This window comes from Neltuma alba, unplaced genomic scaffold (assembly GCF_004799145.2).
Source record: "Neltuma alba isolate B1F8T4 unplaced genomic scaffold, ASM479914v2 tig00012505_pilon, whole genome shotgun sequence".
NCBI classification, from domain to species: Eukaryota; Viridiplantae; Streptophyta; class Magnoliopsida; order Fabales; family Fabaceae; genus Neltuma; species Neltuma alba.
The window spans coordinates 116,349-260,527 of NW_021636973.1; the positions used below are offsets into that span (position 1 = coordinate 116,349).

Consider the following 144,179-nt stretch of genomic DNA (forward strand, 5'->3'; position numbering starts at 1 on the left):
CGGAGGAGTATTAAAACATCATGAAAGTTAGATTTTAACTTTAAGGTCTTGTTTACTTATAAATACGTTCACGTAAATAAATGCAAATCTTTCTCACATATTTATATTTCATAAATCACTGAAAAATTGCTTTTGAAGAATCTTACCAACCGCAGCTGGAGGCATGCTCATCGTTGTAGAGCTTTCCAGTTTGCACCCTCCGCGAATTGTTAATTTGTGCATTTGTTTGTCAAACTTTATCATCACATCCTTTTCCTCGTGATTCACTCTATCCTTCTCCGCTGTGCTGTCAGCCTGTCACCATTTTCTTGGCCTTCCCCCTCTTTTGTGCGGTCATTATATTGCCCATTATCTCTTTTCCCCCATAATTAATTATCTCTTTTTTTCCCCTGCCAATTAATTAACTCTTCTCGTAACAGTAACATGGGTATCATGCTTCATGTACTACTTCACTAATTCTTTTTTTTTTATTACTTTATCCGGTATCCCAGGATAATAGGCGTCTTTCAGCCGTGACAACGACCCCAAACTAGTCCGGATTCGGGGGCTTCCAAGGATCCTTTCAGACGGCGCCCTCTGGCCCCTTGGAGTGTTGCATTTCCACGTCTCGAACCCGAAATCCGTGGTTAAGCTAGGATAGCCCCAACTAGCTGACCTAACCCCGCGGGGTTACTACTTCACTAATTCTTTTTCCTTCTAAGTTTGTGTTACCTCTTCTTCTTAATATAAAAATTTATTTGATTTTTATTTTAATTTTAAATATAAGATTTTAATATATTTTATCTTTTTTTAAAATAGTTCTTATAATAATAATGGTTCTAACTAATGCAATTGATTAGCAGGAATATTTTAAAAAAAATAACATATATTTATTACAAATAAATAATATAACTAATTTTCTTAATCTACTCAAATTAGTAACTAACTCTTATATTAAGGACTAGGGATAGTATTGTATAATTATATTTGTAGATGGTGGGTTTATATGCTCTAAAGATGTATTTTAATTTTTAAAGGGAAAATCCTAATTAAATCCTGCTGAAATACTTAAATTTAAATTGAGGCCTACACTTTTAAAAAATTCTTAATCAGAACATAAGACCTAATTAGGAATTGTTGAATATTGTTAAATAACTATAATGCCTCTCTTTACTTAAAAATGAAAATTGATTATTTTATCCCTCTAAAGTGGTTCATCATCTCTTATTATTAATATTTAGACAAAAAAATATAAATAATTTTTTAGTGTTTGAAATTTTGTAATATAACTAAAATCTTCAAAATATTTTCATAAAATATTTCAAATTATAATATAAGTAATCTTTAAATAAATATTTTTTTCAGGTTGTAAATATTTATTTTAAAATTTTAAAATATTTTAATTATAATAAAAATTTAATATTAAATCGTAATCATTTATGTTTTCAGTTGAATCCAACATTGTTTAAATAAATAAAACTAATGTAAATTATAAAAACTGAAAATAAAAAAATTTATTTAAACTTTACTTATATTTGAAATTTAACATGTTTTATTAAAATATTTTTAATAGTGTAAGTTATATATACAAATTTCAAACATTGTAAAATTACTTATATGTTTTTTGGTCTAAAAAAAAATCATAAGAGATGAGGAATTACTTGGGAGAGGTATATTAATCAATTTTTTTTTTAATTAAAGAAGGGCATTCAGGTTATTTAACAACATTTAAAAATCCCTAATTAGGTCTCATGGCCTACTTAAGAATTTGTTAAAAGTGCAGGCCTAAATCTAAATTTAGGTATTTCGGGTGGATTTAATTGGGATTCTCCCATTTTTAAATGCTTACTTGTATAATTTCACGAGCTTCACGCCTGCTAACAATAAAATGGAATTTTTGTTTTGAAAAAATTAATACAAAAACAATACACAATTTATAACAAGTTAAATCTAACCAAACTTCACTATTGTTAGCAAGTCATTGATTTTAGGGAGGTTTATGATTTTTCTGAAAATGCCATAACTGTTGAGGTATTTAAAAATAAATAATAGAAAAAGATTAAAGAAGTTATTTACATGTGACATAAAAATTTCATAGATTTTCTTTTATAATTTATCCTTAATTTTATACAAAAATAATGTAATAATTTTTTTTTTAAAAAAAAGTGGGTTCCCTTTATTCATAATTTCTGAAAAAGAAGATTATGGTTTATTTATGCTCATTGTTGATGGTTTTACGCACACATATTTGGGGGTGGTCAAGGGACCTCAGGAAAGGAAGCCCATATGGAGCGAGGGAAGAAATAGCATGAAGTGGAAAATGCAATGTATTAATAATTTTAGAAATCACAATACATATGATTGGGTTGACCAAAATAAAATAAAAATAAAAATCCACATTAAATAGAAAATTTTAAGATGAATCATAATTAAATGGCATTTTTGGGAGTTGATTAGCTTGTCAAAGAAGTTTGTTTCCTTCACGTTTTTGAACTCATTTAGTGGTCTGATTTTGTTGGATTTTTCTGATTCCATGATGATACTTCTCTTAAGTTTTATTTTTAAGATAAGAGCATATGTAATACTATTTCCAGTCTTAATTATAAAATCTCGATTGTAGAAAAGTTTTTTATTCCATAATGATACTTCTTTTAAGTTTTATTTTTAAGATAAGAGAGTATGTAATACTATCTCTGGTCTTAATTATAAGACCTAATTTGTAGATTACAACTAAAGTCTTATACTTATGACCAAAGAAAGTATACCACTATACTTTATTTAATATAAAAGCTAAATAGCTAATTTGTGAATATTAAAAAAGTTTGTTAAGTTAATTTTTTTTAATGAATGGATTTTTTATTTTTTTTCAAATATCTCTATCAATTATATGGATTGAAATAATTTCTTAACATGTACAAGCAACATAGGAATTCCTTGGGAGTAAAATAGACAAATATTAGAAACAAAGTATATTAGATTGTTATATTTAAAACCAAATTTAACCTTTAACCTGCTTTTAGATTAAGGACATGAGGTAATATATACTTTTTTGATTTACAATATAAGTCATTTTCTCCTAACTTAGGCTCGTTTAGTTTGGAATGACTCATAAGCAGTTTTTTAATTGTAATTTACGAAACATAAGGTAAGTATATGAAAAGAGTTTCATTTCAACTTACATAAATCATGCTTATAAACACTTTGGAAAAGCCGGTCCAAATGAGGTCTTAGTTTTGCCCAAAGATAATTTAATTTTTATTTTATCTTTTTTTGTAAAATTAAATGAGATTAATATAATATTTGTTTCTTTATTCTGGATGTGGTCTCTCAGGTTTTAAATTAGAAAAGGCAAAATAGCCCAGATATTGATTAAGTCACAAGGATCAATGTTTTAGCTAAAAAAAATTTGAGAGAAGAAAATCTATAATTTAAAATTTAATGCACCAAAAATTATATTAATCTAATTAAATTATATAAATAGAGAAATAAATAATTAAAATCAATGTTTGACAATGACACACCAAGCGAGCGAGTATTTGACCGACACCACCGGGATGGAGTGAAGCGGGTCGGTGGATTGCAAATTCCCATAATTGGAGGGAGGGAGTTTTCAGGGGAGCCACGGAAACAAAATTATCAGTCATGTGCCTTCGTGCGTATCGTAATCCTCGCATCGACTTTCGCGTAAAAAGCGCTCCCCTTTCTGTGCTCACCCACGGGTTTCTTTCATCTCCCTTCCCTGGTTTCTGACAACTCCAGTCTCTCAAAGACAATTGCTTGGTTCAAATTACTCGGAAAGAAATTTTGTTGGAATCAGAAAAAAAAAAATCCTTTTTCCTCAAAAATCCATTTAATTACTTCAATGCTTACCTTAAATCCCTTTAACGAAAATTTGTTATTCACTGCATCATTTAATATAGGTAAAATTAAAATTTTTTTAATGAAACAGACTTAATAAATTAATTACTATTTATTGATTCTAACAAAATAGTTAAAATAACTTGTATTGTGAAACAAGGAAATGAGTGCCTCAATCTTAACATTGAAAAATAAAAATCATCTCAAGTTTGTCCACACGGTATAAAATCAAACTATTGTTTTGGGACTCACTTCCAGTTGATGTAAGAATGTTTTCTCAAAAGTAGATTGGTCAGTTAACTAAGTTTAAGGGTCAGTGTGATCAAATTATGGCCAAATCAGAATCAACACATTTATTATTTAAATAATTTAATTTAATTAAAATACACAAATAAGATTTGAGTAAAAATCTATAAATCTACACACAAACAGAACATTGATATATAAATAAACCACACATCTAAATCAACAAAATAGAGTTACTAAATACTACTTCTGGTCCTAATTATAAGAGCCGATTGACTAATTTGAGGAGATTAAGGAAGTAAGTTGAGTTAGTTATTGTCCTAAATAGGTGTTGTCTTTCCTAAAATATCCTTACTAATCAAGTGTATTGATTAAAACTATCATTGTTAAAAGGGCTACTTTGAAAAAAAATGTATAAATATAAGAGACAAAATAGATTGGGGTCTTATATTTAATACCAAAATAAAAGTCAAATATGATTTTATATTAAGGACAGGAGGTAGTATTACTAGTAATCTTGTAGTGTATTGACATGAAAACTCCTTAAAAAAATTGCAAATTTTATCCTATTTGCAATATTAGGCCATTAGTGTTTTCCCTCATTTCATTGGAAGAAAAAGAGTTACCAAAGTTATAAAGTACGAATATGACAGGTTATTATTTTTCTTTTTTTATTAATTCAAAATTATGTTGTCTTATGCTCAATAAATTAAAAAATATATAAAATTCAATTGAACGTTTAACTAAATTGATTAAAAGATTAATTTATCATATTACCGATTTAACCAACAGAACTACTTTCCTCGAACTCAATAAAAAAAAAAGTGCTTTCAATTAAATAAATTAAAGGCTAAAGTATAGTAATATACTTTTAATATTTTAACTTTGTACAATATTTTAATTTAATTTTTTATTTTAAAAAGTATATTTTTAGTCTTTTAATCCTAAAGTTATTAATAAAAATGATGATATTTAGATATTAAGTGTTAATAAAATATTCTCAAATACTAATATAATAAGTTTCAATTTTAAAACAACTTGATATGAAAAATATTATTTAAAACTAATAATATTAACTTAAAAGGATTAAAAATGCTTTTTAAAGTTAGAAGATCAAAATAAAACTTTATATAAAAATAAAAGACTAAATATATACTTTAACTAGATTAAATTTATATTAAATTCTAATACTAATACTATTTTCAGTTCTAATTATAAGATTTTATTTATAATTTACAAATAATATGTTATAAATGGGATCAGATATAGTACCATAGTTTCCCCTAGGTTTTCGAAAGGGAAAAAAGCTTAGATCACGCGACACATGGGGAATAAATAATCGGTTAAGCGCCAATGACAAATTAAATGTAAACTCCACTAGTATTTTTATAATTAATTTTCTCAGTATTTTTTATTCATAAAAATAATATTTTGTTCCGCAAAAATGATTTCATTGCAACTAATAGTATTTTAATGATCTTATGAATGCCTATATTTGAAAATGAAAGAAGCTTGGAGGGGAAATATTAAAAAAAAAAATCTAATTTTTCAGTTTGTACTGTTGTTGTGTTGACTCAACAACTTTTATTGTTCTTTCCGTGGTCTAAAACAAGCAAGAGGCTAATTATATTTGAGAGTATTTGCTACTGCGCCTTTTTATTTTTCAATAATAATAATTAATTAATAGTCATAATAAATTCGCAAAAGACGGGTTAATTCTAATCCTGTTGATCCAGATATCCGGATTTGCCTTATAATATTTGTCTCAGTCAACTGAAAATGGGATTATTCAGGCCAAAATAGGGAAAAGAATTAAAAAAAATAAACTAAAAGTTGGTTCATTTGGATTTGGGGCTAGTTAAAGATTCTATATGCAGCACGTCTGAGATCATTCTGATTCTACTTTCTGCCGTTGATAATGTAGGAGCTGCCTCAATGGTTGAAAAGTTAAAAATTAAAAAAGAATAAATTACAAAAAGTCAGATTCTTCTAATGTAATGTATTTATCATGCCTTAGCTATATTATATCATTACTATATAATAATATTTTTATTTTCATTATACTATACTTAATATAAAACCTATTTAACTAATTTGATTATATTAAGAAAATTAGGTAAGTTAATTATTTATAAAAAATATAACATGTTTTTCCTATAACTCTCTAATCATCTTTTTAATTTTCTTCTTCTCTCCTACTTAACTATGATTGCGAAAGTGATAAATATGGATAATTTAAAAAAATTGATAAATATGAAAAATATGTCTTATATTTAAAATTAATATTAATTTAATAATTAGGTCTTATATTAAAGATCGAAGAGGTGAAGCAGATGAATTTGATCCAGACATAATGAGGCATTGAAAGGTTTGATGTTGTTCTCTACTTAATTCCTAATAAACGTAAAAATTAAATAATTAATTTATAAAAAATAATTTGTTTAAGGTATTTATTTGTAAAAGTGCGTTAATTATTTACATTGGAAGCCAACAAGAAATAATTTTAAAAAATTATAAATTTAGAAAACAGAATGAACTAAAGTTTTAGATTCAGGACTAAAGTGAACTTCTCAATAGTTCCTGAATTTAGTATCCAATAATATTTTAAATATAATTACTTTATAGCTTATAAAAAATAATTTTTTAATTAGTCCTTATGTTAGGATAAGAGAAATGTGTGTGTGTGTTTTTCTTTTCTAAAAAAAGATCTCTTATATGCTACCGAAAAGAAAATATTCTCCCACCAATAAAAGTTGATGCGCACTGTAGCATTATTAGTTATCGACCGCAGCTTCCATGCAAGAGGTCACAGCATCTCTTCGGAATATTCCATAGTTGATTCATTCCAGATTCTCCTTTTATTTTCCCCGAATTGACCTTAATTTCTCAGATTGCTTATCGGTCATCACAGGCGTGCGGATTACGTGTGTGTGTGTATATATAAATAAGATATAATTAATGGTATATTTAAGCTCAGATCAGAAATACAAAAATAATTGTAATATAAATAATTCAGAATTACTCCAGCCTTTGCAAATATAACAAATTAAGTGTGGAGTTCTCACACTGCGTATGAGTATGACTTAAAAAAAAAAAAGAGATATATTATTTATGATTTTAATTTATCAATAATGTAATGAATTTTATATGAAAATCAGTTGATATTGACAAAATAGTCCCCCCCCCAACCCCAAGTTTTCAAACGTGGCTATTCATGTGAGCTTCGACATTTTTACTCTTTTATAGAAATTTTGAATTTGAATGCATGTATGACGAAAGTAACCTATAGGTGTATGCTGAGTAAGAACCATCTGGTCAGCTACTAACGTTATTTTTCTTACAAATATAAATATAGAGCTCAATACTTAAAATTAATGAAGTTATGAAGAACTGACATGAGGTCTAAAAAAATAATAATTATTATTAAAAAGTTTTAATAATAAGTGAGCAGTTGAAACATGTTATTTTTTATTTTAAAATTGTTATTACAAGCTTGCTTAATTATTATAAAAATTTTTAGTAATTATTTTTTAAAATTTATAACAATTTGCCCATGAAATTATAAAGACCCGATAAAAGGAAAAAATTAGAAAAAGATTTAACCAAAAAAATAAAGTGAAATTATAGGAATGATATGTGCGTGTTTGTCCAACCATAGAAAGTTCAATAGTCTGAAAAGAGAGCCACACACACACACATATAATAATTTTTCCATGACCTTCTAGACGACATGAATCCCATACGGTAGCATTTACGTTGGTCAACAAATAAAAGAGAGATATAAAAAGCAAAGAAAGTAGTATAATGATAATTCTTGCAAATCAATAATGATACGTTAATAGCAGAAAGTTAAAAGGCGCCTTAAAGCCCACAGAGTCAGCCACGCAGCGTAACACAAAAAGAAAGCAAAAGACAAAAATGACCTTAATTATAATCTAATTGGAAACTTTTTGGTAAATAAGAAGTGATGAGTTTGATTATATTTATACCTGGCTTTCGAATTTTAAAAAAAATATATATAAAAAAACCAGCAATTTGGGACAATTAGTGAGCCGATTGAAAATGCTGACAAGAGGAACAAAATATAAAATTCAACTCGGTTAACATGATCAAAATTGTTGAGTAGACTAGTTAGAAAATTGATTAACTGATTTATTAATCTGATCAGGGTGAGTTTTAATAACATATCAGATAGCAAGTGGTTAATGCAAGAAAAAAACGCGGACAGGGAAAAAACAGCAAAAAAAGATTGTCGTTTTGTCACCTAATGGTCGGACAAATCACAAAATTACATCGTGAGGCAAATAATTAAGCAATTGCTATATCTTATTCTTCGTATAAGAATTAGTTTAATTTTTAATTTGACTCTAAATATAAAGTCTTTATTCATTTTATCTCTAATATTTATTCATTTTGTTTTTAAATAATCCTTATAGTAGTTGTATATATTAAAGCGTTACTATCAATTTGTAATTCAAACATATATGATTAATAAAGATATTTTAAAAGAGATGATATTTATTTAATATAAATAATTAATTTAAATAATTTTTAAAATTTTTTAAATTAATTAACTAAATCTTGTATTAAAAATCGGAAAAAAAGAGTAATGGGACTTGACCCAATCCGTCCGCCTAGTTTGACGCCTCTGTTTCGTTCAACATCCCAATACGTCGTCGGCTCGCGGTGGCTTTTCTTTCTCAACTAAAAGTTTTTTTTTTTTTTTGGGAGCTGAAAACTAAAAGCATTAATTTATTATTTTATTTGACGAAGAAAATATTTTTACGTGTCGACCAAGAAGGGAGTTGTCCCACGCAATCTCACTCGCGCGTGTGTTTCACTCCAACGAATCTTTCCCTCTCAGACACAGACCCAGCGTCACCCAGAAGGTGCCACTGTTCCTCCTTCACTCTCTCTTCCTCCTTCATAAAAGCTCGCCTTTCCTTCTTCGTCGAAGCTTTCACAAAACTGTTGAAGCAAAACCAGACGAAACCAAACTGTTATTTTCTCTGCCACTTGTTTTACTTCTCAATCAGCTTCCCGTCGCAGAAACTTCCAACATTCTTTTTCCTCCAAACGCAGCGGACGACTCTCTCTTCTCTCTGTTACCTTTCTCGATTCTCTTGGTCAACTCCGTGTACTATATAAATTTGATCATCTTCTTCCCTTCCACGCAGAATCTCTGTGACTGAAAATCTGTTTCTCTAATTCTATTCCTATTTCTGTTTCCATCTCAGCCTTCTTTCATATCTCTTCCCTTAGCACTTCCTTCACTATTATCTACTCTGCTTCCGGGTCGGGTTTTGAAGTTGAGATATATTGGGTGCCGATGGCGTCGTCCTTCAATTCTAAACCCAAGATCGTCAATGGACCGGGCGGTTATGTCCTCGAAGATGTTCCGCATTTGAGTGATTACATATCTGATCTTCCAGTACGTCGTCGTTCTTTTTCTACTTCTTCTCTTTTGTTTCTGTTACGGCCAATTAAAAGCTGCTTCTCTTTCAAGTAGTTGATTTTTCACCTTCAGTTGCCTTTTCATGCTCTTTTGTTGCTATGTAAATAACTGCTTCTTCTTTCTGAAGTCTGAATCTGAAGGCAATTTTTTTCCTACTTTGTAGAATTCAGATCGGTGATCTTATATATGTAACGCCCGATGAGTTAGTAAATAGATAATTACTTTGTTTTGATCTGTAATTGAGAAGTTTTTTTTGGGATGTTTTTGCAGACATATCCTAATCCTTTACAGGATAATCCTGCTTACTCTGTCGTTAAGTAAGTGTTACTTCCGTCTTTCAGCTTGTATTATATATTTACTGTACTTGTTCGCTCAGATGACGAGTTGAATTTACTTGCTATTTGCCAGACAGTACTTCGTGCATGATGATGACACTGTTCCTCTGAAGGTTGGTCACTTTCTGTTGTTATTTCCTTCTATTCTGAAACAATCGTTCACCGCTTATCTTATATACATTACTAGGACGCTTTTCGCTTAATTGGTTACAAATAGATATAAAGTACATTGAAAGGGCCATCTTGAACATAATTTCCTCCATTGTCTTGGATTGGAGGCGGTACCAAAAAGCATAAGCCATTAACTGATCTCTACAATTAGGTGGTGCTGCATCTCCAACGCCAGGTATGTGTAATAAAAAGAATGGTAATAACTAATACCTGTCGTAAGATGATAAAATGCATGTTTTTGACGGGGGCCCAAAATGTTACATGATGAGGTTTCTTGCAGAGCTGAGAATTTTAGCTACGAATTTGACGTGGTTACATTAGTAATATATCATTTAATTCCCATTTCTTATGGTAGGTTGTTGTTCACAAAGATGGTCCCAGGGGAATACATGTTCGTCGTGCTGGACCTCGTCAGAAGGTATACTTCTGTGGTGTGGGAATGTGGTAGCGATAATTGTTATATTATACATCTTTATTAATTTTTTTCTTTAAATTGGATGTTCAGGTTTATTTCCAGTCAGACGATGTGAAGGCTGCCATTGTTACATGTGGGGGTCTTTGCCCTGGGCTAAACACTGTGATCAGGGAATTAGTATGTGGCTTAAATCATATGTATGGCGTGAACAAGGTCCTTGGAATTGATGTAAGCGGATGTTTTAGCATTTGTTTCGAGAAATTTTCATTCTGAGTCCGGAAAAAATTGAAGCAATATGTTCATCTAAAGGGGGAAAAAAAATTGATGCATGGCATGTCCTCTGTTAAAATACTTTAATCTGAAGATTGCACCTCGTGCTTGTTCCATTTCTCTGACAAGGCAAGGTTCATGTTTGCTTGGAAACAGAGAAGAGAAAATAAACTACTTATCTACTTAAAGGAAAAATGAAGAAGGAGAAAAATGAGTGGGAAAAGAATAAATATAAGAATCAAGTCATTACTATAAGAAGCAAATTCACCCTTGCATCTGTATAATAGATAATTTTGTAAATAATATTAAGTAATTTAAAGTAGCATGAGTTCGTAACTTATAAATTCAGTCGCATAGGACTTTTCCCCTAATTTCATTCCCTTAAAGCATGAACCTTATTCCTTTTTTTTGTTTAAATTCATGCAACTTTGTACACCAATGGTGTCTCATCTCAATGAAAAGTTATTCAGTTCTGAGTCTGAGGTATTTTTTCTTTTGTTCTTTTTTTGTCCTCTGTTATCCAAAAGATAGTGACTTGTTATTTTAGTCTATTTATCAACTAATTGTTGTGGTGTGAAGGGAGGGTACAAGGGTTTCTATGCTCGCAACACAATTACTCTAACTCCTAAGAGTGTGAATGATATCCATAAACGTGGAGGAACTATCCTTGGTACATCACGTGGTGGGCATGACACCACTAAGATAGTTGACAGTATTCAAGATCGGGGAATTAATCAGGTCTGTGTTTCTTTGCATTGACCAGAACTTATTATTAGGAGCGGCCAACAACTGAATGTGTCTTTAATCTCAGGTTTACATAATTGGAGGAGATGGAACTCAGAAGGGAGCTTCTATGATTTATGAGGTAATCATATTTTGAACAATGAGGCTGTTAGCTTTTTGTGTGTTAAAAATGTGATTGAGCATGTTCCTATTTAAGACTCGTAAAACTGATTGTAGCTGAATACCAATTTTTTAATACTTCATCCTGATTATCCATACAGGAAGTTAGGAGGCGGGGTCTCAAAGTTGTAGTTGCGGGAGTTCCCAAAACCATAGATAATGACATCCCGGTACTTGATTCTTTCATGTTCTAAGTTCCAACTCAGATTATGTAAATTCACTTATTAATATCCATCAACTTTATTGGCATAAAATTTTTTTCTGCTTTTATCTCATTCTCGATAGGTCATTGATAAATCCTTTGGCTTTGACACTGCTGTTGAGGAGGCTCAACGTGCTATAAATGCTGCACATGTTGAATCTGAAAGTATTGAGAATGGTATAGGCGTTGTCAAGCTAATGGGTCGCAATAGTGGTAAGTTTTTGTGTGCTCATCATGCCTGTAGTTGTGTACCCATCATTACCTTTAATTCATTTCTTGATGATATTGGTGGACCTAATGTTGCTTCATATATGCTTTTACCTGGACGAGTGGTGCAGGGTTTATTGCCATGTATGCTACACTTGCAAGCAGAGATGTGGACTGTTGCTTAATTCCGGAGTCTCCCTTTTACCTTGAAGGTCCAGGTGGACTTTTCGAGTATATAGAGAAAAAACTTAAAGAACAAGGGCATATGGTAATTGTAGTAGCTGAAGGGGCAGGACAGGATCTTGTATCTCAGAGCATCCAATCTACGCAGAAGGAGGATGCTTCAGGAAACAAGCTTCTTCAAGATGTTGGGCTGTGGATATCCCAAAGGATTAAGGTGTGGATTGTGGATTTTCCATTTTTGCCGTATTTCTTGTGCTCTTCAGTTTGATCCTTACCAATCTGTTGCAACAGAAGAATATTTACAGAGCTACTTTCTATCTATCTGCTTTTATCTTACAGGATCATTTTGCCAAGCACAGTACAATGAGCATAAACCTCAAATATATAGGTTTGTACAGATTTTTTTTTTTTTGGGGAAAGGAGTACTAGGCAGAATATTATTAAGAACTTCCGTTTTTTCCCCTCTATTCGACAGATCCAACCTACATGATCCGAGCAATTCCAAGTAATGCTTCTGATAATGTGTACTGCACACTTACTGCTCAAAGTGTAGTTCATGGAGCAATGGCTGGTTACACTGGCTATACGAGTGGACTCGTCAATGGAAGACAAACTTATATACCTTTCTATGTAAGTTCATCGTGCATGCTTGGTGTTTCTTCAAAACTGGCGCTCAAATTTTACGGATAAATATATAACTTTTAGAGATATAAAGAACTACTGTAAAAGTTAGGCTTATATATATATATACACACACATATATCAGCTTTGATAGTCTTGTTAAGATTGTTCATCTTATAACTTTCAATTTGTTTTTAAAATTCTGCAGAGAATCACAGAAAGACAGCACAAAGTAGTGATAACTGATAGAATGTGGGCAAGGCTTTTATCCTCCACAAATCAGCCCACGTTTTGGAGTGCCAAGGATGTGATTGAAGACAAGAGAGATGAAGAACCGTTGGAGCAGTCAGGAGATGATGAGCAAAGTCCAGATGTCAACTCGATTGCCAACCAAATCATCCCCATCCCTAATAATTCTCTCAAGGTCTAATCAATCCTATATTGTGCTATACAAGTATTATATATGAGTCACCCCTTTTTGCATAACATGGCTGTGGAAATCTCAGCCTCAAATCTTCGAGATATTCCTTCATATGTTGTTTTGTTATTTAATAATTTGAATGAAATCCTCTGTGCTTCTCAATGAATCCTTAGCTTTCATTTGTTATATGCATCTCTATGCATTGCATCGCCTAGTGATTTAAACCAAAAGTTCAACCATAGAACAGAGCCTGTCGCTTAGAGGCTTGCATGTATAGTATTTGGTTTATGGAAGTTAAGCAAGCCTCATCACAGGTAACATTTTTCCCTCTTTCCAGTCATCCTTTGTTCAGTTTCGAACTTTAGATTGTCACTTGTCAGGTTCTTATTGACCCTTTTTCTTGTATTTATAAATCTTATTTGAGGATTGTTTCTGTCTGACGTTATTGTGAGCAGTTTTTTTTTAACTTCGAGGTCTTTGGTCGGTAGAGGAAGATTATTTATAAAATTGTAATGACTAGATTAGAACACTATTTCTTCATATTCCAATTTTGACGGTGCTAAACATTAGTTGGGGTGTTTTTGGGGGGGGGGGGGGGTTCCAGTTAGGGCGTCTGACTTTACTTTTCAACTTTCAAGCCCGGGGCCAGTAGAATTTGGAAATTGCTGTGTGCTAGCTTTGTTAAAAAGGGAGAAAAAACCCTATTTTGACATGGAATAAGTTCCCCATTCCACCCCCAGACAAATATGATCTTCAAACGATGTGGAGATGGAGTGACCTGAAAATATGATGTTTTACAAAACCTAAAGGGTTGGATGAAGGAAGATACAATGGAAACTTGCTGTTTGATTCATTGGCGCATTTGTCTGTATTATTATTACAATTATATATATATTTGGATAAAATGACACTTTCTGCGTTAAGAGATTTTCAAGCTCCAACTTGACATCCGTCCCTAGTTTTGGGCTGTTTAGAAAGGGTTTGTTCTAGCCTAGATATTCCACTGGTCGCACGTAGTTGTCAACCATGTAAAATTTTCTAAAACTGATCTTGCAATAAATGTGAAAGCTTTGACTAGTCAACCTTGTCAGTACATGCAGTGGATTTGGCCCTTTCAAGAGAGAGCCCAGCCAAGATCAGATTTCCACTCACTGGAAGTTTCTTAGAACATGAAAGAAGATGTTTTAAAGTGGAGTCACTGAAAATACTTGATGGGTTGAAATCGTCGATAGCGACATCCCAAACTGCACTCCAACGCCCTCCTCTTATTTCCTAGTTAAACGTTGCAGGAAATAAAGTCTCAATTTAATTCATTTTAATATGCATCATAAAATAATTTTATAACATGAGGGCAGTAATAAATTATACCTAGTTATATACTTCCTAGTCCGAAATTTGAATTATTTTAGTCTTTTTTTTATAAGATCTTAATTGGAGTTGTCTAAGTATTTAATGTGTTTTTATCATTTTTGCTTTCTAATTAATTTTATACATTGCATTAATTAAAAGGTTGATAACTTGATATCCTACATTCTCTTTCATATTTTCTTTCGTTACTACTCTTTTTCTCTCTCTTGCTTCCTTGTAAATAAGGAGATACTTGGAAATTTTTTTTTTCACTTTTCACATATTTATTAATTTTAACTAATATTAACCGTTTCAAAACATTTTAAAAATACAACAAGTGAAACCATATATTTATATATGCTGTTATATATTGATAGTTTGAATAAAAGACTGGATTGAAATTCAAATTTTATTAAGAAAAACAATGAATCGATATATATAAGCGCAGAAATAACAATAGGTGATGAGATATTAATAACTAAATAACTTTCCAGTAATTAAGTCACTTAGGTAAAACTAAACGCTAATTCTTCCATACAAAAACTAGAGAAACTGTGTTATTTAATATCAACACCTGTCCTAAATATTAGATTCACTTTGGAGAATATAAATAAGGTCTTATATTTAGGACTAGAGGTAGAAATATTTATACAAGAGGTAGTATCATTTGTCTTTTGTTGAAGAAGAAAATATCAACATTAATTAACAAAAATACTTAAATTATGGTCTGAAAACATTAAAATAATGAAAACAGTAAAAATATTTTAATTGTTAGTAAATGAAAAAAAAATAGTGTTTTCCTTTGTAGAAAATACTATTAACAATTAACAAGAAGATGGCAAGAAAATAAAATATGAATGTAATACAAAGATTGAATTAAAAAAATAACAGATACGAGAAATATATCCACAAAGAAAGTGAAATGTTTGGACACAAAACATAGTAAACCTGGTGATATGAAGGACGAAAACAATAAATTAAAAAAAAAAGACTATATATATTAGCCTTATACACTCAATACTTTTATCCAAACAAATCAGAACAAGGAAATTTTAAAATACTAACGATACTAATAATAAGAGATTGTTTTACAATAAATAATATGATATATACAAAATTCTCATGTCGTATATTTAATTGAAAATAGCACAATTACGCATATAAAGCTTAGCATATAAATTTTCTTCAAAATATAAAAATAGAAATCAAAATGGGAAGAGTAACGAAATAGACAGCATAGATGGAGATATTAAGGAATGGACGATTTGTCTCTAACCGCATTATTTACTAATTAATTTCTTCTAATCAAGTACATCCAAATAATATCCCATCAAAAGATTTCCTGCGTTTCAGAGGCCAGTCCAAGTGGAGACCACGAAGCCTCAATAAATAGGCTGACCACTTGTTCAGAATAAAGTTGATGTCTTCTTGAGAATAACATTGTGGACTATTGAAGTGCTACAAGTTTGAAACACATCATAACATTGATAGCTCATAAACATCAATTACCATTAGAGGACTAGGTTTTGGGAATATATAATTACCTTGTCTAATGAGTCAGCTTCATTAAGATCAATGATGTCGTACATATATCTCATAATATAATATCCACTTTCTTTTTCCCCAAGTTGACGACGATACTAAATATCAAAGAAATAAGAGTAACTGAAATTAAGAAAACAGAAATGACATAACCATTTTTAAAGGAGGTTCAAACTAGCCACTTACATTTGGACGTAGCCATTTGATGTTCTTTCTTCCATTGATTTGATACATCTCATGGGCTCTATTATTAAACATTACATTAACTAGATTATTGATTAATAATGTTGCTAACCAAAGTTTTAAGGAAAAAAATATACTTACTCAGCGAATACTTTCACAATATCATTGCTTTGTTTTCCTCCAAGTGAATCAAACCAATAAATGATATTTGACTGTGGACAAAAAGCACATAATGTCCAATGGTTCCTACAATATATCAATTAATGATTATAATAGCATATTGTTTATGTAAAAGTTTGTCATAATTGATTATTTACATGTTAATAATGAACTTATTACCCTTCACGAATTGGTGCAAGCCAACATTGCTTATAAACTTCCTTGATAGTACTTCCTATGTAATATATTATATCTTCTCGTGTATACTCTATGCCTTGAACAACAATTGGACACAAGAATCCAAATCTGTCATCAATTCCTCTAAACAAGGAAAGGTCGTAGCAAAACCTATGAAATTGCATGTCAACATGTGAGTTGTATGAGAGAGCTAAAAGCATATAGATATATATATATGTTAGGCCTAGAAATGAAAACGAAGTTACGTACATGACAAAGAGTTGGATAATGGTTATGCTCAGCTCTTGCATGCTTAGGAGTTCCTTGACATTTTGGTTCGTAATATAGAAATCACATTCCTTTTGAGAACCCACATTTCCCTTGCTCATAAGAATTGGAATTGGGCGAGTAGTGAAAAGTATTCTACACGCTCCAGGGAGTAGTCTTAACGAGTCAATGTCCCTAATAACATGTGAGTGTGTATGTTGTTGCTCATTTTGGGAAGGGAAGAAAGGGTTTTTCGTAGCAGTGTGGCCTTCAATAGCACATCCTGCAATATGATATTAAAGTTGCCATCAATTAAAACAAAGAACGTTGGCAAGTAGTAGAGCCACTTGCAAGCATTATATTGTTAATTTTATTTCATATACCTCATACCTAAGCATTATATTGTTAATTTTATTTCATACACCTCATACCTAAGTTATAACACTACTTATGGTTCTTAATATAAAAACTAGTTTAACATTCAATTTGGTCCTAAATATATGACCCTAACCCATTTTGCCTTTCATATTTATCTATTTCTCTCTAAGATAATTTTTTTAGTATTTGTACATGTTAAAGGTTTTATCAAATAGTTCTTTTAGCTAATACACATTACCAGTAAGGATATTTTAGGGAAGACAACACTTGTTTATTATAAATAATTAACCTAACTAATTTATTTAATCTATTTAAATTAATTAACTAGTTCTTATATTAAAAATCAGTATTAATCATTCCTAAAATCTTTTACGCTATTAATGCTGCCTACAAATGCATGCATGAGTGATAGAGTCATGATGATGATTAGCATTGGAAGAATGCGTTATTCGCATTGTTTTCATGCTGCTTCATCCAACAGTCTTCGTTTTTTTTTTTGGGGCATCTTAATTGTATCGCAATCAAAATCTAAACATAAAAACACAATTCACTAGCTAGAAGAGAAATGCTATATATGACTTGATGTTGAACAAATCCCAACATCATGAACTCCCTATGTCATATATAAGTGAAAAGAAAAAAAGATACTTAACAGCAACAACAACAACAATAATGAAGAGAAAAGGAATTAACACACCCCTATTCGTTCATTCATATCTATTCATACATGTGTAATGATTCTATAGAATTGTTTAGAATTCGCATGCATATAATTGAATTGCATTAATTAAAAAGGAATGGCGATTACACTATACCTTGGCAATCCCGCAAAATATCTGAATTTTGGGAAGGATCAGTGAATCGAATATTTTCCATATTAGTCCATTCATCTCTGATTACATAGATTCCTCTCTCTTTTACAGCATCTCCGTACTCTGATTGTGAACAAATCTTTACATGGTTCCATTGATGTTCGTCAAATTCTTCATTTATTCCGAAATTCCACATATAGTGCATAATTATATGCTCCACATCATATCCTCTAGTCATTTGCCACAAGTTACACTTATATGCCACTTCGTCATTTTTGAACACTTCTGTTTGGACCCAACAATTATTTCCCATTGGTTGAACAATAGCACAAATACAAAGAGATGGGAAGTGGTCACGAAACCAAAAAGAAATGGACGGTCCTTTGCTATAGTGATCGAACCATTCTGGGATGCTTCCTCCTGGCACACAAAGATGTGCTCGAAAGACCTTAGAAAGAAGTTGATAGTTGATGGGTATTACAGACGCAAGTAATTCCTGAGTCAAAAAGAAATGAAATCACACACACACACACACACACGTAACTTTTTGGATGTGAATATTAGGAAACAGGAGACAGAAATTGACCTTACTCAACAATAACTTTTTGGACTCTAAACTCAATGACACACAAGCTGCTGCCGTCAACTGTTTTATGCTAGGCGGAACCTTTTCCACTTCTATTAGATGCTGGCATTCATCTAGCTTAAGTTGAATCAAATTTTGACAATCTTCTATGCATGCGGGCAAAATTGTGAAATTACTACCTGTCAAGTCCAAAATCTGAACATTGGAGAATGAAGAAAGATAAATCTGAAGGTTCTCATTGGATATATTACATCTTGTTAGCCCGAGACAACTTATGTTTGGACATATTATTGACTCCACTTCCATAAGCAACTCTTCATATCCTTGAACATCTATAAGTCCCAGTTTTGGCAACAAAAAAGTGCTACTTGGTAGCTTTAATGACCTGATTCCCTTGCCCACAGCGTCATTTCTGATCTGTATCGTACTAAGTTGAGTAGGATTTTCAACTGATGGAGGCAACTGATCTATGCCAGTTCCAAACAAAGACAACTGTGGTATTTCCATTTCCCTGGTCATTATTTCTGGGAAGTATTTCAGATTCGAGCAATTCACGAGATCCAACCAGTGGAGAGATGGTGTATTCATTTCACTTGGAAAAGTCATAAGTTGGACACAGTCACATACATCTAAGGTTTCAAGTTTGGCTAATTGTCCAACCGAATTATCAATTTCTATCAAGTTTTTGCAATCACGAAGCTGTAACTCCTTTAAACTTGAGAGGCCAGATAAATCAGGCATGTGCCTAATATACTGGCACCCTTCGAAGTTCAAAACAGTCACATTGGTATTCCGCATTATCTGCAATAATCAAAACCATTCAAAAAGTCTAATTAAACAAATGATCAAATACAACCTAGCAAACTAAATAAGTACACATATATAGCTTGCCTTACTAATTGTTTCCATTGAATTGAAACAACTATCTCTCACATCGAATTCAATAATATCCATGGGACGAAAACCGCGTGGCAATCTTGATGAAGGATATCCTCTCCATCTCAATACTGCTAAACTATTAGGGAGATATTTGGGGCCTTGCGAAAATTTTGTATTCTCAAGAATAAGAATTTTGAGACTGTTCATACTCTCGAAGGCTTTTCCATTCCAATCTATTTTTATGCATTCAGACCCTTCAACTTGAATTATGATAACAACTTCATTTGTGCCCTTTTAAACCAAACATGAAAGAAAATAAAATTAGAAGTTTGATATATGTATTAATAGTAAATGGGGGAAAAAATCACATATTCGAAGCTACTGAAATGTTAAAGGTGCTCATGCTATAGTTATATGAATTAAAAAAAAATATTGATAAACATATCATAAAACAAAACAATGAAAAAATGTTTTCCTAATCGAAATCAACACCACCCGATTAACAGCAGATTGCAAACGACGCAATGCAAATTGATCTAGCCATGGAATATAATATTGATTAAGTCTTTTTTATATTATATTAAAATATTCTTCTTGTCTATATACCAGTCATTGAGTTTAAGTATATGCATTCAGTGCTTTAAAATTAATGTAAGGGGCAAACACCCTATTTCCTCCTAACAGGATTCTATGAACAAATACAAGGGTAAGATAAAGGATATCCGAATAATCATTTCACACTTTAAAATTGCTAAAAGATATTTGGAAGATTTCTCCCAATAAAAAAAAAATTAAGGAATGTTGAGAATTTTCATAATCTTAAAGGCTTCCTCCATCACAATATATTTTAGGAAAAAACTTAGATATTTAAAGTTGTTTAGTTTATCTCATAAATTAACAAGTAGTTTTACAAATTTTGAATTGACAGTTTTGATTACAAAATTAATAAAATAATTCTTTTCAACTTGATTGGACAAAAATATCATAAATATTTTACTTTATGGATTCTGACAAATTGTCTTCCCATTATGATGCTAACTTCGATTCATTTTCTTCCCCATAAGCCATAAATAAAAACGAAAATTTTCAATCATTATAGAAAAGTAGTCATAATGAAGAATGAAGCAGCAACACAGAACCAGCAAACGAATTATTTAAAAAAACGAATTCATGCATAATTATTAGCTATACGTCATTTCAATTTTTATTTATTTATTTATTTTGGTTACTCTGATTTAGACCAATTGTCGTATTTTAAAACAATATTTCAGGAATAAGTTTTCAGTATAATTTCAATTAGGGTGGGTTTCATCGCATAGATGATAGCATGCGAACAGATACAAACTCCCTATAACTCTTTATCAGTTAGAGTGACGATTGTTTTGCGCTTATGTTTTAGCCAATAAATATTAAATCATAAAGTAAATATTGACAATAAAATACCATAAAAATAGAGAAAAATCCTAATTCGAAGTCAAAACTAAGCAATAACAAACACAACAAATCAAACTTCAGAAATCAATCTAGTCAAGCCTTGGGTTAGTCTCATTGAAGTTCCTTTCATCCGGCCCCATCGTGTTTTGAATTCTAGCTAATTAAGCATTATCTTTCCATAACATAATCAAATAAATATAAATCTCAACAATTGTAATGCCACCAAGAAATCATGGGGGGAAAATTAAAATTATGAGGCAAACTAAGAGAAAGTAGATAATTCCAATTAAAGTTAGACTTACTTCACTTCTCCCCAAGACACGAAGGATATCCTTACTTGACCATAACCTACTGCGTTTTCCTGGATCTTTTGGTGATTCTTGACGAACAATCTCTCTTCCCATATTTTGTACTAGATCATGTATTTTAATACAATCTTGCATAAAAAAATTTGTCTCGATCTTTAATAGGCATTTGTTTACCAACACTGCAATATGATAATCTGGATCAAAATCATGAACACTTGCCACCATCTTTTTGACAAATTCCAATTCACTCCCTTGGTAGAAGCAAGCAATATCAAGAAAAACTTCTTTTTCAAGTTGTTGTAAGCCGTCGTAGCTTACTCTTAATATTTGCTGAATCTTATCATGAGGGATTCTTTTACATCCATCTAACATAGATTCCCACTCCCTTAACTTCTTACCATACAAGTCAGCGCCTATTAATTCAAGGGCTAAGGGAAGACCGTTGACATAACTTATCACTTGATTCACAACTTCCCGATATCTTGGATCATCAACTTGCATACTTTTATAGGCCTTCCAACTTAACAATTCAAGAGATTCTTCATAATTTAATCCCTCCATCTCATATATTCTTCCAACCCCATGACTCTTGAGTAATTGTAAATCCCTTGTTGTTATAATGATCCTACTTCCCAAACCAAACCAATCACATGTCCCAGCTAACTTTTTTAATTGCTTTTGTTTATCCACATTATCAAGAATCAAAAGAACTTTCTTATCTTTGAGTGTTCGTTTTATTAGCTCAACTCCTTGATTAATCTCTTCAATTTCTATTTTCTCCCCTAAAATTTTTGAAAGCATTCTGGCTTGCTCTTGTTCTAGGCCATGTTTTCTAGATCCTCCTCCGATATCATCGAGAAAGCACAAGTAATCAAAATTATCAGCAATGGCATTACACACATCACGTGCTATTGTTGTTTTACCCATTCCACCGGTTCCATAAATTCCTATCATGATGACCTCATCATTTGACCCAAGTTTCAATAGAGAATTTATTTTTTCCACACGAAAATTCAAACCAACTGGATATTCGGAAACATCAAGGGGGACCCTGCTGATTATCCTAAAGATCTGGTTCACAATATCTTCAACTAGTACATGTTCATAATCTTTCCTGGAAAAGCAAACAGATAAATTTCACTTAATTCTGATTAAATCCGTCCAATTCTTTTGTCATATACATGCATAATAATTGTAATAATATCATGCTAATCTAACCATAGGATTTACCAAGGTAAAATTTTTAATTAGAAGGAAAAAAATTAGAAGTTGGGAATAACCTTGGATCATATGATAAGCCTTTAAGGTTAGCTACTTCAAGTAGTGCGTGCTTCCAACTTTTCATCTTTTCTTCATCAGCTTTTGAGTTTTGTTCATGTGTAACTAGTGCTTCTCCATATTTCCTTCTTTGATGTCGTACTTCAGAAGGCTCCACATCATAAAAAATTGGCCAAACTAGTCGACCATTTTCCTTGATACATTGATGGATTTGGACTAGTTCATTTAGGCAAAATGTTGAGGAAGCATACTGCTTAGAAAATACAACAAGGGCCATTCTAGATTCCTGAATTGCTTTGAGAAGCGTTGGTGTAATTTCATCTCCTATTCCTATTTCCTTGTCATCAAAGAAGGTGCGAACGCCCTTTCAATTGAGTTCTTTATATAAAGTTCCTGTGAAACCATAACGAGTATCTTCGCCTCTAAAATTGAGGAAGACATCGTAAGTCCATTGGTAATCTATCAAAGATACTTTTGCTGGCCTTGTCATTATTATAGCGTGCACTGGAAGATGGAAATGAAGATGTGAGAGTAAATTTAGATTGAAAAATTATCAAGTGTGATGATAATACAGACAAACACCCTTTAAAAGAGGAAAATGAAGAGGATCTGACTGACTTCATCTTGAAAACAATAAATGTTGCCAATAACTAAGCAAGTAGTATTGTATCCTAAAAGAAGATGGCGCAGGCAAAAAAGGAAGACGAAAGTTGCTTGCTTTTTGTCCGTCTCAAATAGAAAATGAAAAGATCGACGACCAGAACAAAAGAACTGGGTTGACTTATATTATGGCTTTCGTTAATATGGTTTGTATCATTTGAACTTTATTTTATTCATCATATGATACTGCATGTAGTATTTAAATAGAAAAAGTCTGTCTAATTAAAAATAAAAAAGCTATTTGGTTTCATCAGCTTTCGAAATCGACAAAAATTAAAAAAAAATCAAAATACAACAAAAAAAAAGAAGGGATAATTTTAGACATTGACTTTTGTTTAAGCGCCCAGCTAGCTTCGTCAGATCCCTTCAGATGCTGAAGTCAAACATGCAGTTTATTTTCTAATAAAACTATAATATAAAAATAAATAATTATAGTGGATATATCGATAGACGGTAATGGAAGAGCCAAACAAAAAGGAGTAAACATTAACAAACTGTCAATTTAGTAACATGGGATTTCCCATGCGCGTTAGAAATAACAAATGATGGTTCTGATCCACAAACCCCACATAGACCAAATTTTGCATAATACCTAAAGACTGGAGACTCTTGGCAAGGTGACCCACTCATAGTTTTTCTTTGTTCCCAAAGATCCACAGAATCCTGACCCCCTAAGCAATATAATCGTCGAAGCCTATCTAAGACTCACATAGTATGTTTAGGTTAAGTAGATGACGCTGTATTCTTGGCTTAATGGTGGGAAACAGGAGTAACACTTAATTCCTTTTCCTGAAGAGATTCAACCCATATGAGATCCATCCCCAACAATTTTGGAGCCGCGCCGTACTAGAATTAACCCAAATAGCACAAGAATGGATCAAGATCTCGGTTTATACATGAGTATTTGGATCCAATTCCCGTGTAAACTCAATCGATTGAAAGATGGAAACAAAACAGTAGTTGCGAAACCCAACACCGATATAGCAAACTCGTATTAGAGTGAAAAGGACAAGAATATGAAAGAAGAGACCGGATTAATCACCAGATCGGAGGCAGAGGGCGATGAAGCAGAAAAATGCTGGAAAATGTCAAAATACATGGTCTGCGTTAATTACGTTGGAAGAGAGTTGTAGAAATCTTTACTCTTCCAGACGTTTTTGCAGCTCTGATTTGTTCGGCGTCTCGTCCTTCGCTCCAGCTAGCGTACCTCAGCCAAAATAGCCAGAAGTCTTCCTTGTTGACTCAAAGTCAAGTATGTTGAGTAGTAAAGTAAAAAGCTAAATGTTCAGAGAATTTCTAGGAAGATCCCAGAAGTACAACCGTAACATCACCTTCCTAATCTTTAAAGGCTTAAATTAAACATCCTGATGTTTTGTATTTTGAATTTCAACTACCATACTGTAAAAATTAAAATTACCGTTAAAGTTAATGGTTTTAAATACAACATTTCCCAAATAAATTTAATTTAATCCTAAATATAAAACCCAATTATCATATAATAGTTTCCAATGTAAATGATTACAAGTATATGTCAGTAAACTAATACAAATTTCTTGCAATATAATAGCTCTGACTTTATTAATTTTCTTGATTTCTAAATATTCAGGCACCAATTCAGATTACGGACAAAATCACATGATAAAAGAGGAGGAAAAAAATGAAGCTACCAAAAAATTTCAGTTCCTCACTTCCCAAACCCCACAGTAGCGCGGTGAGAAAGGAGGATTGATGAGAGCCTTTGTTGTTCGCCTTGGAGTTCCCAATCAAAAATAAATCTAAACAATGCAATATAGTGCAAAACTCAGGTCGTTTCACTTTGATGAGCCTTTATTTGAAATCTTAAGCAAACTAAGTATCAAAAATAAAGAATTGACTTGAAAAGGAATTGATTTTCTTTTTAACTAACTAATTGGCAAAATTTAAAAGGATGCAAAATGAGTAAATAATTTTTGGATTTTTAGTTTATAAAATGGATATGAATGAAATAAACAAAGAGAATTAACAAGTGACAACAAATGGAAGAGCAATTCTCTAGTACAATGATTTAGGCTATCATTACTTCAATTAATTTGGGAGTTAGCTAAATTCAAAAAACTGTAAGGGCCACCCCTTAGACTCGGTTTAATTAGAATAATCAACACCAAGCCACCTTGCATATTAATTACTCACAATTAAACTGTTTTAGCACAATTAGCCAAAAAGAATCAAAGAAAAGCAATTAACATTTTTAGTCCAATAACCAAGCCACCTTGAATTACCACTGAATATTCACAATAATTTCAAAACATAGTCTGACCTAGTACAATGTAAAGAAATTAAAGCTAATCACAGCATAATATTAAATGCTAATCAAAGATTCCAGCAGTTACAACCAATCTCAATACAAATATAAATCATCACAGCACATTCAAACATTATAAAATTCATTCTAAGACATAGAAATCACAATTACAATGAAGAAGTAAAGATTAGAAGAGTTGAAACTCCCCTTTGAAGCTCTAAGTTCAAGCCATAACCATTGCTCTAGAGAATAGAAGGATTTAGCCAAGCCCCTGCATCATTGAAGCTCCACCGTATGCTTCAGCGATTAAAGCCATAACAGACAGCACAAACGAAGATAAAAGAGACGATGATGATGATGAATGGGCTTCCTGTCTCGCGGCGTGGCACTGAGGATGGAAGTAATTGAGGAGGACGGTGGCGATGGTGTGGAATTGGATTGATGGAAGATGGTGGAATTGGCCCAAACTCAAGAATATGGAGCGAAGAATGGTTCAAAAGTCCCTCTCGCGCACACTGGACCTCCTCTTCTTTCTTCCCGCCGTCACTCCCTGTTCACGCTGCTGTGCCTCTCGCGTCCTCTCTCAATTTTTCTTTTGCCGCCCAGCTCCTAAGATGAAGAAGATTAGTATATTAGGTTGCAACGTTTTGCTCCCTTTTTTTAAATTATTTTTTTATTTTTTTTTATTTTTTTTATTTTTTTTTAATTTTTCAAAATCTTCCAAAAACCTGCAAGCAAAAATTCAAAGATAAGGTAGCATTAATTGTCCTCAGAAAAATCAATTAGTTACAATTAAACCAAAATATGATAATTTTGCCCCTATAAAATAATAATTCAAAATAAAATATATTACATCAATTAACAATCAATTAAGGCAAAAAAGGACCAATTAAGTTGACAAAACCCATATAAAAGATATCAAAATATATAAAAATAATTGAGTTTGTCAAGGACCCTGAAATTTCCTCCCCGTTTCGTCTCGTTGAAAATAGATGGAAATGATTTCTTTTCAATTATCCTTCTCCTTTCTTTGCATCTTCTTTTTCTTACAAGACGGGAAAGATGGATGAAGAGAACGAAGCAATTAGTTGACTTATATTATGACTTTTGCTAGTATTATTTGTACGTACTTCTTCACTCCTTCAGTTCTAAATATAAAATCTATTTTGTTGTGTGATTTACAAGTTCATATTATATTTGGCTTGGTCACAATTAACCACTCATTTACGTTATAATTTCTTTCATGCCAACAACAACTTGTGCGCAGAATCAATTTCTTTCTCGTCCATCAATTTTCAAATGTTAATATATTTGCTAAGCTTTCTAACATCAATTTAAACCAAAGGAAATCAACAACAAATTTTAAAATCCGCGTTATTTCTCTTGTAATATTTTAAAAAAACATGACAAAAATGCCTGCTCAGATAATCTTCCTCCTTCGATCACTTGGGCAATTAATTTCACCAAAGTTTCCTCCTATTTCAAGCGTTCATCTTCTCACTTCCCAAACTCCACGACAGCTCAGAATGAAAGAAGGACCCGCAAACTTTCTTCTCACTTTCGTTTCCTTGAAGTAGACGGAAATGATGGAAGGTATCCGATGCTTTATCTTTTCAACTTCCCTTTTCCTTTGTTGCATCTTTTCATTACGAGATGGGCCTTCACAAAGAATGATGAAGAGTGCTTGCTTTTTGTTTTTTGAGTATAAATTCTGTATTTCATTAATAATCGGCAAACATTACAACCAACTAAGCCCTTGGTCAAAATCCAACCCGTAATAAAATTGGAGGTTGATCAAGAATACAAAAAGAGCCTTTAATATGATAGAAAATAAGACAGCCTAAACTTAAGTTTTTTGAAGAAAATCCAGTTTGATATTGGGAGTATAAAGTAGCATGTCATATTCTAAAAAGACATTTTGCAGTTCATCTAACACCCTGAAATATTTTTCAAGATGCTTCTGATATCCTGAAAATACTGAAAATATACTTTACGGTACTTGATGCACATTGATATGAACTTTTTTATGAAGTTAACAGCAAGTTTAAAATTCCTCCTCAAAAAAATACTTCCTAAAAAAATTAATACTTTAATGGTAAACTTGCACAACAAAATACTTTATGATGCTAAATGTATTTAGAAAAATATTTCAAAGTGTTAGATAAATAACAAAATACTTTAGAGTATTGGATACACTTAGACAAATAATTCAAGACGCTGGATGCACTTTAATCCAATAATTTTTTCAAGTTTTGTAGTTTTCACAAAGTGTTTTTTTTAAAAATTTTTTTCATATGAATTCAATACCGAGAACTTGGTAGGTTGAAGCAAGACATGTATCAAAGCTTAACAAATATTTTCAGATATATTAACGTATCCCCCATCATCAGTAAAATTCTCATTTTTGATAAGAGAGTGAAACAAATATTATAACAACCTCATTGATATCCGTTCAATTACTTATTTTCAAAATATGTGATTAAATTTTTAATGGCTACTACAGTAGAAAAGAGTCAACCCAAAAGTTTTATATAATAACTATGATAGAATGAACAAATCATACAATTAAAAATTATCATAATTATAAAAGACTTTGCTAATCACTTTGAAAAGTCAACTATGGTAGGAAAAAAGCAAAATCAATCTAATAGAAGTTTACCATACTTATTAAAAATTCATATTCATAATAAAACAATAATCACTTTTCCATAATAGCAAAACAGTTACCATAATAAGAAGTAACCCAAACAACTGATTATCATGTATATATTATTCATTTTTTTAACTTTATATATATGTTTTCATTAAGATTATGATTTATAATTATGTCATTAAAATTTAATTTTATTTTGAATAAATTTCTCTTACTCAAATAATAACATGATAATTTCAATTACTATTAATTAATCTCATTCAAATATAACTTAAATCCTAAAATTAAAAGTAGGATGTTATAGATATAACTGAAAAACATGCTGCATTATTTAATTGGATTAATGGAGCAGTATAATTAAGAATAAGCATTATAAGAAATCCATTTAATGAAGGTTGGTGTGACTGAAAAAGATATAATTCACCATATTACATGTCATGGGTTGTCGTTAAAGCCAGTTGATTTAATATCATTGTTTAACTTTGACAAAGTTCAGGACTAAGTTGACAAAACTCAAGCACTCAACACAATATGATATTCATAAAATGCCTACAAGATTTTAATTTTATATATTGACGTCTAACTCAGACCAAAACAAGTATTAAATGAATCATATCAAAATTTTCCTATGTAAAATCAAGATTTTTAATAGGAATTAATCTGCACTAAACCTTCTGGGAATAGACAAACGATAGTAGACAATAAGTTGGAAAGACGCGAAGTATGGGAGAGAAGAAAGTGGATCTGACTCATTGTCAGTGAATAAAAAAGAAATTTATATTTTCTTTTTTTTTAAAAAAGCTATTAATAACATAAGATGACAATAAAGGAAAAAGAAAATCCCACAGTAAAATTGAAGATTAGAACAGATCCAACAAATAAATTAACAAAAAGAAAATGAAATGTTAGGAGGCAAAAGACAATAAACCTAATGACATGAAGACCCAAAACAACAAGAAATAAAAGCAAAAAACTTGAGTGGATTTTAAAATATTAATGACTTTAAATAATTAGAGTTTGTTTTAGAATAAATACTATATAAAACATTCACATGTCTTGATTTAGTTGCACAATAATCTCAAGCGAAAAAAAGTTAAGTATGTAAGGATTTTCTAAAATGCTAAAGTAGAAAGCAAAATGAGAAGAGTACCAAAATAGACAATGGAACAGAGATATGCCCATATCACGTGGAATTACAGCAACTAAAATCTAAACAAACTTAGCATGTGGCAATAATTGATGTACTACTTTTGGTCCTTAATATAAGAGCTAGTTTGACTTTCAATTTGGTTCTAAATATAATACCCTAATCTACTTTGTCTATCATATTTATTCTTTTTTTTTCCCCAAATAAGTCATTGTAGTAGTTACACATATTAAAGATTCAATCAAATGGTAGTTCTAACTAATACACATGATTAATAAAGGTATTCTAGGAAAGACAACACTTTGTCTATCATATTTATTTACTACTATTTTTATGAAAATAGACGTGAATAATGTTTTGTAGCGGAACAGAAGTAAATAAGTGCTTTTTTACTTCTGTTTTTTCAAAACAGAAGTAAATGAGGGTGACTTTTTACTTTTGTTTTTTTTTCTTAACAGAAGTAAAAAAATTTCCCATTTACTATTGTCTCCTTACAATAGACGTGAATGAACTCTCTTTTTTTGGGAAAAAAAATTTACCTCCTGAATGGGTACTTGCCATGCAGTAACTAACTTGTAATACAATAGTAGCAGTCACTTTTCAACAAGTTCAAATTGTCTAACATTTAAACTAGCTAATATTTTTAGCCAACATATATCAAGATCATGACTTCATCAATACATTAACAAACTAGTTAAAAGAACAAATTGCAAAATTTAAAATTAATAACCTAATCATACTAAGTTATCTCTAAACATAAACTTTGTCACTCCCTACACCACCATTCTTGAAGCAGTTGTTTTGCCTAAATGTTTTGGATAAAATCAATATCATCAACTGTGTATGAGTAGTTATTATAAAAAATCTGCAAATTGACAAATGAACGAATTTAAATTATGAAGCAACAATTCAATTTAAAAATTCAATAGCTATTACAAAACTAAAATTATTTTTACTTACCTCTTCAAAATTTTTGGTACATCCACCCTCAATAATGTTAAACATAAAACGGCTAATATAGTATTCGCACTCTGTTACCTCTTGTTGGTTAGGGCACTGCAAATCAAAAGGAAATGGTACAATGCAAATGCATATTTGACATTTTTTAAATAGACGAGGAGCTTCTCGTCTGTTTTTCCCAAACATATGGGAAGTTGTTGCCCTCTATTTCAAAGAAATAGATAAGAATCTTCTCATCTGTTTCTTTCAAACAGACAAGAAGTTTTTTTTTTCCTCCCATGTTTTTGCATAACAGAGGAGAATAGGAGGTTTTTCTCTTTCGTTTTTAAGAATAGACATGAATGGAAGAGGTAAATAGTACATTCTGTAGTAGTGAAATATAAATCTCATCAATTGTATAATACCACCAGGAAATTATTAAAAAAAAAAACTATGAGAAAAATAAGAAAAAAAACAGTAGATAATGACATTACTTAGCGTTGTACTTGCTTCATTTTCCTCCAAAACATGAAGAATATCTTCACTTGACCACAACCTACTTGGTTTTTCTGGATCTTTTGATGATTCTTGATGAACAATCTCTCTCCTCATGTCTTGTATTAGATCGTGCATTTCAATAATATCACCAAACATATCAATCTTTATGAGGCATTTGTCTGTCACACTCCAATATGATAATCCAGATCAAAATGATGAACGCTTTCCACCATCTTTTTGACAAATTCCAATTCTCCCCCTTTATAGAAGCAAGCAATATCAAGAAAAATTTGTTTTTCAATTTGTTTCAAGCCATCATAGCTTACTTTTAATATTTGTTGAATCTTATCATGGGGGACCCTTCTACATCCATCTAACATAGGTTTCCACTCCCTTTCACTCTTACCATACAAATAAGAGCCTATTAATTCAGGGGCTAAGGGAAGACCATTGGCATAACTTATCACCTGATTCACAACTTTCGCATATCTTGGATCATCAACTTGCATATTTCTAAAAAGCCTTCCAGCTTAATAACTCAAGAGATTTTTCATCATTTAAACCCTCCATCTCATATATTCTTTCAAAACCCCATGACTCTTAAGTAATTGTAAATCCCTTGTTGTTCTAATGATCCTGTTCCCACAACCAAGCCATTCACATGCCCCAGCTAACATTTCTAATTGCTTTCGTTCATCTACATTATCAAGAATCAAAAGATTTTTTTTATCTTTGAGTATTCGTTTCATGAGCTCAACTCCTTCATTAATGTCTTCAATTTGTATCTTCTCAACTAAAACTTTTGAAAGCATTCTGGCTTGCTCTTGTTCTAGGCCATGTTTTCCAGATTTTCCTTGAATATCATCAAGAAAGGACAAACAATCAAAATTATCAGCAATTGCATTATACACAGCACGTGCTCTTGTTGTTTTACCCATTCCCCTAGTTCCATAAATTCCTATCATGATGACCTCATCATTTAACCCAAGTTGTAAAAGAGAGTTTGTCTTTTGAACGCGGGAATTTAAACCAAGTGGATATTCGGCAACTTAGTGGGGGACCATTTTTACTATCCTAAAAATGTGGTTCACAATCTCTTTAATGAGTTTATGCTCATAATCTATTCTGGAAATCCAAATAGAAATTTCAGTCAATTCTAACTAAATCTATACAAGTTATTCTCCACGTGCATGCATAATAATTTTAATATTTTCTTCTATTCTAACCATAGAGACTAGCTAGGTGAAAAAAAAATAATGTAACAGTGGGGAATAAACTTGGATCATGTGATGCGCCCTTAAGATTAGCTACTTCATGTACTGCGTGCTTCCAACATTTCATCTTTTCTTCATCAACCTTTGAGTTTTGTTCATGGGTAACTAGTGCTTGTCCATATTTTCCTCTTTGATGTCGTAGTTTAAAAAGCGCCGCATCATAAAAAAATTGCCCAAACTAGTCGATCATTTTCCTTAATACATTGATGGATTTAGACTAGTTCGTTTAGGCAAAATGTTAAGGAAGCATACTCTTTAGAAAATACAGTAACGGCAATCCCCAAATTCCCAGATTGCTTTGGGAAGCCTTGGTGTAATTTCGTCCCTATTCCTATTTCCTTGTGATCAAAGAAGGTGCGAACTCTCTTTTAATTGAGAGCTTTATATAGATTTGCGGTAAAGCCATAACGAATATCTTAGCCTCTAAAATTGAACAAGTCCAATGATAGTGTGTCGAAGATAGTTTTGCCTGCCTGTCATAATTATTGCTTGCACTGGAAGATAGAAATGAAGGCGTCAGAGTAAATGGAACCAGCAAAAAGAAAGATGGAAGTTGCTTGCTTTTCTCCGTCTCAATCAGGAAATGAAAAGATCGACGGCCAGAACTATGGCCTCCCTTAATATGATCTGCATGCATTTGAAATTTATTTTGTTCCACGTATGATATCGCATGTAGTATTTAAATAGAAAAAAAGGTCGCTGTCTAACTAAAAATAAAAAAGCTATTTCATTTCATCAGCTTTTGAAATCCAGAAAATTAAAAAAAATCAAAATACAGCCAAAAAAAAACAGACATTAACTTTTTGTTTATGCGCCCAGCTAGCTTCCTTAGATGCCTTCAGATACTGAAGACAAACTTGCAGTTTATTTTCTTGCGAAACTGTAATATAAAAAGAAATAATCATAATGAACATATTGACAAACGACAAATGGAAGAGCCAAACAAAAAGGAATAAACGATCAACAAACTGTCAATTTATCAACACGAGGCTTGGATTCCTATTATACACACATTAGAAATAACGACCAGCTTTCAAGTGACAAGGATGAAAGTAGGGGTCAGCGGAGATCAAAGGTTTATACTCTCCCAGAGTACAGGAAAAAAAAAAAAGATAAACGAATGTTGAAATAAAATATCAAAACTACTTAGGAGCTGTATTTCGGCCTTATAAGATCTCAATATCTCAATGTTCTGTAAAATTTACAATTTTATTACATTTTTTTTATAGCTCTAAGCTATTTATATTGATTACACATGTTACAAGGTTTCAATTAAGTAATAATTCCAACACAAGTAATTAGATATGGTATTTTAAGAAGGACAAAAGAAAGCCAATACACATTTTTAATAAATAATTAATTTAAGTAAATTTCTTAATATTTACAAATTAATTATTTAACTCTTATATTAGGGATGGATGTGATATCATTTTAACTCATAGATTACAACTGAAAAAGTGGGATTTAATAACAGGTTGATTTATATTAATTATATTTCATAAATAAAGTACAACCTGGGGAAATGAGATATTTAACAAAATCATTTAATTCATAGTGGGATGTTATTTACTTACATGTTGAATACCTAAATACTACCTCATGTCCCAAATATAAGAACTAGTTGATTAATTTGATGAGATTAAGGAAATAAGTTAAGCTAGTTATTTATAATAAATAACTATTGTTTTTCCTAAAATATCCTTACTAATTAAGTGTATTGGCTAGAACTACCATTATAAGACTGACTAACTTGAAAAAAATACATAAATATAAGAGACAAAGTAGATTGGGATCTTATATTTAAGATCAAAATAAAAATCAAATAAGGTCTTATATTAAGTACCAGAGGTAGTATTTCTTTGGTTTGCTCCTTTTTAAGCCTCTCAAACAAACACCCTTAAAGCGACTTAGTTACCTAAACCAAATAAACCGACAACCTTAATGACAACTTGGCTGCCTATGCTACCAACAACCATTTATTTGCATAATACTTAATTTAAAAATTTTAAAACATTCCATAAAGCCCTATTTGTTCTTTAAACGTAAACATTGGGAAATTACACTCTCTTCCAACCCCAATAAGTGGTTTATCATTAGAATGTTTCAATAAATTCATAAAGTACCTTCTACTCACAACCCCTTTAAGCAATTCTCTTGACCATCCAAAATTCCTTAACCAAGTCATTTAACAACACTTTCCAAATAACCCAATGAACACATGCAACATTCTAATAATTTTATGTAAATTTGAAATTATACAATCAAATCAATTTTAAAAGAAAATATCTCATTCTTCGTTTTTTTTATGTAATATATATACATATATATATTTTCAAGCAACATCCATATTTTTTCCAAAACCCACACAAGGGTAAATAATTCCTAACACTATAATTTACTCAATTCTATCATCCACCGATTTAATTTCAAAAGTTCTTCTCTCCAGCATTTCATCAAACACTTTATATGCACCTTGAAAGCTAAGAACAAACATAGTCCTTAAATAATCACCCAAATACTTTTCCATAATTTTCAAATTTCATTTCCTCATAAGATTTAAGTTCAAGAGTCAAGCAATCATCCAAACACACACATAACCACTACTATTTTATTTCACTCACTACCTCCACTACTAAAAAAGAGACTTTCGATGATGACTTTCAGTGGCAAAAAAAAAAAAAGTCGTCACTAAAAGACGATAGAAAATCATTATTGAAAGTATGACTTTTAATGGCAATATTTTTGTTGCCGATCAAAGCTGACTTTTTGTGACAACTTTTATTGTCACTATTGAAAGACGTCACTGCTTTTAACGGTAACAAAAAATGTTGTGGCCAAAAGTGCCTTTTGGCAGCGACATTGTCTTTTAGAGACTACTTTTTATACTGCCAGCCACGCCAACATTGTCGTCACTGAAAACTTTCAGTAGCAACTTTTATGGTTGCTGCTAAAAGTCAATTTGTTTGTAGTGCTTGCACTAATAACTTCTTACCCGACTCAACAACCACAATCTAATTTATGTCTCCAACTCTCTTCTAACACACGCAATTGAGCTCCATTTATGGTTCTTAATTAATCTATAATTGTCTTGAGATATTAAGAAGAAATACCTTGTTAACCCCGGCAGTGACGGACTAAGGCTGGGACAGCCACCGACGGCAGACTGAAGAATGGCGCTAGGAGTTTCACTTCAGAGGCGCCTGAGACTTCTCCCCACTTTGTTTCGCTGAAGTGGACGGAAATGATGAAAAATATCTGATCTTAGTATGAACATTCATGTTTGGTACTATATATTAATTAAAATAGCAAAATAAAAAAATTCATTTCATATTTCTGTGGTGGGGATAGTTATGTCTTACCAACAACTGACTGATAATATTACCTCCGGTTTTTAATATAAGAGTTAGTTGACTAATTTGAGTAGATTAAAGAAACTAGTTAAGTTAGTTATTTATAATAAATATGTGGTCTTTCTTAAAATATCCTTGCTAATCAATTATATTAGTTAGAATTATTATTATTACAAGGACTAGTTTGAAAAAAAATAGACGAAATATGATAGATAAAATGAATTAGGGTCTTATATATAGAATCAAAATAAAAGTTAAACTAATTCTAATATTAAAAACCGGAGCTCGTAAGATGTAATTAGAAATCTTTCTCGGCGTTTGTCCAAAGTTTTAGACTTCTCAGAAAACGCGTGCTACAGATAAGATGGAGATACATAATTTTGAACCGTGTAAAATGTGGCAAAAGTATCATTGGAATCAGAGTTTAGAAGCATTCCCCTTTGAAAGAAAAATCCTTTATAGTGGAGCCATTGGCAGTGAGGCAAAATATGCTTTTATCCGCATTTTAATTATTTCTGGATATCATTTTTTGTTTAAAATACTTATTTCAGTCTAACAAGCAAAACTTTTTGGTAAGTGGCAACCCACCTGAATTCTGATGGCAGCGGTTGACAAACTCAATTATTTTTATATATTTTGATATCTTTTATATGGGTTTTGTCAACTTAATTAGTCCCTTTTTGTCTTATTTGATTATTAATTGATTTATTATGTTTTATTTTGAATTATTATTTTATAGGGGCAAAATTGTCATATTTTGATTTAATTGTGACTAATTGATTTTTGAGGACAATTAATGCTACCTTATCCTTGAATTTTGCTTGCAGGTTCTTGGAAGATTTAAAAATAAAAAAAAAGAAAAGAAAAGAAAAATAAAATTAAAAAATATATATATATAATAATAATAGGTGGGGCAAAACGCAAAATAATCCAATATTAATCTTCTTCTTCACGAAGGCGGCAACGGAGCACGCCGAACACACACGCGAGGCAGAAGAAATAAAGCAGGAGCGTGCTGGCGGCCGAACGAAAAAAAAAAGAGAGACACACGAACACGCCGAAAGAAACAGAGCGGGGCGCGGCAGCGGTCAACCGGCTAATGAGGATGACTTGAGAGTTTTTTTGTTTTTTTAAAAGAGCAACATGGTCATTTGAGCAAATTTTAAAATCCCCTTTTGATTATTTATGTAAACTGGAATTTTCTTTATTGGAGTGACTTTTTGAAGTTTTCATAATTCAAGTCTTGTTTTTGTGTCATTTTATTTTTCCAAACTTCAGGTTGAATCATCAACAACAAAAAGAAGTAAAAAAGAAACGAAAAGGGAAAAAAAAAAGCCCATCATATCGGGAAAAGCCTACCCGTTTAAAGGTATGTTATTTCCTTCACATCAAGAACCTCCAACATCCTCCTCTTAACTCCAGACACATATCTATCTGCATTAAACTTTAATTTTCTGAGCTTGTTACAACCAAAAACAATCCTAGCTCCTAGGAGAGGCACTTGAACACATTCTTAAACGCAGTTTTTCATAGTTCTTTCAATTTAATTTGCACACCCTGAAAAAAAAAAAATTTGCGTTATTATTCCCTTTTTCCAATGGTAGGGAGGAAAAGAAGTTCCACTTACCCGTCGTCGTCATTATAAGAGGAAAACACACTAATAACTCTCCTATCTTTTATATCAAAATTATAGAAATTTCCTCTTTATTTTGAAAATATATATTAACCTTAATTAAAATTAAAATGCATATACACAGATACGTTTTTGTATTTGAGATTTTATTTTCATCTACTTAATTTTATGACAAAGCAAACTTCATGTTTTGTTGGAAACAGAGAAAACAAACTGTTTATATATTCAATATATATTCAATGATTAAACAAAAGTATTTACAATTATTTTGGGCTTCAATAACTGCATTGTAATTTGAATTTCATTTGGGCTTGCCCAGTTGATGGTTTGTTCAAGATTCTCTTGACTGGTCTGGGCCTTATTAGGCTGGTGACCTCGTATGGTACTAACTATTCTCTTAATGAGACGTTATATGGTGTAACTATGAGTTCATTGTTATGTCAATAGTACCCTTGCATGGTGTAATTATTTTCTTATATTTAGGACCCGACTGTGTCTCAAGCAGAGTTGCCTCCAATAGGATTATACATGTACCTGGAAAAAGAAAAAGCTAGCTTTTTAACAACAAATAGTACTTAAATAACAACTGTGCATATGAAAATATACAACTGTCAATTTTGACTAATGATATAAGATGTGAACATGGAAAACTTACAAGTGATCATAGGTAAGATAATGATTAATGAGGTAATCATAGTTTGAACAATGAGGCAGTTACCTTGTTTTGTGTTAAAAATGAGATCGAGTTTTTTCCCAGTAAAGATTTGTAAAACTGATTCTAGCTGAATACCAATTTTTTTAATATTTCATACTGATTATTCATACAATTATATGCATCTCTATGCATTGCACCCCCTAGTGATCTAAGCCAAAAGTTCAAACATAGAACAGAGCCTGTTCTTAAGTGAGCCTCATCAAAGATAACATTTTTTCCTCTTTCCAACTATCCATTGTTTAGTTTCGAACTTTTAGATTGATACTTGTTAAGTTCTTGTTTTAACTTTGAAGTCTCTGAACGGTAAAGGATAATTATTTATAATGACTAGACCAAAACACTATTTCTTTCATATTCCAATTTTGACGGTGCTTAAATATAAATTGGGGTGTGGGGTGAAGTTCCATTTTTGGTGTCTGACTCTTCGTTTCAACTTTCAAATTTGTGACTTGTAGAATTTGGAAATTGTGTGCTAGCCTTTCATATTACCCCTGCAAACAGCCAGATGCTACTAAAGTAATCCAAAACGAAAATGTTAAAAGGAGAGAAAGAAAAACTCAATTTCGATATGGAATAATTCCCAGTTCCACCCACAGGCATGATCTTCAAACCATGTGAAATGGAGTGAACTTAAAATATGATTTTCTATTTGCTTCATCGGCGCATTTGTTATTGTTATACGGATCTGGCCCTTTCAAGAGAAAACCTAGCCAAAACCAGATTCCCTAAAATACAATAAATCTAGTTGATCCAAGTGCTGAAATCATAACTAGAGATTGAACATTTGAACAAATTCGTCTTTGTTCTTCTGGGTGTGTAGATATGTATGGTGTATAGGGTCAAGTGAAACAAGCAGTCAAAGAAGAGTTCCAAGAGTGAAAAATGTATAGCACGGTGGAAGCATTTCACGTATAGGAAAGCCAATCAATGTTAGTGGTTCAAGTGAGGTCAAATGGCAGAAGAAGTTCAAGCACCTTTTCTAGCAAGCCGTCGTCTTTGTTCATGGCAGCTCTCAAGCATCCCTTCCTTGGATTGCTTTTATTTTCAGATATTTTGCATGTAGATAGGAAGTAAAGATTGCTTCTATTTTAAGATATTTGTGCATAGATGGGAAGTATTGTAAGGCTTTTGGTTGTTTGCTTATATTAGCAAGGGATAGATCAGAAATGTAGGTAATTGCAAATTTGTTTTCCTTTATACTTCATCATCAAAATGACTGCCTTGTATTTTCCTGTTTTGATTAAATGATTTTACTCAGGTTGGCTGATTATTTTTTGGTTGATTATTTCAAGATTCTTAATGAAAGGGTACTTAAAGATAATCTTCAATTTCGGAATGTTGATTATTTTAAGTTTCTTGATGAAAGGTTGGTTATTTTAAGTTAGTAAAGATAGAAGTAATACCACCAATCTAAATTCAATTTTGTCCCTAGTGGAATATCTGTAGTATACCTCTTGTTGCTTATTGCCCCTGGACACATTGATATTAACCAATAAGAAAGGCTTTATATGTTATTGATTGTGGCAGAAACTGACATAATTGCGTCTATATAGACACTGATTGTAAAATATATTTCTATTGATAACCATGTAATCACTTTTGCAGAATGGCATCACCATGAATTAGCATCCATTCACTTCCTCCTAGAATGCATAAAAAGGAAAATCAATCAATTTATATTGTATGATGCTTCATCCTCTTGCTTCTAATCCTTCATTCCATGCGTTGTCTTCATTCTCATGCCACATTGCTCTAACTCATTCTCTTCCTTCAAATCACAATTCACAACACACAGAACCAATTCATTTGTAATTGTGAGACATGCAATTTTTTTTGGCTTTGGAGCTGAAACAAAACTTGAGATAAATGAGGCCAGTAGAATCAAAACAAAAGGCAAAGAGAAAAAGGCAAATCCAAAATCAATAAATTGAAACATTATCCAACAAAGTAACAGATAGTATTGAGAGGACAGGGGCAATAATACTATCAGCAATTTATTCAAACAATGAAGCTATATTCACATGTTTATACTCACCCACCGTTAGTTGCAGTAGCAGGTTGGCCAGTGGTATCATTTTCCTTTATATTAGCAAGCACAGCATGAATGTTGTCATCCTCATAAGCAAAATAAACAGGGTATTGTAACAAGTAGCAACTCCGTAAAGGTACACTTCGATCAAAAACACAAAAAGAAAGTAAAAGAGGCAAAACGACAATATGATACCAACGGAGGAAACACAATTGTGATATAACCATGCTCTTAATCTCAAATGAAAAGGAAGCTCCATATAGGAGTACTTTGATAAAATAGGAGAACATAAGAAGCAATGCATGAGATAAGCCCACTTTACCACTTTAGAAGTGAACAAGAGAAAATTGTCCATGGACAAGGGTCACTATTTTGACAAGAAGCATAAAAGACTATAGATGCAGGTGCTGAACTTCAGTCCCAAAAGGAGAAGAGTTGCTGCAGAAATTATTATGAAGCATTTCACATGCCAACAAATAGGAGGGCTCATCTTGTGGACAAGCATTTAGATATCCATTAGGAACAACTCCCTTGCATTGAGAAGGATCAACCCAATTCATGATGTTCTCTTCTTACATAATCAAAAATGTTTCTTTAAACTCACCTTTCAGTGGCAATTTATAAGAAAAACCAGGGCACACTCATATTATTTCAACATTTAAAAATTGGGATCTCGCTTAGAACAATCCAAAGAAGGAATGTTAGAAACCAAATTCAAGTAGGGAAAGCAAAACCAATTTAGATGTTACCGTTGAATCGATTTTGTTTCTTCAATTTCAACTTTTGCAACTCCTATGAAACAGATAGATGTTGAAATTTGCTATTAGGATTTTACCTTTTAGCGACAAGAGCAAGCGACAGATCAGAGCAATTTCGAAGGTGAATTTATTCAACAGACCCAGGGCTCTAGCCGGTGACTGATCAAGGCATGGAATCGATCTTCCTGTCATACTCAGGTCCACCAGTGGGCCGAGGGAAATTGAGGTGGGTCTCGAGGTTGAAAACACGTGCAAGAAGGACTCCTTGAAGGTGCAAAGTCAGAACTTGCAGACAAACATGGCGCTGCGCCGTTGGTTGTCGATGGACAGGCGGGAGAATATATTGATGAGGACAAGTTTCCATCGGCAAAGAGTAGGCTTCTGCGAATTGCTTCTGCCTTGCATAGTTGCATTTTACGTCCACCAAACGTGCTCTAAGTTGGAGAGAAAATGCATGCCATGTAGGATGAAGCGGATCTGAAATGGAGAAATTTGATTGGCCAGAGTTTAAATGATGTGGTCCTCTGGAGTACCTAAGAATTTCCTTTCATTTTAACACGCATAACAAATAATTTTATAATATGAGGGTTATCAAATAGCAATAAATTATACCTAGTTATATATAGTGTGTTGATTCTAATTAACATAGGAGTTAGATAATTAATCTGTGATTATTAAAAAAATTAGTTAAGTTAGTTATTTGTCATAAATTAGTGTTGTCTTTCTTAAAATATCCAATAATTTTATAATATGGGGGCTATCAATAGTAATAAATTATACCTAGTTATATAGTGCGCTGATCTTAATTAATGTAAGAGTTAAATAACTAATTTATAATTATTAAAAAATTAGTTAAATTAGTTATTTATCATAAACTAGTGTTGTCTTTACTAAAATATTTTTATTGATGATCTGCATTAGAAATTAGAATGAAAACCTTTAACATGTGTAATCACTATGGAAACTACTTTGAGAAAAGAGAATAAATGTGGAAGACAAAATGAATTGTGTTCTTATATTTAAAGTTAAATTAAATTTTGAAGGAGCTCTTATATGCAAGACTGCTAGTATAATTTTTCAACAATTTGAAAAATACAAGTGAAACCATATATCTATTAATTTAATAAAAATATGTTAATATCTATTTATATATGTTATTATGTGTTGATAATTTGAAAAAGACTACGATTAAAATTCGATTTTTTTAAAAAAAACATTAAATCAATATTGACAACTCATGGAACTTTATAGTAATGTCACTTATGTAAAACTGGAAACTAGTTCTCCCATGCAAAAACAAGACAAGTATATTATTTAATATACCTCCGGTCTAAAATATAAAATTTACTTTGCAATATAAATTAAAGTAGATTGCACATAAAGTGAATTTTTTATTTATAATATGAGGTAATATTAAATATCACTCGACTTTTGTTAAAGAAGAAAATATCAATATTAATTAACAGAAATATTTAAATTATGGTTTGAACACATTAGTATAATTAAAACAGTAAGAATATTTTAATTCTAAGCAAATGAAAAAAAAATTAGGAAAATGGCAAAAAAAAGACTACTAAAGTAGAAAAATTGCAAATAAGGATCCATGACAACATTAGTATTGGTTTTGACAACAATATTATAAGTTTTCATAACAATTTTTATAACCCGGTTCCTCTCTACAATATACTTTTTCTATTTTGACGGTCTTTTTTTGTCATTTTCCCCAAAGAAATTTGTATTTGCCTTTGTAGAAAATACTATTAACAACATAAGATGACAATAAAAGAAAAAATGAATATAATGCAGAGATTGAATAAAAAAAGTAACAGATATGAAAAATATATCTACAAAAAGAAGGTGAAATATTTGGACACAAAAGACAGCAAACGTGATGATATGAAGAACCAAAACAATAAAAGAAAAAGACTTCCACATTAAAACATTAATGATGCTAATAATAAGAGATTGTTTTAGAATAAAGGATATATGCAAAATTCTCATGTCTTATATTTAATTGACAATGGCACGTTATGTATATAAAGCAAAGTACATAAATTTTCTTCAAAATAGAAACGTAGAACTCAAAATGAGAAGAGTAACGAAATAGACAGCGTCCCTTCCTGTCCATATGCAAATATGGAGGTACGAGGGATTAGGGAATATAAAGGGGGATTTGCCCTTGTTGAAACTAAATGATTTCCCCAAAACATAAGACCATATCTTATGCAATTACAAAAAAGAATATTAACGTCAAAACAAACATTTCCATACACAATTTTTTTTTCCCATATGAAATGTGTTTGAGCTCAAGCCACATCTCACGCTGTTACAACATCAATGACATATAAACTATCATTTATTTATTTGTTTTTTGGCTAGAGATATACTACCTCTGATCCTAATTAAAGACTTTGTTTATAGTCTATAAATAAGGCCTTATAATTAGAACCAGAGGTAGTATAAACTATCATTTAAAACCAACTCATACATAATCATGTTTTAAAATGCAAATGTCATCACCCACTCTATTATGCATTATTTACTAATTAATTTCTCCTAATCAAGTACGTCCAAATTAAATAATAGCCTCTTCAAAACTCTCGTCTTTTTTGGTCTCCTCCACCCCCACTTGGACATCAAACAATAGGCTGACCACCTGTTACGAATGAAGCTAATGTCTTCCTGGGAGTAACATTGTGGATTATTGAAATGCTACAAGATTGAAACACATCATAACATTAATGGCTCATAAACATCAGTTACCATAAGAGGACTAGGTTTTGGGGAATATATAATTACCATGTCCAATGAGTCAACTTCGTTAAGATCAATGATGTCATACATATATCTCATGATGTAATATCCACCTTCTTTATCTTCAAGTTGACGACGATACTACAAATCAAGAAATAAGAGTAGCTGGAATTTAAAAAACATAGGAATGACATAGCCATTTAAACTACCTGTATTAAGGTTCAAACTAGCTACTTACATTTGGGTATAGCCATTTTATGTTCTTTCCTCCAATGATTTGGTACGTCACAAGGGCTCTATTATTAAATATTACATAAATTAGATCATTGATCTATAATGTTGCAAACCAAAGTTTTACAAAAACATATACTTACTCGGTGAATAATTTCTCAATATCATCACTTTGTTTGCCTCCAAGTGAATCAAACCAATGAATGATATTCGAGCCCGGGCAAACAGCACATAATGTCCAATGGTTCCTATAATATATCAGTTAATGATTAGAATATCACACTGTTTTCGTGAAAGTTTGTTGTAATTGATTATTTACATATTAATAGTGAAAACTTCTCACCCTTCACGAATCGGTGCAAGCCAACATTGCTTATTGCCTTTCTTGATAGTGCTTCCTATGTAAGATATCTTATCTTCTTGTGTATGCCCTACACCTTGAATAGCATTTGGACACAAAAATCCAAATCTGCCAACAATTCCTCTAAAGGAGCAAAGGTCGTAGCAAAACCTATGAAATTGCGTGCCAATATGTGAGTTGTCTGAGAGAGCTAAATACATACATATGTTCAGTCTAGAAATGAGAACAAAGTTACATACCTCACAAAGAGTTGGATAATGGTTATGGACAGCTCTTGCATGCTTAGGAATTTCCTGACATCTTGCTCAGTAATATAGAAATCATATTCTAATTGAGAACCCATCATCCCACTATCCATATGAATTGTGATGGGAAATATAATTCTCCTACACTTTACAGATAGTATTCTTAACGAGTCAATGTCCCTAACAGTATGTGAGTGTGTGTGTTGCTGCTCACTTTGGGAAGGGAAGAAAGGGTTATTTGTAGCAGTGTCACCTTCTATAGCACATCCTGCAATATAATATTAAAGTAGCCATTAGTTAATGCAAAGTACCTTAGTAAGTAGTAGAGCACTTTGCAAGCATTATATTGTTAATTTTATTCATATACCTCATACCTAAGTTATAATAATAATAATAATAATAATAATAATAATAATAATAATAATAATAATAATAATAATAATAATAATAATAATAATAATAATAATCCCTAAAATATTATACATTATTGATGCTACTCACACATATACGCATGGATATGAATGATAGAGTCATGAAGATTATTAGCATTGGGAGAATGTGTTTGAGTTGAGTTTACATTGTTTTCATGCTTCTTCATCAGACAGTTTCTTTTCCTTTTTTTATTTTTTTTGGCATCTAAATTGCAATTGAAATCTGAACGTAATAAATTGAAACATAGTTCACTAGCTAGAAGTGAAATGCTATATGACTTAGCTTGATGATGTTAAACAAATCCAAAAATCATGAACTTGCTATGTCATCTCTAAGTGAAAAGAAAACAGATATTTATTATTATTATTATTATTAAAAAAAAAAAGAGAAACGTTAAAGGAATTAACCCGCACACAGAGAATATTCATTCATTCATATATATTCATACATGTGCTCGTAATGATTCTATTGAAAATTTCAGAATTTGCATGCATCTAATTAAATTACATTAATTTAAAAAGAATGGCGATCATACTTTACCTTGGTCACTTCTCCAAAAATCCAAACTTTAAAAAGGATCAGTGAATTGGATATTTTCCATATTGGTCCATTCATCTCTGAGTACATAGATTCCGCTCTCTTTTACGGCATCTCCAAACTCTAAAAGTGGACAAATATTTACATGATTCCATTGATTTTCTTTAATTTCGCCATCTATTTGGAAATTCCATATATAATGCATAATTATATGATCGACATCATATCCTGTAGTCAAGCCCCCCAGGTAACATTCATATGCCATTTCATCATTTTTGAACACTTCTGTTTGGACCCAATCGTGATTCCCCATTGGTTGAGCAATAGCACAAACACAAAGAGATGGAGGGTGGTCACGAAACCAAAAAGAAATGGATGGTCCTTTGTTACAATGATCAAACCATTCTGGGATGCTTCCTCCTGGCGCACAAAAATATTCTCTAAAATGGTCATCAAGAAAATCTTGAAGTTCAATGTTGATGGGTACTACAGATGCAAGTAATTCCTGTGAGTCACAGAAATGAAGTTATATATATATATATATGTAGAACTTTTTGGGTATGAATATCAGAAAAGCAGAGACAGAAATTGACCTTACTCAACAATAAATTTTTGGACTGTGAACTCAATGATACACAGTCTCCTGCCGTCAAATCTCGTATGCTAGGCGAAACCTTTTCCACTTCTATTAGATGCTTGCATTCATCTAGCTTAAGTTGACTCAAATTTTGACTATCTTCTATGCACGCGGGCAAAATTGTGAAATTACTGCCGCTCAAGTCCAAAAACCTAACATTGGGGAATGAAGTAAGATAAATATGAAGGCTCTCATTGGATAAATTACATCTTTGTAGTTGAAGATTCCATATGCTTGGACATATTATTGACTCTACTTCCATAAGCAACTCTTCGCATCCTTCAACATATATACTTCCAAGTTTTGGCAACGAAAAAGTGCTACTTGGTAGCTTCATTGACCTAATTCCCTTGCCCGCAGTGTCATTTCCAATCTGTGTTATGTGTATGAGTTGAGTAAGATTTGCAACTGATGAAGGCAGCTGATTTATACCAGTTCCAACCAATTTCAACTCTGATATTTTCATTTCACGAGTTACTATTTCCGGAAAGTAATTCAAACTTGAGCAATTCTTAAGATTCAAATCACGAAGAGAGGGTGTATTCAATTCATTGGAAAATTCGTAAGCTGGGTACAATTACGTACATTCAAAGTTTCAAGTTTTGCTAATTGCCCAACCAAATTATCAATTTCAATCAAATTTTTGCAATTACGAAGCCGTAACTCCTTTAAACTTGAGAGGTCAGATAAATTAGGTATGTGCCTGATATACTCGCACCCTTCAAAGTTTAAAACTTTCACATTCTGCATTATCTGCAATAACCAAAACCATATGTAAAGTCTAATTAAACAAATGATCAAATACAAGCTAGCAAACCAAATAAATACATATAATATTAGGGTTGCTTTACTTGCCTTACTGATTTCCATTGAATTGAAACAACTATCTCTCACATTGAATTCAACAAGATCCTTTGGACAAAAACCACGTGGCAAACTTGATGAAGGATATCCTCTCCATCTCAACACCGTTAAACTATTGGGGAGATATTTGGGACCTTGTGAAAATTTTGTATTCTCAAGAATAAGAATTTTGAGATTGTTCATACCCTTGAAGGCTTTTCCATTCCATTCTACTTCTATGCATTTAGACCTTTCAACTTGAATTATGATAATAACTTCATCTGTGTCCTTTTAAACCAAAAATAAAAGAAAATAACAAAACATTAGCTCTTTCATATATGTATAATAGTGCATAGAAAAAAAAAATTACATATTCGAAGCTCCAGAAATGTTAAGGGTTGCCATGCTATAGTTATATGAGTAATAAATAGTGATAAACATATCATAAAACAAAACGATGAAAAAAAAAATCGAAATCAAAATCAAAATGATGAAGCAGATAGCAAACAATGCAAATTGATGATTGAGCCGTGCGATTTTTCTTAATTCTTTCTTATATATAAAAAATAATATTCTTTTCGCATATATATCAATCACTGAGATGAATTATATGCTTTCAGTACTTTAAAATTGATGTGAGGGGCAACCACCCTAATTGCTGCCCTGACAAGCAGCTATGAACAAATACCAAGACCGATAAGATAGAGGATATCCAAATCATTTCACACCTTAGAACTGTTAAAAGATATTTGGGGGTTTTCTCAAAAATTTAAATTACCAAAATTAAGCTTCTCCGTCACAATTTATCTCAGAAAAAAAAATCAGGTAGTTCAACTAATTTAGTTTGTACAATTAAATTAAAACAAGTAGTTTTGAAAATTTTAAATACATTGATAGTTTTTATTACAAAATTAATAAAATAATTGTTTTCAATTTGATTGGACAAAAATATCGTAAATATCTAAGTTTTACTTTATAGATTCTAACAGACTGTCCTGTATTATGGTGCTAACTTTGATTCATTTTCACCCTTATAAGCTATAAATAGAAACGAAATTTTTTTGTCATCATAGAAAAGTAGTCACAATGAAATATGATGCAATACTACTGAACCAGAAAATGAATTCTATAACAAAATATATAACACAAATCCCCATAATTTCTTATCCTTTAGGCTGATGATTTTTTGCGTTTATATGTTTTAGCCATTAAATATTAAATCATAAAGTAAATATTGAGAATATTAAATACCACAAAAACATCTATAAATCCTCATTTAAAATTAAAACCACGACATAATGAGCACAATAAATTAAACTTTAGAAATCAATCAAGTCAAGCTTTGCCTTAATCTTATTGAAATTCCTTGCATACGGCCTGGTCTTTTTTTTTGAATTCTAAGCAGTATCTTTCTACATTAAAATCAAATAAATATAAATCTCATTAATTGTAATAAGAAAAGAAGTAGATAATTCCAATTAGTGTTAGACTTACTTCATTTCTCTCCAAAACACGTAGGATATCTTTACTTGACCATAATCTACTGCGTTTTCCTGGACCTTTTGGTGATTCCAGACGAACTATCTCTCTCCCCATATCTTGCACTAGTTCATGCATTTCAATACAATCAACTGTAATACAATTGGTGCTATCAATCTTCATGAGGCATTTGTCTACCAACACTCCAATATGATAATATGAATCAAAATCATGAACAGTTGCTATCATCTTTTTGACATATTCCAATCCACTTCCTTTGTAGAAGCAAGCAATGTCAAGAAAAACATCTTTTTCAAGTTGTTTTAACCCATCATAACTTACTTTTAATATTTGTTGAATCTTATCATGAGGGATTCTTTTACATCCATCTAGCATAGATTCCCACTCACTTACATTCTTACCATACAAATCAGAGCCTATTAACTCAAGGGCTAAAGGAAGACCACTGGCATAACTTATCACCTGATTCGCAACATCCATGTATTTTGGATAATCAACTTCCATATTTCTGAAGGCATTCCAACTTAACAATTCAAGAGATTCTTCATGATTTAATCCCTCCATCTCATATATTCTTTCAACCCCGTGGCTCTTAAGTAATTGTGTATCCCTTGTTGTTATAATGATCCTGCTCCCAAAACCAAACCATTCACAAGCCCCGGCTAACTTTTGTAGTTGCATTCGTTCATCTACATCATCGAGAATCAAAAGAACTTTCTTATCTTTGAGTGTTCGTTGGAGGAGCTCAACTCCTTCATCAATGTCTTCAATTTCTATCTTCTCCCCAAAAAGTTTTGAAAGTATTCTGGCTTGCTCTTGTTGTAGGCCATGTTTTTCAGATCCTCCTTTGATATCATTGAGAAAGCACAAATAATCAAAATTATCAGCAATTGCATTAGACACAGCACGTGTGATTGTTGTTTTACCCATTCCGCCAGTTCCACAAATTCCGATCATGATGACCTCATCATTTGACCCAAGTTGCAATAGAGAATTTATTTTTGGCATACGAGAATTTAACCCAACTAGATATTTGGCAACATAAAGGGGGACCCTTTTTACTATCCTAAAGATATGGTTCACAATCTCTTTAATGAGTTTATGCTCATAATCTTTCCTGGAAATCCAAATAGAAATTTCGGTCAATTCTAACTAAATCTATACAAGTCATTCTTCACATGCATGCAAAATTATTTTAATATTATCTTCTAGTCTAGCCACAGAAACTAGCTAGGTAAAAAAAAAAAATCAATTAGAAGGAAAGAAAAAAGTAAAAGTTGGGAGTAACCTTGGATCATGTGATGAGCCTTTAAGATTAGCTACTTCGTGCAGTGCGTGCTTCCAACTTTTCATCTTTTCTTCATCAGCCTTTGAGTTTTGTTCATGGGTAACTAGTGCTTGTCCATATTTCCCTCTTTGATGTCGTACTTCAGAAGGCTCCACATCATAAAAAATTGGCCAAACCAGTCAACCATTTCCCTTAATACATTGATGGATCTGGACTAGTTCATTTAGGCAAAATGTTGAGGAGGCATACTCCTTAGAAAATACAACAATGGCCATCCTAGATTCCTGGATTGCTTTGAGAAGTGTTGGTGTAATTTCATCCCCTATTCCTATTTCCTTGTCATCAAAGAAGGTGTGAACTCCCCTTTGATCAAGAGCTTTATATAGATTTCCAGTGAAGCCATAACGAGTATTTTCACCTCTAAAATTGAGGAAGACAACGTAGGTCCATTGATAGTGTATCGAAGATATTTTTGCTCCCCTTGTCATAATTATTGCTTGCACTGGAAGATAGAAATGAAGATGTCAGGGTAAATTTAGAATGAAAAATTATCAAGTGTGACGATAACACAAACATACGCATCCTTTAAAAGAGGAAAATGATGAGGATCTGAATTGACTTTATCATGAAAATAGTAGATGTTGCCAATAACTTAGCAGCTAGTATTCTATCCTAAAAGAAAATGGAACTAGCAAGAGGAAAGATGAAAGTTGCTTGCTTTTCTCTGTTTCAATCAGGAAATGAAAAGATCGACTACCAGAACTATGGTTTTCCTTAATATGATTTGTAAGCAGTTGAAATTTATTTTGTTCCTCGTAAAATACTGCATGTAGTATTTAAATACGAAAAAAGTCTGTTTCTAATTAAAAATAAGAAAGCTATTTCCCTTTCATCAGCTTTTGGAATCCAGAAAATTTTAAAAAATAAAATAAGGAACAAAAAAAAAAAGAGAGAGTATAATTAAGACATTGACTTCTGTTTATGCGCCTAGCTAGCTTCGTCAGATCCCTTCAGTCCAGATACCGAAGATAAACATGCAGTTTATTTTCTTTAAAACTATAACATAAAAAGAAATAATTATAATGGACATATTGACAAATCTTAATGGAAGAGCTAAACAAAATGAGTGACCATTAATAAACTGTCAATTTATTAACACGAGATTTCCTATGCACGTTAGAAATAATAAACAATTTCCAAGATAAACTGACGGTTCTGATCCACAAACCCCACATAGACCAAAATTTGCATAATACGTAAAGACCGGAGACTCTTGGCAAAGTGACCCACTCATAGTTTTTCTTTATTCCCAAAGATCCACAGAATCCTGGCCCCCTCAAAAATATAATCGTCGAAGCCTAAGACTTACATATGAGATCCCCAACAATTTTGGAGCCAGGAGATGACGCTGTATTCTTGGCTTAATGGGGGAAAAAGGAGCAACACTTAATTCCTTTTTTTCTTCAAAAAAAAAAAAAGGATTCAGCCCATATGAGATCCCCAACAATTTTGGGGCCGCGCCGTACTAGAATTAATCCAAATAGCACAAGAATGGATCAAGATCTCGGTTTATACATGGGTATTTGGATCCCGTTCCTGGGTGAACTCAATCGATAGAAAGAAAACGAAACAGCAGTCTGCGTTGGATGAGACTTTGTAGAAATCTTCACTCTTCCGGGCGTTTCCGCTGCTCTGTTCGGCGTCTCGTCCTCTTCGCTTTAGCTTACCTTAGCAAAAATAGCTAAAAGTCTTCCATGTTGACTCACAGTTAGGCATGTTGATTAGTAAAATAAAAAGCACAATGTTCAGAAAATTTCAAGGAAGATCCCAGAAATACACCCGTAACATCACCTGCCTAATCTTTCTTAAATTAAAAACCCTGGTGTTTCATATTTTGACTTTCAACTATCATAAAGTCAAAATTACCATTAAGATTAATGGTGTTTAAAACATATAATAGTTTTCTATGCATATTTTAGAAAACCAATACACATTCCTTGCAAGTTCTAACTTTATTAATTTTTTAATTTCTAAATATTCGGGCACCAATTCAGATTACAGACAAACCACATGATAACAGTGGAGAAAATAAATGAAGCTACAAAAGAATTTCATTTCCTCATTTACCAAACCCCACAAAAGCTCGGTGAGAAAGGACCTGAAATTTCCCCCTCGTTTCGTTGCGTTTCGTTGAAAAGTAGACGGAAATGATATTTCATTTTCATTCTTCTTTTCTTTTTTTGCATCTTCTTTTTCTTACAAGACGGGAAATATGGACGAAGAGAACGAAGCAATTAGTTGACTTATATCGTGGCTTTCGCCATTATTTAGCAATACTATTCTAGTCTCGAATATAAGATTTATTTTATGATGTAATTTATACTAAAAAATAAGTTTTACAAAATGAGTCTTATATGTAAAACGAAGAAGTATATAACATGAAAATCAAATAAATATATACGTTATGATTTACCCCATATTACTTAGTCTTGGCCACAATTAACCACTCATTCAAGTTATAATTTCTTTCATACCAGCAACAACTTGTGCTCAGCGTCCATCAATTTTCGAACGTTGATATATTTGCTAAGCTTTCTAACTTCAATTTAAACCAAAGGAAATCAACTCCAAATTTTAAAATCCGTATTATTTCTCTTGTAACATTTAAAAAAAAATATAACAAAAATGCCTGTTCAGATCATCTTGCTCCTTCGATCACTTGGGCAAGTAAATTGACCAAAGTTTCCTCCTATTTCAAGTGTCTGGATTGTCTGGACTGACTTATAAATAATTTTTCAATTATAATTTATAGAATATATATGAAAGGAGTTTTACCTTGACTTACATAAAATGTTATTTTAAACATGATAAAAAGCAGGCCCTTCATTTTCTCACCTCCCAAACCCCACGATAGCTCAGAATGAAAGAAGGACCCTCAAACTTTCTTCCCACTTTCGTTTCCTTGAAGTAAACGGAAATGATGAAAAATATCCGATGCCTTTTCTTTTCAACTTTCCTCTTCTATTTTTGCATCTTTTTATTAGAAGATGGACCTTCACAAAGAAAGAGGGAGAGTGCTTGCCTTTTTTTTTTTTTTAAGTAGAAATTCTGTATTTCATTAATAATCAGCAAACATTACAACCAATTAAACGCCTTCGTCAAAATCCACGCTGTAACAGGTGGAGATTGTTCAAGGGTACACAAAAAGCCTTTAATAGTGATAGAAAATGACATAGGCCAAACATAAGTTTTTTCCTTCCTTTTTCTTGTCAATGAGAAAACTTAATTGAAGAAAATCCAGTTTTATATTAGCAGTATAAAATAGCATGTCATATTCTAAAGCATTTTGTAGTTTATTCAATACCCTAAAATATTTTTCAAGGTGCATCTAATATTCTAAAAATATGGAAAAATATACTTTACGGTGCTTGATGCACATTAATATGAACTTTTTATGGATTTAATAGCGAGTTTAAAATTGCTCCTGAAAAAAATACTTCCTAAAAAAAATCAATATTTTAATGGTAAAATTGTGCTACAAAATATTTTATAATGTTGAATGCATTTAGAAAAATATTTTAGAGTGCTGGATAAATAGTAAAATACTTTAGAGTGTTAAATACACTTAAAAAATAATTCAACATGACTGGACACACTTTAACCCAATGATTTTTCAAGTTTTGTAGTTTTACAAGTAGTGTTTTTTTTTTTAAATTTTATATGACGATAAAGAAACAAAACCCACTGTAGCACAAAGACTAAACTGAAGATTAGAACAAATCCAACAAATAAATTAACAAAAAGAAAATGAAATGTTAGGACACAGAAGACAACAAACCTAATGACATGAAGACCCAAAACAACAAGAAACAAAAGCAGGAAACTTAAGTGGATTTTGAAATATTATGTATTAAGATATTAAATGGTGAGAGTTTGTCTTAGAATAAATATTATATGGAACATTCACATGTCTTGATTTAATTGCACGATAATCTTAAGTGAAAAGGTGTTAAGTATGTAAGGATTTTCTAAAATGCCAAAATAGAAAGCAAAATGAGGAGAGTACCAAAAATAGACAGTGGAGAGCAGAGATACAGAAATTTAAAGTATACTACTTTCGGCCCTTAATGTTAGAGCTATTTAACTTATTTAAGTAGATTAATAAAATTAGTTTAGTTATTTGTAATAAATAGTTGTTATTTTTTCTAAAATACTTTTGTTAATAATGTGTATTAGCTAGAAACTTAAAACTGTCATTTGATAAAACATTTAATATGTACAAATATTACAATGACTGTTTTAGGAAGAAATGGATAAATATGAGAAACAAAATAAATTGATTTTTATATTTAGCATCAAATTGAATGTTAAATTAGTTTTTATATTAAAAACATAAGGTAATATCAGATAAGGAGAGGGGAAGCTTCCTTCCTCTTCAGATGACCATATCTCATGGAATTGCAACAAACTAAAATCCAAACAAACACGAGCTCTGTCGCTTGGCCTGGTGGTTAGAAAGGGTGCCCAAGGTGTGCACTCGCCTCCAGGTCTCGGTTTCGACATCTCACCCCGCCTTTCTAGGCAAACTCCGGATTAGTCGGTCCCTTTGGGGGTCAGATACCGGGGGAGTTATAACCTAATTCAAAAAAATTCAAACAAACATAGTATGTGGCAATAATAATTGATGTATTAGATATCTTTCTTATCGTGTTTTCTTTAAATTTGCTTGTTTTAATTACACACAGGTCAAAAACTCAAGTTCTAATGACCCGGAAAAGAAAGCAACACAGTGAAGAGAAATTTTCGGTAATTTATAAACAGTCGCACACATATGCCATACAAAGACTGAGGCACATTAAAGGTCATCAGAAATCCAGAGTTGACCATTCAGCTAGCACGAAAACCACGTGGATATAAAATTTCAAGCTTCTAGCAAACGTGAAACAGAAATCCAGAGGCATAAGATATTCATCATACGAAGCTTACAGAGATCGTAGCGGAAAGAAAAGGTGAAGAAAAATTACGAAGTTATGATTTTGGCAAACAAACTATATACCTATGTACCCCGCATATTCTCATGGATATATGAAAAGGAGAAACACAGGCATCGTCTCATGTGGGGGGGGGGGGAGGAGTAAAGTTTCATACTTTAAACATGTTAGCGTAGCGGATGTAAACATAAGAATATTTACGCTGTTTTTTTTTTTTTTAACGCAAACAGAGTTTTGTTTTTCATATGAAGATTCATATCACCGCCGAAATTTCTTTTTTTAAAAAATGGCAATGCTCAGTTGCTCACGGTGGTGAACACAATGGAAGAGAAAAGAAAAATTATTCCCCATGCCTTGGGCAGATATAATAGCAATGAAGTAGAAACATGCTTTCAACAATTGTGATATCCGGTAATATATTAAATTCTAATTTAATGTATATATTTTATGTATATGGGTGGATATTCTAATTACAATGGAAGGACCTATCAAGGACCGATCCTGACCCGATGTCCAACAAGTGAAATAGTCAAGAACAGAAGGAAACAAAACAGAAAGAACAAAACATCATGCTGGGAAAAGCCTATCCATCTACCCTTGACGGAGGGGCACAAATAGGAATAAAAAAAAGTATGGACGATGTTGTGTAATATGCCCCTTTGTTTAAGAGGTGGGCGTTCCCCGGGCAAAGGAAGTTGCGTGGCCCCCCCTTTTTTTTTTTTGCCAATAAAATGTGTGGGCATGGGTGGCACGGAATCATAAAGCAACAAAACTGTTTTTCTCTATTTGAGGGATTCAAGTGTATGTTATTTCCTTCACATCAAGATCCTCCAACACCCTCCTCTTAAAATCCAATCACAAGGATGATCTACAGAATCCCTGCATTAAACTCTTCTGAGATTGTTACACCAAAAACAACCCTCCTGGCCGGGAGGGACTTAAGGTAAATATAACACGGAGTGGGCTGATAATTTGTCTGATGATTGCCCTCATGCTTGTCCCGTTCATGATAAAGCAACTTCGTGTTTGCTTGGAAACACAGAAAGCAAACTACTTATTTCTTCCTTTTCAAAAAAAAAAAAATGATAGAAAAATTAAGGCGGAAAAATTATAAGAGTCAAGTCATTACTATAAGAAACAAATTCACTCTTGCATCTGTATAATGTATAATTCTGTCAATAATATCAAGTAATTTAGAATAGCGTGAGCTTATAACTTCTTATAAATTCAGTGCCATAGGACCTTTTCCCCTGAATTCATTCCCATAAAGCATGAACCTTATCCCTTTTTTTGTTTAAATTCATGCGACTTTGTACATCAACGGTGTCTCATCTCAATGAAAAGTTATTCAGTTCTGAGTCTGAGGTATTTTTTCTTTGGTCCTCTGTTATTCAAAAGATCGTAACTTGTTATTTTAGCATATTTATCATCTAATTGTTGTGGTGTGAAGGGAGGGTACAAGGGTTTCTATGCTCGCAACATAGTTACTTTAACTCCTAAGAATGTGAATGATATCCTTGAACGGTGGAGGAACTATCCACTAAGACAGTTGACAGTATTCAACAGCGGGGAATTAATCAGGTCTGTGTTTCTTTGCATTGACCAGAACTTATTATTAGGAGTGGGCATCAATTGAAGGAGATGGAACTCAGAAGGGAGCTTCTATGATTTATGAGGTAATCATAGTCTGAACAAGGCAGAAGCAGGATGCTTCAGGAAACAAGCTTCTTCAAGATGCTGGGCTATGGATATCCCAAAGGATTAAGGTGTCGATTGTAGGTTTTTCCATTTTTTCCATATTTCCTGTGCTCTTCAGTTTGATCCTCACCAATCTGTTGCAACAGAAGAATATTTACCGTTTTACTTTCTTTCTGCTTTTGTCTCACAGGATCATTTTGCCAAGCACACCACAATGAGCATAAACCTCAAATATATAGGTTTGTACAGATTTTCTGTTGAGGAGAAAAATATCATGGCATTGTTTATTGGGTAGAATATTATTAAGCACTTCCTTTTCTTTTTTTCTCTACCCGACAGATCCAACCTACATGATCTGAGCAATTCCAAGCAATGCTTTCGATAATGTGTACTGCATGCTTCTTCCTCAAAGTGTAGTTCATGGAGCAATGGCTGGTTACACTGGCTATACAAGGGGATTCGTCAGTGGAAGACAGACTTATATACACCTTTCTACGTAAGTTCATTGTGTATGCTTGATGTTTCTTCAAAACCAATCCCTATATTAATAATTCTCTCAAGGTCTAATGCTCATTATTAATCAATCCCTATATTATATTGTGCCATGCAAGTAATTATATTTGAGTCACCTCTTTTTGCATAACATGGCTGCGGAAATCTCAGCCTCAAATCTTCGAGCCTGTCGCATAGAGGCTTGCATGTATAGTACTTGGTGATAAACTCACATTTTATCAGGGATTTTTGTATCATTTTCTTAGATTTTTATCAGTATTATTAAGCTTAATTGAATATTTTAAGTGGAATTGGGAAAGAAATAATTTCTGGAATTTGTGAATAAATATGCTGATATTCCCCAGAGTTTCATAATTAAGAGTAATGATGCATTTTCCATTTTGAAACTCTATTTGCAGGCTCGGGACTAAAGAAAAATGAGGAAGAAATAAAATGGCAATTAGGGCAAAAGGAGAAATAAACTTAGGACGCTGCGTTTTGATCACCAGCTCCATTTTTCTGTTCACTGGCCGTTCAGTCCGGGATTGGGGGATAACTTCAACCTTCTTGGTTTCCACCGTCACTGATTATCACGAACCTCTGTTCTCATCCCCTCGCAATCTCCGTCTCTCTACCTCCGTCGCCAGTTCCAGATTTTAGATTCCATTTTCATCTTCACCTTCGTCTTCTCCATGGTTGTCGCTTTGATGATCGATTGGAGTTTTTCACAGATCCCGAGCATGCATGGCTATTTCAATTGTTCGCTTAGAGATGTGAATGTACCTGAGTCTTTGGTCCTCAAGAAGGGAGTTTTTTCTTCTCATTTGCTCTAAGCTGAATTCTTCTATTTTATCAGATGAGTTGTAGGGCTGAATGTTAGATTTCAGAATTGTAATGATTATTTCTATCTAGAGTTGCTGAGATTAAGACTATTAGGAGTAATGATTGATAAATCATGTGTTTGCTCGAGTTGATGCTTATTACTTCCTCCAATTTGGAACTGATTCTGCATCTGAATACTAGCTAGACCGAATTGGCTTGTTATTCATGATTTGATTCAGTTAATTTGATATGGACCGAGTTGGACATTGGTAGAGGAATTGATTTGTTGATTATTATTCCTAGACCGAATCATTTGATACTTGCTGTGATTTATTTAAGTTGAACCATTACAGTGAGCGGGCTTGTGAGTTGTGAGCCATCTTTTATTCGGTTTCTCAACTCCTATTACTAAATAGGCAAGGAAGGTACCAGAAATTTCTTCTCTAAGGTAAGATCCATACCATATAGTATCAAGTATCACCGTCACAATCAATTCTTTTCCTTAATCCACAATTTCTTCTTTGAATATAAAAAACAAAATATATAAACAATAGCTTTAGGAGTTAACCAGAAAATTACAGAAATAATTCTTCCATGCTTTACAATCCTTAATTTGTTAAATTGCGGTTCTTTGGATTTGTTAGGAACTTTAGCAAGCATTTAGGCTCCTTTGAGGCATGGCTTAGGCTAGCTTCTATCATTACTGCATTCTTAGCTTAGTATTTTTTTTGGTAAGTATTACGACATGCTTTTCACTTGGTATGTGAAAGTTATGCAAGCCTCATCACAGGTAACATTTTCCCCTCTTCCCACCTGTCCATTTTTCAGTTTCGAACTTTAAATGGTCACTTGTCAGGTTCATGACGCGTTTTTCTTCTACTTACAAGTTTTATTTCAGAATTCTTTTTATTTGACCTTACTGTAAGTAGTTTTTATTTGATTTTGAAGTCTTTGATTATAATGATCGGGCCAGAACACTATTTCTTTTCATATTTAAAGTTCCGATTTTCTTTCCCTTTTTTTTTTTTTCCATTTTTATGTTTAATTCTCCCAAAACCTGCGATAAAAAAATAAAAAATAAGATTGCATTAATTGTCCTTAAAAATCAATTAATCACAATTAGACCAAAATATGACAATTTTGCCCCTATAAAATAATAATTCAAAACAACATACTAAATCAATTAATAATCAAACAATAGAAAAAAAAGACTAATTAAGCTGACAAAAAGCCATAAAAAAGATATCAAAATATATAAAAATAAATGAGTTTGTTAGGCAGCAACATTGTTTTTCAGCGGCAACTTAATATGTTGCCAGCCACAATTGCTATGCCAACGTTGTCACTGCTAAAAACTTTTAGTAACAACTTTTATGGTCGTCGCTAAAAGTTAATTTTTTTGTAGTGCTCATACTAATACTTTCTTACCCAACTCAACAACCAAAATCTAATTTATGTCTCCAACTCTCTTCTAACGCATGCAATTACACTGCATTTACATTCTTAATCTATAATTGTCTTGAGATATTAAGAAGAAATACCTTCTTACCCACGGCAGTGATGGACTGAGGCTGGGACACCCACCGGCGGTAGACCGAAGAATAGCGCTAGGACTTTCACTTCAGAGGCGCCTGAGTCCTGAGACTTCTCCCCACTTTGTTTCGCTGAAGTGGACGGAAATGATGAAAAATATTTGATCTTAGTATGAACATATATCATGTTTGGTACTATATATTAATTAAAATAGCAAAATAAAAATATTGATTTCATATTTCTGTGGTGGGGATAGTTATATCTTACCAATAACTGATTGATAATATGATGTAATTAGAAATCTTTCTCGGCGTTTGTCTAAAGTTTTAGACTTTTCAGAAAAGGCGTGCTACAGACAAGAAGGTGACACATAATTTTGAGCCGTGTAAAATGCACCAAAAGTATCATTGGAAGTTTCTCAGAGTTTAGAAGCATTCCCCTTTGAAAGAAAAATCCTTTATAGTGGAGCCATTGACAGTGAGGGAAAATATGCTCTTATCCGCATTTTAATTATTTCTGGATATCATTTTTTGTTTAAAATGCTTATTTCAGTCTAACATGCAAAACTTTTCGGTAAGTGGCGACCCACTTGAATTCTGATGGCGGCCGGCATGAGGATGACTTGAGATTTAAAAAGAAAAAAGAAAAAGAAAAAAAAAGAGCAACATGGTTCTTTGAGCAAATTTTAAAATCCCCATTTGATTATTTATGTAAACTGAAATTTTCTTTAGTCGAGTGGCTTTTTGAGGTTTTCATAATTTAAGTCTCATTTTTGAGTCATTTTATTTTTCCAAATTTCAAGTTGAATCATCAACAACAAAAGGAAGTAAAAAAGAAACGAAAATTAAAAAAAAAACCATCATATTGGGAAAAGCCTATCAGTTTAAATGTATGTTATTTCCTTCACATCAAGAACCATCAACACCCTCCTCTTAACTCCAAACACGTATGGATCTATAGAATCTCTGCATTAAACTTTAATTTTCTGAGTACAACCAAAAACAATCCTAGCTCCCGGGGGAGGGCATCTGGACACATTCTTAAACGCAGTTTTCCATAGTCCTTTCAATTTAATTTGTACACTTGCTCCTATGGTGGGGTCAAACAAGAGGAAAAGGAGTTCCACTTGCTGTCGTCGTCGTCATCATAAGAGTAAAATACACTAATAACCCTCCCATGTTTTATATCAAAATTATAGAAATATCCTCTTTATTTTGAAAATATATATTAACTTTAATTAAAATTAAAATGTATATACACATATATCTTTTATGTATTTGAGATTTGATTTTCATCTACTTAATTTTATGACAAAGCAAGCTTCATATTTGGTTGGAAACAGAGAAAACAAGCTGTTTATATATCAATAAAACTATTCAATCTCTTCCAGTTAAGTTAAGCTGGCTCCTCACTCAATTTACTGTTCAGAATGGACTCATGGCTTGGGTAACCAATTTAGAAGTTGCATTTGGCTTCGTGCAAGCCGTAACTATACGCTGCCTTGTGTTGGGCTTCGTCGTCAGTGTGCTGAGCCATTCTTTTTTATTTACCTCATGTGAAACATTTGAATTATCTCGCCAACTCCTAACCTCCAAATATGTTTGTGTTGTACATTGTGTGCCCTCACTTGCTTCCCTTCGTTGCCAAGCTGGTATGAAGCAGATAGTGAGTAATACTTATTAATGAGCATCCTCAGCTACCGAAGATGGTTTCCATGGATGAAGAGACGTTCCTTTCTTTATTTCGGTTCAGGTAACAAATATCTTCTCTGATAATGATTCTTTAGGAATAGTCTATTCCTTGTATTGAGTGTGCTTTCTCAAACACCAGATTTAAGGTATACTATATGTGTCGTCCATGTATTCCCCCTTGGTTCATGCAATTCATCAGTTTTTTTGGTAGTGGTTGCTTCAAGATCAGCCATATGTCATTGTTTCGTGTTCTTCAGGAATAGAGGGTCAAGATTATGGTAAGGCTGAAGGATGTCGAAGTGCAAGAACACGAAACAATGATAAGCAGAGGTATTTTTTGATGACTGGTTTCATCACAGTTCGAAGTGATGGTCAAGAAGTGCGTGAACGCTTTTTGTTTGGACAGGAGACAGTGATATGCAAGTCTTGGGAGCCATTCCCAGAAATGCTGATGACGTTGCCTGTCTGGGCGACCCTGATGCTTCGTTAGTGGGTAGGTTGTATGATTTTGGTCTTAGTTAGTCGTGGTTTATTAACGCTAATCAGTAGTTGCTACTGCCTGCAGAAGTATGCAGTGTTCCGAAGTCATTCGGTCGGCCATCGATGGAAGCATGGAGAGGTATAATAAATCTGTATTAGTCACAAAGATTATGAACATCCATTTCATGAGACTGTTGTTTTATTTTTGCACTTTTTTGCAGTTTAATCTAGGACAGAACTTTTGTTCATAAAAGAATAACCGGAAGGTAGAATGATTCCTACGACGCTTAAATACTTATAGTTGCTATGCCGTTTATATTTATCGATGCTAACTAAAATTTTCTTAAATTTCCTGGAGGTGATCACCTTGAAAGGATGAAGGAAGTGGCTAATCTGAATGGCTTCAGGAAAATGTTGCATCTCTTTCCGGCTCCGGCTAGGACAAGTGGATGACATGCTCACTACAAATAGTTAGTATGATAACGCTTTTTCAATTAGTTCTGAGTAATCTTTATATGAAAAATTTGTAAATCTCTTGTTATGTACATTATGAAAATGAATTATGGATGAAATTCATTTTTATGTGCTTATAATTAGAATGAATTTTGTGATCTTTCTCGCACTTATGTTTTTCTCCAAAAACATAAGTATGAAAGTTGAGTCAACTATTTGTTAACTAATATTCAATATTCAGTGTTTAAATAATTGCGATATATGTTTTCAGAAAATTAATAAACATAAAATTGAAATGACTTTTTATTTTTGGAATATATGAATCACAATAATCAAGTATCCTGATAACTATTTATTAACTAATATTCAATATTCAATGTTTAAAGAATTCTGATATATGTTAATAAAATTAAGAAAAAAATAATTTTTCAGTCCTTCAACTTTTAATTCACTTATAACTTAGTCCCTCAATTATGACTCGATCATTATTCAGTCCCTCATCTTCACTTTTTATGTTATCATCCTTTTCATCTCTAACTCAATCCTACATGGCAAGAAACCCTTCAAACTTTTTCCAACTCAGTGCCACGTAGATTGTTTTTGGTAAAGTTTAAATTAAACAAAAAAGAAAGGGCTGGAGAGGATGAAAATCGTAGAGACTCCACCAGCATCCTTCGCATCAAAGCCCATACCTCGCCGGCGTCTTTGTGGTCTCTAGATAACAAGACAGCCATTTTCCCAATTTCTTCCCATTTTCTTCGATCTTCAGATAACAAATAATGTACACTGAGTTTCTTTAATTGCTAATATATAGTTCATGCTGGCAATTCAAGTGACGAGGCCATCGGTGCCATAGGATTGAGTCCTAATCCAAATAAAGGATTTGATTTTTTTAATGGTTGTCCTGGCCACTCCAAGAGCGAAGTCCATGATTGGTAACCACAACACAGCTCCCTTCTTGAAAATTGCAGAGACCCAACGATGTTGATCCTTCGCTGGAATGGAAGAGGAGGGCGAGACATCACTGTGAGATTCGGAGTGAGTGGGCGATCCTCTCCAGCCCCTTTTTTTCTTTTAAATTTAAACTTTATCCAAAAAAAAAATCTAGGTGGCACTGAGTTGGACCGGAAAAAGTTTGAAGAGTCTCTTGCCATGTAGGACTGAGTTAGATATGAAAAGGATAATAATATAAAAAAGTGAAAAGATGAGGGACTGAGTCATAATTGAGTCAAAAGCTCAAGGACTGAGTTACATCGAGTTATAGTTGAAAGATTGAGTTATAAGTGAGTTAAATGTTAAAGGATTAAAAGATTAATTTTTCCTAAAATTAATAAACTTAAATTTGAAATGACCTTTTATTTTTGAAATATACATTTGAATTCTAATAATCAATTGTTAATGGTATTGGAATAGTGGATAATTTTATGATATAAAAAACAGATGTTAATAATTAACAATCGATTATTTAGCTGATTAGTAGGTAGTAAAATTGATAAATTGAATATTGAATTCATGATAGGAAGGAAACAATGATATGAATATCAAATCAAGGTAACCAATGCGTAATTAATTTTGCCTCCATGATATATCTATCAAAATTAGTATATTGGACCAATATAATTAGTTTCAATGATAATGGTCTGCCTCATGTGACCCAACATGTTTGCGTCCAACATGTCATGCTCCTTAGTTGAGCTCTCTCATTTCTTCTTCTTCATGATCATTCGACACAGTGATACCTCATTTCTCTACTTGACCAATCTACAAGAAATATTCTCATTAAGTGTAGTAGTTAGTCAAAACATGAGATAAACATTTGATGCAAAATTTTGGCTCTAATATTTGACATCATCAAAACTAATCATATCTAGCACTATTTCTTTCATATTCCAATTTTAACAGTGCTTAGATATAAATTGGGGTGTGGGGTAAAGTTCCATTTTTTGTGTCTAACTCTTCGTTTCAACTTTCAAGTTTGTGACTTGTAGAATTTGGAAGTTGTGTGCTAGCCTTTCATATTACTCCTGCAAACAGTCAGATGCTACTAAAGTAATCCAAAACGAAAGTATTAAAAAGAGAGAAAGAAAAACTCAATTTTGATATGGAATAATTCCCAATTCCACCCACAAGCATGATCTTCAAACCATGCGAGCTGGAGTGAACTTAAAATATGTGATCTTGAAGCATGATCTTCAAACCATGTGATTCATCGGCGCATTTGTTATTATTATACGGATCTGGCCCTCTCAAGAGAAAACCCAGCCAAAATCAGATTCCCTATCATTGGAAGTCTCTTGGAGCTTGAAAGAAGAAGCTTCAAGGTGTACTCCTTGATGATTACTTAAATGGCTTGAATCGTCAATACCTACATCCCAAATTTAATTTATGGGAGAATTAGAGAGAGAGACCTGATATAGATGATATTTATTGAAAAGGATCATAAAAACTATAATTGTTTAGAAGGACCAAATAATAAAATATAAATTTAGAAATAATGTTTTGCCCCTAACTAAATCCCCTATATTCTCTCTCACCATATCCTATAATTATCCTTTTTTTAAATGAAATAATAATTTATTCATATTAATTCAAACTAATTAGAATTACAAAGTCAAAACCAATTCTATTTAATCAAATTAAATCAATGACCAACACTAATTAATTTATTTTTCCATCACTGTTAATCAATAAAATTTTGTTTAAGCTTTCTAAATGATGAACTTATCAAAGTTATAAAATTCAAACACATTTTTATTTATTTATTTCACGCTCTTTTTTTTTTTTAACCAAAGTACTCTTATTTTATTTCAGGACATTAATTATAGATTTATAAATCCAACCCTTAGAAATAAATTGAATCATATTGGTTAATAAAATTACAAATTTCAAATAAAAAGTAACATATAAAAGTCATTATATCAATAGGTATCTATCATAATAAAAGTAACTATAATAGTTTGAGTACCAAAATTCATCTTGATTCTACCTAAATATAAAAGATAAAATTGAAAGAGCTGTCTCTATTTAGACTTGATAAAAATTTGACCTAATAACACCAAATATCAAATATTGAATGACAGAATTTTTTATTTGGGTTCAATGTTTATCGTATTTTTACCCTCTATATTTTTTCTTAATAAATTCTTAATGTTCAATTTAGTACATAAAAAGGCTTGAACTTGTATTATATTAACCATTAATGATAGAAAAAATTGGTAAAAAAAATCTCAGTTTGAAAATTTAATTGGTTAAAAGGACCTGAATTTGAACGAGTGCAACTATAATCCGTGAGTACAACATAATCTTCTGCTGCGTGCAACATATTATCAATGATGTGCAACATATCTTCTGCAGATAGCAAAAAATATGTTGCACTTACGGATTGTTAATCTCTAAAATTTCATGTCATTTCAACACTTTTTCTTTAAGTTTTATGCACTCTTAGATGTATTTGCTCATATTTTGGCATTTATCCTTGTTATTTTTGAGCTTATAAAGTTTGTCACTTTTCTAAGGTTATTTTGGTCTAAGAATTAAAGTTTCAAGCTACTTGGAAGTACTTTGGAAGGAATTAAAGATCAAGGTTTCTTAAGAATTACATTATAGTGATCAAAGAAGAACAAATAGAGGCCAAATCATAGGTAGAACTCCTCATTTGAGCTAGAAGTACAAAATTTTCCAGAGGCAAAATGAGCTGTGGCACACTTTGACCTAGTTGCGGCTCAATTGAAACAGAGAAAAACTTGGCCGCAGCGCAGTTGTTGACAGCAAAACGCACAACTCAACTAAGCTAAAAAATTTTAGGTTTAAGACCCCAAACTCAACCTTGGCCACCATTCTTCGGTTCTGGGTGGTTCTAGGGAGCATTTGGCTATGCTAGGGCTTGCTTTTTGGAGGAGATTGAGTTAGGAGTTAGAGCTTTCAAGAGACTTGGGCTTCTTTCCTTGGCTTTTCCTCTCCATCTGGCTTTCTCTACTCTTACTCTATTTTGTGCTGATGTGCATATATATAAATATATATATATATATATATATATATTCTTATGGATTTTCTGAGTATGTGTGGCTAATACTTTGATTCTAGGATTATTTTGAACTCTTGTATGGATTAAGTACTCATTTCCCCTATATATTTGTGATTAATGATATGATTGTGCTGATTTTACTCTATGCTTTATGCTTCTTGTTGATTGGCCACCAATGAGATTGTTGGGTTCACTTGATTTATGCTTGAAAGGGCTAAGGTTGAGTGTAGAACTTGAGTTTAATCGTGTGAGAACTTGAAATTCGCGAGTTGGATGGATGCTTTTGTTAATGAGATAGAGATATACTCATTAACCTCATATAGTCATATAAGGTTTGCAATTAAAATTGGGACTTAATTAATTAATTAAGAGATTAAAGAATTAATGAGCTAAACACCTATTTGGTATAATTAAGAAGCAAATATAATGGGGATTTAATTGAATACTTTTAAAATATCAGGGGGGATAAATAATCCTAGGTTCCTATGAATAATTGGAATTGAAGAATCACTTTTTTCTTTTTATTAGTTTCTAATTTTACAAATAGTTGCTTTCACTCTTGATATTTGCATTACTCAAATTAAGCGAAAGTGTGATAATCAATGTTTGATCAGGTTTTGAAAACAAATCCTCGTGGGAACGATACTGTACTTATTACTTTATTACTTGTCATGACTAGTACACTTGCAGTGTGAACACGGATCATACTTGCATGTGCTCAAATTCATATCTTTTTAGCCAATTAAATTTTCAAACAAATTTTTTTTACCAATTTTATCTTAATGATATCAAAGTCCAAGAAAAACATATATGACATGGCAATATTTACCACATGATATGAATAGAGGAAGTGGTAACATTCATAAAAAAAAAATGCAACAATATTTTTTAGGGTAAAGGTGCAATTTTACCCCTCATCTTATTTTTTAGGTGTGCTCAGCACCTTGATCTTTTTGAGGGTGCAATTTTATCCTTGATCTATTTATTTTGGTGCGACTCTACCCATTAGTAACGGTGGCTCTAAACGCTGTTAACACATAGGCATTCTTTTGGGGGGAAAAATTCCACATAAGCATTGTAGTGAAACATAATATCTGATTGGATTAAATGTTAGGTTATTGACTAAAAAAGAAACGCCGAGAAGAGAACAAAATGTGAAGAAGAGAAGCGACTGAAAACCTAAAAGCAATTTGAGTAGTGTAGCAGTGATCAAAGACAGTCATGAATGGAAAATACCCACCGCTAAAATAGAAGGCGCATCATCTACAGTTCATTGCAAATGAATGTTCGATGGGTTAATCAAACTCGTCTTCGATGGCATCAAGCAGAAGAAGAGTTTCTTTTAGTGAGACAAAATCAGAGTAGAGATGCAGCATGAAGGTCGAAGAAGGTATTAATTTTGCGGCTTGTTTGCTCCTTGGTCGGTGGCTTAGGGTGTAGATATATGTCGCATATATCACGTGGTGAAAAAGATGGAAAGGAGATATGTCAGGTTGGAGGTGGTAGCCGAAAGTAGGAAGAAGAAGCCGAAATTACAATGCTCATAGTTGCTATATTCTTATCACGGTTTATTCTCATTTGTATATTTTTGAAGAAAGTGCTTACGTAATCTTCTTCTTTTTTTGTTTTTGTTTTTGTCACAAAGTGCTGATATAGTCTTCCTTTTTTTGGCTACAAAGTACTGATGTAGTTATTAGATTTGTAATGTAATGAAATTTTATGTAAGGTATGAAATTGGAGTTCCAAATGTATTGATTTTGCATCCATGTTAAGGTTGCTGTCATGTTACATTTCAATTTGAAGAATACTGTGTCTAGTACAACATCATTTGAAGAAATTGCCGCAATAAATTGGTTTGGAGGGAAGTAATTGTATCAGTACAAATGACGTAGTTGGCCACATCATCTTTATCCTGCTCCACGTCATCTCCTAAATTCGCATCTCCCAAATTCGTATCTCCTGACATTTTCTGATTATGAAATCCCCTTTAGCAATCCAATTCTTACTGTGGGACCATAGAATGAAAACAATAGCACATCTCGCAAATTAGTTCTTACCTTTCCCAACCAAGACAACTTGGCGCACCGAAATTTGTCGCCTTCTCCTTCTTCGGATGCTAATCTTCAAGTTGCATAAACAATGGCAAGTAAAGTTACATTTTTTCCAAAGTGGCGTACGAAGACAAATTCTAGGTTTCTTTTTTGTTTTTGGGTAACCTCTAAATAAATTAGGATGCAGAAATTTTAATCCCAATTATTATATGTCAACCAGATCCCCTTCTGATGTGGAATTTTTTTCCCCAAAAAAATGCCTGTGTTAACAGAGTTTAGAGCCACCGTTACTAATGGGTAGAGTTGCACCAAAATAAATAGATCAAGACAAAATTGCACTCCCCAAAAGATCAAGGTGTTAGACGCACCTAAAAAATAAATTGAGAATTAAAATTGCACCTTTACCTTATTTTTTATGTTTATAAGTTATGAATAAGTTATATATTATTTATTATTATATTATTTTTTAAATGTGTAATTGTATTATTTAAGAGGATTCAATTTAATCCTAAATTGGGATTATAAGGCATGAAATGGAATAATAGTATGAAATAAATAAATAAATAACCATTAAACTTTATAACTTTAATAGGTTCATTATTCCGAAAAGCCGAAAATAGTTTTGTTAATTTAAAAATGATAGACATATAAATTATTTAGTGTTGATTGTTAATTTAATTTTATTAATTAAAATTGCTTCCTGACTTTGTATTTCCGATCAATTTGAATTCTCCATTATTTCTAGGGATAATTAATCCACAGCTCCTTATAGTTTCAACTAATTTTGAATCAGGTCCTTATAGTTTTTTTTCTTTTTATCAGGTCCTTATACTTTCACCTGTTTTTAATTAGATCCTTGTATTTATTTTTCTTTTTATCAAGTCCTTATAAGTTCACCTTATTTTTAATTAAGTCCCTGAATTTTTTATTCTTTATTTTATAAATTCTAATAGTACTATTATATAAACATAAAATAGTATTCCCTCCATTCCTTATTATAAGAGACAAATAACCAAATTACGTTGATAAAAAAAAACAGTTAAAATTAGTTGAGGACAATTAATATGTAAAAAGTATAGTGTTTTTTCCAACAACGCCCTCATTAATAAGGAGAGAGAGTATGAGAGAGAACAATTAAATTATTAAAAAAAAGAGAAGTGGGAGGGAGAGAGTATGAGTTGGAGACAAAATAAATAGGGGTGAAATAGGAAATCAATACAAAAAATAGAGACAACTTTTAAGTGTCTCTTATATATGGGAACATGCCATAAGCATCAAATGTCTCTTATAATAAGAAATGGAGGGAGTATATATTATTTAATATTAGTTTATAAACAATAATATTCTAAAGATATTGAATTATTATAATGATTTTAATTTTTTCAGCAAAAAATTAATTGTTCTAAAAAATTTTCCTGAATTAATTAATTCTATTACTTTTTTATTACATAATTATTAATTTAATTTAATTATTAATATTTTATATTTCAGTATTAATCTATTTAATTAAGCTTATATTTAATTAATAAATAAAAATTAAAACTACATGACCTAATTAAAAATTAAGTGAAATTATAAGGACTTATTAAAAGAAAAATAAATAGAAGGACCTAATTAAAAAAAGGTAAAAGTATAAGGACCTAATAAAAAGAAAAAAAACTATAAGGACCTGATTCAAAATTCGTTAAAACTATAAGGACTTGCGGATTAATTAACCCTTATTTCTACAATAATAGGATGTGCTAAGAGAGAATATAGGTGATTCAGTTAGAAGCAAATTAGTATTTTTTAAATTTATATTTTAGTAGTTGGTCTTTCTAAATAATTACAGTTTTTAAAATCCTTTCCAATAAATATTATCCACAATAGGTCCCTCTCTCTAATTCTCTCTTGATTTATTTTAGTGAAATTCTTAGGTACTCCAAGAGTATCACGTCATTTAAACTTTGGCGAATCAAAATTCTCCATTTCAAATCCGCTTAATCCTACATGGCATACATTCTCTCCCTAACTTAGACTACGTTTGATGGACGGAAAATGCAAGGCAGAACTGATTTGCAAAACCCTACTTTTTACTGATGGAAACTGAGTAGTCCTCATCAACATATTCTGCGGCCTATCCATCAACGACCGATAGTGCGGCACCATGTTCGTGTGCAAGTTCTGACATCGCACCTTCAAGGGGCCCCTTCGTATCCTTTTCAACCTCGAGACCCACCTTCAAGTTGAAAAGAAGCAAAATGGGTTTGGTGGTAAAATCTAAATTGGTTTTCTTCTACCTACTTCAATTTGGTTTCTAATTTTTCTTCTTTGAATTGTTTTGAGGGAGATCCCATTTTTTAAATTTTGAAAAAAAAATACGAGTATGCCCTGAAGTTTCTTATAAATAAGAACAAGCTTTCACTTACCACCTCAATAATAATATTCCTTCACTGTTATCTTGACACAGTCAATGATAGAAGCCAGAAGAGATTATACTTAGAAGAGGCAGGCATCTGTTATCAAAATTATTTTGCTAAATCTTAAGTGCACAATTTAACTACTAAAAATAACATATTCACTGATGTACACTATTTTTTTAGATATTAACTCGTCCTCTCATCAATCTTTTATGGCTAAAATACAATAAATCTAATTGATCCAAGTGCTTAAATCATAACTAGAGATTGAACATTTGAACAAATTCGTCTTTGTTCTTCTGGGTGTGCAGATATGTATGGTGTACAGGATCAAGTGAAACAAGCAGTCAGAGAAGAGTTCCAAGAGTGAAAAATGTATAGCACGGTGGAAGCATTTCACGTATAGGAAAGCCAATCAATGTTAGTGGTTCAAGTGAGGTCAAATGGCAGAAGAAGTTCAAGCACCTTTTCTAGCAAGCCGTCGTCTTTGTTCATGGCAGCTCTCAAGCATCCCTTCCTTGGATTGCTTTTATTTTCAGATATTTTGCATGTAGATAGGAAGTAAAGATTGCTTCTATTTTAAGATATTTGTGCATAGATGGGAAGTATTGTAAGGCTTTTGGTTGTTTGCTTATATTAGCAAGGGATAGATCAGAAATGTAGGTAATTGCAAATTTGTTTTCCTTTATACTTCATCAAAATGACTGCCTTGTATTTTCCTGTTTTGATTAAATGATTTTACTTAGGTTGGCTGATTATTTTTTGGGAAAATTACGTACAGGTCCCACAGAAGACAGTTTATTCATCTAAGGTCCCACGAAATGTCAAAATCACTGACAAGTCCCAAGGGACCTCAGAGTAATATATTTTACTTGTAAAATGACATTACTGCCCTTCACATTCCAAATTCACATTTGCTCTGTCGTTGTGATTTACAACCTTAGCAATGACTATTAACAACCCAATGAGAGGGCGTTAACAACCTAAGCAGTATCCATTAACAACTTACTTTATATAATCATATAGCCTCCACATAAGAGTAAATTATAACCAAATAGTATAATACAACAACTTTAACACTAAAATGGGAAGCTTTTTGATATCATTAAGAATTTTAACTAAACCCAATAGGATTATAGCAACATTTAATGCGAAGATCCATTTACAACTTCAACGGTGAGTATATTAATAACTTAAGGAGAACTGTTAACAACCTTAGCAGTGTCTGTTAACAACTAACTTTATCAGATAATATAACTTCTAATTATAATTAACTAAATTATAACTAAATAGTATTAAAGTTAATCTTATATAGTTGTTAAAGGTTATATTATCCTATAAAGTCAGTTGTTAACAGATACTGCCTAGATTGTCAACAGCTCTCTTTGGGTTATTAATACTCACCGTTGAGGTTGTAAATAGATCTTCGCATTAAAATGTTGCTATAATCCTATTGGATAATATAACCTCTAACAATTATATAAGATTAACTTTAACACTATTTAGTTATAATTTAGTTAGTTATAATTAGAAGTTATATTATCCGATAAAGTTAGTTGTTAACAGACACTGCTAAGGTTGTTAACAGTTCTCCTTAGGTTATTAATACTCACCGTTGAGATTGTAAATGGATCTTCTCATTAAAATGTTGCTATAATCCTATTGGGTTTAGTTAAAATTCTTAATGATATCAAAAAGCTTCCCATTTTAGTGTTAAAGTTGTTGTATTATACTATTTGGTTATAATTTACTCTTATGTGGAGGTTATATGATTCTATAAAGTAAGTTGTTAACAGATACTGCTTAGGTTGTTAACACCTTCTCATTGGGTTGTTAATAGTCGCTGCTGAGGTTGTAAATCGCAATGACAGAGCAAATGTGAATTTGGAATATGAAGGGCAGTAATGTCATTTTACAAGTAAAATATATTACTCTGAGATCCCTTGGGACCTGTCAGTGATTTTGACATTTCGTGGGACCTTGGATGAATAAACTGTCTACTGTGGGACCTGCACGTAATTTTCCCTTATTTTTTGGTTGATTATTTAAAGATTCTTAATGAAAGGGTACTCAAAGATTATCTTCAATTTCGGACTGTTGATTACTACCAATCTAAATTCAATTTTGTCCCTAGTGGAATATCTGTAGTATGCCTCTTGTTGCTTATTGCTTCTAGACACATTGATATTAACCAACAAGAAAGGCTTTATATGTTATTGATTGTGGTAGAAACTGACATAATTGCATCTATGTAGACACTGATTGTAAAATATATTTCTATTGATAACCATTTAATCACTTTTACAGAATGGCATCACCATGAATTAGCATCCATTCACTTCCTCCTAGAATGCATAGAAAGGAAAATCAATCAATTTATAGTATATGATGCTTCATTCTCTTTTTTCAAAAGCTTCATTCCATCACGCTGTCTTCGTTCTCATGCTACATTGCTCTAACTCATTCTCTTCCTTCAAATCACAATTCACAACACACATAACCAACTCATTTGTAATTGTGAGACATGTGACTTTCTTTGGCTTTGGAGCTGAAACAAGACTTGAAATAAATGAGAATAGCAGAAATGAAACAAAAGGCAAAAAGAAAAAGGCAAATCCAAAATCAATAAATTGAAACATTATCCAACAAAGTAACAAATAGTATCGAGAGGAGCAAGATAGAGGGGCAATAATACTGTCAGCAATTTATTCAAACAGTGAAGCTATATTCACATATTTATACTCACCCACCATTAGTTGCAGTAGCAAGTTGGTCAGTGGCATCATTTTTCTTTATATCAGCTAACACAACATGAATGTTGTCATCCTCATAAGCAAAATAAAGAGGGTATTGTAACAAGTAGCAACTTCGTAAAGGTACACTTCAGTCAAAAACACAAAAAGAAAGTAAAAGAGGCAAAAGGACAATATGATAGCAACAGGGGAAACACAATCATAATATAACCATGTTCTCAGTGTCAAATAAAAAGGAAGCTCCACATAGGAGTACTTTGATAAAACAGAAGAACACAAGAAGCAATGCATAAGATAAGCTCACTTTACCACTTCAGAAGTGAACAAGAGAAAATTGTCCATGGACAAGGGCCACTATTTTGACAACAAGCATAAAAGACTGTAGATACAGGCAATGAACTTCAATCCCAAAAGGAGAAGAGTTGCTGCAGAAGTTATTATGAAGCATTTCACATGACAGCAAATAGGAGGGCTCATCTTGTGGGCAAGCATTTAGATATTCATTAGGAACAACTCCCTCGTGTTGAGAAGGATCAACCCAATTCATGAGTTTCTCTTCTTACATAATAAAAAATGTTTCTTTAAACTCACCTTTCAGTGCAATTTATAAGAAAAACCAGGGCACACCCATATTATTTCAACGTTTAATAATTGGGATCTCGCTCAGAACAATCCAAAGAAGGAATGTTAGAAACCAAATTCAAGTAGGCAAAGCAAAACCGATTTAGATGTTACTGTTGAACGGATTTTGCTTCTTCAATTTCAACTTTCACAACTCGTATGAAACAGATAGACGTTGAAATTTGCTATCAGGATTTTACCTTTCAGCGACAAGAGTGAGCGACCGATCAGAGCATGTCTAAGGTGAATTTATTTAGGAGAGCCAGGACTCTAGCCGGTGACTGATCGAGGCAAGAAATCAATCTTCTTGTCATATTCAGGTCCACCAGTGGCCAAGTCGCCGAGGGAAATCGAGGTGGGGCTCAAGGTTGAAGATACGTGCTGTAATATCCCAAATTTTATGGATTTGACTAAAGCATGATAAAGGAGAAATTTTTAGAGAAATTGTTGAGATGAAGACCCTTAAATTATGGCCTGAATAACTATAAAGTTAATTTCAAGAATTTAGGACCTATTTTCTTGGAAAATTCAAGGAAAATAGTTAGAGGATAATTTTTGAGCTGAGATTTTAGGATAATTATTTCATGGACTAAAGAAGATAATGGAAGAAGAAAATTCATATAAAATGTCCAAGTTTGACTTCTGGAATTATTTGATTTTCCTAGAAAATAGAGAAGGATCAAATTGAAAGAAAATAAAGACCAAAGGGCATGATGGTGATTTCACATCCCTTGTCCCTTTTAATCTGCCAAAAACGCCTCCTCCCTTCTCATTCTCCTGTGCTACTGACTTGAATAAAAGGAGAAGGAACAGAGAAAGCTTGAAAGGGCGAGAGGAAGACGAGCGACCACGGGGAAGAATCAGAGGTGTTTTCTTTGCATGTAAGCGTGCTTTTCTGATTAAGGTGCGTCCTTCAGGCTTTCGTCTATCCTTGTTTTCTTTGATTGGGGCTTTATGGGAGTGGAAGAAATAAATAAAAATCCTGCCCTAGGGAGAGAAATTCAAGAATCGCATGAAAGCCTTGACCGAAGCATAAATTTGGAGTTGTGTGAGAGTAGTCCTGCACTTTTATGCTACTGTTTGTATTCATTTTTTTTTTCTGGTACCTGATTGCCGAAACAGGGGGTTAGCTTCGGACTTTTCTTTCCTTGGGTATAAGGCTGAATATTGATGAAATTGAAGACAGGTTTTATGACCCACATATATAGGAAATTGCTCTTGGGCTGATTCTATTTTAATGACATTCTCGAAGACGTCTTTGAACCAATACCTTCATTGTTTTATGCAGATGGCATGGGTTCCATACTTGAAAGGTGAATGAATAGGAATAGTATGATTATAAGGATTAAATAATGTTATAGGATATTTTGGAGCAAAGGCCGTGAGGTTTAATGGGGAAAAAAAAAGGGAGATGTAAGAGATGTGTGTGTGTGTGTGGGTGTTTGGCTGTTGTCCATGTCAAATTTGGAAAATTTTTCCAGATTTGCTTAAGAATGTGGCGTGAAATATAGGAAGGGAAGATAGATGATTAAACCTCAGTGTAGACATATTAAAATATTTTTGGAAGCGTGGGATGCTGTCCAAAATTGTTTAAAGTGTGAAGATAGATATTGAAATCTAAAAAAAAAAAAAAAGTTTATAGATTAGAAAGGTTGTTGAATTATTTTTGGAGACTAGGAATAAATGATATATATATAAATATTAATCTGCCCTTGCCCATATAATTTATAGGATTTGATATTTGTTCAAGTCCATCAAGAAGAGAGCCAAGGAAGAAGCAAGGGGAAGTTAGTGCGGAAGAAAAAACAAAAGATAGTAACTCTTTTCCTTTAATGTAATTGTGCGTTGATTGCCACATGCTTGGATGTGCCTTTATGCTGATTGTGCATGAGAACATGTAAGTTGTCTTTGCATGATAATAATTGTCATGGCAATATGCGCTGGTTTCCATTTATTTTGGAATGTGGGCGCGACAGATAGCGATTGGCTATGTGGGTGTATGGTGTATGTGCATCATTGATTATAATTGGATGCAAGGTGTTGTTCTCTTTGGCCTGTGTAGCATGTTGTTTATGATCTTGTATGATTACATGAAGGAAATTTGTTACTACTAAGATTCTTTAGAATCTCAACCCTTCTTCCATGTAATACAGCAAGAGCAAGTACTCCTAAGGGCAAGGGAGTAGTGATCGGTGGAGTTTGAAGGTGCAGGAAGTTGGCGATCTCTTGTATATATATATTTTGCTTAAAATGCATATTATTTTGGAGTGAAGATATATTGTATATCTATTTTAGTATGTAAATATTCCTCCATAAGGAGGTGGCTAAGGGCAGATAAATCATGGTAACTGTTATTGAAGGAAATGATCAATATTTTGATATATATAGTTATTATTTTGTCTAAAATTATGTGTATCTGTATATGTAACTCGTTGTATGAGCCTATGGCCAGAATATTGAATGTTAGATCCTACTGGCTATAATTGATTTGATATAGGATCCAAAAGGTTGGATGGAAAAAGAATGGGTTCGATGGTTGAATACGAACCATGGGTCTTAGACGGTTTTTACCGTTTTTGTAAAAGGGTTAAATTGGGTACTCGAACCACTAGACATGTTACTTTGAAAGTGAATTTTTGAAAGTTTTAAAACTTTTCAGAAAAATCCCATTCCTTGAACAGGATCGGACTTTGTGCTTAGGAACTGTAAAAAAACAAAACATTGTCTTCCCCAGGATTGGAACCTGGCTTTTAATGATTCGAGATTAATGTCACGACTATCCTTTATACACCAATAGAGTTGTTCTAATTAATCTCGAATCATTAAAAGCCAGGTTCCAATCCTGGGGAAGACAATTTTTTGTTTTTTTTACATTTCCCAAGCACAAAGTCCGATCCTGTTCAAGGAATGGGATTTTTCTGAAAAGTTTTAAAACTTTCAAAAATTCACTTTCAAAGTAACCTATCTAGTGGTTCGAGTACCCAATTTAACCCTTTTACAAAAACGGTAAAAACCGTCTAAGACCCATGGTTCGTATTCAACCATCGAACCCATTCTTTTTCCATCCAACCTTTTGGATCCTATATCAAATCAATTATAGCCAGTAGGATCTAACATTCAATATTCTGGCCATAGGCTCATACAACGAGTTACATATACAGATACACATAATTTTAGACAAAATAATAACTATATATATCAAAATATTGATCATTTCCTTCAATAGCAGTTACCATGGTTTATTTGCCCTTAGTCACCTCCTTATGGAGGAATATTTACATACCAAAATAGACATACAATATATCTTCACTCGAAAATAAGATGCATTTTAAGCAAAATATATATATACAAGAGATCGCCAACTTCCTGCACCTTCAAACTCCACCGATCACTACTCCCTTGCCCTTAGGAGTACTTGCTCTTGCTTTATTACATGGAAGAAGGGGTGAGATTCTAAAGAATCTCAGTAGTAAAAAATTTCCTTCACGTAATCATACAAGATCACAAACAACATGCAGAAAAAAAATGAACACAAACAGCAGCATAAAAGTGCAGGACTACTCTCACACAACTCTAAATTTATGCTTCTGTCAAGGCTTTCATGTGATTCTTGAATTTCTCTCCCTAGGGCAGGATTTTCATTTATTTCTTCCACTCCCATAAAGCCCCAATCAAAGAAAACAAGGATAGAAGAAAGCCTGAAGGACTCACCTTAATAAAAAAAGCACGCTTACATGCAAAGAAAACACCTCTGATTCTTCCTCGTGGTCGCTCGTCTTCCTCTCGCCCTTTTAAGCTTTCTCTGTTCCTTCTCCTTTTATTCAAGTCGGTAGCAGAAGAGAATGAGAAGGGAGGAGGCATTTTTGACAGATTAAAAGGGACAAGGGATGTGAAATGACCATCATGCCCTTTGGTCTTTATTTTCTTTCAATTTGATCCTTCTCTATTTTCTAGGAAAATCAAATAATTCCAGAAGTCAAACTTGGACATTTTATATGAATTTTCTTCTTCTATTAGCTTCTTTAGTCCATGAAATAATTATCCTAAAATCTCAGCTCAAAAATTATCCTCTAACTATTTTCCTTGAATTTTCCAAGAAAAGATGTCCTAAATTCTTGAAATTAACTTTATAATTATTCAGACCATAATTTAAGGGTCTTTATCTCAACAATTTCTCTAAAAATTTCTCCTTTATCATGCTTTAGTCAAATCCATAAAATTTGGGATATTACAAGTGCAAGAAGGGCTTCTTGAAGGTGCAGAGTCAAAACCTGCAGATGAACAGGGTGCCATGCCATTGGTCGTGGATGGACCAGCAAGAGAATATGTTGATGAGGACTAGTTTTCGCCGGCAAAGAGTAGGCTTCTGTGAATTGCTTCTGCCTTGCATAGTTGCATTTTCTGTCCACTAAACATGCTCTGAGGTGGAAAGAGAATGTATGCCATGTAGGACAAAGTGGAGCTGAGGTGGAAAGAGAATGTATGCCATGGAGAAATTTGATTCCCCAGGGTTGACATGACGTGGTACTCTGGACTATCTAAGAATTTCCTTTCATTTTAACACGCATCACAAATAATTTTATAATATGAGAGCTATCAATAGTAATAGATTATACCTAGTTATACAGTGCGTTGATTTTAATTAATATAGAAGTTAGATAACTAATTATTAAAAAAATTAATTAAGTTAGTTATTTGTCATAAATTAGTGTTGTCTTTCTTAAAATACCTAATAATTTTATAATATGAGAGCTATCAATAGTAATAAATTATACCTAGCTATGTAATGCGCTGATCCTAATTAATATACGAGTTAAATAACTAATTTATTATTATTAAAAAATTAGTTAAATTAGTTATTTTTCATAAATTAGTGTTGTCTTTATTAAAATACATTTATTGATAATATGTATTAGAATTAGAATGAAAACCTTTTAACATGTGTAATCACTATGGGAACTACTTTAAAAAAATAAATAAATATAAGAGATAAAATGAATTATGGTCTCATATTTAAAATTAAATTGAAGCTTCAATGAGCTCTTATATGTTAGATTGGTACTATAATTTTTCAAAAAATTTAAAAATTACAAGAAGTGAAACCATATACCTATTAATTTAACAAAAATGTGTTGACATCTATTTATATATGTTATTATGTGTTGATAATTTGAAAAAGACTAGGATTAAAATTCAAATTTTTTTTAAAAAGCCAGTAAATCAATATTGACAACTCATGGAACTTTATAGTAATTAAGTCACTTATGTAAAACTGGAAACTAATTCTCCCACGCAAAAACAAGACAAACATATTATTTAATATACCTCTGGTCTAAAATATAAAATTTACTTTGTAATATAAATTAGGGTTAACACAAATTTTGGTCCCTCAAATTTGGGCCTAATTTGGTATTGGTCCCTAAAATTTAAAACGTGTGGTATTGGTCCCTCAAATTATGTCCATTTCAGATTGTTGATCCCTGGCATCTTGGTATCGTTAAATTTTGCTGACATAACATTAACACCATTAACTTATGAGTTGGACATATAGGTGGCATATTACTTGGACTTGAACTAATGAGTTGGCATGTAGGTAGCATATGACCTGGGCATGGACCGAAAAAAAAATAATACACCTTCGGTCCTTAATATAAGACTCATTTAACTAATTTGATTAGATTAAGGAAGTTAGGTAAATTTGTTAATTATAAGAAAAGTGACACATTTTTCCTAAAACACCATAATCATCTTTCTTAAAACTCCCTCTTCTACTTGATTATGGTTGAGGGAGTATCAATAGGGGTAATTTAGAAAAAATTGATAAATATGAGAAATGGGTCTTATATTTAGGATTAAAACCAACTCAAAAATTAGGTCCTATATTAATGACCGAAGGAGTATAATCAGATGCAAAATGCAGGGGACGACAGATAGGTCGGGGGGGAAAAAGCTATGCTTGCCAAACATAACCCAGTATGAACAAAGTTGAAGCCCTCATGATTCTGACAAAATAACTTCTATTCATAAATACCGAATGCAATTATGGCCTTCTAGCGTCTCCTGATATCACCGTAAAAACGTGAAGCTGGGAATTTACCGGGCTTTTCCATTTACATCTCTTTTCCAAGTTTGTTGGTTGCTCTGCTCGTGAGGACAAAACAGAGCACAGTGGTAGGCTGGATTAAATTTTCATACACGGATCTATTCATTTATCCCGACCATCAAAAGAAGATTAATTTACCATGTAAATATGAAAAAGGAGTAAAATTTATATATACATTATCCCATGCATTTTCTTCCCTTATTCACTTTTAATTTGTTATGCAATATAAATGCGCAGATTGAAATCCAAGTAATGTGCCTGGTTGTCGTCTAAGGAACTCGTAGCGCAAATTTTATTGACGACACTAATGGTCAGGCCTTCAAAACTCAGTGAAGTTACTCTATTGGATTTTAAAACACAAAACAACATACTACCTCCGGTTCTAATTATAAGAGCTAGTTGACTAATTTGAGGAGATTAAAGAAATAAGTTAAGTTAGTCATTTGTAATAAATAAGTGTTGTCTTTTCTAAAATATCCTTGCTAATCAAGTTTATTAGCTAGAACTACCATTATTAGAAGGACTATCTTAAGAAAGAATACATAAATATAAGAGACAAAGTGGATTGAAATCTTATAATTAGGACTAAAATAAAAATCAAACAAAGTCTTATACTACCTCCGATCTTTAATATAGGACCTCATTTGACTTTTATTTTGATCCTAAATATAAGACCACAATCCATTTTGTTTCTAATATTTATGCATTTTTTTCCAAGATAGTCCTTCTAACAATGATAGTTCTAGCCAATACACTTGATTAGCAAGGATATTTTAAGAAAGACAAAACTTATTTATAATAAATAAATAACATAACTTCTTTCTTTAATCTCCTCAAATTAGTCAACTAACTCTTATAATTAAAATCGGAAGTAGTATTAAGGACCAGAGGTAGTATTTAATTATTCTCACTGTAACATCACTACTGCGAAAATAAAATGTACAACCTTTTTCAACACTCAACACGAGAATATATGACGTCGAGGAGGATTTGCATGTCGCTTAAGCAATGCCACGTGAAGGGATTTTTATATAGCATAAGCATAAAGAAGTTTCTATTTTGAAGTTTACAGTTTCAAGCATGAGGTCCTGGAAGATGCTCAAATATTCTCAATCAGCGCAAAAACAAAACTCAAATAGGCAGCATAATAAATGGGTTGCAATCACGATAGCTGAGAACTATCTTGAATTAACTAAAATTTTCAGTTCAAGGTTGTCAACAAAGTGCAAGAGAATCGCTTGGCTTGTTTGTCAAAGCAGAGCATTGAGAAAGCTGGTCTCAGAGGTTTAAGGTCGTTTCCGGATTAGGCTCTCAATCATTTACGAATCTACTTTAACCAGTCACTTATTTCCAAATACGAATCTATATAGAGATTTTGCTGCTGCTTTTCCAAATGCTGCATTTTGATAGCTCTGGTCTGGCTGCCACGCCACCTCTTTTTTTCCTCCTCCGCAAGGACACTTTTCACTTTCCAGCGTGTGTGCTGTTAAAGGAGACTTATTTTTGGCACCTCAACCTCCCCAATGATATCATAGCACCATATTTAAAAAATAAAATAAAATTTCAAATAATGCGATCAGCTCGAATAATGACAGAAAACTTAAGTAATTCGGAGATCGTTTCCGGCGACAAGTGGGTCCTTTTGATCTAACCCTTTCCTTTTTTCCCCCCCTCTAGCGTCCTTGTGTCTGTTATCATGTCTGTCGTCCCCTGCGTTTTGCTATGATTGTATTTTTTTTTTTTGGGTCACATGTCACCTACATGCCAACTCATTGGTTTATGTCCACGTCATATGCCACTTATATATGTCCAACTCATTGGTTAACGGTGTTAATATCATGTCAGCAGAATTTAACAATGTCAAGATGTTAGGGACCAACAATCTGAAAAGGATATAATTTGAGAGACCAATAGCACATGTTTTAAATTTCAGGGACTAATACCAAATTGGGTCCAAATTTGAGAGACCAAAATTTGTATTAATCCTATAAATTAAAATAGATTACACGATAAAGTGAAATTTTTATTTAGAATATGAGGTACTATTAAATATCATTAGACTTTTGTTAGAGAAGAAAATATTAATATTAATTAACAGAAATATTTAAATTATGGTTTGAACACATTAAAATAATTAAAACAGTAAGAATATTTTAATTCTAAGTAAATGAAAAAAAATTTGTATTTTCCTTTGTAGAAAATACTGTTAACAACATAAGATGACAATAAAAGAAAAAATGAATATAATGCAGAGATTGAATTTAAAAAAAAAAAAGAAACAGATACGACAAATATATCTACAAAAAGAAAGCAAAATGTTTGGACACAAAAGACAGTAAACCTGATGATATGAACAACCAAAACAATAAAAGAAAAAGACTTCCACATTAAAACATTAATGATACTAATAATAGGAGATTGTTTTAGAACAAGTGATATATGCAAAATTCTCATGTCTTATATTTAATTGGCAATGACACGTTAAGTATATAAAGCGAAGTACATAAATTTTCTTCAAAATAGAAACATAGAACTCAAAATAAGAAGAGTAACGAAATAGACAGCGTCCCTTCCTGACCATATACAAATATGGAGATGTTAGGGAATGGGGAATATAATAGGGGGTTTGTCCTTGTGCAAAATAAATGATTTCCCCAAAACATAAGACCATATCTTATGCAATTACAACAAAGAATATTAACTTTAAAACAAACATTTCCACAGAATTTTTTTTTCATATGAAATGTCTTTGAGCTCAAGCCATATCTCACACTATTACAACATCAATGATATATAAACTATCATTTATTTATTTATTTTGGCCAGAGATATACTACCTCTGATCTTAATTACAAGACTTTGTTCATAGTCTACAAATAAGGTTTTATAATTAGAACTGGAGGTAGTATAAACTATCATTTAAAACCAACTCTCACACATAGTCATGTTTTAAAATGCAAATGTCACCCACTCTAGTATGCATTATTTACTAATCAATATCTTCTAATCAAGTACGTCCAAATAATAGCCTCTTCAAAACTCTTATATTATTTAACGCCGTCCGCCACCGCTGATACACCAAAAAATAGGCTGACCACCTGTTACGAATAAAGCTGATGTCTTCTTGGGAGTAACATTGTTGATTATTGAAATGCTACAAGTTTGAAAACACATCATAACATTAATGGCTCATAAACATCAGTTACCATAAGAGGACTAGGTTTTGGGGAATATATAATTACCATGTCTAATGAGTCAACTTTGTTAAGATCAATGATGTCATACATATATCTCATGATGTAATATCCACCTTCTTTATCTTCAAGTTGACGACGATACTACAAATCAAGAAATAAGAGTAGCTGGAATTTAAAAAACATAGGAATGACATAGCCATTTAAACTACCTGCATTAAGGTTCAAACTAGCTACTTACATTTGGGTATAGCCATTTTATGTTCTTTCCTCCAATGATTTGGTACGTCACAAGGGCTCTATTATTAAATATTACATAAATTAGATCATTGATTCATAATGTTGCAAACCAAAGTTTTACAAAAACATATACTTACTCAGTGATTACTTTCTCAATATCATCACTTTGTCTGCCTCCAAGTGAATCAAAGCAATGAATGGTATTTGAGCCTGGGCAAATAGCACACAATGTCCAATGGTTCCTATAATATATCACTTAATGATTAGGATATAATATTGTTTACGTGAAAGTTTGTTGTAATTGATTATTTACATGTTAATCGTGAAAACTTCTTACCCTTCACGAATTGGTGCAAGCCAACATTGCTTATTGCCTTCCTTAATAGTACTTCCTATGTAAGATATCCTATCTTCTCGTGTATGCCCTACACCTTGAATAGCATTTGGACACAAAAATCCAAATCTATCAACAATTCCTCTAAAGGAGCAAAGTTCGTAGCAGAACCTATCAAATTGCGTGCCAATATGTGAGTTGTGTGAGAGAGCTAAATACATGCATATGTTAGGTCTAGAAATGAGAACAAAGTTACATACCTCACAAAGAGTTGGATAATGGTTATGCACAGCTCTTGCATGCTTAGGAATTTCATGACATCTTGCTCAGTAATATAGAAATCATATCCTAACTGAGAACCCACCATCCCACTATACATACGAATTGTGATGGGAAATATAATTCTCCTACACTTTACAGATAGTATTCTTAACGAGTCAATGTCCCTAACAGTATGTGAGTGTGTATGTTGCTGCTCACTTTGGGAAGGGAAGAAAGGGTTATTTGTAGCAGTGTCACCTATAGCACATCCTGCAATATAATATTAAAGTAGCCATTAGTTAATGCAAAGTACCTTAGTAAGTAGTAGAGCACTTTGCAAGCATTATATTGTTAATTTTATTTCATATACCTCATGCCTAAGTTATAATAATAATAACAATCCCTAAAATCTTATACACTGTTGATGCTACTCACACATATACGCATGCAAGGATGATACTGTCATGAAGACCATTAGCATTGGGAGAATCTGTTTGAGTTTACATTGTTTTCATGCTCCTTTATCAGACAGTTTCTTTGCCTTTTTTTTTTTTGGCATCTAAATCGCAACTGAAATCTGAACATAAAAACACGGTAGTAATAAATTGAAACATAGTTCACTAGCTACAAGTGAAATGCTATATGGCATAGCTTGATGATGTTAAGCAAATCCAAAGATCATGAACTTGCTATGTCATCTACAAGTGAAAAGAGAAAAGATAATTACTATTATTATTACTCCTCCGGTCCTTAACATAGGACCTAATTATTGAGTTAATTTTGGTCCTAAATATAAGACCCATTTCTCATATTTATCAATTTTCTCTAAATTATCCCTATAGATACTCCCTCAACCATAATCAAGTAAAAGAGGGAGATGAGGTATTAAGAAAGATGATTATGGTGTTTTAGGAAATTGTCACATTTCATATAATTAACTAACTTATCTAACTTCCTTAATCTAATCAAATTAGTTAAATGGGTCTTATATTAAGGACCAGAGGAGTATTATTAAAAAAGAGAAATGTTAAAGGAATTAACTCGCGCACAAAGAATATTCGTTCATTCATATATATTCATACATGTGTGCGTAATGATTCCATTGAAATTTTCAGAATTTGGATGCATCTAATTAAATTGCATCAATTAAAATAGAATGGTGATCTCACTTTACCTCGGTCACTCCTCAAAAAATCCAAACTTTGTAAAGGATCAGTGAATCGGATATTTTCCATATTGGTCCATTCATCTCTAAGTACATAAATTCCGCTCTCTTTTACGGCATCTCCAAGCTCTGAGAGTGGACAAATCTTTACATGATTCCATTGATTTTCTTTAATTTCTCCATCCATTAGAAAATTCCATATATAATGCATAATTATATGATCCACATCATATCCCGTAGTCGCTAGCGGCAGGTGACATTGACATGCCATTTCATCATTTATGAACACTTCTGTTCGGATAGATTCATGATTCTCCATTTGTTGAGCAATAGCACAAACACAGAGAGGTGGGGGTGTGGTCACGAAACCAAAAAGAAATGGACCGTCCTTTGTTACAGTGATCGAACCATTCTGGGATGCTTCCCCCTGGCACACAAAAATCTTCTCTAAAGTTGTAGCCAAAAAACGAAGTTGAATGTTGATGGGCACTACAGATACAAGTAATTCCTGTGAATCAAAAGAAATGAAGTCATATAAATATATATATATATATATTTAGAACTTTTGGGTGTGAATATCAGAAAAGTGGAGACAGAAATTGACCTTACTCAATAATAACTTTTTGGACCCTGAACTCATTGATACACAATCTTTTGCCGTCAAATATCCTATGCTAGGCGGAACCTTTTCCACTTCTATTAGATGCTTGCATCCACGCAGCTTAATTATTCCCAAATTTTGACAATGTTCTATGCATGCGGGCAAAATTGTGAAATCACTGCCGCTCAAGTCCAAAAACCAAAGATTGGGGAATGAAGTAAGGTAAATATGAAGGTTCTCATTGGATATATTACATCTTTGTAGTTGAAGATCCTCTATGTTTGGACATATCATTGACTCCACTTCCATAAGCAACTCCTCGCATCCTTCAACATCTATTTGCCTAAGTTCTGGCAACAAAAAAGTGGTACTTGGTAGCTTCATTGACCTAATTCCCTTGCCCGCAGTGTCATTTCCAATATGTTTTATCTTTACAAGTTGAGTAAGATTTTCAACTGATGGAGGCAATTGATTTATACCAGTTCCAACCAATTTCAACTCTTCTATTTTCATTTCACGAGTTGCTATTTCTGGAAAGTAATTCAAACTTGAGCACATCTTCAGATTCAGATCATAAAGAGAGGGTGTATTCAATTCACTCGGAAAAGTCATAAGCTGGGCACAGTTACGTACATTCAAAGTTTTAAGTTTTGCTAATTGCCCAACCGAATTATCAATTTCAATCAAATTTTTGCAATTACCAAGCCGTAACTCCTTTAAACTTGAGAGGCCTGATAAATCAGGTATGTGAATGATATACTCGCACCCTTCAAGGTTCAAAACACTCATTTTCATATTCTGCGTTATCTGCGATAACCAAAACCATATATAAAGTCTAATTAAACAAATGATGAAATACAAGCTAGCCAACCAAATAAATACACATAATATTAGGGATGCTTCACTTGCCTTACTGATTTCCGTTGAATTGAAACAACTATCTCTCACATTGAATTCAACAAGATCCTTTGGACGAAAACCACGTGGCAAACTTGATGAAGGATATCCTCTCCATCTCAATACTGCTAAACTATTGTGGAGATATTTGGGACCTTGTGAAAATTTTGTATTCTCAAGAATAAGAATTTTGAGATTTTTCATACTCTTGAAGGCTTGTCCATTCCATTCTACTTCTATGCATTTAGACCTTTCAACTTGAATTATGATAATAACTTCATCTGTGCCCTTTTAAACCAAAAATAAAAGAAAATAACAAAACATTAGCAGTTCATATATGTATAATAGTACATAGAAAAAAAATTACATATTCGAAGCTCCAGAAATGTTAAGGGTTTCCATGCTATAGTTATATGATGGGAAAAAAAATTCGAAATCGAAATCGAAATCAAAACGATGAACCAGATAGAAACAATGCAAATTGATGATTGAGCCATGCAATAATTCTCAATTCTTTTTTATATATAAAAATAATATTCTTTTCGCATGTATATCAATCATTGAGATGAATTATATGCATCCAGTACTTTAAAATTGATGTAAGGGGCAACCACCCTATTGCGCCACTAACAAGCAGCTATGAACAAATACTAAGACCGAGAAGTAGAGGATATCCAAATCATTTCACACCTTAAAATTGTTAAAAGATATTTGGGGGCTTTCTCAAAAATTTAAATTACCAAAGTTAAGCTTCTCGGTCACAATTTATTTTAGGAAAAAACTTAGGTAGTTCACCTTATTTAGTTTATCCAATTAAATTAAAACAAGTAGTTTTGAAAATTGTAAATACATTGATAGTTTTGATTACAAAATTAATAAAATAATTGTTTTCAATTTGACTGGACAAAAATATCATAAATATTTAAGTTTTACTTTATAGATTCTAATAGACTGTCCTATATTATGATCCTCACTTCGACTCATTTGCACCCTTATAAGCGATAAATAAAAACGAAAATTTTCTATCATCATAGAAAAGTAGTCATAATGAAAAATGATGCAATATTACAGAACCAGAAAACGAATTCTGTAACAAAAACTCATGCATAATTATTAGCTCTATGTCATTTTAATTTTTATTTATTTTTTGGTTTCTCTTATTTAGACCAATTGTCATATTTTAATAGAATATTTTAGGAATAATTTTCCATGGTAAGTTCAGTAAGGGTAGGTTTCATCGCATAGTTGATAGCATGTAAATATATAACACAAATCCCTATAATTTCTTATCCTTATAACACAAATATTGAGAATATTAAATACCATAAAAACATCGATAAATCCTCATTCAAAATTAAAACCACGACATAATGAGCACAACAAAATAACTTTAGAAATCGATCAAGTCAAGCTTTGGTTAATCTTATTGAAATTCCATGCATACGCCTGGTCTCGTTTTGAATTCTAAGTATTATCTTTCTACATTAAAAACAAATAAATAAAAATCGCATTAATTGTAATAAGAAAAGAAGTAGATAATTTCAATTAGTGCCAGACTTACCTCATTTCTCTCCAAAACACGCAAGATATCTTTGTTTGACCATAGCCTACTGCGTTTTCCTGGATCTTTTGGTGATTGTAGACGAACGATGTCTCTCCCCATATCTTGTACTAGATCGTGCATTTCAATACGATGGGCCCCATAAATCTTTATAAGGCATTTGTCTTCCAACACTCGAATATGATAATCTGGGTCAACATCATGAGCAATTGCCACCATCTCTTTGACATATTCCAATTCACTACCTTTGTAGAAGCAAGCAATATCAAGAAAAACTTCTTTTTCAAGTTGTTGTAAGCCTTTATAGCTTACTTCTAATATTTGTTGAATCTTACCATGAGGGTTTCTTTTACATCCATCCAACATAGATTTCCACTCATTTACATTCTTACCATACAAATCAGGGCCTAATATTTCAAGGGCCAAGGGAAGACCACTGGAATAACTTATCACCTCATTCACAACTTCTGTGTACCTTGGATCATCAACTTGCATCTTCCCAAAGGCATTCCAACTTAACAATTCAAGAGAATCTTCATGATTTAATCCCTCCATTTCATATCTTCTTTCAACCCCATGACTCTTAAGTAAATGTAAATCTCGTGTTGTTATAATGATCCTGCTGCCCCAACCAAACCATTCACATGCCCCGGCTAACTTTCTTAACTGCATTCGTTCATCAACGTTATCAAGAATCAAAAGAACTTTCTTATCTTTGAGCATTCGTTTTATGAGCTCAACTCCTTCATTAATCTCTTCAATTTCTATCTTCTCTCCCAAGAGTTTTGAAAGCATCCTGGCTTGCTCTTGTTCTAGGCCATGTTTTCCAGATCTTCCTTTGATATCATCAAGAAAGCACAAATAATCAAAATTATCAGCAATTGTATTATACACTGCGCGTGTGATTGTCGTTTTGCCCATTCCCCCAGTTCCATAAATTCCTATCATGATGACCTTATCATTTAACTCGAGGTGCAATAGAGAGTTTATTCTTTGAACACGAGAATTCAAACCAACTGGATATTCGGCAACATAGAGAGGGACCCTTTTGATTGTCCTACAGATATCGTTCACAATCTTTTCAATGAGTTCATGCTCAAAATTTTTCCTGGAAAAGCAAACAGAAATTTCACTCAATTCTGATTAAATCCATCCAATTCATTTTTAATATACATGCATAATAATTGTAATAATCTTCTTCAATTCTAACCATAGAAACTAGCTAGGTAAAACATATAATTAGAAGGGGAAAAAAATTAGAAGCTGTAAATCACCTTGGATCACATGATGAACCTTTAAGATCAGCTATTTCATGTAGTGCATGCTTCCAACTTTTCATCTTTTCTTCATCAGCCCTTGAGTTTTGTCGATGTGTAACTAGTGCTTGTCCATATTTTCCTCTTTGATGTCGTACTTCAGAAGGCTCCACATCATAAAAGATTGGCCAAACCAGTCGACCGTTTTTCTTGATACATTGATGGATTTGGACTAGTTCGTTTAGGCAAAATGTTGAGGAAGCATACTCCTTAGAAAATACAGTTATGGCCATCCTAGATTCCTGGATTGCTTTGAGAAGTGTTGGTGTAATTTCATCCCCTATTCCTATTTCTTTGTCATCAAAGAAGGTGTGAACCCCCTTTCGATTGAGCTCTTTATTTAGAGTTCCTATGAAACCATGACGAGTATCTTCACCTCTAAAATTGAGGAAGACATCGTAAGTCCACTCATAGTGTATTGAAGATATTTTTGGTCGGCATGTCATAATTATTATTGCTTGCACTAGAAGATCGAAATGAAAATTTGGTCAGAGTAAATTTAGAATGAAAAATTATCAAGTATGAAAATAATACAGACAAAGACACCCTTTAAAAGAGGGAAATGACGAGGATCTGAATTGACTTTATTGTGAAAATAATAGATGTTGCCAATAACTAAGCAGCTAGTATTGTGTCCTAAAAGAAAATGGAACTAGCCAGAAGAAGATGAAAGTTGCTTGCTTTTCTCTGTCTAAATCAGGAAATGAAAAGATCGACGACCAGAACTATGGCTTTCCTTAATATGATTTGTATGCATTCGGAATTTATTTTGTTCCTCGTATAATACTGCATGTAATATTTAAATAGGAAAAAAGCCTCTGTCTAATTAAAAATAAAAAACCAATTTCGCTTTCATCAGCTTTTGAAATCCAGAAAATTAAAAAAAAAAAAATGAAAATACTGGAACAGAAAAAAAAGGAAGGATAATTAAGACATTGAATTTTGTTTATGCGCCCAGCTAGCTTCATCAGATCCCTTCAGTCCAGATACCGAAGACAAACATGCAGTTTATTTTCTAGTTAACTATAATATAAAAAGAAATAATTGTAATGGATATATGGACAAATATTAATGGAAGAGCTAAACAAAAAGAACTGAACATTAATAAACTGTCAATTTATTAACACGAGATTTCCTATGCACGTGAGACACAACAAACAACTTTCAAGTGACAAGCATAAACTGACGGTTCTGATTCACAAACCCGACATAGACCAAAATTTGCATAATACCCAAAGACTCGAGAGTCTTGGCAAAGTGACCCACTCATAATTTTTCTTTATTCCCAAATATCCACAGAATCCTGACCCCCTAAACAATCATCGAAAAAGAAAGCCTGAGACAGAGACTTACATAGTATGATTAGGTTCTAAGTAGATGACGCTGTATACTTGGCTTAGTGGGGGAGACACAAGCAACACTTAATTCCTTTTTCTTAAAGGATTCAACTCAAATGAGATCCCCAACAATTTTGGAGCTGCGCCGTGCTAGAATTAATCCAAATGGCACAAGAATGGATCAAGATCTCGGTTTATACATGAGTATTTGGATCCAATTCCTGGGTCAACTCAGTTGATTGAAAGATGGAAACAAAACAGTAGTTGCGAAGCCCAACGCCGATCAAACTCGTAGTAGAGTGAAAAGGACAAGAATATGAAAGAAGAGGCAGGAATTAATTACCAGATCCGAGGCGGAGAGCGATGTAGAAATCTTCACTCTTACAGACGTTCTCGCAACTCTGTTCGGTGTCTCGTCCTCTTCGCTCCAGCGTACCTCGGCAAAAATATCTGCATCTGAAAGTCTTCCATGTTGACTCACAGACAAGTGTGGATTTGTAACTTGTAAGTAAAGTGGCAAAATGTTCAGAAAAGTTTCCAACGTTGGACTTAGACAAGCATGTTGATTGGTTAGTAAAAAGGTGAAATGTTCAGAAAAATTTGTGGCAAATCTACAGAAATGTACCCTTCACATTTGCATAGTTCAGAAAGGCGATTCCAATTACCGTGGGCCAAAAGGCGATGATGAAATATTGTACTACAATATTACCCCTCGTTTGCAAAGAGAAAAGCTTGATCCCAGCCTCTTGGATGTCAAAAAAAAAAAAAACTTCTCCTGTCCTAAATATAAAATCCATATAAAATGACTCTTATATTTAAAACTGGAGGAAGTACTTCTTATATTCTTAATATAATAACTGTTAAATATTTAATTTGATCCTAAATATAGATATTAATCTACTTGGTTTACAATATTTATCCATTTGACCAATTTACCCTATAAGTAATCAGTGATTACAAATATTAAAAAGTTTTCCTTGAAAGGTATTTCTACTGTACATGAATAATAATGATATTTTAGAAAAGACAATATTTATTTATTATAAATAACTAACTTAACTAATTTTTTTTAATATTCGTAAATTAATTATCTAACTCTTATATTAAAGATCAGGGGTAGTATGATCATTGAGCTACCAAATCATTTTATTAAGATAATATAAAATAACTATTAGGCTTTAAACATTCCAGCTACTTACAATACTTTATTAGCTATTTATTACATTTTATTAGCAAATTTTACAGTTGAATAATTTAATCTAAAAGGCCATACTTCATGAGTTATTTGTTACATTTAATTATAAATGTTTTTCCCATAGAAACAAAAATATGCATGGAAGTATTTTATAAATATCACGCAACGAAAATCTTTTTAAAAGTCTGCTTTGTTGTATTGGTGTTGCAGAACGAAATTGGTATTATGGGTTGTTTTGTTTAACTTTTCATTTTCTATTTAGATTTAAACTTGCAGTGCACACTATGTATCATCCTTCGATCTTAAATATAGTTAGTTACTAAAGAAGTTTGATTTGATCTTAAATGTAAGGCTCAATTTATTTATTTATGTATTAAATTTATAATTTATTCTCTAAATTATCTCTATTAAAATTATTAAGAGAATTTCTGTCATATAATGGTTTTCGATATAAATAATTAAAAGCATATTTTAAAAAACCAATACACATTTCTTCCAGGTTTTAACTTTATTAATATCTGTAAATAAATTATATGTTATTTGATTTCTACGTTTAGAACTTGAGCTTGAGGAATATAATCAAAAAGTTTTATTAAAAAGTGATGCTCTTTTCTCTTGAAGTTTTGCATGTTGGAGACAACCATATCAAATACTCCTCTGATCGTATTTATAAGGTACTTCCAGCATCTTTCACACAAACCAAGAAAAACCTTAAACTTCATTAACTCTCATTTAAAATTTAATAACTTTCTAAGTTAATCCCTATTTAATATACATTATATCTCATGTAAACAAAGTCAACACAATAATAAATAAGGGTTAAAATTAAATATCCACACAAAAAATTTCCCTTGGTGCCCTATAAATAGGACAAAAAAATATTTTCTCTCTCTGCCCTATAAATAGGACCAGAGGAATGTTAAGAAAAATAAGATACTTCCCTCCCCAACTCCAAAAAACGAATGTCCGCTCGGACTCAACCTATAAACATTTCTACCGAACGCTTCACTTGATTATGACCTAACACACACTAAACACAATCCATCGTTTCACACCACTTTCTAACCTGTACACTACACTTGATATCACAATACTAGCTAATCCAACAAGCCCTCATCACATATGTACAAATAAATAAATACTCACGGCACACCATGTGGCGCCCCTCATTTCCTTGCTGCTCTTTCAACAATCAAAAGGAGAGGGAAAAAAATGAACTAAGAACAAAAAATATACATTCATGACTGCCAGAAGACCTTAGGATCATCGCTGTACAAAGAAGAATCATGAATTTCATGGTTAGCTGCATGGGGATTGACAAGACGGGATTGGATGATTTTACATAGTGGAAGACTAGAAGGAAGAGTCCACCATTCACTTTCATCCCCGCATTTCCCCAGCAAAGTGCAAGTACATTTTGATATTTGCCAAATAGTCACAACATCACAAAATCTTCAACCTCATAATCAATTCATTTTTACCCGTAATCTTTAATATCGGGTGTTGAAAGACACTTACATGCTAAAATTCCAAGATTTAAAGTTCGAATGCATTTTATTTGAGTTTGCTGTATAATGAATCAATCCACAAAAGAAGGCAACTACCTGCAGTTAGATGTAAAGGTTAAATAGTAAGTACCTTACTGGTAACCATACTGCTTTCCAAAACAGAAGGATGAAAGATGAGAGGTTGAGCAAAACTCACTAAGGATATCAGATTCCACAGGGCATAAAGACCAGCAAGATCTGCAGATCACCTAGGTCCTTGACTAGACAAAGCGTTGATTCCAGATGGAAATGGAAATAGGACAAGCGGAAGGACAAACAAAACTAAGAGAAAGTTCGTCAGGGATAGAGAGTACATCTGAAGCAAAGTGAGCAATACTAATATAAAATCTCCGAGTAGTAGTATAGAGATAACCAGACCAACTAGATCCTGAAAGAAGGAGAGAATCAGGTAAGTGCCATTAACATGAATTTCGGAGATACAGAAAATAAAGCGGATAGCAGAAAGCATTTACTACATGATGGCCAATAGACTTTGTATTATAGAATATAAAACTGAAGGGATAATATATAGTTATTTTCTCTTTGAGAGCCTTTAAGCTCCTGGCATTTAGAATCCCACCAAGACTTCTTCTATGTATCACCTGCTGGTCGTTACCAGTCAAGTTATGCCCCGGGTATCTGTGATCTCTAAGAAAGATAAAAGGAATATAATGATAAAACTGAACCGTAACGTTGCACTGAAAAAAGTAACAAAACAAAATCAAACAAAAAGTGGTGCATGGACTGTAATTATTTATCATCCAAGAAAATTGATGAGTAATACGCACATGCCCTACTAACCAAAGGCAGAACAACAATTCCAGATGTGCAGAACCACTCTGAAAAATAATTTACCCTTTCCTTTTCTTTCCAGGTGCGATGAAAGCAAAGTAATAATTGATACCTCGAACATGAACAAATATTTCACGATGTGGAAGCACATGAGGTGAGCAATCACGGCAAAGTGATTTATCAGATTCCCTGAGATTTTGGAAGCTCATGAGGTGGGCAAAATTGATGTATTAGATATCTTTCTTATTGTGTTTTCTTTAAATTGGATGTTAAGGTGTATTTTCAATCAGATGATTTGAAGGCTGCCATCATTACATATGGGGGAATTTGCCCTGGCTGAAACACTGTGATCAGGGAATTAGCATGTGGCTTGAATTTTCTGTACAGCCTGAATGATCTAGCATTTATTCGGAGATGTTTTCATTCTGAGTAGGGAAAAAAAATGAAAGCAAAATGTTCATCTAAAGAGGACAAAAAAAAATTGATACATGGCATGCTTTCAGTTAAAATACTTTAATCTGAAATTGCGCCTCATGCTTCTCCCATTTCTGACAAAGCAATTACTTCATGTTTGATTGGAAACAAAGAGAAGAGAAAACAAACAACTTACCTCCTGCTTCGAAAAGATAAATGAGGAGGAAAATGAGGGAAGAATCAAGTCATTAGTATAAGGTACAAATTCACCATTGCATCTGTATAATAGATAATTTTCTAAATAATATCATGTAATTTAAAGTAGCATGAGCTTAGAACTTTTTATAAATTCAGTGTCATGTGACATTTCCCCCAACTTTCATCACCTTAAAGCATGATATCTTCCCTTAATTTCATCACATGGAAGGTCCAGGTGGGCTGGAGGGGCAAATGGTAATTTTAGTAGCTGAAGGGGCAGGACAGGATCTTGTATCTTAGAGCATCCAATCCGTGCAAAAGCAGGATGCTTCAGGAAACAAGCTTCTTCTTCAAGATGTTGGGCTACGGACATCATTAAGGTGTGGATTGGAGATTTTTCTATTTTTGCCATATTTCTTGTGCTCTTCAGTTGGATCCTCATCAAGCTGTTGCAGCAGCAGAATATTTACAGAAGTTACTTTCTATCTGCTTTCATCTTGCAGGATCATTTTGCGCCAAGCGCAGTACAATGAGAATGAACGTCAAATATATAGGTTTGTGCAGGTTTTCTTTCTAAAGAAAAAGATCATGGCATTGTGATGCAGGACGGGGATGTGAGAGATAACAGAGAAAGAAAGAAGAGACAAGAGAGGAGGAAGAGGATAGGGAAGGAGAGAAAGAGGAGAGAAGGGAGAGGGAAGAGAGGAGGCCAAGAAATATCAATTATTATTCGATCATCAAAACTGAATACAAATGAAAACCCCAACCTTTTTTATAAAGTCTCTAGAAATATAAAATAATAATAAAATCCTAAATCAAATCCTAATTATAATCAAAGAGACAAAATATTAAAAGACAATTAATGTAATAAATCCTAATTCTAATATATGCATATCTTTATTTGGATCCCCAACGGATACTTTAGTTATCTAATTAAATCCTAATTATTGCACATCCCATACTCCATCTGTTTACATACTAAAAAGAGCATCGGGTATAATATTATTAATTACTCCCTCCGTTCCTTATTATAAGAGACATTTGATGCTTATGGCATGTTCCCATATATAAGAGACACTTAAAAGTTGTCTCTATTTTTTTGTATTGATTTCCTATTTTACGCCTATTTATTTTGTCTCCAAATCATATTCTCTCTCCCTCTCATTTCTCTTTCTTTTAATAATTTAATTGTTCTCTCTCATATTCTCTCTCCTTATTAATGGGGGCATTGTTGGAAAAAATATTATGTTTTTTACATATTAATTGTCATCAACTAATTTTAACTGTTTTTTTTATCAACGTAATTTGGTTATTTGTCTCTTATAATAAGGAACGGAGGGAGTACTTCCTTTTGCTTTCCTGTATCAGACAGGTCCAACCTCCATGATCCGAGCAATTCCGAACAATGCTTCTGATAACGTGTACTTCACACTTCTTGCTCAAAGTGTAGTTCATGGAGCAATCGCTGGTTACACTGGCTATACAAGTGGACTCGTCAATGGAGGACAAACTTATATCCCTTTCTACGTAGGTTCATTGTGCATGCTTGATATTTCTTCAAAACCAGGCGCCTCAATGAGATACAGCACAAATTTTACAGATAAATATATAAATTTCTAAAGATTTTCTAATACATGTTATAAGATTACTGGAGAGCTTAATAATGGTACAGATAAAGAATCGCTGCGTAATATGTGTGTGTGTGTGTGTGTATAAATATAGCAGTTTTGGTATCCTTCTTGAGACTTATTCGTTGGTTTTTCATCTTATTATTTTCAATTTGCTTTTAAAATTTTACAGAGAACCACAGAGAGACGGCACAAAGTAGTGATAATGATTGAAGACAAGAGATGAAGAACCGTTGAAGCAGTCAGGGCATGATAAGCAAAGTCCAGACGTCAAAGAAATCATCCCTGTCCCTAATAGTTCTCTCAAGCTGTAATGCTCATTATTAATCAATTCCTATTCCCCTCTCTGCATAAAATGGCTGCGGAAATCTCAGCCTCACATCTTTAGGATATTCCTTCATGTGCTGTTTCATTAATTAATTCACATTCTATAATATCCATCTTTGTTCTACTGTGATTTCCTCCTACTCTTTCTTTTCTTTGTTTACTGGTTATGAATCAATTGGCGTCCGAACTCCAAGTGAAAGCCAATATGTAATTTGTTCACCAAACTTTTCTTTCCCATACAATAATTCCCATATCTCTCTTCTACTCTGTTTTTCTACCCATAATCGCTGACTCAAGTCACCAACAAGTCACTGGTTTTGTAAGAATGTTAATGCGTTAATCTTAGTCCCTAAGGCGTTAACATTGTGTTAGAAACTTGTTTCTTTCTTTACAACTTTAAGACTTGTTTTAAAATGCACTTAACGAACGAACTTTTTTTTAGCTAACGTTTAGGCCTTCAACTGTTCTAAACTTGTTTCTAAATTAGTTTACTAGAAAAATTATAAATATAAAATTCTATGAAAATTATAAATAACAAAAACAAATCATGCGATTCTTCCATTTCTTCAATATAATGGTATGAGTCATTCCCAACCGCTTAGTAGAAAACGGAAGGATTATTGGGTAGTATCACAAAAGCAGCTTAATCACTAGGCCTATGGGATGAGGGAATTGGAGGGGAGGAGAGAGGAGTGAAAAAACCTTCCCCTAATGGTTCTTCAAAGAAACTAAATCAAGCTAAAATATAATATACTCCTCCGGTCCTTAATATAAGACCTATTTAACTAATGTGATTAGATTAAAGAAGTTAGGTAAGTTAGTTAATTATAAGAAAAGTGACACATTTTTCCTAAAACACCATAATCATCTTTCTTAATACCCTCTTCCTCTTCTACTTGAATATGGTTGAGGGAGTATCCATAGAGGTAACTTAAAGAAAATTGATAAATATGATAAATGAGTCTTATATTTAGGACCAAAACCAACTCAAGAATTGAGTCCTATATTAAAGACCGGAAGAGTAATAGCCTAATCTAAGTCAAATTCACAGGGATTTTTTTTATGGTTGAAAAACTTAACTAATCCACTAATTAACAAGTTAATAATTACTGCATTTATTATATTTTCTACTTTTATAAATGAAAATCTTTATATTTTTCAGATTTATCTAGATGAGATGGTGTGAGGTGAATGAGTGATAAAATATCAAATGTGAATGATTATTCTCCTAGAAGTATGCCTTGCCTTCCTAGTCTGAATATGATGTTGGAGTTAAACCAAATCAAAAGTCTGAACTAACCACTTGCTAGTTCACTTATCACTCATATTTCACAACCGTAGCAATCCAGAGATAAGTATAAACTCATTCGGCTAAGAATCAATCAGCATAACAATCCAATCTCTCTATGACATGACCGTGCATTGCCTTGGACAACATTCGAATTCACCATGAAAACTGAGTCAACTTGATCAGAAATCACAATCGAATTCCACGCTAAATCAGAGACGGCAATTTCAACTCGATATTGCATACGAATTATCATACTATTAATTCTTAAACAAATTCAAAAGTCCCAATGAAATATAATTCTATATCAAATCCTGAACGCGATAACATAGAAGAGCAACTCATCTAACAGGTTACAGATTCAGACTGGAAATTAAGAAATACAAAAACTCCCTATTAAGCATGTGGACTCGAGCTCAGCTACACTTCTCGGAGACCAAAAATCACTCAGCCTCTCATCATCGTAGCAGCTCTACTAAGCTCCACAAGATAATCGGCCATCGATTCAGAGATGAAGGTGAGTGAAGGTGGAATCACCATGGAGGGAGACGGAGATCGAGAGGAGTCGAGATGGTGATGGAGCCGTGGGGAGAGTGACGATGGAGAGTGCGATGATGATGATAGAGAGGAGGAATGATAGATGGAATCTGAGTTTGAAGCTCTCCACAAAAACGTGCATTTTGCTTGGTGTGGTTATTTATTGCTATTTCTTGCATTATATTGGTTCTTAGCTCTCATTTTCCTTAATCTGGAAATCTCCTTAAATGGCCTGCACCAAGTAATTAAATCAGTCCATTTATTAATTAATTCACATAATCACTCTCTTTACAAATTCCACTAAAAATATTCAATTAAGTTCAATGATGATAAGGAAAATCTCACAAAATGATAGAAAAATCCATGATCAAATATAAGTTCATAAACTCGATTAAAAAAAATTAAAAAAATAAGATTATTTTGATAAAAAATACATAGGGTAAAAAAGTAAAAAAATTAATTAAAAGTTTTTAAGCTCATTTTTTTAAATTTTTTAAATTGAGTTTATTAAAAAAATTATTAAACTTGATGTAAAAAATTGGAAAAATAGGATTAATTTTGATAAAAACAATATATAGGATAAAAGAGTCAAAAAAATCAATTAAAAGCTTTTAAGCCTATTTTTTTAATTTTTTAAAATTAAGTTTAGTTATAAAAAAATTTCATACCAAAATTATGCAATGATAAGATATAATGCAGGAAATGACAGGAGATCATGAGATACTAACAAGTCGAAATTTTTTTTAGTAATCTTACGTAAAACTGCACATTATGTGAATGAAGTTAACTAGCCTTTAATTTGTCGCTTTGGGGTTACTCCAAAAATTAACCAAATTAATGCAATGTAGTGCACAATCCGGGTCGTATTCACTTTGAGGAGCCGATAATGAAATTAAATCCTAATAAATAAATGCAAGTAACCTAAACTATAAAAAAGATTTTTAATTTGATAATTGCTAAGTAAACACCTTGAATTAAATTGAAATTAAAATATATTTTTTTGTTTTTTATATAAAAATGATTAAAATGAATGAAGATTAAAGAAATGAAAGTGAAACACACAAATAACAATAATAATAATCAATCCTCCAATTCAACAACGCAGGCAATCCTCACTAAGATACGGGAGTTAAAACAATGAATTTAAAATTACAATTAATCTTTTAATCTAACAACCGAGCCACCTCGAATTGTCACAAAATATTTTCCTAAAATCCCAACTTACTAACTGCAACCAGAATAATAAAATGGGATTAAGGATGCTAAAACCAGTTCTTAACTAAAACTCTTAAATCCAAAACAACAAAATTAAAGCTAGCAAGAGACATTATGATCCAAGATTCCAAGCCACCTCAGAAAATCACAATATATTAACTCCAAAATCAATACAAATGTCATAACCACAACATTATAATTGAAATCAAAGCTATAAACAGCTCAATGTCAAATGCTAAGCAATAATTCAGTCACAATAATCTCTAAATATAATCAGATTAAGCAATACAATTCTCCCAACAATCAGAAAAACTATCCTAAAACCTAGGAATTGTTAAACAATTATTGAGTAAGAAATTAAAGCAATTAGAACTCCCCTTTGATGATTGAAGCTCCTGCCATTGTTGTTGAATTGGAAGATTATACAATCTTAGCCACGGATTGCCATGAGAATTGCTGTGATCAATGTTCTGTTGTGATCTTCCATGGATGAATGATTTCTTTCTTCTTTGTTGATGGCCGCAGTGAAGAAGAAGAAGATGACGCCGTCGAGCCTGCTTCTCGCGTCTTCTGCTCGCCGCCCAGCGTGTGTCTGTTCGCTGTCGCTCTGTTCTATTTCTGCCACTAGAAACGAATTGTGGGGAAGAATGAGGAAGGCGCCGTCAGCTCCCTCAGCTCGCTGCTTCTCACGTTGCGTCGCCTCTCACTCTCGTCTGCCTCCCTCTGCTCTCTGTTTTCTGGTCTCCTCGTCGGTCACGCCTCTCGCTGTCGCACTCCTCTCTGCCACCAGGAGGATTCAGCAAAGACGAAGATGGTGGTGATGGAAGACTCTGCCTCACGCTGTGTCCTCCTCTGATCCTTCGCCCCCTCGTGCTCTTGCTCTGTTTTTTTCCCTACCGTCAGCCAGCTCGTTCAGCGTCCTGGATGAAGAAGATGGTAAATATTAGATATTAGGGGTGGAGCAAATCCCAGCGTTTTGCTCCCCCATTTTATTATTTTATTATTTTATTTTTTTTTAATTTTCAAAATCTTCTAAAAACCTGCAAACAAAAATTCAAAGATAAGGTAACATTAATTGTCTTCAATAATCAATTAGTCACAATTAAACCAAAATATGATAATTTTACCCCTATAAAATAATAATTCAAAATAAAACATATTAAATCAATTAATCAATCAATTAAGGTCAAAAGGGACTAATTAAGTTGACAAAACCCAAATAAAAGATATCAAAATATATAAAAATAATTGAGTTTGTCAGTGAAACTGCACATCGGTTCTCCCATACGAAAACAGGACAAACATATAATATTTAATCTATTTCTAATCCTCAATATAAGATTCATTTTATATAACTCATCTTTTGTTAAAGAAGAAAATTTTCATTCGTAGTAAATCAAAGAGAAATCTGTATTTTCCTTTTAAGAAAATACTAATACCTCTGGTCCCAATTATAAGAACTAGTTGACTAATTTGAAAAAATTAAGGAAAGAAGTTAAGTTAGTTATTTGTAACAAATAGGTGTTGTTTTTCCTAAAATATCCTTATTAATCAAATGTGTTGGTTAAAACTATAATCATTAGAAGGACTATCTTAAAAAAAATTGAGTAAATATGAGAGACAAAATGGATTGGGGTTTTATATTTAGGACCAGCATAAAAGTCAAACCGGGTCTTATATTAAGAACCGGAGGTAGTATGTGACAAGATTACCATAAAAATTGAACATAATAGGAAGATTAAATTAAAAATAATGGATATTGACAAATATATCCACAAAAAGGAAGTGAAAGTTTGGACACAAGCGATAGTAAACCCGATGATATGAAGAACCAACAACACTAAATAAAAAGAAAAATGGACTCACACATTAAGCCTTATATACTCAGTACTTTTATATATCCAATTAAATCAGAACAAGGAAGGAAATTTAAAGTATTGATTATAATAAGAATAAGAGATGGTTTTAGAATAAATAACATAATATATACAAAATTCTCATTTGTTATATTTAATTCAAAATAGCACGTTACGTGTATAAAGCTAAGTATATAAATTTTCTTCAAAATATTAACATAAAACTCAAAAAGAGAACATTAACGAAATAGACAGCGTCCTTCCTCTTAATATACAACAGCGAATTAACATCAAAACAAACTCTGCCAGCAAAACAATTTTCAAATGAAATGTCTTTGAGCTCAAACCATATCTTGTGGCATTACAACATCAATGATATATAAACTATCATTTAAAACCAACACTCGCATAATCATGTTTTAAAATGCACACGTCACCCACTCTAACATGCATTATTTACTAATTATTTTCTTCCAATCAAGTACCTCCAAACAATAGCCTTTTAAAATATTCCCTGTGTTTCACCAGCCTATCCCACAAGATGGCAAGAAGCCCAAAAAAATAGTTTGAACACATGTTGTGAATGAAGCTGATGTCTTCTTGCGAATAACATTGTGGATTATTGAAATGCTACAAATTTGAAACACATCATAACATTAATGGCTCATAAACATCAATCATCATGAGAGGACTAGGTTTTGGGAATATATCATTACAATGGCTAATGAGTCAGCTTCATTAAGATCAATTAATGATGTCATGCATATATCGCATGACATAATATCTACATTCTTTATCGCTAATTGCCAACAATACTACAAATCAAGAAATAAGAATAACTGAAATTTTAAAAAATAGGAATGACATAACCATTTAAACTACCTAAAAGGTTCAAACTAGCTAACCACTTACAATTGGGTGCAGCCATTTGATGTTTTTTCCACCAATAATCCGGTATGTCTCAAAGGCTCTATTATTAAATATTACATAGATTAGATCATTGATTTATAATGTTGCTAACCAAATTTTTAGGGAAAAAAACATCACTTACTCAGTGAATACTTTTCCACTATCATCACTTTGTTCACTTCCTAGTGAATCAAACCAATAAATGGTATTCAACTTTAGGCAAATAGCACATACTGTCCAGTGATTCCTACAATTTATCAATTAATAATTATAATATGTTAGACCAAATAATTAATATATATTTATTCAGTGACTATTGTATTATATTCATTGTACATGTGCAAGGCCCTAATTGTATCATTCATTGACCTATATTGGGATTTGTTATAAAAGGCAGTGGTAGGGTAACCTTTTCGGTACCTTAGAATATTCAATCAATTCTTTACTGTTTTCTTTCTTGGTACCAGAGCCCTAGTCATCATGTTGACATCCTCAGCCACCTTGTCTTCCAATGCAAAAACCAATTCTCTATTTCACTCTTCCAGTCAAACTTCCTCTATCAAGTTGGATAGAGAAAATTATCTTATCTAGGAATTCATAATCCTTCCTTTGATTGAAGGTAACTAGCTTGAAAACCATATTGTTAGGGTTGACTCCACTCCAGCATGACTAATCACTGTAGAAGGCAAATCTATTTCTAACTCGGCATATGAAGAATGGCACATCATAGAATGTATGCTTGTTGGGTGGCTCCATAACACAATGATGATGGATGTTGGAGCAACTCCTCCACTGCAGGACAGCTCGTGAACCACGGAATGGTACTCATGAACTCACATGTGCGTCCCTCAAGTCACAAGTAATGGTATTCAAGCTAGAACTCCATAACACTTGAAAAAACAGACTGAAGATGACTGAATATCTGTCAAAACTAAAAAATCTTGCCGATCAGCTTCAACTCACTAGTGCCCTTGTTACGCCGGAAGATCTCATTCTCCACACTCTTAATGGGCTTGAAGGTGAGTACAATGCTGTAGTGGTAAAGTTCATAGATCAACAAGATCTAACTTGGGGAGTTGTTCAATATGCTCTTCTCGTCTTTGAAACTAGTCTCAAGCAACTGAATCATTTTTCCACACTATCAATTCAACCTGCCATGAACGTCGCAACCTATGAGACAAATGACAATCGTCTCTCTAATTCTAGTCAAGGCTCTTCCTGGTGTGGGTTGCGTGGTCATAGTCGCCGCTCTAGAGGCTGTCAAGGAGGTTATCATAACAGGGGATATCATGGTGGACACTATGATAATCGCCCTTACTACCATAACTGTGATCGTTACGGTCATTTTTCTGCTTAGTGCTATCATCATTCTGACAAGAATTTTCCTCTATCTGAATTTGGTAGAAATTTTGGAAACTATGGTGTAGCACCTCCTCAAGCAAATTATGCTTCTGCACAGATGGTGGTCAATCCCTCATGGTACATAGATAGTGGTGCTACTTATCATGTTACTCAAATCCAAATCAACTGGACTCTAATGTCTTAGTAGGTAAGACTAATCTTTACACTTGTATTAGTGAGAATGCTTCTGTTGTTGGTATTGGATCTACTACATTACCTGTTCCTAACTCTTCCTTATATCTAAAACACATTTTGGTCGTCCCGTCTGCGACTAAACAATTGGTAAGTGTGCATAAACTGGCTAGAGATAAAGGTGTTGATGTTAACTTCTCTGATGATTCATGTACTGTGAAGGACAAGAGAACAGGGCAGGCACTAGTTCGAGGGATGACAAGTCAGGGAATGTATCCAATGGGTGATTTGGTTTGAGCAAAGGCTAGAGCGTTTATGGTAGCTTCAATATCTCCAGACTATGATGAATTTCTCAAGTGGCATTACAAGATAGGACATCTCCTAGTTTTAGCATTTTGAAGTTTATTTTGAATAAATGTACTGTTAAAGTCCAGTATGGCACAAACTTTATATGTGAAGCTTGTTAATTTGGTAAATCTAAAAAGTTACCATTTTTGAAATCTTTGTCTCATGCTTCTTCTCCTCTTTCATTGATTCACATTGATCTTTGGGGTCCCTCTCCAATACAATCTGAACATGGTCATTGTTTTTATATTCACTTCATCGATGACTACAATAGATACACTTGGTTTTTCCCTTTGAAACACAAAGGTGAAGCTGTCAATGCATTTAAGATGTTCAAAGCACAGGTTGAAAACAAGTTCAATGCTAAACTTAAGGCACTTCAATATGATAATGGCACAGAATATAAACCTTTCATTCCAATATATAGCTCAGGCTACTAGCATCGAAATGAGATTTACATGTTCTTATACTTCACCACACAATGGAAGAGCAGAATGTAAGCATAGACACATTGTTGAAATAGGCTTAACATTATTAGCCCAAGCTCATCTTCCTCTTACCTATTGGGTTGACAATCCAGGTTGCTGTATACTTAATTAATAGGCTACCTACACCAGTTCTTGAAGATTCAACACCTCTCTTTCAGCTCACTAAGACTGAGCTAGATTATAAGAGTTATCAACCATTTGGTTATGCTTGTTACCCTTGCCTAGGACCTTATAATGAAAACAAGTTTCAATTCCAAAGCCAAAGATGTGTTTATTTTGGGCTAGCACCTCAATACAAAGGATATAAATGTGTCAATACTTTAGGTCACATTTTTATATCTAAACATGCGGTTTATGATCTATCTCTATTTCCATGTGTTATAGGCTTTCTTAACAGACAAGCTTTAGCAACTGGGAATGAATGCATAATTCCCTTTATTATTATCTCTTCCAAGGCCTAAACTCACAAGTCATCTGTGCCCAACAGCTCGCCATCTGTGGTTAGTAGCTCAAGTAATGAGATGCAACCCGTATTTTCACTAGGCCCAATGCTAACACCAAGCCCACTTGATAGTCCACCAAGACCACTGTCTCCACACTCTTCTGGCAATGACTCACTTTCACCAGACCATAGGCCATCTACTCCTAGCCCAAACTCGACAAGTTCTGCAGCTCACTCTACAAATCGAGTCTCAGACCAACCTAAAACATAAGCTCCAGTAGACACTTATCCTATGGTTACAAGAGCAAAAGATGGGATTCACAAACCTAGACACCTCTTTATGGGTCTCTTAACAAATGAAGATCCAGCTTCACTTTCCTTCATCTCAGAATCACGCACAATCCAAGAAGCCTTGAGTTCGCCCTACTGGAAATGAGCCATGGTTGATGAATTTGAAGCCTTACAAGGTAATCAAACCTGGGTTCTTGTTCCTTGGTAGTCAACAATTAGTTGATTGCAAATGGGTCTTCAAGATAAAATTCAACGCAGATGGATCTATTCTTAAACCCAAAGCTTGCTTGGTTGCCAAAGGTTTTCAATAATCACCAGGGATCAATTATAGTGAGACCTTTAGTCTGATCATTAAGCTTACAACGATTAGAGTTGTTCTTACAACTACCATCACATTTTATTGGGAAATTCCGCAGCTCGATGTTAACAATGTGTTTTTGAATGGGTACCTTTAAGAGGATGTATATATGCAGCAACCAAAGGGTTTTCAAGATCCCAAATGACTGACTCATATATGTAAGCTGGTGAAAGCAATGTACAGGTTAAAGCAAGTTCCTCGTGCGTGGTATGATCAATTCAGACTCACTTTACTTGGTTGGGGCTTTCAAAATGCTCATAATGATGTTTCTCTTTTTCTATCTTCAACAACAAGGGCTCACGATATTTATCCTCATTTATGTTGATGATATATTAATCACTAGGAATGATCTTGTTTACTTAAAACAATTTGTTCGAAGGCTAAATTCCTTATTCTCACTAAAAGATCTTGGGCCACTACTATTTTCTTGGTATTGAGATTTTTTGAGATTTCTTTGCTCTATATTTAAATCAAGGCAAATACACTCTAGATATTTTGAAGAGGTTATTGTGCCCTAGTGCCGACACCCATGGTAACTAGTTGAACTTTTTCCATAAATGAGGGTGAATTAATGAAAGATCCTTCTCTTTATAGAAAGGCTATCGGCTCCCTTCAATATCTCACTACGAATAAACCAGACATAGCTTACTTGGTCAATAAACTTAGCTAGTTTCGATCATATCCAAACGATGTGCATTTTCAGGGGGTGAAAAGAATTTTTAGATGTCTCAAAGGAACATATCACTATGGTTGCATATTAAACCTTTCTCCTCACTTCAGTTAACTGCATTCACTAATGCAGATTAGGCTATAGATGTGGATAACAAGAAACCCATGGCTGGCATCTGTGTCTATTTGGGAGATACTTTGATTTCATGGGCTTCCAGAAAGTAATGTGTGGTGTCTCGATCAAGCACGGAATCAGAGTATCGAGCCTTGGCTGATGGTACTACTGAGCTAAAGTGGATAAATTCACCACTATTTGAATTAGGACTATTCTTGAGGAAGCCAACTATGATTTGGTATGACAATCGTAGTGACAAGGCACTCGTAGTAAATACCGTTCAACATGCTCACAGCAAACACATTGAGATAGATCTTCATTTCATAGGAAATCTAATCCAATCCGGCTTTATTGATGTTCACTATATTCCATCTAATTGACAGGTTGCTGATTGTTTAACAAAGGCCCTAACACATACATAGTTCCTTTACCACATAGACAAACTTGTGTTATTTAGAACACCCTCTCGTTTAAGGGGGAATGTTTGAGCAAATAATTAATGTATATTTATTTAGTGACTATTGTATTATATCCATTGTACATGTGTAGGGCCCTGATTGTATCATTCATTGACCCATATTGAGATTTGTTATAAAAGGCAATGGTAGGGTCCTCTTTCCGGTACCCTAGAATATTCAATCAATTCTTTACTGTTTTCGTTCTTAATATCATATTGCTTGAGTAAAAGCTTGTCATAATTGATTATTTACATATTAATAATGAACTTACTACCTTTCACAAATTGATGCAAGCCAACATTACTTATTGCCTTCCTTGATAGTACTTTCTGTGTAAGATATTCTATCTTCTCGTGTACGCCCTATAGCTTGAACAGCATTTGGGCACAAAAATCCAAATCTATCATCAATTCCTCTAAATTAAAGGAGCAAAGTTCGCAACAAAACCCAAATTGCATGCCAACATGTGAGAATGCGTAAATGTGTTAGGTCTAGGAATGAAAACAAAGCTACTTACATGACAAAGACTTGCTTGGCAATAGAGAAATTATATTCCAATTGAGAACCCACAAGCCCACGATTCATATGAATTGTGATAGGAAATATGAGTTTCTTACATCCTACAGATAGTTGTCTTATCGAGTCAAAGTCCACAACAGCATATGAAAATAATACAACAGATATTGAAGAAATTTTTGCTTGCCCTGTCATAGTTATTGCTTGCATTGGAAGATAGAAATGAAGATGTCAGAGTAAATTTAGAATGAAAAAATATCAAGTGTACGTGATGATAATGCGGACACATACGCCATTTAAAAGAGGGAAATGACGGGGATCTGATTGACTTTATCGTTAAAATAATACAAGTCGCCAATAATGAAGCAGCTGTATTGTATCCTAAATCAAATGGAACTAGCAATAAAAAAGATGAAAGTTGCTTGAGTTTCTTTGTCTCGTCAGGAAAGGAAAAGATCGGCGACCAGCACAAAGCAATTTGGTGACTTATGTTATGGTTTTTGTTAATATTTTTTATGCATTTGAAATTTATTTTATTCATTCGTATAATATTGCATGTATTGTTTAAAGAAAAAGTCTCTGTCTAATTAAAAATAAAATGCTATACATTTCGTTTCATCATCTTTTGAAATCCAGAAATTTTTTTTTTTAAGAAAATCAAAATACAGCAAACAAAAAAGGGATATTAAGACGTTGATTTTTTGTTTATGCGCCTAATTAACTAGCTTCGTCAGATGTCTTAAGATATTGAAGACAAACATGCAACTTATTTTAACAACTTGGGTGTAAGATCAACCAATTTTATCAAACTAGCTTCTTACTATCCCAATCTCTCGCCCATCAATTTTCGAACGTTAATATTATTTACAAAGCTTCGTAACTCAGTTATTGATCCGGAATCAATTTAAACCATAGGAAATCAACAACAAAATCCGTATAATAATTCCTTTTATGACATTTCACAAAGTAAAACAAAAATACCTGTTCAGATAATCTTCCTCCTCTGATCACTTGGAAGTGTAGATTCACCAAGTTTCCTTCCCTACATTTCAAGTGTTCAGCTGCACTTCCCAACCTCACGACATCAGCTGGTAGAGAAGAGAAAGGACCCTGAAACTTCTTCCCCCTTTCATTTCGTCCAAGTATCTAGACGGAAATTAAATGATGAAAACTATCGTATGCTTTTTCCTTTTAATTTTCGTTTTCCTTTTTTGCATCTTCTTTTCCTCACAAGATGGGCCATCCCCAAAGAAAGATGAGGCTGCCTGCTTTTCTTGATGTCATCAGGCAAAGATCGATAATAAGAACGAAGCAATTAGATTACTTATATTAAACCTTTCGGCAAATGCATTTTAAATTTATTTGACTCCCACTTGTAATATTGTGGGTAGTATTTAGATGAGAATAAGCCTTTGCCTAACCAAAAAAACTTACTCTCTCCTGTACTAATTAGTTAAATTAGTCGGAAGTAAGAAAAGGGAAGGAAATTAAAGACGAAAGTGAAAAAAAAAAAAAAAAAAGCTGAACAATTTCAAAAGTAGCCCTAGATAATAAGTTGTGCCATGAACACCAATAAAGCATGATGGGGAGGAAATTTGTTTGCTGATGAAGCAGAAGATTTTGAAAAAGGATAATGAAGACCAGACACCATCTTTTTGTTCATTGGCCAGCTAGCTTCGTTAGATCCCTTCAGATACCGAGACAAACATGCAATTTATTTCCTAGTGAAACTAGAATAATATAGAGAAGATGACTTATTGACAAACAATATTAATGGAAAAGTTAAACATAAACATATAAACGATTAATATTTAAACTGTCCATTTATAACTTCAAAGCTTGCTTTGCGGCATTGCAGAATGAAGCTGATATTATGGGTTGTTTAACTTTCTATCATCCATTCAAACCTACGCTGCTATCATGGTTCCACACTCCATCTATTGTAATAACAATTTTTTTATCCCATAAAAAGAGTTAGTGAATACAGGACGCTATCGTACTTTATCAATAACCAAATTTTATTACATATATATTATTTGCCAAAAATTTTACTAAATATTTTCTTTGATATTTTTCTATGGACTCAAAAAATAAATACAAAAAATAATTAGAATTGACTCATGCCATTAACTAAGTTGATTGTATGACTGTAAACATCTGTTTTCAAATTCATTATCAATGAAAATAATAGAGAGGATATATATGGTCCAACATTCATAACTATTTGATCTTACATTCCCAGCTTTAGCCAACAGCCTTGGTCGGTATACACAATCTCTTAGGTCTAAATTTAGATGTAAAACACCAAATCAAGAGGTCTTATTGGGGAAAAAGATTTATTCCATACCAATGTTCCACTAAACTGAAAACTACTTTAACTCTCAATTTGCATGGAAAGAAAAATTGGAGGAAAAAGAGTACTAGGAGTGAAAACTCTAAAGATTATTTTTGGAAGCTTACCTTTGTAGTATTCTCTTCCGCTATTTCTCTCCAATCAATCAGAGAAATGCTCTGCTTGTTTAAAGAAAGGGAGAGCAAATGTTTCTTGTAACAGAAGATATTTAAGCTTCTACTTTTATGAAACGCTCCCAACAAAATCTATTTTTGCCATGCAAATAAAAGTATTTATGGAAGTTTTTCTCAACAAAATATCATGCAGCAAGAATCTTTTCAAAAGCCTGCTTTGCGGTATTGATGTTACAGAGTGAAATTGCGGTATTGTTTTGTTTAACTTCTCGTTTTCTATGTAGATTTAAACTTGCAATTTATGCTAGTTATCATGTTATATTTTCCAGATCTTAAATATAAAGGTTAGTAAGGAACACTCTTAAATATATGATTCTAGTCCATTTATCTCTAAAATTTATTATTTATTCTCTAAATTATCTCTATTATTATAATTGAGAGGTTCTTTACTTTTCTCTCTTTTTCTCCCGCCAATGGAGAGGGTCTCTCTACAATAGGATAGTTTTACAAATTATTAGAAGTGTCTTTTACAAAATTAACACGCATTTCTTACAAGTAATTGACCTTGTTAATTTTCTTAATCTCTATAGACTAAGTTACATTTAGCTTTTATATTTAAACCTGGAAGAATATTTAAGAGAAGATAAAATAAATGAAGCTGCAAAAGTGAGCCCGGGTTTAATTTCCTATTTAATCAACTTTTTGTATATTTAAAAAATTTCAGCTCCTCACTTCCCAAACCCCATGATAGCTTGGTGAGAAAGAAGGACACTAAAATTTCCTCCCACTGAAAAGTAGAAGGAAACAATGAAAGGTTTTCTTTTTAACTATCTTTTTTCTTTTTTGCATTTTCTTTGGGATGTTTAGGAAAAAACCAAACCATGATTTTATGATATACCAAATAAGCATGTGAAAGAAATTTTGTCTCAATTTGTACAAAAGCACTTTTTTGGTGTAAACATGAAAGCATTTTTTTAAAAAATGTTTTTTTTAGGAAACCAAGCACAATAAGCCTTCACAAAAAAAGACGGTGAGTGCTTGCTTTTCTCCGTGTCATACCGAAAAGAAGGACGACAAGATGGAAGCAATTAGTTAGTTGACTTGCATTATGGCTTTGGGCATTATATATTTTTCATGTATACAAGTTGTAATGCTGTCCTCCACCCTGTGCATTTCAAATTGTGCTTATATTATATTATTGCAGGTAGTATTTAAATAAGAAAAAGTCTCTGTCTATCACCCAAAAAAAAAAAAAGTTACACTCTCATGTACTACTTAATATAAGATCTACAAGGTCCCTGACTAAACAAAGCATTGATTAAGTTAATGAGATTAATAGTGTTAACATTAAGGAACTAAAAATGCACTTTATAAACTTAAAGAACTAAATTAAAATTTGATATAAATTTAGAAGACTAAATGTTTATCCTAACCATGAAATTATTACTATTATAATAGTATAATAAAATTTAATAAATTTTTTTTCGGAAAACTAACATAATTAGGGCCTTTTTGGAATCATTTTCATAAGCATCTATAAGAATGTTTTACGCACTACAAAAAACATCAAATTAGCGATGGAATTTAGTGACAGAATTTTCGTCACTAATAAAAATTAGCGACGAATTAGTAACAGAATTTAATTGGTGACAGAATTTTTTTGTCACTAATCCATTGTTAATTGTAAGGATCACAATCATGGACACGAGAGATGTCCATGTCATCACCACATGTCATTTGAGTAAATTTTAAAATTCCCTTTTGATTATTTATGTAAACTGAAATTTTCTTTATTCAGATGACTTTTTGACGTTTTCATAATTCAAGTCTTATTTTTGTGTCATATTATTTTTCCAAGCTTCAAGTTGAATCATCAACAACAAGAGGAAGTAAAAAAGAATCGACCCGGGGGGGGGGGGAAGCCCATCATGTCGGGAAAAGCCTATCAGTTTAAAGGCATGTTATTTCCTTCATATCAAGAACCTCCAACACCCTCCTCTTAACTCCAAACACATATGGATCTGCAGAATCTCTGCATTAAACTTTGATTTTCTGAGTTTGTTACAGCCAAAAACAATCCTAGCTCCCAGGAGAGGCACTTGAACACATTCTTAAACACAGTCTTCCATAGTTCTTTCAATTTAATTTGCACACCCTGAAAAAAAAAATTGCGTTATTATTGCATTTTTCCCATGGTGGGGTCAAACAAGAGGAAAAGGAGTTCCACTTACTTTCGTCGTCGTAATATAAGAGTAAAATACACTAATGACTCTCCTATTTTTTATATCAAAATTATAGAAATTTCCTCTTTATTTTGAAAATATATATTAACCTTAATTAAAATTAAAATGTATACACACAGATATCTGTATTTGAGATTTCATTTTTATCCACTTAATTTTATGACAAAGCAAGCTTCATGTTTGGTTGGAAACAGAGAAGACCAACTGTTTATACATTCAGTGATTAAACAAAAGCATCTGCAATTATTTTGGGTTTCAATAACCACATTGTAATTTGAATTTGAATTTGAATTGGGCTTACCCAGTTGATGGTTTGTTCAAGATTCTCTTGTGGGTTGGGCCTTATTGGGCTCGTGTGCTAATAGCTATTCTCCTAATGAGACGTCGTGTGGTGTAACGAGGAGTTTATTGTTATGTCAATAGTACCCTTGTATGGTGTAACTATCCTCTTATATTTAGTACCCGACAGTACCTCAAATAAAATTGTCTCTAATAAAATTACACATGTACCTAGCAAAAAAAAACCTAGCTTTTTAACAACAAATAATACTTAAATAACAACTGTGCAGATGAAAATATACAACTGTCAATTTTGACTGATATAAGATGTGAACATGGAAAATTTACAAGTGATCATAGGTAAAATAATGATTTATGAGGTAATCATAGTTTGAACAATGAGGCAGTTACCTTGTTGTGTGTTAAAAATGTGATCGAGCTTTTTCCCAGTGAAGATTTGTAAAACTGGTTGCAGCTGAATACCAATTTTTTTAATATTGCCCTTCATTTTATTTATTGTTTTTAAAATACCAAAGTCCCTATTAGCCGACCGGTCACCGGAGCTCCGGCGGTGGCAGTCATCGGAGCTCCGGTGACCGACTGACAATTGGCCACTGGAGCTCCGTCAGTCGGAAATAATTTTTTTGAAATTTTTACAACTTAGTATAACGGTTAACAACTTTTGTAACGCTATTAACAACTTCAGTATAGCAGTTAACAACCAGTTTTCTGGAAAATTCAACAAGCTCCGGTGGCCTGAAACAATTTTTTTGAAAATTCTTACAATTTCAGTATAACAGTTAACAACTTTTGTAACGCTATTAACAACTTCAGTATAGCAGTTAACAACAGGTTTTTTGGGAAATTCAACAAGCTCCGGCGGCCGGAAACAATTTTTTGAAATTTTTTACAACTTTAGTATAACAATTAACAACTTTTGTGACGCTATTAACAACTTCAGTATAGCAGTTAACAATAAGTTTTTTGGAAAATTCAACAATTGGTCGCCAGAGCTCTGGTGGTCGGAAACCATTTTTTTGAAAATTTTTACAACGTCAATATAACGGTTAACAACTTTTATAATGCTATTAACAATAGGTTTTTCAAGAAATTCAAAAAGTAGCATTTTTACAACTTTAATAATGCCGTTAACAAGTTCCGTAACTCTATTAACAACTTAGGTATAGCATTTAACATATTTTCTTAAAAATTAAAAAAAGGCATTTTTACAACTTTGGCAACTTTTTTTTTTTTGAAAATTTTTACAATTTCAGTATAACGGTTAACAACTTTTGTAATATTATTAACAATTTCAGTATAGCAATTAACAACAAGTTTTCTGAAAAAATTCAAAAAGTAGCATTCTTACAATTTCAGTAATATCGTTAACAAGTTCCGTAACTCTATTAACAACTTCGGCATAGCATTTAACAACAGGTTTTCTTAAAAATTCAAAAAAATGGCATTTTTATAACTTTAACAACTACTTTTTTTTTAAATTTTTTGCAACTTCAATATAACGATTAACAACTTTTGTAACTCTATTAACAACTTCGATATAGTAGTTAACAACAGGTTTTTCGGCAAATTCAAAAAGTAACATTTTTACAACTTCAATAATACCATTAACAAACTCAAAAATCTGTCGTTAGCTGCTATACTGAAGTTGTTAATAGCGTTACAAAAGTTGTTAATTATTATATTGAAATTGTAAAAATTTTAAAAAAAATTGTTTTCCGCCGCCGGAGCTCCAGCGACCAATTGTTGAATTTCTCAAAAAACCTGTTGTTAACTATTATACTGAAGTTATTAATAGCATTACAAAAGTTGTTAACTGTTATACTGAAGTTGTAAAAAATTTCAAAAAAATTGTTTCTAGCCACCGGAGCTTGTTGAATTTCTCAAAAAACCTGCTGTTAACTATTATACTGAAGTTGTTAATAGCGTTACAAAAATTGTTAACCGTTATACTAAAGTTGTAAAAATTTTCAAAAAACTTATTTCTAACTGACGAAGCTCCGGGGACCAATTGTCAGCCGGTCACCAGAGCTCCAATGACTGCCGTCGCCGGAGCTCCGGCAACCTACTAGCCAGTGGGGGCTTTGGTATTTTAAAAACAATAAATAAAATGAAGGGTAATTTGATCTTTTTATTTAACATGATAATCCCATTTGGTCTCTTGAGACCAAAATGAGATTTCTTAAATTGAGCAAATGTTTTGGGCATTATGAAATTAATATGTCATTTTTCTGTCTTTTTCCCTTAAATATATATAATGGATAAATAAGAATATAAATTAAAATTCATTAATATGTTTATTTTTGAAAAGAAGGGGAGAAGAGTCACCGAAGTGAGGGAAAAAAGAGTAATGAGCAAATCTGGACAGATGGTGTTTTGAATGAGCGTTAAATGTTCTCCTAACGGTGAATTAGCTTATGGAATGACCAAAAGTCACTCTTCCTTGCTTTAAAACGTAATGCCATTCGGAGACAAAAGTTGGTTGGGCTTTTAGCCCATCCAAACATCCATTACAACTCAAATAAACCATAAATCTCAGTTTCACACATTTGCATGAGCTTTTACAGGTGCAAACAGAAATCCAAACAGCCCCTTAAATGGCTTGAATCGTCAACATCCCAAATTTAATTTATTTTAGAGAAGTTCTTAGGTACTCCAAGAGTACCACGTCATTTAAACTCTGGCAAATCAAAATTCTCCATTTAAGATCCGCTTAATCCTACTCTTTACTGATGGAAACTAAGTAGCCTTCATCAACATATTCTACAGTCTGTCCATGGACGACCTATAGCGCGGCACCATGTTCGTCTGGAAGTTCTGACTTCGCACCTTCAAGGGCTCCCTGCATCAATGTTCAACCTCAAGACCCACCTTCAAGTTGAAAAGAAGCAAAATGGGTTCGATTGTAAAATCTAAATTTGTTTTCTTCTCCGTACTTCAATTTGGTTTCTAATTTTTCTTCTTTGAATTGTTTTGAGGGAGATCCCATTTTTTTAATTTTAAAAAATACGAGTATGCCCTAAAGTTTCTTACAATCAGAACAAGCTTTCACTTACCACCCCAATAATAATATTCGTTCACTGTTATCTTGACACAGTCAATGACAGAAGCCAGAAGAGATTATACTCAGAAGAGGCAGGCATCTGTTATCCAAATTATTTTGCAAAATATTAAGTGCACAATTTAACTATTGAAAATAATATATTGACTGATGTACACTATTTTTTGAGATATTAACTCGTCCTCTCATCAATTTTAATGGCTAAAATAAATAAATCTAATTGATCCAACTGCTGAAACCATAACTATGGATTGAACATTTAAACAAGTTCGTCTTTGTTCTTCTGGGTGTGCAGATATGCATGGTGTACGGGATCAAGTGAAACAAGCAGTCAAAGAAGAGTTCCAAGAGTGAATGATGTTTAGCATGGTGGAAGCATTTCACGTATAGGAAAGCCAATCAATAGTGGTGGTTCAAGTGAGGTCAAATGGCAGGAGAAGTTCAAACACCTTTTCTAGCAAGCCGTTGTCTTTGTTCATGGCAGCTCTCAAGCATCTCTTCCTCGGATTGTTTTTATTTTCAGATATTTTGTATGTAGATAGGAAGTAAAGATTGCTTCTATTTTAAGATATTTGTACATGATGGGAAGTATTGTAAGGCTTTAGTGTTTGTTTATAATAGCAAGGGATAGATCGGAAATGCAGGTAATTGGAAATTTTGTTTTTCTCTATACTTGTTCATCAAAATGACTGCTTTGTATCTTCCTGTTTTGATTAAATGATTTTACTCAGGTTGGCTGATTATTTTTTGGATGATTATTTCAAGATTCTTAATGAAAGGGTACTTAAAAATTATCTTCAATTTCGGACTGTTGATTATTTTAAGTTTCTTGATGAAAGGTTGATTATTTTAAGTTAGTAAAGATAGAAGTAATACCACCAATCTAAATTCAACTTTGTCCCCAGTGGAATATCTGTAGTACACCTCTTGTTGCTTATTGTTCCTGGATGCATTGATATTAATCAACAAGAAAACTTTATATGTTATTGATTGTGGCAGAAACTGACATAATTGCATCTATACAGTGATTGTAAAATATATTTCTATTGATAAACATCTAATCACTTTTGCATAATGGCATCACCATGAAGTAGTTTCCATTCACTTCTTCCTAGGATGCATAAAAAGGAAAATCTATCAATTAATATTATATGATGCTTCATTCCATTGCGCGGTCTTCATTCTTATGCTACATTGCTCTAACTATTCTCTTCCTTCAAATCACAATTCACAACACCCAGAACCAATTCATTTGTAATTGTGAGATATGCGACTTTCTTTGGCTTTGGAGCTAAAACAGAACTTGAAATAAATGAGAACAGCAGAATTGAAACAAAAGACAAAAAGAAAAAGGCAAATCCAAAATCAATAAATTGAAACATTATCTAACAAAGTAACATATAGTATTGAGAGGAGCAAGATACAGGGGCAATAATACTATCAGCAATTTATTCAAACAGTGAAACTATATTCACATATTTATACTCACCCACCATTAGTTGCAGTAGCAGGTTGGCCAGTGGCATCATTTTCCTTTATATTAGCTAACATAGCACAAATGTTGTCATCCCCATAAGCAAAATAAACAGGGTATTGTAACAATTAACAACTCTGTAAAGGTACACTTCAGCCAAATTCAAGTAGGTAGAGCAAAACCAATTTAGATGTTACCGTTGAACCGATTTTGCTTCTTCAATTTCAACTTTTGCAACTCGCATGAAACAGATAGACGTTGAAATTTGCTATCAAGATTTTACCTTTCAGCGACAAGAGCAAGCGACCAATCAGAACAATGTCTAAGGCAAATTTATTTAAGAGAGCTAGGGCTCAAGTCGGCGACTGATCGAGGCATGGAATCGATCTTCCTGTCATACTCAGGTCCACCAGTGGACCGAGGGAAATCGAGGTGGGTCTCGAGGTTGAAGAAGCATGCAAGATGTCACAACTGTTCTTTTAAAACCCATTTAGATTAGATCAAACAATTTATTTGAGAGATTAACCATGATAGAAAAGAAGAAATCTTAAAATTTTAAAATTACTATCATGGTTAAAAGAAATAAACTTATAATACGAGCAATATCAATCGTTAACTTGGGCCTTGAATTTTCAAAGTCCAGAAATATCATTCAACCATTAGTCCCTACCAAACTTATAATTTCCAACATACGAATTGATAAATTATTTTTAATATAAGCTATGGAGCCTATTAAGTCAAAAGTCAACACTTTCAAAAGAGTGTCACATGCAGAGTCTGAGGTGTCTCTAGCATTCTAGTGGCTCAATCATACCAGATAGTAGTAATTAAAAGTATTAATTTACAACATTAGAGTAGATGAGCCCTATGTGGCAATATATAACAAGTCAGCACATAAAACAAAAGCAGAGAGGCTATACAAGCTATAACAGCACACTATGCCTCCGGAGCCTTTCCTGATGGGCCACCACCTGAACTATCACCTAAAGATAGTAAAAATCACGGGGTGAGACAAACGCCTCAGTAACTAACTTTCTAACTCATCATACATACTAACATGTACTCATGAGGTGTCAAGTGGGATAATTATTAAATCTCAATATATATATCAATGAAAATACAAATATGTATACTCAAATAATCTCAATCATCCAAACCCTCATTACGGGGGCTAACACACAAGTCACATAAGTCTATCCCTCACTATAAGGGATCAATCCGACATATAGGCCTATCCCACACTTTGGGAGATGAATAAAAAGCCACAAAGATCTATCCCTTACTCTAGGGATAAAGGAAGAAGCCAACCAATGTGCACCAATGGCAGCCTTATCGTGTGGTAGGATAGGGCTCAATCCAAAATCTAAATAACAACCGATCAATAGCAAAAATGTCTCAATTTTTTATCAGTATAATCCATAATATATAAATCATATATCTTTTTCATACTTCTCAATCACAATTTCAAAAAATCCCACAAGACAATTTTCATAGCTCATAAGATATGACATATCTACTCGAGTTCCAAATAACAAATATTATTCTAAAATAGCAAAATACTCACAAACAATATATTAGTATATATAACAAGTGAAAAGTGGTTATCTCTCGCCAAAGCAATAGTAAGGATTACCACAAGGTCAATCTTTTGCTCAACCAATAATTAATCTACACAATTAATATAACCACATATTAATATAAACTAATTAATTAATTAATTAAACTTCTCTATATTAGTTAAATTTCTAATTTAATTTAATCTTTATTCTAAATTCTCACAGTTCTCATAACTCAAAATTAAGTATTTTAGAAATAACTTAAAATTTTCTAACAAGTCAAATTATTTATTTACGGCCTCCAAATTATTTACGTTAATAAAAAGGATTTTCCAAAATTTCTAAATATAAAATTATTATGTTCTAAATTCTAAAAATCTCATTTTAAGTTTAAACCTTAAAATCAAACTATCAAAAAGAATTCAATAATACTTCAAATATTTATAAATAAATAAATAATCTAATTAAAATTTTAATGGTATAACTATAAGATAAATATATATTTCCATAAATAATAAAATTTTTAGCTAAAATAATTATTTTAAAACCTCCAATCACCCAATAAATAAAACTAAATTGATTAAAATCTCAATAATATATTAAACACCTCAAATAAGTTATTTAACTTAATTTTAATTGGTGAAAACATGATATAACTCATATAAAACAGATTTTTCAATTAGAAAATTAATTTAACTACTAAAAATCAACAAATGAGCAAAGCTAAACTGATTAAAATTAACAACCCATTTATTTCTAAATTTCTATAGTCATCTATTACCAAAACTCAAAACTTATCCCACATATAGGTCTCAAAAATTTTTCTAAATACTATAGTAATACTGTTATTGGGAAACCTAAAATATATAGGAAATATTCATCAAGAAGGTTTGATGAAAAGAAGTAATGTTATGTATCTAAATTATCTTCAAAGGTTTTCTTCTCTCTCACAACGATTATTGATCGGCTTCTTGCTCTCTCCCACACTATTTCTCTCTTTCTCCCTTGCTCTCTCTTTCTTTCCCGCACCCTTGTCTTCTGGCTCTACTCTCTCTTTTATCTCCCATCTTTCAATCACCCAGCACAAATTTTCTTCCTGCATTTAATTCTCCTCCCTAAAGTCTTCTCTTTCTTTCCAATGCTACCTCCGTTTTCCACCCATGTCCCAACTTTCAACCTTCAAATTTCAACTTTCCACCAAAATTTGGTGGAAAGTTGACTTTGTTATTTATTTTTTAAATTTTTTATTAAATATTATTTTATTATAATTTTTATATAATCCTGAAAATTAATTTAGGATATTACACAAGAAAGGCTCCTTGAAGGTGCAGATTTAGAACTTGCAGACGAACATGGAGCCCTGCCATCGGTCGTCGATAGACAAGCGGGAGAATATGTGGATGAGGACAAGTTTCCATCGGCAAAGAGTAGGCTTCTGCGAATTGCTACTGCCTTGCATAGTTGCATAATTTGCATTTTCCATCCACCAAACATGCTCTAAGTTGGAGAGAGAATGTATGCCATGTAGGACGAAGTGGATCTGAAATGGAGAAATTTGATTCACCAGGGTTTAAATGACGTGGTACTCTGAGTACCTAAGAAATTTCCTTTCATTTTAACATGCATCGCAAATAATTTTATAACATGAGGGCTATCAATAGTAATAAATTATACCTAGTTACATATAGTGTGTTGATTCTAATTAATATAGAAGTTATATAACTAATTTGTGATTATTAAAAAAATTAGTTAAATTAGTTATTTGTCATAAATTAGCGTTGTCTTTCTTAAAATACTCGATAATTTTATAATATGAGGGCTATCAATAGTAATAAATTATAGTGCGCCAATCCTAATTAATATAAAAGTTAAATAACTAATTTGTGATTATTAAAAAAATTAGTTAAATTAGTTATTTGTCATAAACTAGCATTGTCTTTATTAAAATACTACTTCCGGTCTTAATTATAAGAGCTAGTTGACTAATTTGAAGAAATTAAAAAAATAAGTTAAGTTGGTTATTAGTAATAAATAGGTGTCGTCTTTCCCAAAATATCCTTGCTGATCAAGTATATTAGCTAGAACTATTATTATTAGAAAGACTACCTTGGGAAAAAAATGCATAAATATGAGAGACAAAGTGGATTGTGGTCTTATATTTAGGACCAAAATAAAAATTAAACGAGGTCTTATATTAAAGACCGGATGTAGTAGCTTTATTGATGATATGCATTAGAAATTAGAATGAAAACCCTTTAACATGTGTAATCACTATAGAAACTAATTTGAGAAAAGAGAATAAATATGGAAGACAAAATGAATTGTGATTTTATATTTAAAATTAAATTGAATTTTCAAGGAGCTCTTATATGTAAGACTGGTAGTATAATTTTTCAAAAATTTAAAAAATACAACAAGTGAAACCATATATCCATTAATTTAATAAAAATAGGGAAAATTAGGGATAAGGATATAAAAAAAATTAGTATTATTAAGAGGGATCTTAAAAATTGTAATTAATTTGAAAGACCAAAAATTAAAATAAAATTTTACAATTACCAAATTATCCCTTATCAAATTCTTACATTATTTCCAACACCCTCCTACCTCAATTTGACAATTAATTATCAATTGAAGTTGATTTCTCTCTCTCTACGTATCTCTTTTGATGCACCCAAGTTTTTATCAATAGCAATTGTCTTCTTGTAAATCCAGAACAAAGAAGACAAATTAAAAAGAATCAATTAGCAGACTATTTATTGGACGGTACGTATATTCTGAACATTATTTTCCCTCCTTTAGTTTGTTTGTACCAAATGTTTTCTTATTTTCTCATGGCTTCTATATAAAGACTTTTTGGATGAATATAAAAGTATATATTTGTAGCTTCATTCAATCCCAACTATACATATATATGACCACAATCTTGCTACCTATACAAAGCTTTTTAGATGAATATAAATATAGTTCTTTTTGTCAACCAAATATGAAAATCAGGTAAATACTATCGCTTCGTAACCCAAGCTTCACTAATAATTTTTCCAACCACATTGGAATAAGGGGCAAAATCGCAGTCGTGCAAGCTGGAAATTTTTCCAGCCATATCGGAATGAAAGGCTAGTAGATGCAAATATGAATGAGTGAAAAATAAGACTCTATTTTTTTTTTGTTAATTGCTGTATTGAGTTTTTAATTTTAACGGGGGGCAATTTAGTAATTATAAATTTATATTTCAATTGCTAACTGATAGTCAAATATTAAGATGGGTGTTGGAGATAATGTAGGGATTTGGCTAGGGATAAGTTCGTAATTGTAAATTCATATTTTAATTTTTGGTCTTTCAAATTAATTACAATTTTTAAGCTCCCTCTTAATAAATACTAATTTTTTTAGGTCCTTCTCCTCAATTTTCCCATAAAAATATGCTAGTATCTATTTATATATGTTATTATGTGTTGATAATTTGACAAAGACTGGGATTAAAATTCAATTTTTTTAAAAAAAAAACAGTAAATCAATATTGAAAACTGATGGAACTTTATAGTAATTAAGTCACTTATGTAAAACTGGAAACTAATTCTCCCATGCGAAAACAAGACAAACATATTATTTAATATACCTCCGGTCTAAAAGATAAAATTTACTTTGTAATATAAATTAAAATAGATTACACGATAAAGTGAATTTTTTATTTAGAATCTGAGGTAATATTAAATATCACTCGACTTTTGTTAAAGAAGAAAATATCAATATTAATTAACAGAAATATTTAAATTATGGTTTGAACATATTAATATAATAAAAACAGTAAGAATATTTTAATTCTAAGTAAATGAAAAAAGAAATTAGGAAAATGGCAAAAAAAGACTGCTGAAATAGAAAAATTGTAAATAAGAATCCATGACAACATTAGTAGGGGTTTTAGCAACAACAGTATGAGTTTTGACAACAATTTTTATAAACTAGTCTCTATGTGCAATTTTTCTATTTTGGCGGTCTTGTTTTGCCATTTTTCCAAAGAAATTTGTATTTTCCTTTGTAGAAATACTATTAACAACATAAGATGACAATAAAAGGAAAAATGAATATAATACGGAGATTAAATAAAAAAAGTAACAGATATGACAAATATATCTACATAAAGAAGGCGAAATGTTTGGACACAAAAGACAGTGAACCTGATGACATGAAGAACCAAAACAATAAAAGAAAAAGACTTCCACATTAAAACATTAATGATACTAATAATAAGAGATTGTTTTAAAATAAATGATATATGCAAAATTCTCACGTCTTATACAATGGCACGTTAAGTATATAAAGTGAAGTACATAAATTTTCTTCAAAATAGAAGCATAGAACTCAAAATGAGAAGAGCAACGAAATAGACAGCATCCCTTCCATACACAAATATGGAGATATTAGGGATTAGGGAATATAAAGGGGGATTTCCCCTTGTTCAGACTAAATGATTTCCCCAAAACATAAGACTATATCTTATGCAATTAGAACAAAGAATATTAACTTCAAAACAAACATTTCCACACAATTTTTTTTTTCCATACGAAATGTCTTTGAGCTCAAGCCATATCTCTCGCTATTACAACATCAATGATATATAAACTATCATTTATTTATTTATTTATTTTGGCTAGGGATATACTACCTCTAATCCTAATTAAAGACTTCGTTTATAATCTACAAATAAAGTTTTATAATGAGAATCAGAGGGTATAGTATAAACTATCATTTAAAACCAACTCTCATACATAATCATGTTTTAAAATGCAAATGTCATCACCCACTCTAGTATGCATTATTTACTAATTAATTTCTTCTAATCAAGTACGTCCAAATAATAGCCTCTTCAAAACTCTCGTCTTTTTTGGTCTCCTCCACCCCCACTTGGACATCAAACAATAGGCTGACCAGCTGTTAAGAATGAAGCTAATTTCTTCTTGGGAGTAACATTGTGGATTATTGAAATGCTACAAGTTTGAAACACATCATAACATTAATGGCTCATAAACATCAGTTACCATAAGAGGACTAGGTTTTGGGGAATATATAATTACCATGTCTAATGAGTCAACTTCGTTAAGATCAATGATATCATACATATATCTCATGATGTAATATCCACCTTCTTTATCTTTAAGTTGACGACGATACTACAGATCAAAAACTAAGTAGCTGGAATTTAAAAAACATAGGAATGACATAGCCATTTAATGACATAACCATTTAAACCACCTGCATTAAGGTTCAAACTAGCTACTTACATTTGGGTATAGCCATTTTATGTTCTTTCCTCCAATGATTTGGTACGTCACAAGGGCTCTATTATTAAATATTACATAAATTAGATCATTGATTTATAATGTTGCAAAACAAAGTTTTACAAAAACATATACTTACTCAGTGAATACTTTCTCAATATCACCGCTTTGTTTGCCTGAGTGAATCAAACCAATGAATGATATTCGACCTTGGGCAAATAGCACATAATGTCTAATGGTTCCTATATACATCAGTTAATGATTAGAATATCATATTGTTTACGTGAAAGTTTGTTGTAGTTGATTATTGACATATTGATGGTGAAAACTTCTTACCCTTCACGACTTGGTGCAAGCCAACATTGCTTATTGCCTTCCTTGATAGCACTTCCTATGTAAGATATCTTATCTTCTCGTGTATGCCCTACACCTTGAATAGCATTTGGACACAAAAATCCAAATCTATCAACAATTCCTCTAAAGGAGCAAAGTTCGTAGCAAAACCTATCAAATTGCATGCCAATATGTGAGTTGTCTGAGAGAGCTAAATACATACATATGTTCAGTCTAGAAATGAGAACAAAGTTACATACCTCACAAAGAGTTGGATAATTGTTATGGACAGCTCTTGCATGCTTAGGAATTTCATGACATCTTGCTCAGTAATATAGAAATCATATTCTAATTGAGAACCCATCATCCCACTATCCGTATGAATTGTGATAGGAAATATAATTCTCCTGCACTTTACAGATACTACTAGTAGTCTTAACGAGTCAATGTCCCTAACAATATGTGAGTGTGTATGTTGCTGCTCACTTTGGGAAGGGAAGAAAGGGTTATTTGTAGCAATGTCACCTTCTAGAGCACATCCTGCACTATCATATTAAAGTAGCCATTAGTTAATGCAATGTACCTTAGTAAGTAGTAGAGCACTTTGCAAGCGTTATATTGTTAATTTTATTTCATATGCCTCATTCCTAAGTTATAATAATAATAACAATAACAACAACAACAACAATAATCCCCAAAATCTTATACACTATTGACGCTACTCACACATATACGCATGCATATGAATGATAGAGTCATGAAGATGTTTAGCATTGGGAGAATGTGTTTGAGTTGAGTTTACATTGTTCACGCTTCTTCATCAGCCAGTTTCTTTTCCTTTTTTATTTCTTTTGGCACCTAAATTGCAACTGAAATCTGAACATAAAAACACGGTGGTAATAAATTGAAACATAGTTCACTAACTAGAAGTGAAATGCTATATGACTTAGCTTGATGATGTTAAACAAATCCAAAAATCATGAACTTGCTATGTCATCTATAAGTGAAAAGAAAAAAGATATTTATTATTATTATTATTATTATTATTATTATTATTATTAAAAAAGAAAAACGTTAAAGGAATTAACCCGCACACAAAGAATATTCGTTCATTCATATATATTCATACATGTGCTCGTAACGATTCTGTTGAAATTTTCAGAATTTGCATGCATCTAATTAAATTACATTAATTTAAAAAGAATGGCGATCACACTTTACCTTGGTCACTCCTAAAAAAATCCAAAGTCCATTAATCTCTGAGTACATAGATTCCGCTCTCTTTTACGGTATCTCCAAACTCTGAAAGTGTAACATCTCGAATTTTCTGACTCAGGATGAGCAAAAAAGAGAAAATTTATTAAAATTATTTAATAGCTCAAGCACAATTGGGGAAAATTATGGAATATTGATTTTCAAGGTTTAGAAATATTTTGGAAAAGTTCATTCCCCAAAAAGTGGCTTGAATGATTTTAAAGTTATTTTCATAGCAAAATGGGTTATTTTCTTATAAAATACTTAGAGGTTTCTAATTAACTAGAAAATTTTAGGGAAATTATCTTATGAGGTAAAGAAGTTATTTGAGGCATAAAATCCTTAAAATGGGTTAAGGATTAATTTCTGGAATTAAGAGTTATTTTCTTGACAAATTCAAGAAAAATAGTTATGAGTTAATTTTTGACCCAAAATTTTTACAGAAATTATTTTATGGGTCAAAGAACCTAATGGAAAGAAAGATCCATATAAAACATGGTGGAATAATTTCTGGGTTTATCTCATTATTTCAGAATTATAGAGGAAGGATGAAATTGAAAGAAAGCATTGAGTATAAGGGCAAAATGGACATTGTATTTTTGCTCCCACGTCACACGCTGCTGCCTCACCATTTAACACCAGATGACCCTTTCTGCCTCCTCATTTTTCATTCTGCCATTCGAAAGAAAAGGGAGAGAGACACAGAGACGGCGACGGAGGAGGGCGAAGGCAAGGGTCGTGATCGGAGGTGCTGGGGTCACATGCAAACCGATTAACTTTGCAAGGTGAGCCACCTGGACTCTCTTCCATTCTTGTTTCCTTCGATCTGTGGCTTAATAAGGTGCAGTAGTTAAGTGAGAAAATCTGGTTTGTGAGAGAAAGAAAAGGAAAAGAGAAAAGGATCGGTGAATGTATGTTTTTTGGCAAGATTGAAGTGTGCAGAAGTAGTTTTTCCTGTTGCATGTGTGCCTTTTCGGTTGCAATGTTCTTCTCGTCGTCTCTGTTTTCTGAATCCGAAACAAGGTCTGTGATTTCTTGGCTTAATGGTGTCGGATTCTGAGGTATAAAAAGGGAAACAAACTACTGAGATATCTATATATATATATAAATATGAGACTGCATGTGACTCATTAGTTTAGTGCGGTGATGACTTTTGAAACTCCCAAGCTCTATTTTAATTCAACGGCAGTAGGTTCTCTGCTTCAGGTGCTGTAAGCTTCGGTTACTAGTAAGGAAAGGAGAATGAAACATTTAAAAGAAGTATTGCTGTAGGTATATGTATATATATGCATGTATACATGTGGGTGACTTTTCGAATGACGCTTGTCGATGATAATGGAACGGGTTTTTCGTCTTGCATGTATGGTTTCTTGTTCTGGTTCTGGGTTTAATGAATCAAGGAAATGGCATCTGGTTTTGCTAGTGTTGAGGTGTCGGATTGCGTGAGTTTGAAGGAGATAATATGTACACACATATATTAATCGGCTTGCATGTTGTTATTTCGGTTTTGTGGGTGCTGAATCAGAGTTTACATTTTCTGGTTTATGGGGGTATCCGTCGGGTTCAATGGAGAGGAAGCTTTGAGGATCTAAGTTTTTAGTCCTTGGGTGCATGTTGATTGGTTCTGATTTAATGAGAAAAATGAAAAGTATATATGTATATATTGTATGGGCTCGTGCGTTTGGTACTTGGGATCTGAAAATTGAATGAGAAAGTCACACACACACACACACACACACCTACATGCGTGGCTTTGACGCTGGGAATCAGATTCTAAGACATAAATGGCAAATTTAAAGAGTTCACTTGAAGCCGGAAATTTTTAGAATCTTCAAAAGTCAAGCTGTCCAAGTTTAAGAGAGTAATGATGCCTATTAGTTAATGGAGTATTACTATTATGAATGCTAGGCTTGAAATGATTGTTATGGAATGAAGGCCGTGAGGTGCATTGGAAATACGTTGCGTGCAGTGGGGTTTAGTAGGAAATGTAAGAATATATTTTTATGTGCCTATTCATTCCTCTCGGTCAAGCTTATCAAGGAAGAATTTGAGCTTGCTCGATTTGAATTTAAATGATTAAAATTAAAAGTTAAAGATAGAGGACATATAGTTAAGTTTTCAAATGTAGAAAGATATCAGTGGATTGAATTATGAATGTTGAAGTAGGGATTTTGAATTTGAGGACAAAATTGATTGAAATTCAAGTGTGAGTTTGAGGTATGGAGGCCGTGGAATTAAAAGGAAACGGAAAATAGTTGAAGGATTAGGCATAAATAATTAGAAAAGCTAGAAGCAATAAATGGCAATGAAATTTTAGAGGAGTTGATTTAAAATTTATTGTTGAGATTGCTTGAGGTTACCAACCAATGAATAGAAATTTTAAATGATTAGAGGATATGCTAGCATAGATTAAAGTCTGTATAAGAGGATTATGAGGCTATGGGAGATTATATGCACGTGGGAGTATGCTTTTAAATCTGGAAAATGCTTCCAGATCAAGTGCAAGGTTATGTGAGTCATTGGAGATATAAATATACATGTGTATAGGCATGTGCTCTTATGAAAACTCAATATATAGTTACTATTTGATGGAAATTACAACTAGGGGGATTCTTCGGAATCTCACCCTCCAATTTGTGATGAACAGTGAAGGCTAGTAGCTCGAAGGAGAAGGAGGTTGTTTAAGAAGAAGGTGGGCTGGTTGAAGAGCAGAGATACCTGTTATAATTCTGTAAATTGAATAGCAAAATATATGGGCAAGTAACTTTACTTGCTTTGTGTAAATATTATTTTATATTCTTCATAAGTGGAAGAGCACTGCCGGGTGCAGGTATGTGTAGTCAACCAAAATGGTTGCTATATTTTTTTAATATAATATTATAAGATTGCACAATATGAAATCATTCTAGGTGATAATAGATTAAGTTGAATGTAGGGTTGAGTGTGGATCACTCTTCAATTATTTTAAAGGTTTAAAATGTTTAATTGACAGATTCCAATGTTAAAGGAAAAAAAAAATTCCCTATATTTTCCCAGGATGGAAACCTGGCGTTAGTGATTCACAGACATTAAAAATGATCCTATTAGTATATAGAGGTAAGGTGTTGCAAAAAGTGGGCAAATATTTACATGATTCCATTGATTTTCTTTAATTTCGCTTTCTATTTGGAAATTCCATATATAATGCATAATTATATGATCGACATCATATCCTGTGGTCAAGCCCCCCAGGTAACATTCATATGCCATTTCATCATTTTTGAACACTTCTGTTTGAACCCAATCATGATTCCCATTGGTTGAGCAATAGCACAAACACAGAGATGGGGGGTGGTCACGAAACCAAAAAGAAATGGATGGTCCTTTGTTACAATGATCAAACCATTCTGGGATGCTTCCTCCTGGCGCACAAAAATATTCTCTAAAATGGTCATCAAGAAAATCTTGAAGTTCAATGTTGATGGGTACTACAGATGCAAGTAATTCCTGTGAGTAAACAGAAATGAAGTTATATATATGTAGAACTTTTTGGGTATGAATATTAGAAAAGCAGAGACAGAAATTGACCTTACTCAACAATAAATTTTTGGACTGTGAACTCAATGATACAGTCTTCTGCCGTCAAATCTCGTATGCAAGGCGAAACCTTTTCCACTTCTATTAGATGCTTGCATTCATCTAGCTTAAGTTGACTCAAATTTTGACAATCTTCTATGCATGCGGGCAAAATTGTGAAATCACTGCCGCTCAAGTCCAGAAGCCTAACATTGGGGAATGAAGTAAGATAAATATGAAGACTCTCATTGGATAAATTACATCTTTGTAGTTGAAGATTACATATGCTTGGGCATGTTATTGACTCCACTTCCATAAGCAACTCTTCGTATCCTTCAACATATATACTTCCAAGTTTTGGCAACAAAAAAGTGCTACTTGGTAGCTTCATTGACCTAATTCCCTTGCCCGCAGTGTCATTTCCAATCTGTGTTATATGTATAAGTTGAATAAGATTTGCAACTGATGAAGGCAGCTAATTTATACCAGTTCCAACCAATTTCAACTCTGATATTTTCATTTCACGAGTTGCTATTTCTGGAAAGTAATTCAAACTTGAGCACATCTTCAGATTCAAATCACGAAGAGAGGGTGTATTCAATTCACTTGGGAAAGTCATAAGCTGGGTACAATTACGTACATTCAAAGTTTTAAGTTTTGCTAATTGCCCAACCAAATTATAAATTTTAATCAAATTTTGCAATTACGAAGCCGTAACTCCTTTAAACTTGAGAGGTCAGATAAATTAGGTATGTGCCTGATATACTTGCACCCTTCAAAGTTCAAAACTTTCACATTCTGCATTATCTGCAATAACCAAAACCATATCTAAGGTCCAATTAAACAAATGATGAAATACAAGCTAGCAAACCAAATAAATACATATAATATTAGGGGTGCTTTACTTGCCTTACTGGTTTCCATTTGAAACAACTGTCTCTCACATTGAATTCAACAAGATCCTTTGGACAAAAACCACGTGGCAAACTTGATGAAGGATATCCTCTCCATCTCAACACCGCTAAACTATTGGGGAGATATCTGGGACCTTGTGAAAATTTTGTATTCTCAAGAATAAGAATTTTGAGATTGTTCATACTCTTGAAGGCTTTTCCGTTCCATTCTACTTCCGTTCCATTCTACTTCTATGCATTTAGGCCTTTCAACTTGAATTATGATAATAACTTCATCTGTGGCCTTTTAAACCAAAAATAAAAGAAAATAACAAAACATTAGCAGTTTCATATATGTATAATAGTACATAGAAAAAAAAATTACATATTCGAAGCTCCAGAAATGTCAAGGGTTTCCACGCTATAGTTATATGAGTCATAAATAGTGATAAACATATCATAAAACAAAACGATGAAAAAAGATCGAAATCAAAATCAAAATGATGAAGCAGATATCAAACAATGCAAATTGATGATTGAGCCGTGCGATTTTTCTTAATTCTTTTTTATATATAAAAATAATATTCTTTTCGCATATATATCAATCAGTGAGATGAATTATATGCATTCAGTACTTTAAAATTGATGTGAGGGGCAACCACCCTAATTGCCCCCTAACAAGCAGCTATGAACAAATACCAAGACCGATAAGATAGAGGATATCCAAATCATTTCACACCTTAAAATTGTTAAAAGATATTTGGGGGTTTTCTCAAAAATTTACATGACCAAAAATTAAGCTTCTCCGTCACAATTTATCTTAGAAAAAAATCAGGTAGTTCAACTAATTTAGTTTTTACAATTAAATTAAAACAAGTAGTTTTGAAAATTTTAAATACATTGATAGTTTTTATTACAAAATTAATAAAATAATTGTTTTCAAATTGATTGGACAAAAATATCATAAATATCTAAGTTTTACTTTATAGATTCTAACAGACTGTCCTGTATTATGATGCTAACTTTGATTCATTTTCACCCTTATAAGCTATAAATAAAAACGAAATTTTTTTGTCATCATGGAAAAGTAGTCACAATGAAATATGATGCAATACTACTGAACCAGAAAATGAATTCTATAACAAAATATATAACACAAATCCCCATAATTTCTTATCCTTTAGGCTGATGATTTTTTGCGTTTATATATTTTAGCCATAAATACTAAATCTTAAAGTAAATATTGAGAATATTAAATACCATAAAAACATCTATAAATCCTTATTTACAATTAAAACCACGACATAATGAGCACAATAAATTAAACTTTAGAAATCAATCAAGTCAAGCTTTGCGTTAATCTTATTGAAATTCCTTGCATACGGCCTGGTCTTTTTTTGAATTCTAAGCAGTTTCTTTCTATATTAAAATCAAATAAATATAAATCTCATTAATTGTAATAAGAAAAGAAGTAGATAATTCCAATTAGTGTTAGACTTACTTCATTTCTCTCCAAAACACGTAGGATATCTTTACTTGACCATAATCTACTGGGTTTTCCTGGGCCTTTTGGTAATTGATTTGAACCTTTTTAATCGTCTTGGGTTAAATCAAAAATAAAACCAAATTATACAGTAAAGCACAACTCGAGTCGTGTCTCTTGAAGAGACTTTTATTAATTCATAAGTTAACTAAGTGACAAAGAATAAAAAGGGGGGTTGAAAAAAGATTTTTCAATTAATAAAACTAATTATGAAAATAAGAAATAAATCTAAACTAATTTTTTGAGTATTTTTAATAAAGAAAGAATGAAAAATGCAAATTTGAATTTTAGAAAATCAGTAATGAGAATGCTTCTTGAAAACAGAATGTAGCTATCCTTGCTTAAATAAGATATGGGAGTAACATAATACACCAAGTTAAGAAAAACAACCCCAAACATGATTTGGGTCAAGTAAACTCAATACTTAACTACCCTAAACGCTAGATAGTAATCAAGGTATTTAGCCACTTTTAAAAACCACTTGATGTGCAATTTAAATTGAGTTAATAAAACTTGTTTCCCTCTCAAAGAATGCTCACGGAGACACTCAATTACAATACATCTCAATCATAAAATCTTACAACGCGCTAGATAAGATAATTTTAATGAATGCAAAGGGAATATATATAAATTCAAACCCCAAGTAATATAACTCAAATTAAATTGCAAAAATCCAATTAACAGAAATTATAACACATAATCTCATCTCCAAATCAAACAAAAATATTCCTAACACAGGAAAAATCTAATGAAGTTCAGAAGAAAATTAATTGGAAAACTAAATACTCCCCTAGTTGAAGCTCCAAGCTCAAGCTACTCCTCCATCTTCAAGAAGCACAGGGAAATTAGCCTCTCATAGCTCTAGAAGAATCCACAATATATTTGAAGCAATGAGAATCCATGAGGCCGTGGGGGAAGGATGAATGTGAGGATTGGCCGTAGAAAAATATGGATGCGGTGGCGTCACGGGTCCTGATGGAAAGGAAGAGGAGTTGTGTGGCGTGAGAGGGAGGACGCGTGCGGGTGTGTGAGGGATATGAAGGTGTGTATGCGAGGAGCAGTTGATGTTGGCGGCAAGGCTATGAAGGATCTGGACGCTTGTGAGTGGGGTGAGGTGGTGTGAATATGGCCGAAAGGGGAAAGGACGAAAACTAGTGGAGAAAGAACTTGAGTTGTGTGGCGGCGTGGGTGTGTATGCGTGAGAGGATCTGAAGGCTTTGATGTTTAGTCGGTGTGTGTCCCTGATTGTTAAAGGGGGGCGGTATGTATAGGAATTGAGGGAGGCGGCGGAGTGATATTGCGTAAAGGAGGGGAGATATATCCGAATCAAATTTGAAGGAGCAAGGATAATTTCTGTGTCCTCTTTTTGAATCCATAAAAATATAGATAATATCATAATCTGATGCTATCCAAACTATGTCTCCAATTTTCCTTTTTTTTTCTTATTTCCTTCCTTTCAGCTTTCCCATTATCTTTATTTCCTTATTTTTAAAGCTTACAAAAGATAAATTGAGATACTATCACCAAATCCAAAATCAATTATTTAAAAAGAGATAAAAATATGATAAGATTTTCTATTAAATCTCTAATTTCATGTAATCAGTATTTGATTCAAAATACCCACAATTAATGCAATTTATCCCACTTTAATTGATAAATATCTCCAAAAAGATATCAAATAAGATATTAAAATCAGGATTTATCATTCCAGACGAACTATCTCTCTCCCCATATCTTGCACTAGTTCATGCATTTCAATACAATCAACTGTAATACAATTGGTGCTATCAATCTTTATGAGGCATTTGTCTACCAACACTCCAATATGATAGTATGGATCAAAATCATGAACAGTTGCTATCATCTTTTTGACATATTCCAATCCACTCCCTTTGTAAAAGCAAGCAATGTCAAGAAAAACATCTTTTTCAAGTTGTTTTAACCCATCATAACTTACTTTTAATATTTGTTGAATCTGATCATGAGGGATTCTTTTACATCCATCTAGCATAGATTCCCACTCACTTGCATTCTTACCATACAAATCAGAGCCTATTAATTCAAGGGCTAAAGGAAGGCCACTGGCATAACTTATCACCTGATTCGCAACATCCATGTATTTTGGATCATCAACTTCCATATTTCTGAAGGCATTTCAACTTAACAATTCAAGAGATTCTTCATGATTTAATCCCTCCATCTCATATATTCTTTCAACCCCATGACTCTTAAGTAATTGTGTATCCCTTGTCGTTATAATGATCCTGCTCCCAAAACCAAACCATTCACATGCCCCAGCTAACTTTTTAATTGCATTCGTTCATCTACATTATCGAGAATCAAAAGAACTTTCTTATCTTTGAGTGTTCGTTGGAGGAGCTCAACTCCTTCATCAATGTCTTCAATTTCTATCTTCTCCCCAAAAATTTTTGAAAGTATTCTGGCTTGCTCTTGTTGTAGGCCATGTTTTTCAGATCCTCCTTTGATATCATTGAGAAATCACAAATAATCAAAATTATCAGCAATTGCATTAGACACAGCACGTGTGATTGTTGTTTTACCCCGCCAGTTCCACAAATTCCGATCATGATGACCTGATCATTTGACCCAAGTTGCAATAGAGAATTTATTTTTTGCATACGAGAATTTAACCCAACTAGATATTGGGCAACATAAAGGGGGCACCTTTTTACTATCCTAAAGATAGTTCACAATCTCTTTAATGAGTTTATGCTAATAATCTTTCCTGGAAATCCAAATAGAAATTTCGGTCAATTCTAACTAAATCTATACAAGTGATTCTTCACATGCATGCAAAATTATTTTAATATTATCTTCTAGTCTAGCCATAGAAACTAGCTAGGTAAAAAAAAAATCAATTAGAAGGAAATAAAAAAGTAAAAGTTGGGAATAACCTTGGATCATGTGATGAGCCCTTAAGATTAGCTACTTCCTGTAGTGCGTGCTTCCAACTTTTCATCTTTTCTTCATCAGCCTTTGAGTTTTGTTCATGGGTAACTAGTGCTTGTCCATATTTCCCTCTTTGATGTCGTACATCAGAAGGCTCCACATCATAAAAAATTGGCCAAACCAGTCGACCATTTCTCTTAATACATTGATGGATCTAGACTAGTTCATTTAGGCAAAATGTTGAGGAGGCATACTCCTTAGAAAATACAACAATGGCCATCCTAGATTCCTGGATTGCTTTGAGAAGTGTTGGTGTAATTTCATCTCCTATTCGCATTTCCTTGTCATCAAAGAAGGTGCGAACTCACCTTTGATTGAGAGCTTTATATAGATTTCTAGTGAAGCCATAACGAGTATCTTCACCTCTAAAATTGAGGAAGACATCATAGGTCCATTGATTGTGTATCAAAGATATTTTTGCTCGTCCTGTCATAATTATTGCTTGCACTGGAAGATAGAAATGAAGATGTCAGGGTAAATTTAGAATGAAAAATTATCAAGTGTGACGATAACATAGACATACGCATCCTTTAAAAGAGGAAAATGATGAGGATCTGAATTGACTTTATCATGAAAATAATAGATGTTGCCAAAAACTAAGCAGCTAGTATTCTATCCTAAAAGAAAATGGAACTACCAAGAGGAAAGATGAAAGTTGCTTGCTTTTCTCCGTCTCAATCAGGAAATGAAAAGATCGACTACCAGAACTACGGTTTTCCCTAATATGATTTGTAAGCAGTTGAAATTTATTTTGTTCCTCGTATAATACTGCATGTCGTATTTAAATAGGAAAAAAGTCTGTTTCTACTTAAAAATAAGAAAGCTATTTCCCTTTCATCAGCTTTTGAAATCCAGAAAATTAAAAAAGTAAAATACAGGAACCCCAAAAAAAAAAACAGAGAGTATAATTAAGACATTGACTTATGTTTATGCGCCCAGCTAGCTTCGTCAGATCCCTTCAGTCCAGATACCGAAGATAAACATGCAGTTTATTTTTAAAAAAACTATACCATAAAAAGAAATAATTATAATGGACATATTGACAAATCTTAATGGAAGAGCTAAACAAAGTGAGTGAACATTAATAAACTGTCAATTTATTAACACGAGATTTCCCATGCACGTTAGAAATAATAAACAATTTCCAGGATAAACTGACGGTTCTGATCCACAAACCCCACATAGACCAAAATTTGCATAATACATAAAGACCGGAGACTCTTGGCAAAGTGACCCACTCATAGTTTTTCTTTATTCCCAAAGATCCACAGAATCCTGGCCCCCTCAAAAATATAATCGTCGAAGCCTAAGACTTACATATGAGATCCCCAACAATTTTGGAGCCAGGAGATGACGCTGTATTCTTGGCTTAATGGGGGAAAAAGGAGCAACACTTAATTCCTTTTTTTTTCCAAAAAAAAAAAAGATTCAACCCATATGAGATCCCCAACAATTTTGGGGCCGCGCCTTACTAGAATTAATCCAACTAGCACAAGAATGGATCAAGATCTCGGTCATACATGAGTATTTGGATCCTGGGTGAACTCAATCGATTGAAAGAAAACAAAACAGCAGTCTGCGTTGGATGAGACTTGTAGAAATCTTCACTCTTCCGCACGTTTCCGCTGCTCTGTGCGGCGTCTTGTCCTCTCCGCTCCAGCTTACCTTAGCAAAAATAGCTAAAAGTCTTCCATGTTGAGTCACAGTTAAGCATGTTGATTAGTAAAATAAAAAGCAAAATGTTCAGAAAATTTCTAGGAAGATCCCATGAATACATCCGTAACATCACCTGCCTAATCTTTCTTAAGTTAAAAATCTTGGTGTTTCATATTTTGACTTTCAACTATCATACAGTCAAAATTACCATTAAAATTAATGGTGTTAAAACATATCATAGTTTTCTATGCATATTTTAGAAAACCAATACACATTCCTTGCAAGTTCTAACTTTATTAATTTTCTTAATTTCTAAATATTTGGGCACCAATTCAGATTACAGACAAACCACATGATAAAAGTGGAGAAAATAAATGAAGCTACAAAAGAATTTCATTTCCTCCTTTCCCAAAACCCCACAAAAGCTCGGCGAGAAAGAAGGACCTGAAATTTCCCCCTCATTTCGTTTCGTTGAAAAGTAGACGGAAATGATATTTCTTTTTCATTCTTCTTTTCCTTGATTGCATCTTCTTTTTCTTACAAGACGGGAAATATGGACGAAGAGAACGAAGCAATTAGTTGACTTATATCGTGGCTTTCGCCATTATTTAGCAATACTACTCTAGTCTTAAGTATAAGATTCATTTTATGATGTAATTTGTACTAAAAAATAAGTCTTACAAAATGACTCTTATATTTAGAACGGAGAAGTATATAACATGAAAATCAAATAAATATATACGTTATGATTTACCCCATATTACTTAATCTTGGCCACAATTAACCACTCATTCAAGTTATAATTTCTTTCATACCAGCAACAACTTGTGCGCAGCTTCCATCAATTTTCGAACGTTGATATATTTGCTAAGCTTTCTAACTTCAATTTAAACCAAAGGAAATCAACTACAAATTTTAAAATCCGTATTATTTCTCTTGTAACATTTAAAAAAATATAACAAAAATACCTGTTCAGATCATCTTCCTCCTTCGATCACTTGGGCAAGTAAATTGACCAAAGTTTCCTCCTATTTAAGTGTCTTGGATTGCCTGGACTGACTTATAAATAATTTTTCAATCATAATTTATAGAATATATATTAAAGGAGTTTTATCTTGACTTATATAAAATGTTATTTTAAACATGATAACAAGCAGGCCCTTCATTTTCTCACCTCCCAAACCCCACGATAGCTCAGAATGAAAGAAGGACCCTCAAACTTTCTTCCCACTTTCGTTTCCTTGAAGTAGACGGAAATGATGAAAAATATCCGATGCCTTTTCTTTTCAACTTTCCTCTTCCATTTTTGCATCTTTTTATTAGAAGATGGGCCTTGACAAAGAAAGATGGAGAGTGCTTGCTTTTTTTTTTTTTTAAGTAGAAATTCTGTATTTCACTAATAATCAGCAAACATTACAACCAATTAAACGCCTTCATCAAAATCCACGCGGTAACAGAAGGTGGAGATTGTTCAAGGCTACAAAAAGAGCCTTTGATAGTGATAGAAAAAGACATAGGCCAAACTTAAGTTTTTTCCTTCCTTTTTCTTGTCAATGAGAAAACTTAATTGAAGAAAATCCAGTTTTATATTAGCAGTATAAAATAGCATGTCATATTCTAAAGCATTTTGTAGTTTATTCAATACCCTGAAATATTTTTCAAGGTGCATCTAATATTCTAAAAATACTGAAAAATATACTTTATGATGCTTGATGCACATTGATATGAACTTTTTATGGATTTAATAGCGAGTTTAAAATTGCTCCTGAAAAAATACTTCCTAAAAAAATGAATATTTTAATGGTAAAATTGCACTACAAAATATTTTATAATGTTGAATGCATTCAGAAAATATTTTAGAGGGCTGGATAAACAGTAAAATACTTTAGAGTATCAAACACACCTGAAAAATAATTCAACACGACTAGACGCACTTTAACCCAATGATTTTTCAAGTTTTGTAGTTTTACAAATAGTTTTTTTTTTTTTTAATTTTAATATGAATTGAATCTCGAGAACTTGTTAGGTCGAAGCAAGACAAGTATCAAAGCATTATAAGAATTTCATTATAATTAAGTTAATCAACTGGCGTTAATGGAGCAGTATAATTAAGAACAAGCATTATCGGAAAGCTCATAGGCAGGACCCTTAAGGTGGACATGATAACTTATACAAGTGAAAGAGGCAGATTTGCACGTATATGCGTGGAGCTGGACCTTCAAAAAAGACTGAAATCGGCCATTAACATATTTGGTACAAAAAAAGCGGTGGAGTACGAAGGACTACATCTAATTTGTTTCCATTGTGGAAAATATGGGCATCATAGGGATGCATGTCCAGAAAAGCTGAAGAATGTCGAGCTGGTTGCAGAGTCAATGCATGAACCAGGAACGCCATCTTCCTCGAAAACACCTGGCAAGGTTCAAGTTGACCTGAACTCATATTCGAGAGACCCAGTTACTCCTCACGTGACACATCATAACGTATCAGAGAGAGGAATTCTGAAGAGACCCACTGAGGAAGCGCCTGCCGGAGAATTTTCCGGCAAGGATACCACGGCAACGGTGGAGGGGATTGGTGTGTGGAACTTGGTGCAACGGGCAAGAGGCAGAAGATTAGGAAACTACGCAAAATCAGGTCCTGAAAAAAGAAATCAGGAACAATCTATTCCTGGAATTGAAAAGGGGAGCCAGAATCACGGTGGTCATGGAGATATGATTCCAGAGAACTATAATAGGAAGGGGAACGTGAAAATAACTCAGAGCAATAATGGCAATCCCAAGCCTTTAGGGAAGGAAGCTCAGCCAAATATGCAGTGGGTCCCAGTGGATCAGAAAAATCTTTAAAAAAATAAAAATTCGAAAGCTGACAAGGATAAAAAATCTCAAAGAAAATTTAGCCAGAAGTAATATCCCAAAGTCCAAAAACATAGTATCAGCGTCAACTAACTTCTGGTAGGCACGGAATCCCTTTGAAGCACTCTCCAATATTAATGACCATGAATCTGGAGTCCTACAAGAAAAAGAACATGGCGCTCAACTCCAAGGGAGCTTTGACCAGTCCTCTAACCATCATCATATACCCACAAATAATAATTCTCCTGCCATTCCTGCTACTATTTGTGCGACAGATACGAAAGTCTCTTTTTCCCAGCACAATGATAACCGGTTTATGTCGTGTAATGAGAATGTAGTGATGGATGAGAATCATATGAACACACAGGGCCCTATAAGCACGAGTACCCCTCCATCACCTTCTCCATGAATTGCATCTTTTGGAGCTGCAGGGGAGCTGCAGGGGTACAGGAGCCAAAGCTTTCCCAGGGCTCATTCGCGAGATGAAAAAAAGGTACAAGGTCGATTTCTGCGCTCTGTTTGAAACAAAATCTAGTGGTGATAAGGCTCGGCAAATAAGCGGGAAACTTGGCTTCCAACATTGTGAGGTAGTTGATGCGTCGGGTTTAAGAGGAGGAATCTGGGTCTCTTGGACAAATAAACAATTCTTGGTTAAAATTCTTGAGGTCAATGACCAATGCATTCACGCCATGGCTGAGAAGGACGATGAAAAAATTTTCTTCACCTTTGTGTATGCTTCCCCGAACATAAATACTCACTGTTCTCTTTGGAGACCTCTTAGTAACCTTGACCCAGGTAACCAGCGGCCGTGGTTCATTGGAGGGGACTTTAATGCTACACTTTTGTCACATGAACGTAAATGCACAGCTCCTCATACTACTCCTGTAGACAGAGATTTTTGCGGCTAGGTTGAGAACTTGGAACTTGTAGACTTGGGATGTGTTGGTCCTTTCTTTACTTGGAAACGAGAGGGGTGTGAAAGCAGAATTGATCGTGTGCTTACAAATACCAAAGCCAGAGAAGTGTATGTCGATGCTATTGTCAAGAACCTCCCCTGGTTTAAATAAGACCATCGGCCTCTTCTACTTCAACTTTGATTTGGTATGCTTCCCTTCAATTCTTATGCTCGTCCTTTTCGTTTTAATGCTCCTTGGGTTCTCCATGATGATTTTAGCAGGCTGTTAAAAGACAAATGGAATACCCAAATCAAGTGGAAGGACAATATTACAATATTGATTCCTTCACAAACGAACTTATTAATTGGAGCAAGACTGTTTTTGGGCATTTAGGAAGGAAGAAAAGTTTATTAATGGGAAGACTAGAAGGTATCTCACGTGCTGTTAATTCCTCAAGACTCTCTTCCTCCCTATACCAGCTTCAAAGGAAACTTTGGCTTGAATTGGAAGAAGTGCTATTACAAGAAGATTTGTTGTGGGCCCAGAAAACAAAATGTGATTGATACACTCTCGGAGACAAAAACACCAAATATTTCCATGCTAAAGCTAACGGCCATAGACGTAGAAATAAAATTGAAGCTTTAAAGCAAGAAAATGGTGAGTGGATGGACGATGTCAAAGCGATAAAGAAAGTGGCTACAGACTTCTTTGTGACGCTTTTTCAGGATGAGGGACGTAATGATTTTATTTATGAAAATTGTGTTACTTTCCCTAACATTGATGATGTGCAGATAGAGGACATGGCAAAGGAGATTAGTGGAGAAGTTAAAAATGCCCTTTTCAGCATGGGTGCTTTAAAATCTCTAGGCCCCGATGGTCCGAATGCGCTCTTCTTCCAAAGTCAATGGGAGGTGGTTGCTAATTCAGTTATTAATTTGGTAAAACAAGCTTTTGTTAATCCTGAGATTATTAAAAATATCAACCATACCTTTATTGTTCTTATTGCGAAAAAAGACCACCTTGAGACTATTAAAGATTTTAGACCTATTATCCTGTGTAATGTGGTCTACAAAATTATAGAATGAAAAGTTTTTTGCCTTGTATTATTGCTTCTAACCAATGCAGCTTTGTGCCTGGCCGTACAAGTTCAGATAACATAATTATTGCACAGGAGGTTATTCATTCTATGAGAAACATGAACGGCAAAAGAGGCTTTATGGCTATCAAGATTAACCTTGAAAAAGCTCATGACCGAATCTCCTGGAATTTCGTACTAAGCTGTCTAAATGAGATTAAGATGCCAGACATGATTAAAGATGTTATCTCCTGTTGCATTTCCTCCCCCTCAATGCAAATATTATGGGAAGGTGATAAAGCGAGTTGTTTCACTCCTCTCGTGGCCTTAGACAAGGAGATCCACTCTCCCCGTATCTTTTTGTTCTTTGTATGGAGAAGTTGGCTCACATCATTACCCAAGAGATGAACAATGGTCGTTGGAAAGCTATTAAACTTGGTAAGTTTGACCCTCCTATTTCCCACTTGTTTTTTTTGATGATGACTTGTTAATTTTTGCAGAAGCTAGCATAGAACAGGTGGAAATGATCAAGAGCTGTCTAAACTGGTTCTGTGAGGCTTCAGGGCAAACAGTTAATCAAGCAAAAACCAAAGTATTCTTCTCCAGAAATATCAACTATAATCGAGCAACACAACTTAGTGAGGAACTTGGTTTCTCCCAAACTACAGATTTGGGGAAATACCTAGGAGTTCCACTTCACCATGATAGGGTCTTGAGCAGCACTTACCATTATATCGTTGACAAAATTAAAGGTCGACTCAGCAGTTGGAAGATAAATAGCTTGTTGTTTGCTAGTCGAAACACTCTTGCCTGACTATCACTACAATGGCGTCCTACGCTATGCAAACTGCCTACATTCTTGAGGGTACGTGCACTACCATTGAAAAGAAAACACATGACTTTCTCTGGGGTTCGTCCGATGAAAAGAAGAAAATGCACTTTGTCCCTTAGGATGTGGTTTGTAAGGCTGAACAACATGGTGGGCTCGGCATGAGGCACATAAAACAGCAAAACCAAGCTTTTATGATGAAACTTGGCTGGAGACTAGTAACAAAGTAGGACTCCCTTTGGGTCAAGGTGGTTCGAAGCAAGTATGGATGCGGCAATGATCTTATTCCGCAAATAGCACTACTACAAAAAATACATTTAACGGCGGTTAAAATAAGCTTTTTATGGCGGTTTTGAGACCGACGTCTATGCCATCGACGTAAAATGTAGAGGATTTCACGGCAGTTTAAGAACCGCCGTGATATGTGACTTTTCACGGCAGTTATATAAATAACCGTCGTGAAAAATTTTTATTCCTTTAAGCTACGTTTCATCTTATTGATCAAGAGGGAACGGGAGAACAAAGCCTCAAAGGAAATCTCTCGCTAGTTAAAAGCATTTTGATGGAGTAAATATAGATTCTTTCCTGCCTTCATAGCGTCACTTAGCTTCACCTTCGGCCACCAGATCGAAGCAACTAAGATTTAATAAAGGTAAAATCAAAGACTCAGATCTGATAAAATCAAAAACTCAGATCTGCTAAAAATCAGATCTCTTTAAACTCAGATTAAGCATCTTATTTTTAACTAAAGAAAATAATCATATCAAACCACAAAAACTGCAAAATCCACAGAAAGAATGGAGGTGAAAAACTCACAAATAAGAATGAAGAGGATGAGGCAATGGTAACGGCAACAGCAACAGCGACAGTGATGGAAGAACATGGCGGAAATGATAGAGGCAATGGATAAACGCCGACAAATATAGGAGGAGGGAGAAAATCGAGTGAGGATGTGGTATGGGGGACTATGAGCTCTAAATCTGAAAAGTGAAAACTATCGCGCGATGGATTTTAAAATTCTGATCGACTTTTTACGGCGGTTTTTTAAATAACCGCCTTTAAAAGTCCGCCTATAATTACAGAAATGCCACCGTTATATTTTTTACGTCGTTTTTGCTAATAACCGCCGTAAATTAGCGTCGTGAATACTCTTTTTTGTAGTAGTGTAGATACAAAGAAAGAGGGCTCTAACACATGGCGAGGGATTAAGAACAACTGGTCACATGTTGTCGCTGGGATTCAAGAGGTTACTGATTCGGAGGGCAACACTAGACACTACAAAAAAACAGACTTTAGGCGACGACTTTCGGCGGCGACAAAAAAAGTCGCCGCTGAAAGTCCACTTTCAGCGGCGACACCAAAAAGTCGCCGTTGAAACTAAGACTTTCAGCTGCGACGAAAATGTCGCCGCTTCAGCCGCGACTTTTTTAAGTCGCCGCTGAAAGTTCGCCATTGAAACCAAGACTTTCAGCAGCGACAAAAGTGTCGCCGCTGAAAGTGGACCTTCAGCGGTGACTTTTTTTGTCGCCGCCGAAAGTGTACTTTCAGCGGCGACTTTTTTAGTCGTCGCTGAAAGTTCGCCATTGAAACCAAGACTTTCAGCGGCGACTTTTTTTGTCGCCGCTGAAAGTGGACCTTCAGCGGCGACTTTTTTAGTCGCCGCTGAAAGTTCACCATTGAAACCAAGACTTTCAGCGGCGACCCTTCTTGTCGCCGCCGAAAGTGTACTTTCAGTGGCGACTTTTTTAGTCGCCGCCGAAAGTGGACCTTCAGCGTCGACTTTTTTTGTCGCCGCTGAAAGTATAATATAATAATATATATTTTATTTTACAATATTAATAAACAAATTCAATCTGGCTCAGCGGCAAGAAGGTTAGACACGAAAGGAGGCGGTCACGAGTTCGAACCTGGAAGAAGACACATTTAAGGTGAAAATATTTGGACAATGACGTGGCAAGGAGGAGTGATGTGGCAATGACGTGGAGGTGGCTAGTGATGATGTGGCAGTCGGCGGTGATGATGTGGCCACCGATGGCGATGACGTGGAGGTCGACGGTGATGACGTGGCGGCTGGAGACGATGACGTGGCACCGACGGCGATGACGTGGCATTGGTAAAGCCAATTCTTCTTAGGCATTACTTTCAACTGCGGCAACTTTTTTGTCGCCGCTGAAAGACTTTTTGGCGGCGACAAATGTCGCCGCTGAAAGTGTTTTCGGCGGCGACACTAGTCGTCGCTGAAACTTCTAAAAGTCACCGCTGAAAGTATCTTTTAGCGGCGACCTTTTTAGTCGCCACTGAAAGTTTTCAGCCACGGCTGCTACGGCAACGACTTTTCAGTGGCGACTTGTCGCCGCAAAAAACTTTCGGCGGCGACTTTTGTCGCCGCTGAAAGTCAATTTTTTTGTAGTGAGAGCTCGGTGGA

The 144,179-nt window shown here is 32.9% G+C and overlaps 5 protein-coding genes, 2 long non-coding RNA genes and 1 pseudogene across 9 annotated transcripts; 2 read left to right on the forward strand and 6 right to left on the reverse strand.

Annotated features, from left to right (window-relative positions):
* The first annotated feature begins 8,975 nt into the window (after positions 1 to 8,975).
* LOC114727700 (ATP-dependent 6-phosphofructokinase 3) lies at positions 8,976 to 13,452 on the forward strand. 3 transcript variants are annotated; one of them, XM_028914405.1, is made up of 14 exons: positions 8,976 to 9,514; positions 9,809 to 9,855; positions 9,947 to 9,986; positions 10,400 to 10,462; positions 10,550 to 10,687; positions 11,192 to 11,212; positions 11,309 to 11,467; positions 11,541 to 11,594; positions 11,734 to 11,802; positions 11,918 to 12,047; positions 12,173 to 12,438; positions 12,564 to 12,612; positions 12,700 to 12,854; positions 13,054 to 13,452. In XM_028914405.1, the coding sequence occupies exons 1-14, from the start codon at positions 9,413 to 9,415 to the stop codon at positions 13,273 to 13,275; spliced, it is 1,515 nt and encodes a 504-aa protein (XP_028770238.1). In that variant the 5' UTR covers positions 8,976 to 9,412; the 3' UTR covers positions 13,276 to 13,452. The 3 variants fall into 3 exon arrangements, with proteins under 3 accessions (XP_028770238.1, XP_028770239.1, XP_028770240.1); XM_028914406.1 differs by lacking the exon at positions 11,192 to 11,212 and having other exon boundaries at positions 8,978 to 9,514; XM_028914407.1 differs by lacking the exons at positions 8,976 to 9,514; positions 9,809 to 9,855; positions 9,947 to 9,986 and adding an exon at positions 10,201 to 10,219.
* A 2,454-nt stretch (positions 13,453 to 15,906) lies between these two features.
* LOC114727642 (uncharacterized) lies at positions 15,907 to 17,011 on the reverse strand. The gene is made up of 6 exons (XM_028914331.1): positions 16,945 to 17,011; positions 16,678 to 16,845; positions 16,480 to 16,584; positions 16,342 to 16,399; positions 16,158 to 16,253; positions 15,907 to 16,071 (listed from the first exon to the last, which is right to left on the reverse strand). The coding sequence occupies exons 1-6, from the start codon at positions 16,983 to 16,985 to the stop codon at positions 15,919 to 15,921; spliced, it is 621 nt and encodes a 206-aa protein (XP_028770164.1). The 5' UTR covers positions 16,986 to 17,011; the 3' UTR covers positions 15,907 to 15,918.
* On the reverse strand, positions 16,988 to 21,839 carry LOC114727649 (inactive disease resistance protein RPS4-like). The gene is made up of 5 exons (XM_028914340.1): positions 21,513 to 21,839; positions 18,718 to 19,518; positions 18,135 to 18,627; positions 17,125 to 17,224; positions 16,988 to 17,033 (listed from the first exon to the last, which is right to left on the reverse strand). Exons 1-5 carry the CDS (start codon positions 21,837 to 21,839, stop codon positions 16,988 to 16,990), a joined length of 1,767 nt encoding a protein of 588 aa, XP_028770173.1.
* Positions 21,840 to 24,026: 2,187 nt separating this feature from the next.
* Positions 24,027 to 31,732, reverse strand: LOC114727650 (uncharacterized). The gene is made up of 3 exons (XM_028914341.1): positions 31,460 to 31,732; positions 30,318 to 30,413; positions 24,027 to 24,122 (listed from the first exon to the last, which is right to left on the reverse strand). Exons 1-3 carry the CDS (start codon positions 31,730 to 31,732, stop codon positions 24,027 to 24,029), a joined length of 465 nt encoding a protein of 154 aa, XP_028770174.1.
* Positions 31,733 to 43,724: 11,992 nt separating this feature from the next.
* LOC114727678 (uncharacterized) lies at positions 43,725 to 83,587 on the reverse strand. Its single transcript, XR_003738603.1, has 3 exons — positions 83,521 to 83,587; positions 83,264 to 83,431; positions 43,725 to 43,786 (listed from the first exon to the last, which is right to left on the reverse strand). It is a non-coding gene; the product is annotated as an uncharacterized LOC114727678 (long non-coding RNA).
* LOC114727679 (uncharacterized) lies at positions 56,095 to 95,994 on the forward strand. The gene is made up of 3 exons (XR_003738604.1): positions 56,095 to 56,138; positions 56,261 to 56,309; positions 95,917 to 95,994. It is a non-coding gene; the product is annotated as an uncharacterized LOC114727679 (long non-coding RNA).
* Positions 95,995 to 117,339: 21,345 nt separating this feature from the next.
* Positions 117,340 to 120,075, reverse strand: LOC114727651 (putative F-box/LRR-repeat protein 19; annotated as a pseudogene).
* Positions 120,076 to 133,175: 13,100 nt separating this feature from the next.
* LOC114727652 (TMV resistance protein N-like) lies at positions 133,176 to 133,613 on the reverse strand. Its single transcript, XM_028914342.1, has one exon. The coding sequence runs from the start codon at positions 133,611 to 133,613 to the stop codon at positions 133,176 to 133,178; it is 438 nt and encodes a 145-aa protein (XP_028770175.1).
* Between the last annotated feature and the right edge of the window lie 10,566 nt (positions 133,614 to 144,179).

Coding starts and splice junctions, on each gene's coding strand:
- LOC114727642 (XM_028914331.1), bottom strand. CDS start 16,985: ATGCAAGAGCTGAGCATAACCATTATCCAACTCTTTGTCAT. Junction 16,846..16,944: donor ATTATCCAACTCTTTGTCAT/GTACGTAACTTC, acceptor GCAATTTCATAG/GTTTTGCTACGACCTTTCCT. Junction 16,254..16,341: donor TCAAATGGCTACGTCCAAAT/GTAAGTGGCTAG, acceptor TTTGATATTTAG/TATCGTCGTCAACTTGGGGA.
- LOC114727649 (XM_028914340.1), bottom strand. CDS start 21,839: ATGCAAGTTGATGATCCAAGATATCGGGAAGTTGTGAATCAAGTGATA. Junction 19,519..21,512: donor ATTATCATATTGCAGTGTTG/GTAAACAAATGC, acceptor TGATTATTGCAG/ATAATGCGGAATACCAATGT. Junction 17,034..17,124: donor GTTATTAGGGACATTGACTC/GTTAAGACTACT, acceptor GGTTCTCAAAAG/GAATGTGATTTCTATATTAC.
- LOC114727700 (XM_028914405.1), top strand. CDS start 9,413: ATGGCGTCGTCCTTCAATTCTAAACCCAAGATCGTCAATGGACCGGGC. Junction 11,213..11,308: donor TATTCAGTTCTGAGTCTGAG/GTATTTTTTCTT, acceptor TGTGGTGTGAAG/GGAGGGTACAAGGGTTTCTA. Junction 12,048..12,172: donor GCTAATGGGTCGCAATAGTG/GTAAGTTTTTGT, acceptor CGAGTGGTGCAG/GGTTTATTGCCATGTATGCT.
- LOC114727652 (XM_028914342.1), bottom strand. CDS start 133,613: ATGGAAGTTGATGATCCAAAATACATGGATGTTGCGAATCAGGTGATA.
- LOC114727650 (XM_028914341.1), bottom strand. CDS start 31,732: ATGGGTAAAACAACAAGAGCACGTGCTGTGTATAATGCAATTGCTGAT. Junction 30,414..31,459: donor AATTAGAAATGTTAGCTGGG/GCATGTGAATGG, acceptor TTTGATTTGCAG/TGCCCTAACCAACAAGAGGT. Junction 24,123..30,317: donor GTACCAAAAATTTTGAAGAG/GTAAGTAAAAAT, acceptor GGTTAATTCTAG/TACGGCGCGGCTCCAAAATT.